Genomic DNA, 141,185 nt, shown 5'->3' with positions numbered 1-141,185 from the left:
CATATATTGTAATAATAATAATAATTCAGTGAATGTTTTGAAAAAGCATGTTAGTGAAAAATTTAGGAAGTTTAGGATGAAGAACCTATGTTTCCTCATCTCAATAAAAGCTTGTGGATGGCCTAGTCCTTTCTTCTGTAGGTAATAAGAATCAAAGAGGAAACACTCAAAGCATGTATTTAAGAACGTTTGGTCTTTCTGGGCTCTCTACCAAATTATGTCCATCCAAGAGTCTGGGATAAATCTGAGTATTGACTTGGCTCTCTCCTTCCTTCACAGAATCCTAAAATGATTAAATGTGAAAACTTAGATGAAATCTTTTCCTCTCCTGTCCTCTTGGCTCGTGAGCAGAGTGGGCTTCTTGAGAACAGGGAAGACCAGGCCAGCTGTGACCGAGCCAGGCATGGAGTGAGCTTCCTCTCACCTGACAAGTGGCTGCGGGAGCTACAGGAGGGAGCAGGTATCCTGCCGTCTTACCACTGAGGTGGCCGTTGGCACAGAGAGCTTGGGAGGCAGTGGGGTTCTCCTGGTTTCTGTGCTGTTTTCGTTCATAGTTACAATACCACTTCCCCCTCTTCTTATACGCACATGCCCCATATTCACATGTATGTGCACATGTGGGCATATTCTCCCCTTCCTGGCTGGCTGGTCCCTTTCCCCCAGACACAGATGCCCAGCTATTTCGGCTGCCAGCCGACTAACTCCTCGGCTCTGCTCCAAGTCGGCTATTGAAGAGGGTGGGAGCTGCCCTGCTGCCTCGTATCCCAGCTAAGCTGGGGAATACGTCCAGCCAGAATCCGCATCCCTCTCTTCTCCTCAACGTTATGGCCCAGTCCCTCCTGAGCCTGCCCCCCACTGTCCCCTGGCCTGACGGATCCTGAAAAGCAACTAAAACTACTCCCTATCTCAGGCTCCCAGCTCTCTCTTTGGCTCTGGAAACCTCATCAGACCCCAACACCTGTTTTTTTTTTTTTTTGCATATTGAAGTATTGCTTACTGATGTCATAGCATCCAATGTTTATGCTTCTTAATTGATAAGCATAAGCATGTTCTGTCTAAAAATTTCTTGTACTGTTCCTAAAAATTATCACAAATATTTTACTTATTCATTTATTTCTTCTGTTAGATTGTAACCACTTTGAGGGAAAGAGTTATTTTAAGACTTAAAGAGGATATATCATCTCCTTCATCTATGCCTTGTATAAACCAGATACTCAGGGGTTATCTGTTGATCAGTCTCCTATCATGTGGAAGCACTAAAGGTCAGTAAGTCTCCTGAGCCCACCAAACCCTTTAGCTAAACTGAACCTGTACACTCTCTGCCCATCCCATTCACATCACCAAACAGGCTCAGCCCCACTTGGCCAGAGCAATCTCTTTCTTCTTCCAGCCTCAGGGTCTTCACCAATAAAACAAATGGACTGAGCTCTGTAACGTTCCTTTCAGCTGATTACATTCTATAATGGAGTGTTTTTAAGAGGTCCTGGTGCCTCCTGTTCCCAGGCTTCTGGAATGAATTCATAGCTGTCCCCTGCCTCTTCTCTCTCTGCTAAACAGAAGAAGTCAAGGAGAAAGAAGAGGAGAGGGATGTGGACAAACTCCTTTCATAGTAAAGGAACGAAGCAGCTTTGGGACTTGCTCAAAATGGGGGCTACGCAAAATAATAAGCTTGGTACATGGCAGGATGTAGAATACAGGGTGCTGTGAGTGTGCATACCAAATGGGTGTGTGTACATCAGGGCAAGCGTGTGCACACTAGGAACCTTTGCACTGTCAGGGGTTCCAAGCCTGTGGATATCACTGTTGGTGTGACTTCTGGTGCCCAGAGTGCTTGGGCTAGCTTTCACAGCGTCTTTGTGCTGGTCACTTAATCAGGGGGCATGCGACTGTTGGTGTTTCTGTGCACCTGAACCTGTGTGCTGGGCTTATCACTGCAGGAAGTTGAGGTTCTTTAGCTGGATTAGTGGATCACCGAATAATAGTGGACACAGCCTGAAGCTCCATTACTTCTTCCAAGCCAGGAAAGGAGGGAAGTCCCCCCAAGCTCCAGGGGTCAGCACACCTGAACAGCCCCTTCCCACAAAGGGGATGTACTGTGAAAATCATCCTTATCGAAGGGCAAAAATGAAAGTCATTCCAGGATCTGGGCCTGGAAGCAAGCTCAGTAATCAACCCTGTAGCTGCTAAGCCCCGGAGTCATATAACCTCACCTGGTTTCTCATAAGGAAAAGGCATTTTCACGTGCCAGACATGTTACTGCTATCATCAGAGCCCAAGTTTCAATAGCTCCCAAAGCTGGTGTCCTGTGACCTGTCAGGGCAGGACAGACCTGGCCCTGCTCCCCTCGAGCACTCTCCCCAGGACTGCTGTCCACCTGCTAGAGTTGAATTTCCTCCCCAGAGGGTAACCTCACCCTCCAACTCCTTTCCAGTAGAAAGCCACATTCCTGCTTCCAAATACTTCTGATTTTTTTGGCTTCCTTCACCAACTTGGGACATCCGATCACCCTGTCGGGCCACAGAGCACTTCCTCTCCTGTCCTCTCACTTGTCTGAAAGAGGTCTCACTCAGCCCCTCCGAACGTTATGCATTTTCTTATCAATTCCCTCTCCTCACCTTCCTGAGGGGCGGTCTCTTATAAAATTAAAGGTGCTAAGTTCCAGGAGAGGCATCGTTCCAGTAGCTCCAAGCCAACTATTCATTCATTCGGTGTTGTCATTTTTCTATTAAAGATTTCCTATTTTTGGTATCAGTTTTCCAAATTATTGACATATTAAGAATATACTGAGCCTTCCTTGACCTATTGAGCCCTTTCTTATTGTATTTATGAACTATTTCCCTATCTGCTCGCTTTTAATTTTGTTTATGATTATTTTTCTCCTTTTTACACCCATTTATTCAGAACTATTTATTAAATGTCACTAGAAATTAACATCAGGTGAAGCATTTGGGAGACAACTTAGGACTCTTTCTCCTTCCTACTCCCAATTAGTCAAATTACAGATCTAGAAGTTTGATAGTATAGCTATACTTTTAGTTGATAAGATTCTGATTTTCTTTAAGGTTTATCACTTAAACCTATATATACAGCTCACTTATATATAGCTCTATATATAAGGTCACATATATATTAGCTATATATATATAGCTCACTATATCAGTAATATAAATAGCTCACTTATATCAGTAATAAAAATATATTAGTAATAAAATATATTAGTAATATATTAATATATTAGCAATATAGTAATTACTAATATAGTAATATATTAGTAATATAATAAAATATATTAGTAATAAAAATTTCAAATTAACTTAAAGGATAAAATATGTATTATGTAGCCAATATTAGTAAAACTCATGTGAAATTGACATATAAATGCGTATTAATTGACTTCCATTTTTAAAATCACAGTGAAGAGTGCTTTCTTTCCTCTCTACAAAAGTCCACTTAGGGACTAAAAACATGACAGCCAGTAGCTCAGGACGGTAGAATCCGAGCTGGGCAGCTGGGGGGCATCTTGGGATGAGTGTCACAAGCTCCATCAGTCTGTTATCCTCACTGTCCCTCCATGAAGATACACAACAGGAGCGGATTTCTCATGTGGATGTTTCAGGGTTAAGAACAGTAGCCTCCAAGACAACTGGACTTGAGTTGCAGCTCAGCTTCATGACTGAGGGACTGGATGACCGTGGACAAGCTCCTTAATCTTTCTGAGGCTCAGTTTTCTCAATGGGAATAATGATACCTACCATTATAGGACTGTTTTGCAGATTAAATGTAATTATGTAGGCAAAGCATTTTCTACAGTGTTTGGCTCAACTGACGTTAGTTATATTTTGTTATTTTTGTCCTTATGTTGTGTGCCTAAGGTGGTATTGGGTGCTGGGGACGCAGCAATGAACAAGACAGAGTCCCTGGGACACCTCCCCGCCCCGCCCCCACCCCCAGTCCAGTGGTTAAGACTCTGCACTTCCATTGCAGGGGCACAGGTTTGATCTCTGGTCAGGAAACAGAGATGCCACTCAGTGCAGCCAAAAAAAAATAAATAAATAAAAAACATTTAAAACCTACAGGGTCCCTGCCCCTCACCACTCCCAGGGATCTAATACCCTGATTCAACTCCCGCTGCCACACTTGATCAAATGAGACTTGAGGTTCCAGCACCAAATTCAACCTCCATTATATGCATGGCCTTCATCCCTTCCTGCACTGCCTTGTTGAGAAAAGTAACTTTAAATCAAGTAAAATCTTAGATTATAAATTCTTTGAGGGCAAAAATTTAACCTACTTATTCCACTAAATAGCACAACAATATATGTTTGGAAAAAATGAATTGTAATCATCCCTTACATATACAGAGGACTGTTAGTTGTGAAAGCACTTTCATACTTATTTCATTCTGGATAATAACTGGGTGAGTTAGAGAAACAGATGACATTAGAAAAAATTTCAAGGTATATTGGGTCATGAGGTAAGGGATGGGAACAATTTCATGATAGAATAATTTCAAATTATTTCAACAAAATAATCTTAGAAGTTGCAGTGCCTGGAAAAGCCTATAAACCAGAATTCAATTAGAAATCTCTTTGTTTAACTTTTTGTTATGTAAAATTTTTATCATACACAGAAGTCCATCTAGTCAACAAAGGTCCATCTAGTCAAAGCATGGTTTTTCCAGTAGTCAACAAAGGTCTGTCTAGTTAAAGCTATGGTTTTTCCAGGAGTCATGTATGAATGTGAGAGTTGGACTATAAAGAAAGCTGAGCGCCAAAGAATTAATGCTTTTGAACTGTGGTGTTGGAGAAGACTCTTGAGAGTCCCTTGGACTGCAAGGAGATCCAACCAGTCAATCCTAAAGGAAATCAGTCCTGAACATTCATTGGAAGGACTCATGCTGAAGCTGAAGCTCCAATACTTTGGCCACCTGATGCGATGAACTGACTCATTTCAAGCAACCCTGAGGCTGGGAAAGACTGAAGGCAGGAGAAGAAGGCAACGACAGAGGATGAGATGGTTGGATGGCATCACCGACGCGATAGACATGAGTTTGAATAGGCTCCGGGAGTTGGTGATGGACAGGGAAGCCTGACATGCTGCAGTCCATGGGGTCACAAAGAGTCGGACATGACTGAGTGACAGATCTGAGCTGAACTGAAGAGCAGAAGAGCCTCCATGTGTCCAGCACTCAAGGGCTTCCCTGGTGGCTCAGATGGTAAAGAATCCGCCTGCAGTGCAGGAGATGCAGGTTCGATCCCTGGATTGGGAAGATCCCCTGGAGAAGGAAATGGTAGCCCACTTCAGCATTCTTGCCTGGAGAATTCCATGGACAAAGGGGCCTGGCGAGGTATGGTCCATGGGGTTGAGGAATCCAACACAACTGAGTGACTAACACTTTCACTTTCACAGGATGTTTATACTTTTTAATATTGTAAACAAAGTTGCAATGAATATCTTTATGACTTTGTACACTTGCTCAATTATTTCCTTCAGAGTAAATCCTAAGAGTGAAAAGAAGAGATCATACCTCTTTCAGGTTCTTGTTACATACTGTTCAACAGCCCTCCCGTCCACACTTCATGAAAGTGTCTGTGTTCTAATATTCCATGCACACACAATCCAAATGGTATTATATCCATTTGCAAATGATGGAAATGGGAGTGGGGAACCAGAATCCCTTCTGAGACAGGTAGGGCTGGTATCTCAACAGAGGATTGAGGCGACTCAGATTAAAGAACATGGTCCTCAGTGAGTCAGGGGTGAGGCTGAGTCTGGTTGTGAAAGGTTGTTGTTGAATCACGTGAATACACCAGGATTCTTGGCCCCCGGAGGAGAAGAATTCAAGCCGGGGCCAGAGACGAGGCTTGATCGCTCAGAGCTTTTGTGTAATAAAGTTTTATTAAAGTATAAAGGAGATAGAGAAAGCTTCTGACATAGGCATCAGAAGGGGGCAGAAAGAGTACCCACCTGCTAGTCTTCAGCTGGATGTTATATAGTCACTAACAGTCTGTTAATGAAAGAAAGGAATGTCTTAAAATTCAGAATGGCACCAGGCCCCTCACCCATAAGATGCATTTTGGAATAATCTTGGCACCAAATGGTTTATCCTGGGCCATAAAACGATTAACTTGAATCTTGAAGAAGGGCAGACCACCATACAAATAGTTTCATTTACATAGATTAGGGGAACAATATCTGAGTATAACATACTGGTTTGTCAAGTAGGTTCTGGGCCAAGAGGTGGAACCGACTTGGAGACAGAGTTTGGGGTAAAGGCATAGTACATTAGCATAGCTTAAGACAAACATTTCCATAAGAAAAAGGCATTGGTTATCTCTAGGCTCGAGAATAGCTAACTTCAGGCGAAACCGGGTGTCATTATGGCAACACAGTATTTTAAGAGAAACCTCCCTTTAAATTTGTATAGAGAAGGAAAAAATATTGCTAGTTTGTTTCCTCCTGCCGCTTAAGAGAGATAAAAATGTCTGACACTTGCAGGCTATTTCCTCCATTTGGAGACCCCTGGCCTTCCTGCCTGTTACCCTCTCAGTTGCACTATCTTCTGCCATTTCCTGGGTGCACGACCTTTGCTGGTGGTCATATGTGTGTGTGTGGTCGGGGAACGCCCAGGGCAGAAACTGAGCCAGTGAGTCAGAACCTCTATGAAGGGTTGTGGTTAGGGCTTGGCATTCTCATTGCCAGGACCTGAGTTCAGTCCCTGGTTGGGAACTAAGATACCACGAGCCAAGACAAAAAACAAAAAACACCTCTAGGAAGTCATTGTCAGTCCTCCAGAGATTTTGGGCAATGTTAATTCTAGTAATGGCAGAAAATAAATTAGTTTGGTATTGTGGGTTGAATTGTGTCACTCCAAAATATATGCTGAAAAAAAAATTAAATTTTGTTGAAGTCATAACCACTGGGACATATGACTGTAACCTTATTTGGAAATAGGCTCTTTGAAGATGTAACCAAATAAAGATGAGGTTGTACTGAAGTAGGGTAGGCCCTACTCCAATATGACTGTGTCCTTTATAACTCAAGGAAAATTTGTATGCAGACAGACTGAGGGAAGATGGTCATGTGAAGATGGAGGCAGAGATTAGAATGATGCTACCACAAGTCAAGGGAAGCATGGGGCTACTGGAGCTGGAAGAGGCACAGAGGTCTTCTCAGAGTCTTCAGAGTCAGCCTGGCCCTGCTGACATTTACAGACTTATGGCCTCCAGAACTGTGAGAGATGAAATTTCTGTTGTTTTAAGTCACCCAGTTTGTGGTACTTTGCTAAGCAGCCCAGGACACTAATACTGATGGGGTGGAGTGGTGTGTATATAGGGAATGAAAAGGATTCTAACAAGAACTGACATCATTTACAAAGCTGCAGGAATTTGGCAGATTAACTCATTTTAGGATACCAGAAAGCTATGCTGGATCCTGGGGAAGGGGATGGGAAGAAGACAGTGGGGGTGAAGGGAGGTGGATGGTGCTATGGGACTCAAGGCTTGTAGGGGTTGAGGATATCTGAGGTGAGACCAGAGATGAGCTGAGAGACAAGCTCCAGGGGAAGGCACAGGCCTTATAAGTGAAGTTTCCCATCATTATTACCCAAGGAGTAACTCTGGGAACAGGCCACACTTCTGGATTCCCCAAAGGCAATTTCCCAGGCTTCTCACATCAAGGATTCCTGCAACTGTCTTTCATCTATGAATTCACATTTTGATTTTGTGTCCTCCTGAAAATTTGCCAATCAGAGATTCTGATTAACAAGTGAGAATTAATAATTATTTATTCATTCACTTCAACATTTACTGTATGCCAGGTTTGTGCTACTAGATGAAATGCATTCTCTATTCTTAAGCAGCCTAAACTTAAATAACTCAAGTCAAAATTAAATCACTTGACATTACAGTTAGCATAGGAACCCTAATGAGAGGGAGTGTATGGGTTATATCAGAAGTTTTAAAACATTAAAAATAGCCCTGGGGCCCTTTTTAGTGTGGATAAAGCTGATTTCTTAATTCCAAAAGGTGAAGAGAGAGAAATTTTCCCCCCTAACCTTGTGACCCCTACATAGAGATCACAGACCCTATAATACAAATAAACTAAAAGCAAGATCTGTGCCATTTCTCATAGACCTTCAGATCCAGAGGCAATAAAACTAAAACAAAAAAAAGGATAACAATCGTTGACAAGGATTTGGAGAAATAGGAACCTTCATTAACTGCTGGTGGGAATGTAAATGATGTTGCTTCTCTGGAAAAAGTTTGCTTGTTCCTCAAGAAATTAAGTATAGTTGCTGTATACCTGAAACTGATACAACATTCTTAACTATACTGTAATAAAAACAAATATACAGAGTACATCATGAGAAATGCTGGGCTGGAAGAAGCACAAGTTGGAATCAAGATTGCCGGGAGAAATATCAATAACCTCAGATATGCAGATGACACCACCCTTATGGCAGAAAGTGAAGAGGAACTAAAAAGCCTTTTGATGAAAGTGAAAGAGGAGAGTGAAAAAGTTGGCTTAAAGCTCAACATTCAGAAAACGAAGATCATGGCATCTGGTCCCATCACTTCATGGGAAATAGATGGGGAAACAGTAGAAACAGTGTCAGACTTTATTTTTCTGGGCTCCAAAATCACTACAGATGGTGACTGCAGCCATGAAATTAAAAGACGCTTACTCCTTGGAAGAAAAGTTATGACCAACCTAGATACCATATTGAAAAGCAGAGACATTACCTTGCAAACAAAGGTCCGTCTAGTCAAGGCTATGGTTTTTCCAGTGGTCATGTATGGATGTGAGAGTTGGACTGTGGAGAAGGCTGAGCACCGAAGAATTGATGCTTTTGAACTGTGGTGTTGGAGAAGACTCTGAGAATCCCTTGGACTGCAAGGAGATCCAACCAGTCCATTCTGAAGGAGATTAGCCCTGGGATTTCTTTGGAGGGAATGATGCTGAAGCTGAAACTCCAGTACTTTGGCCACCTCATGCGAAGAGTTCCAATTCATTGGAAAAGACTGATGCTGGGAGGGATTGGGGGCAGGAGGAAAAGGGGACGACAGAGGATGAGATGGCTGGATGGCATCACCGACTCGATGGATGTGAGTTTGAGTGAACTCCAAGAGTTTGTGATGGACAGGGAGGCCTGGCGTGCTGTGATTCATGGGGTCGCAGAGAGTCAGACACGACTGAGTGACTGAACTGAACTGAACTGAATAAAAACAAAACAAAATAGAGCTACTATATGATCCAGCATTAGTATACTTAAAGAGGTGAATTTAATTGTATGTAGTTGTACCTCAATAATAACAACAAAAAAAAAGGTTTCCAGCCCATCTCTGGGCTCTATCCATGCATCTCCCATCTCCAAAAGAAACCACTTTCAACAGTCTCTAATGCATTCTTCCCCAAAGACATAGCTATCTATAGATGTATAGATACATAGATTTGCAGGGGTATAATTTAAAGATTCTATATCTTCACTTTCACTTTTCACTTTCATGCATTGGAGAAGAAAATGGCAACCCACTCCAGTGTTCTTGCCTGGAGAATCCCAGGGATGGGGGAGCCTGGTGGGCTGCCGTCTATGGGGTCGCACAGAGTCGGACACGACTGAAGCGCCTTAGCAGCAGCAGCAGCAGCATAAGGGAATATTATTCTGGATATTTCATATATAAATGAATCATGCAATAGATGATCTTTTGTGTTTGCCTTTTATTTAGCATAATGTCTTCAAGGTTCATCCATGCTATAGCATGTATCAGAATTTCATGTTTTTTAACTGAAATATAATTGATGTACATACAATATTATATGTTACAGATGTACAATATAGTTATTCACAATTTTTAAAGATTGGGATTTCATTTCTTTTTATGTCCAAATAATTTCCATTGTACAGATATAGCACATTTTGCTCATTCATTTGTCAGTTGATGGACATTTGGGTTGTTTCTATTCTTTGGCTGTTGTGAATGACGCCGATATGAATATTTGTGTACAAGTTTTTATATGGACATGTGTTTTCAGTTCTCTTGAGTGTATAACTAAGAGTGGTAACTCTGTTTGATAGTTGGAACGGCCAAAATGTTTTCCGAAGTGGCTGCATCATTTTACAGCCCCACTAGCAACATATAAGGACTCTAGTTTCTCCACATTTTTGGCAAAACTATTTATTGTCTTTCTTATTTCTGCTGTCCTACTGTCTGAAGTGGTATCACATCATGGTTTTGATTTCCCCAGCAGCAGCAGCAGCAGCAGCAGCAGTGACTAATGATGTTGAGTGTCTTTTCATATGTATATTGGCTATTTGTATATCTTTTTCTGAAAAATGTCCATGGAACTCCTTTACCCATTGAATATATTCAACTCATAAGTTGAATATGAGTTCTTTTATTTATTGGTTGTGCTGCACTTAATGTGGGATCTTAGTTCTCTGATCAGGGATGGAGCCTGGGCCCTCAGCAGTGAGAGTGCAGAGTCCTAGCCACTGGACTACCAGGGAATTCCCTAGATTTTTTTTTTTTAATTTGAGCCTTACTTGTTCAAACTTTCTATGTGGGAATCCTATATAGCCTGGGGTGAGGGGGAACTCCTCCAGAGAAGCTTTGTAAAAAGCTCCTTCAAAGAACCAACAATCCATTCCTAATTTTTGTTGATGTTCCCTCTTGCATTTTCCCAGATCACATATAGTATACATCCCACTCTCAAATTCACAGAATCATAAATTCTCACTGGAAACTGTTTACTCAAGTCAAGAAAGCAGGTAGAGACAAACACTTATCACTGATTCTCCCTTTGCTGATTTCTCCAGGCCCGCCCTCCCTCCCTGAAGAGTGTAGCCTCGAGGGTCCTGCTCTATGCTAGGTTTTGATTATCAAGACTGGTCAGCACCCTCGGGACAGCCGTGGCTTTAGGGACAAACACTTAAACAACAGCACTGGTTTTCAGGCTTGTCTTTGTTCTTTGCTTTGCATGTTTGTTTGTCTTTTGCCCCTGTAGACTTCCCTGTCTTTATTTTTCTTTTTCTTCAAGCTGTGCTGTGCATGTAAAAGAATGCTTGCTATGTTTTAGGTGTCTTGTTTTGGGAAGATTGTCCCATTATCTAGCTGTTACCTCACCTGACATAGAACTTCAAGGGAGAAAAGCGCACACATTGACAAACCACGCGATTTCCAGTGTTCACTGCCGCACCAAAGCCTTTTATGGATCCATTTGCTCCAGAAGATTAGCTAATCAGATAATGGATTCCTTACTGCTATTAGATACCGAATGTATCACCTTTCTGGGTAACCTAGAACCTTGACCCACTAGAATGCATCACCCTTAAGAAGGGGTTGAAGACATGAAATCAGTGCTGAATCTTTCAAGTAGTCAGGAGGAGAGAGGTTGGAGACAAAAGTTTTTCTGAGACCCTTAAATCAATCACCCTCTACCTAATTCTCTGACATGGGGCTTTAGGGGAAGATGTGTGAAACATGATGTCTGTCGCACAAGTGCTCAATAAACACTTGCTGACTGAATGCTGAATGTGTAACTGAGTCATTGTGTCACAAGACAGCTCCGATTTTCTGCAGTCAACTTCCCTCTATTGAGGTGACAAATTCCCCAGGCTAGTGTTAGAGAATGAGTCTGTTAAAATGTTGATATCCAGAAATGAAGTACACTGGGGTGGTATGCAACAGATTGTCATTTCAGATTAGTCAAAGAAAGTTTCTTGTACAGGATGTACTTGGGTTGAACGGTGAAAGAAAAAGGTGGGCTGCTCCAAAGCTTACCTATGAATTATGAATGGTAAATCTGATAATTATGAAACATCTGCTATGTACCATCACTATTCTAAGTTCTCTCCAAGTATCAATTTATGTAATCATCCCAACAACACTAAGAGCTGGGTATTACCATAATTCTATTGTATAGATGAGGAGCTGAAGCACAAAGAACTTAAGTAACTCTTAAGTTACTTAAATTCCAGTTAAGAGCTGGAATTTAAACGCAGCAGCGTAGCCCATGAATTCCTGTGCTAACCTCTTACGCCATAGCGCCTCAGTGGGAACCTAGATTGTATCACACAGAGCACGTATTATTCCACAAAACATGTCCTGGGAAGCCTCAGAAGCTTGCCTGTGCTTGTGTAAACTCTTGGAATGGCCTATTCTCTCTTTATCTGGTGAACTCATTCATCTCTCCAGACTCAGCTTAGATGTTTGGTGCCTCCAGAAACGGACTCAAGATTAGACAATGGTAGCAAGGACAAATGGGAGGGAAAAAATCTATAGTCTATGATTAAAAAGCCAAATACTGGGACTTCCTTGGTGGTCCAGTGGTTAAGATTCCAAGCTTCCATTGCAGGGGGCACAGGTTCGATCCCAGGTCAGGGAAGATCCCACATGCAGTGCAACATGGCCAAGAAGTTTTTCAGATCAGATCAGATCACATCGGTCGTTCAGTCGTGTCCGACTCTCTGCGACGCCATGAATCGCAGCACGCCAGGCCTCCCTATCCATCACAAACTCCCGGAGTTCACTCAGACTCAAGTCCATCAAGTCAGTGATGCCATCCAACCATCTCATCCTCTGTCGTCCCCTTCTCCTCTTGCCCCCAATCCCTCCTAGCATCAGAGTCTTTTCCAATGAGTCAACTCTTCGCATCAGGTGGCCAAAGTACTGGAGTTTCAGCTTTAGCATCATTCCTTCCAAAGAAATCCCAGGGCTAATCTCCTTCAGAATGGACTGGTTGGATCTCCTTGCAGTCCAAAGGACTCTCAAGAGTCTTCTCCAACACCACAGTTCAAAAGCATCAATTCTTCGGCGCTCAACTTTCTTCACAGTCCAACTCTCACATCCATACATGACCACTGGAAAAACCATAGCCTTGACTAGAAGAAACCTTGTTGGCAAAGTAATATCTCTGCTTTTCAATATGCTATCTAGGTTGGTCATAACTTTCCTTCCAAGGAGTAAGCATCTTTTAATTTCATGGCTGCAGTCACCATCTGTAGTGATTTTGGAGCCCAGAAAAATAAAGTCTGACACTGTTTCCACTGTTTCCCCATCTATTTCCCATGAAGTGATGGGACCGGATGCCATGATCTTCGTTTTCTGAATGTTGAGCTTTAAGCCAACTTTTTCACTCTCCACTTTCACTTCCATCAAGAGGCTTTTTGGTTCCTCTTCACTTTCTGCCATAAGGGTGGTGTCATCTGCATATCTGAGGTTATTGATATTTCTCCCGGCAATCTTGATTCCAGCTTGTGCTTCTTCCAGTCCAGTGTTTCTCATGATGTACTCTGCATAGAAGTTAAATAAGCAGGGTGACAATATACAGCCTTGATGAACTCCTTTTCCTGTTTGGAACCAGTCTGTTGTTCCATGTCCAGTTCTAACTGTTGCTTCCTGACCTGCATACAGATTTCTCAAGAGGCAGATCAGGTGTTCTGGTATTCCCATGTCTTTCAGAATCTTACACAGTTTATTGTGATCCACACAGTCAAAGGCTTTGGCATAGTCAATAAAGCAGAAATAGATGTTTTTCTGGAACTCTCTTGCTTTTTCCATGATCCAGCGGATGTTGGCAATTTGATCTCTGGTCCCTCTGCCTTTTCTAAAACCAGCTTGAACATCTGGAAGTTCACGGTTCACATATTGCTGAAGCCTGGCTTGGAGAATTTTGAGCATTACTTTACTAGTGTGTGAGATGAGTGCAATTGTGCTGTAGTTTGAGCATTCTTTGGCATTGCCTTTCTTTGGGATTGGAATGAAAACTGACCTTTTCCAGTCCTGTGGCCACTGCTGAGTTTTCCAAATTTGCTGGCATATTGAGTGCAGCACTTTCACAGCATCATCTTTCAGGATTTGAAATAGCTCAACTGGAATTCCATCACCTCCACTAGCTTTGTTCGTAGTGATGCTTTCTAAGGCCCACTTGACTTCACATTCCAGGATGTCTGGCTCTAGGTCAGTGATCACACCATCATGATTATCTGGGTCATGAAGATCTTTTTTGTACAGTTCTTCTGTGTATTCTTGCCATCTCTTCTTAATATCTTCTGCTTCTGTTAGGTCCATACCATTTCTGTCCTTCCTCGAGCCCATCTTTGTATGAAATGTTCCTTTGGTATCTCTAATTTTCTTGAAGAGATCTCTAGTCTTTCCCATTCTGTTGTTTTCCTCTATTTCTTTGCATTGATCACTGAAGAAGGCTTTCTTATCTCTTCTTGCTATTCTTTGGAACTCTGCATTCACATGCTTATATCTTTCCTTTTCTCCTTTGCTTTTTGCTTCTCTTCTTTTCACAGCTATTTGTAAGGCCTCCCCAGACAGCCATTTTACTTTTTTGCATTTCTTTTCCATGGGGATGGTCTTGATCCCTGTCTCCTGTACAATGTCACCAACCTCATTCTATGGTTCATCAGCCTCTCTATCTATCAGATCTAGGCCCTTAAATCTATTTCTCACTTCCACTGTGTAATCATAAGGGATTTGATTTAGGTCATACCTGAATGGTCTAGTGGTTTTCCCTACTTTCTTCAATTTCAGTCTGAATTTGGCAATAAGGAGTTCATGATCTGAGCCACAGTCAGCTCCTGGTCTTGTTTGGTTGACTGTATAGAGCTTCTCCATCTTTGACTGCCAAGAATATAATCAATCTGATTTCAGTGTTGACCATCTGGTGATGTCCATGTGTAGAGTCTTCTCTTGTGTTGTTGGAAGAGGGTGATTGCTATGACCAGGACATTTTCTTGGCAAAACTCTGTTAGTCTTTGCCCTGCTTCATTCCGTATTCCAAGGCCAAATTTGCCTGTTACTCCAGGTGTTTCTTGACTTCCTACTGGGCGGGTCATGGTGGAGAGATCTGACAGAATGTGGTCCACTGGAGAAGGGAATGGCAAACCACTTCAGTGTTCTTGCCTTGAGAACCCCATGAACAATACGAAAAGGCAAAATGATAGGATACTGAAAGAGAAACTCCCCAGGTCAGTAGGTGCCCAATATGCTACTGGAGATCAGTGGAGAAGTAACTCCAGAAAGAATGAAGGGATGGAGCCAAAGCAAAAAGAAAACCCAGCTATGGATGTGACTGGTGATAGAAGCAAGGTCCGATGCTGTAAAGAGCAATATTGCATAGGAACCTGGAATGTCAGGTCCATGAATCAAGGCAAATTGGAAGTGGTCAAACAAGAGATGGCAAGAGTGAATGTCAACATTCTAGGAATCAGCGAACTGAAATGGACTGGAATGGGTGAATTTAACTTGACCATTATATCTGCTACTTCGGGCAGGAATCCCTCAGAAGAAATGGAGTGGCCATCATGGTCAACAACAGAGTCCGAAATGCAGTACTTGGATGCAATCTCAAAAACGACAGAATGATCTCTGTTTGTTTCCAAGGCAAACCATTCAATATCACGTAATCCAAGTCTATGCCCCAACCAGTAACACTGAAGAAGCTGAAGTTGAATGGTTCTATGAAGACCTACAAGACCTTTTAGAACTAACACCCAAAAAAGATGTCCTTTTCATTATAGGGGACTGGAATGCAAAAGTAGAAAGAAGTTTTTAAAAAATATCAAAATCAACTAATTATTATAATCTAATTATAGGCTGATTATTATGCTGCCAACATGGAGACATCTATGTTGCCTCTTGGCCTGTAGATCTGGGGGACTGGGCTGAGATCTTGTGTGTGTATGTGGGGGGTTGGGTGGGTGGTGGGGGTGGCAGGTAGGAGGATTGGTTGTTTTAAGAATTTTAGGAAGGGCTCTTTGCATCCTATTCCCTAGCTTGCCTTTAATTAGGACTGTTTTTGTTCCTGAACCAAACTTGGGCTCCCTTGGCTGTCTGCGGTAAAGCTAACCTACTGACACCAGTTGTGGTAAAGGAAAGTGCAGCATTTATCACAGGGCACTAAGCAAAAATTCAGGGCAGCCAGTGCTTGACAGACTTCCCCAAGGCTTCAGGGAAAGGTTTTTAAAGACAGTGCGAGGGAGGTGGATTGTGGGATGCGTGATCACCTCATGCACATTCTTCTGATTAGTTGGTGGTGAGGTAATCAGGAGTCAATATCATCGGCCTTCTGATTCCAACTGGTCTGGGGTCTATGTGCTTGCGAGGGGCATACAAAGAACTTCTTAAAACAGTTCTAATGACAAGGCTCAGAACATTATCTATTGTCCTTGAGAAGGAACTTAAAGGACCTTGACTTTATTGTGCTTGACTGTTTTCCTTTCTGCATTTTCTTACTTCTCTGATTAAATTTATTCTCAGACTAAAGTTTTTCTACAGATGAAAGGTAGGTGCAAGACATGGTGGGGGGCATGGTGGGGTTGGGGGGGGCAGTTCCTGCTCCAGGAAGGCCCCATAGGGCCCTGCTCAGTTATATTTCATCTGAGAAAGAAACTGAAGTGGCTGGTGGGAAGCACGCTGCAGTCGACTTAATGGGATGTGGCGGCCATACAAAACCTGCCTGCCCAAATATGTCTTTCTTCTGTGTGAAACCTCTACACTTTGGGGCTTCCCTGATGGTTCAGATGGTAAAGAGTTCGTCTGCATTGCAGGAGGTGTGGGCTCAATCCCCGAGTCAGGAAGATCCCCTGGAAAAGAGAATGGCAACCCACTCCAGTATCCTTACCTGAGAAATCCCATGGACAAAGGAGCCTGGTGGGCTATAGTCCATGGGGTTTTCCAAGAATCAGAAATGACTTAGCAACTAAACAACACAACACTTGAGTTGGTACAATGTGCTAGGCACCATGTTAAGTGTGTTTCCACGTTTGTCTCATTTAATCCTTATAGCAATCCCAAGAATGAGAATTATTACACATTTTGCAGATGAGAACAACTGGCCTCTGAGAAATAACAGACATTCACCTTGGTGGGCTCAAAAAATGGCAAAGTCAGGACTCAAGTCCAGGTCAGGATGCTAGAACCCATACTCATTGATGTTTTAATTGCTCTGGCATGCAGAATTTTTTTAGATGTGGCATGTGTGATCTAGTTCCCCCTGAGATCAGTTCCCAGACCAGGGGTGAAGCCCAGGCTCCTTGCTTTGCAAGCATATAACCTTAACCACTGGACCTCCAAGGAAGTTCCTAGAATCTATACTCTTAACTATTTCTTACACTTCCTGTGTAGATAGCCTTTCCTACTGCTTCTTGAGAGTGAAAGGGGCTCTCAGGGGCAACAATGACTTTACTAGCAAAGTCCTGATGAGGGAAATAGCACTTTTCAGCGCATGGTATGCTTGAAGGATACCAACTTTGTCCCAGGAGAGAAGGGAAATCTAAGCAGAGTCTCTGATTTGCTGGGGTCAAAGAGTCCCTTCTCTGGCCAGACAGTGCCAGCTTCCGACAATCCGAGGGGCCCAGGACTGCACGCTCGCCCGGCCTGCTCCTGGCTCCCCTCCAGCAGGCTGGTGCTGGAGCTTTCCCAAGGCTGTCTGTCCTTCTGCCCGTTCACCAACCAGGGGCCAAGGGGCACACCGCCGGGGGCTGTCCAACGCCAGAGGAAGGGAGTGGGCAAATACCTGCTGGCCAGCCGAGCCAAGTCTCGAGGGGCTGGATCCGCTCTCCCCTCAAAGCTGACTCAGCCGGAAACTGCTCTGGGCCACCCTCACCTTTACTCTGGAGCAGGGAGAGGCCCATGGCCAAGCCAACCAACCGACCGCAGGGACCAGTATTCCTGCTCGCTGGGCGGGGCTCGGTGGGAGAGTTTGGAAGTGACTTGGGGGCACCAGGCCTGCGGGGACTCCAGGGCACCTCAGAGGCCACCCTCTTCCAGGTCTTAGTAGAGGGGTTTGTCTGTGAGGTCCTTGGGGTCCTGTCTCAGACTTTGCCTCATGTGGAGGGGCCTCCAGCAGGCAGTGGTCCCAGAATTCCATAAGGCAGCTGCTCCACCTTCCCGAGATTGACCACAGAGCTACCCATGTCCTGGGAAGCGCCCCAAACCTGGGCGGGCCAGAATCGTAAACCTCCCTTTGGGTCGCAGACTCCTGTCCTGTGTCCAGCACACCACCCTCTCCCCACCCTCTCACCGCCACCCCCCCCCACCCCTGCCACACACACACACATATCAGAGGAGTCAGGCTGCCTGCGGCAGCTGTCTGTCTGCACTCTTCAGGGCTCTGGCTGCAACAGGGACTGCGAGGGCAGGAAGGAGGTGAAAGGTCTCCCTAAGCCTCCACCTGCACTCATGAGGTCACCAAAGCTGGATTAGGCAGGGAGATCCAGAGTGACTGAGTCTTTCCAAAAGCTGGGAAGGGAGCAGGTCATGCCCTGGTTACAAACACGTCAAGACCTGAGCAGTCAGGTCTGACGCTTTGAGTGGCTTCTCAGAAGCACTCTCTCCTTGGGGATAGTATCTATCATGACTGATCTTGCTTTTATATATATATAAGATGGTGTGTTTTGGGTACTGGGAGTCCCAGGGTAGGTGGTGGGCATCATGATTAGCCTGGGACATCATGCCCAGAAGTGGCCATGTGGACGTGAAATAGCAAGCATGTTGAGACTGGCTGTGCTGACAACATCCACCCTAACCTTCTGTCTTGCACAACCTGGAAACTCCAAAGGTTTAAGAGAATAAGCCAAACCCTGTCCTCAGCTGTGGTCAGAAGGCTGGTGTCCAGCCTTCAGCCACCCTGGTAAATATCACCTTTGCCACCTTTCCTACTGTTTACGCTTCTGATAGAGTAGTGAGGTATCTCCAGGCCTCTCAAGGTCAGAATGGGTTCAGTGCCTCTTAGCTTTGTCCCCTCACTTCTGACCCATTGCCTCTGGAAGCTGAAGGGTGAATAAATACAAGCCCTGGCTAAGGCTGAAACTTCTCATCAGGGCTGCCAGCATCCAGAGCATGTCCATAGCTAGGACACATGAGAATCAAGACTCAAACCAGGCTTGCCATCAAGGTAGGATGCCAGCCTGGGGTCATGAGTGTCTTCAGAAGGTGGTATCCAGATGTGGCAAGATAGGGAAGGTCAATATGGGGCTCCTACTGTCATGGTATGTAGATTTCCTTACTCATACACAGACACACACACATCCCACATCAGCAAAGACTCTTTTCGTGTGGTGGGAGTCCAGCAGATAGTTGTTAGATGAAAAAATTTCCCTGAGTTTTGGACTCAAAAAGAGTCAAAAGCAGGTCATAAAAAAGTGCAACTCTTTGCGCAACTGGAGGCAACTAATTCTCACTGTGAAGCTTCCCAGGTGACTCAATGGTAAAGAATGAATGTACCTGCCAATGCAGGAGACGCAAGAGGCACAGATTCAATTCCTGGGTCAGGAAGATCCCTTGGAGAAGAAAATGGCAATCCACTCCATTTTTCATTGCCTTGGAAATCCCATGGACAGAGGAGCCTGGCAGGCTACAGTCCATGGGGTCGCAAAGGAGTCAGACACGACTGAGCACACACACAATTCCCACTATGCTTTTCCATCACTGGACCTTATCCTTAGTGTTCCTGCTTCCTCTACCTGGAATGTTCCCCATTTTTTACTCGGCTATTTCCTTTTCATCCTTTTAGTTTCAGTCTAGATCTCACGTCTTCCAGGGAATCTTTACTGATTCTTTGAGTCTGGATTCTGTCCCTCTAATGTGCCCCATCTGCCTCTACTTCCTTCCTGTATTAGCATCTACCACATGGGATTTCTAATTACCTGTTTCCTAGCCTGTGTCCCTCCTTAGACCATGAGCCTTGAGGGCAGTGACTGCACCTTGTTCATGCCCATGCCCCTGTGCTTAGCATACAGTAGATGCTCACTAGATATGTATGAGAGGAATGTCTTAGGGACACTGGTTCTTCTTCCACTTCCTCCCCAGAAGCTGACCTGAAGTTCAACCACCTGCCTAGTGAGACATTAGATTTAACCTCTTACACAAAGAGGTCTATTGTATAAAAAGTCTTCAAGCCCAAAGAAATCATATCTAAAGTTAGAAGCTCAGGTATCTTGGCTGGTGTAGCAGTTTCCTCCTGCAAATGATAACACATAGGGGAGGTGGCCATCTGTTCTGGGGCTGACACAGCTAAGAACCAATGTCCGGGAGAGTGTACATGTGTGTTGAGTTGAAATGGAAGACATTTTTATATCCTGAGCAGCCCTTTGATCCAGCATCATGTACCGTGATATACGGGACAACTGCAGAAGAGGGTGGTGTGGGTCTGAGTCTACACAACACCATGGAGCCGGCAGAGATTTTCCATAGCAGTAGTTATCCATGGACAATAGACGGAGAAAGGGGAGTGAGCTCAAGAAAACTAAGGGGACTTCCCTGGTGGTTCAGTGGTTAAGAGTCTGCCTTCCAATGCAGAAGACTGGGGTTCAGTCCCTGCTCAGGGAACTAAGATCCCACATGCCCTGGGGCAGCTAAGCCCGTGTGCCCCAACTACCGAGCCCATGCTCTCTAGAGCCTGTTTGCCGAAACTAGAGAAAGCCCACAAGCCGCAACAAAGACCCAGCATGGTGGAAAAAAAAGTAAGAACTTTATTTGCTTCATTGTTTTATTAGTTTAGTTTGTGCTGACTTAATTGCCAAGATGCTGTGATTATAGGTATACATGCACGCATACATTAATACAGTGTACTTGAGGTTGACAATTGGGTACAGACAAGTGGTTAAATACATGTGTGGGTTCACACCTCTGTGGACACTGGTGTGTCCCTCTGCCTCCGGGTCTGTCGTGAAAGTGAGGAGGGGAGAAAGGAAAAGAACACTTATTGGGTACCTGCTCTATACCAGATGCTTTACAATGTTTGTCTTTAATCCTCACAACTCTGTAGTGTGGATGTTGCGATCTCCATTTCACAGATGAGGAAACTGGGACTCAGGACCTTTGGTAACTTGCCAAAGCACATTGATATAACTTGTGTTCCCAATGCTGCTGCTGCTAAGTTGCTTCAGTAGTGTCCGACTCTGTGCGACCCCATAGACGGCAGCCCACCAGGCTCCACCATCCCTGGGATTCTCCAGGCAAGAACACTGGAGTGGGTTGCCATTTCCTTCTCCAATGCGTGAAAGTGAAAAATGAAAGTGAAGTCGCTCAGTCGTGTCTGACTCTTTGAGACCCCATGGACTGCAGCCTACCAGGCTCCTCCGTCCATGGGATTCTCCAGGCAAGTTCCCAATAACAATGTTTAATTTGTGTCTGTGCTACTGTTTCCAACACAGGACACAGAAGTAAAGCAGGACTGAGTCCAGTTAAGGAGAAACATTAAGCGATCAGACTCTGGGTCGGTTCAGACTGAATCCGTTCAAATCCGACCTCTGTGTCTTCACTGTGTGACTTGACATTAGAGTGGATGCCCTGGGTGCATCAGCGCCTTTTTTTCAAAAACGTTACAATTTTCCCTTTACTAAGCAGTCAAGTCCAAACAACTTAATATTATGTTTGAACAGTATAGCCATTTGAGAAAAACAGTGTATATAAGTTGAAAGAGAAAATATATTAACTCATTCTTAAATCACCACAGTTACTAATGGGGTATCTGTTGACTGTTGGGCCTTGCATTGCTTCTCTGTGAAATGAATGAACATCACTAGATTCATTTCCTGTTCCACATTAATTTCATGTTGAAAAATCCAGTTTTGCAAAAAAAAAAAAAAAAAAAAATGACATCATTGGAAGGAATGTAGCACCATCTACTGTGAGAATGGTGAACTGCCTGAACTAATAATTCACAGGATGCCTGACTGAGGTCAGGTTCTACTGGATCCTTGAAATTTTTCAAATATCCTGTGGAATCTCACTGTGGCAACTTAGAGCACTGTGGCATATAGTTTTTGCAAAATTGTGGTATTAGGGGCTATCCAAGGTCAGTTGGACAATTGACTTATTTTTTTCTATGCTTTGATCTCCTGTAACATGGGAAATGACATCTAGCTGATGGGATTGTAATGAGGTATTTTTGTACTATTTGTTTTTCTTTATTTGGCAGTGCCGGTCTTAGTTGTGGCACACAGGATCTTCGATCTTCGTTGCTGCGTGTGGGGTCTCTGGCTGTGGCATGCGGGATCTAGTTTTCTGACCAGGGATCGAACCCAGGCTCTCTGCCTTGGGAGTGTGGAGTCTTAGCCACTAGACCACCAGGGAAGTCCCCGTTATGCTGTTTAAATGAGGTGTTTGTAATGCACCTATACAATGGGACTTGACATTCTACTTTGGAGTCACCTGGGAGAGTTAATAAAACTCATGGTTTCCTGGAACCCTACCCACAGAATCTGATGTATTTGGTTGGGGTGGGGCCCAACATGTGAGTTAATTTTTAAATACCCCAGGAGATTTTAAAATTTAGCCAAAGCTGAGAATCACTGACCTAGAACATAGTAAACAGGCTCTTTTAAAAATAAAAGTAGGTAATTCTCTGGTGGTCCAGTGGTTAAAACTCAGTGTGTCCACTGCAGGGGGCCTAGGTTCGAATCCTGGTTGGGGAACTAAGATCCCTCAAACCTTGTGATGTGGCCACACACACACACACAAAAGGTAGTATTCTTATTATGGTTAGGCAGAAAGAAGAGAAACCTAGGTATTCAAAGGCCTGAATTCTAGAACTTCTTTCCCATTTAGAGTCTGTGTGTTTTGGGGCAAATTACTTGCTATCTCTTAACCTCTATTCTTCCATGTAAAATGATGAAAACTTTTGTCCAGGGTTAATTCACAGGGTTATTATGATGTGTGAAGTAATGTGTGTGAAAGTGCTCTTTAAACTGTACAATGCATATCAATGTGAGGCATTGTGGGGATGTGGAACATGTGATCTCTTTCCTCAATGAGTAACAAAACTCCAGGACTCTTGAGGGCCACTGCCCTCTGCTGGTCTGTGCACCATGGTGTTAGTCATTCAGTTGTGTCCGACTCTTTGGGACCCCATGGACTGTAGCCTGCCAGACTCCTCTGTCCATGGGATTTCCTAGGCAAGGATACTGGAGTGGGTTGCCGTTCCCTTCTCCAGGGTATCTTCCTGACCCAGGGATTGAACCCTGGTCTCCTGCACTGCAGGCAGATTCTTTACTGTCTCAATTCAGTTCAGTTCGGTTGCTCAGTCATGTCCGACTCTTTGCGACCACATGGTCTGCAGCACGCCAGGCCTCCCTGTCCATCTCCAACTCCCAGAGCTTGCTCAAACTCATGTCCATCGAGTTGGTGATGCCATCCAACCATCTCATCCTCTGTCATCCCCTTTTCCTCCTGCCTTCAATCTTTCCCAGCATCAGGGTCTTTTCCAATGAGTCAGTTCTTTGCATCAGGTGGCCAAAGTATTGGAGTTTCAGCTTCAGCATCAGTCCTTCCAATGAATATTCAGGACTGATTTCCTTTAGGATTGACTGGTTGGATCTCCTTGCAGTCCAAGGGACTCTCAAAATTCTTCTCCAACACCACAGTTCAAAAGCATTAATTCTTCGGCGCTCAGCTTTATTGAGTGCCAACTCAATATAGTCCAACTATATTGTGAGAGTTTATAGTCCAATTCTCATGTCCATACATGACTACTGGAAAAGCCATAGCCTTGACTAGATGGACCTTTGTTGGCAAAGTTATATCTCTGCTTTTTAATATCCTATCTAGGTTTGTCATAGCTTTTCTTGCAAGGAGCAAACATGTTTTAATTTCATGGCTGCAATCACCATCTGCAGTGATTTTAGAGCTCAAGAAAATAAAGGCTGTCACAGTTTCCATTGTTTCCCCATCTATTTGGCATGAAGTGATGGGACTGGATGCCATGATCTTAGTTTTTTGGATGTTGAGTTTTAAGCCAGCTTTTTCACTCTCCTCTTTCACCTTCATCAAGAGGCTTTTTAGTTCCTCTTCACTTTCTGCCATAAGGGTGGTGTCATCTGCATATCTGAGGTTATTGATATTTCTCCCATCAATATTGATTCCAGCTTGTGCTTCATCCAACCTGGCATTTCGCATGATATACTTAGCATATAAATTAGATAAGCATGTGACAATATACAGCTTTGACATACTCCTTTTCCTATTTGGAACCAGTCCATTGTTCCATGTCCGCTTCTACCTGTTGCTTCTTGACCTGCATACAGATTTCTCAGGAGGTAGGTCAGATGGTCTGGTATTCCCATCTCTTTAAGAGTTTTCCACAGTTTGTTGTGATCCACACAGTCAAAGGCTTTGGCATAGTCAATAAAGCAAAAGTACATATTTTTCTGGAGTTTTCTTGCCTTTTTGATGATCCAGCGATGTTGGCAATTTGATCTCTGGTTCCTCTGCCTTTTCTAAATCCAGCTTGACCATCTTGAAATCCAGCTCAGATTACACAATGTTGAAGCCTGGCTTGGAGAATTTTGAGCATTACTTTGCTAGCATGTGAGAAGAGTGCAATTGTGTGGTAGTTTGAACATTCTTTGGCATTACCTTTTTTTGGGATTGGAATGAAAACCGACCTTTTCCAGTCCTGTGGCCACTGCTGAGTTTTCCAAGTTTACTGTCTAGGCATGGTCAGAAGCCGAGACAGAGTGAGTCGGTAGTTACCAATGCAAACATATAAATGCAGTTGATTGTGGTTAAAAGGAAAAAAAAACAAAAAACAAAACAAAACACTGAAAATAGATATAAAGAATTAGAATTGATTTAGGGAAATATATCATCAAGGACCAAGGTGATACTCAATTCAAATTGCATTTTGGGAATTATGCTTAATAAGGAGTCTATCCAGAGCTTTAGAAGGGGTCTTTATAAGATGTGTGCTATTTGAGAGGGAGGCTGGGCTGCCCTCTGAGGAGATGGGAGACCAGCTTCTGCTTGTGGAACAGGAGCAGCTGTCAAGGTGTTTAATGGCTGGTGATTTTTCTTCAAGATTATTTCACAAAATCAGTTCCCCCTCCCCTGAGAGAAGCAATGATCTAAATAATGAGTCTTATTTTAGAATTTTCTTGGGAGTAAAGCATTTGAATACATTTTCATAGAAACTGGGGTGTGGGTGGTGGTGATTAAATATGACCACACGAGACAGTTCTGTGTGCTGTGCTCCATAAGGGACTTTAGACCCACAGCTGAGAGGGTTGAAACACATGGGCCCCTTCTCAGCAGCTGTGGGAGGCCCACAGCCTGTCTCTTTATGGAATCACTGCAGTACTGGAAAATGCCAGAAGGGAGCAGCCTTGTCTCAGCCCCATATGGGTTTGCATGTCACCATCAGACAATTTGTTTTGGAAAAGTTGAAGTGAATGTTTTCAGATTTTATTTATTTTTATTAGCCACTATACCACAATGCATAAAGTAATTACAAACTCAAGATCTAAAATCCTAACAACAATGAAAAAGACATGAAAGCTAAGTTTTACTTGTTTATGGTTCTTGGGTATAGATCTTAGCAAAAAGTTTCTCTAGATCTTTTAATCATAATTTGGATTTTTACTGATAGCATCTATATTTATACTGGGCTTATATATCAACCATGCAAATTAGGTGTGCATATGTTATTAAAACAATAACATTGAAATAGTTACTTCTTTAGGAGACAAAACACTGGTTTTAGCCAGTTTGCAATAATACTTTATACTTTCACTCTAAGCATACCCCAAGGTCAAAGGAAATCAGGTCCCAGGCCCTCAGAACTCACTCACTGTAGACTCAGTATGAAAATGCACAGAGCTTCTTTTTAGATCCAAGTATCATAATGGGGCTTCCCTTGTGGCTTAGCTGGTAAAGAATCTGCCTGCAATGTGGGAGACATGGGTTTGATCCCTGGATTGGGAAGATCCCCTGGAAAAGGGAAAGGCTGCCCACTCCAGTATTCGGGGCTGGAGAATCCCATGGACTGTCACATGTATAGTCCATGGGGTCGCAAAGAGTTGGACACGACTGAGCGAATTTCACTTTCACTTTCATCATGATAATGGGCTTCTCAGGTGGCTCAGTGGTAAAGAATCTCCCTGGCCTGTCTATGTAGTAGACGCAGCAGACACTGGTTCAATCCCTGAGTGGGGAAGATCCCCTGGAAAAGGAAATGGCAACCCACTCCAGTATTATTGCCTGGAGAATCCCCATAGACGAAGGAGCCAGTGGGCTACAGTCCATGGGGTCGAAATAAGTCTGACACAACTGAGCACACCTACTCCCACACCCATTACGATGATAGCTACCATTTATCAAGCAAGTACTACGTGCCAGATGCTTCTTTTACAAACTGTTCCTCATAGCACATTAATGGAGGTTATGATCATCCTCATTTTCCAGATGCAGAAACAACTCAGAGAATTTCTGCCCACATCCACACAGCTGATATGGGCGGAAAGAGGGAGGCCTACTGTCTGCCCAGCTCATGATAATTCATGACACGACGTAGCTGTTTTAGTCCCAGTAACTTTGTCTTGGAGACTCTTTGAGGCTTAGTCCAAGGCCTCAAGGCAGGATGGTGTAGAGGAGGTATCCTTTCCCATAGCTCCTGCTCTATCTCCCATGAGCTGCCCTGCAACTTTATGACCCTGAAGCTCAGTGGGTACCTTGCACCCACTCCCAGAAGGAAGGGCCTTGTCCATAGTCACAAATCAAGGGGAATTAGGGCAGGACTGGAATAACAATATGAATCTGAGAGATGAAGTAAGGGGCAGAAGGACTGGATTTTCAGTCTACTGCTGGACCTTAATGGAAACTATGTTTTTATAAGTCATGTGGGCTCTTACCGAATCCAGGGAAAATATTAGCAGAGGTGCCTGCCGGTATAGTGGCAGGGACTCTACCCAGCCAAGGCTTTCTGCAGCACCTGTGAAAAGCATGTTGAAAATCTTGGATAAGACTAGCCTTTAGAATAATGTGATGCTTTATATGAACCCCATTTCATTTACTGTTACCCTGCATCGTCTAAATGATCAATAAATATGTGTTATACATATAGTAGGTATTGAAGCTGTTCACCAAAAATTTCCTCCTTTCTACCTTCTGGCCACATGCTAGGATTGCATTGCCTGGTCTCTGGTCCCTAGTGGCTGGGAGTGGCTATAGACAGGATATGGCCAATCTGGTAGAAGTGGAAGTGATGGTGTCACTTCCAGGCTGGAGTGTTTAATTGCCTTTGTGAGCCCTTCTGAGCTCTCTTCCCCTCTGCACAGCGAGTGGCAACACTCCAGATAGTGGCTGCTCCTTCAGCCTGAGTTTGGCGTGAGGAGAGCTTAGATTAGAGGTCCCATTTGATCCACAGAGAATATGCAAAATAAACGAGAAAGAAACCTTTGCTATTTGAAGTCACTGGTGATTAGCTTTTGTTCTTCTTACTGCAACATGGTCTATGCTGTTCTGACTGGCAGAGTGGATTCACAGGCTACTTGTTTTAAGTCAGGGTAGAGGAACTGGCTTATTTAAGGAGCGGTATGTGTACAAGAAGAGGAATGGATTTTTGGAGACAGATAGATTACAATTCAAATGTCGTGTGGTGGTAAAGAATCCATCTGCCAATGTAGGAGACACAAGAGACACGGATTCCTTCCCTGGGTCAGGAAAATCCCTTGGAGTAGGAAATAGCAACCCATTCCAGTATTCTTGCCTGGAAAATTCCATGAACAGTGGAGCCTGGTGGGCTATAGTCCAGGGGGTCACCAAGAGCCGGACACAGCTGAGCACGCACATGCACACATCAGTATGCCACTCAAAGTATGCTTTTAAGCAAATTTTAAAGCCCTCTTCATACATATTCTTATTAGAATGGCAAAAAGACAAGCAAGCAAAAACCCCTGACCATATCTAATGCTGGCAAGCATGCAGAGCAGCTAGAACTGGGGATGGAAAATTATATGGCCACGTTGGAAAACAATTTAGCAAACAGTTTAATTTCTTATAAAATTAAACAATGGTTTTTGTTGTCTATTAGTCAATCTAATCACACTAGGACCACAGCCTTGTCTAACTCAATGAAACTAAGCCATGCCCGTGGGCATGGGGCAACCCAAGACAGGCGGGTCATGGTGGAGAGATCTGACAGAATATGGTCCACTGGAGAAGGGAATGGCAAACCATTTCAGTCTTCTTGCCTTGAGAACCCCATGAACAGCATGAAAAGGCAAAATGATAGGATTCTGAAAGAGGAACTCCCCAGGTCAGTAGGGGCCCAATATGCTACTGGAGATCAGTGGAGAAATAACTCCAGAAAGAATGAAGGGATGGAGCCAAAGAGAAAACAATATCCAGCTGTGGATGTGACTGGTGATAGAAGCAAGGTCCGATGCTGTAAAGAGCAATATTGCATAGGAACCTGGAATGTCAGGTCCATGAATCAAGGCAAATTGGAAGTGGTCAAACAAGAGATGGCAAGAGTGAATGTCAACATTCTAGGAATCAGCGAACTGAAATGGACTGGAATGGGTGAATTTAACTCAGATGACCATTATATCTACTACTGCGGGCAGGAATCCCTCAGAAGAAATGGAGTGGCCATCATGGTCAACAAAAGAGTCCGAAATGCAGTACTTGGATGCAATCTCAAAAACGACAGAATGATCTCTGTTTGTTTCCAAGGCAAACCATTCAATATCACAGTAATCCAAGTCTATGCCCCAACCAGTAATGCTGAAGAAGCTGAAGTTGAACGGTTCTATGAAGACCTACAAGACCTTTTAGAACTAACACCCAAAAAAGATGTCCTTTTCATTATAGGGGACTGGAATGCAAAAGTAGGAAGTCAAGAAACACCTGGAGTAACAGGCAAATTTGGCCTTGGAATACGCAATGAAGCAGGGCAAAGACTAATAGAGTTTTGCCAAGAAAATGCACTGGTCATAGCAAACACCCTCTTCCAACAACACAAGAGAAGACTCTACACATGGACATCACCAGATGGTCAACATCGAAATCAGATTGATTATGTTCTTTGCAGCCAAAGATGGAGAAGCTCTATACAGTCAACAAAAACAAAACAGGGAGCTGACTGTGGCTCAGATCATGAACTCCTTATTGCCAAATTCAGACTGAAATTGAAGAAATTAGGGAAAACCACTAGACCATTCAGGTATGACCTAAATCAAATCCCTTATGATTATACAGTGGAAGTGAGAAATAGATTTAAGGGCCTAGAACTGATAGATAGAGTGCCTGATGAACTATGGAATGAGGTTCGTGACATTGTACAGGAGACAGGGATCAAGACCATCCCCATGGAAAAGAAATACAGAAAAGCAAAATGGCTGTCTGGGGAGGCCTTACAAATAGCTGTGAAAAGAAGAGAAGCGAAAAGCAAAGGAGAAAAGGAAAAATATAAGCATCTGAATGCAGAGTTCCAACGAATAGCAAGAGATAAGAAAGCCTTCTTCAGTGATCAATGCAAAGAAATAGAGGAAAGCAACAGAATGGGAAAGACTAGAGATCTCTTCAAGAAAATTAGAGATACCAAGGGAACATTTCATGCAAAGATGGGCTTGATAAAGGACAGAAATGGTATGGACCTAACAGAAGCAGAAGATATTAAGAAGAGGTGGCAAGAATACACAGAAGAACTGTACAAAAAGATCTTCACGACCCAGATAATCACGATGGTGTGATCACTGACCTAGAGCCAGACATCCTGGAATGTGAAGTCAAGTGGGCCTTAGAAAGCATCACTATGAACAAAGCTAGTGGAGGTGATGGAATTCCAGTTGAGCTATTTCAAATCCTGAAAGATGATGCTGTGAAAGTGCTACACTCAATATGCCAGCACATTTGGAAAACTCAGCAGTGGCCACAGGACTGGAAAAGGTCGGTTTTCATTCCAATCCCAAAGAAAGGCAATGCCAAAGAATGCTCAAACTACTGCACAATTGCACTCATCTCACATGCTAGTAAAGTAATGCTCAAAATTCTCCAAGCCAGGTTTCAGCAATATGTAAACCGTGAACTTCCTGATGTTCAAGCTGGTTTTAGAAAAGGCAGAGGAACCAGAGACCAAATTGCCAACATCCGCTGGATCATGGAAAAAGCAAGAGAGTTCCAGAAAAACATCTATTTCTGCTTTATTGACTATGCCAAAGCCTTTGACTGTGTGGATCACAATAAACTGGAAAACTCTGAAAGAGATGGGAATACCAGACCACCTGATTTGCCTCTTGAGAAATCTATATGCAGGTCAGGAAGCAACAGCTAGAACTGGACATGGAACAACAGACTGGTTCCAAACAGAAAAAGGAGTTCATCAAGGCTGTATATTGTCACCCTGCTTATTTAACTTATATGCAGATTACATCATGAGAAACACTGGACTGGAAGAAACATAAGCTGGAATCAAGATTGCCGGGAGAAATATCAATAACCTCAGATATGCAGATGACACCACCCTTATGGCAGAAAGTGAAGAGGAACCAAAAAGCCTCTTGATGAAAGTGAAAGTGGAGAGTGAAAAAGTTGGCTTAAAGCTCAACATTCAGAAAACAAAGGTCATGGCATCCGGTCCCATCACTTCATGGGAAATAGATGGGGAAACAGTGGAAACAGTGTCAGACTTTATTTTTTGGGGCTCCAAAATCACTGCAGATGGTGACTGCAGCCATGAAATTAAAAGAGGCTTACTCCTTGGAAGTAAGGACCAACCTAGATAGCATATTCAAAAGCAGAGACATTTCTTTGCCAACAAAGGTCCGTCTAGTCAAGGCTATGGTTTTTCCTGTGGTCATGTATGGATGTGAGTGTTGGACTGTGAAGAAGGCTGAGTGCTGAAGAATTGATGCTTTTGAACTGTGGTGTTGGAGAAGACTCTTGAGAGTCCAGGTGAATTGAGGGTCTTCCTGGTGGTCCAGTGGCAAAAACTGCACACTCCTAATGCAGGGGGGGCCTAGGTTCAACCCCTGGTCAGGGAACTAGATCCTGCGTGCCACAACTAAGAGTTGGCATGCTCCAAATAACTAACTAAATGAATGAAATCCCGTATGTCACAAGTAAGAATAACCTGCGTGCTGCAGCAAAGATTGAAGATCCCATGTGTCTCTGGGACAACAAAGACCCAGTGCAGCCAAATAAGAATATAAATAGATAAAATATTTTAAAAAATAAAGCAAATTGAAAGTTAGACAGAAGAGGCCCCATGTTGTTTGATTCCATTTATATGCAAAGTCCAGAATGGGAAAATTTATACACTGAAAGTAGATTAGTGGCTGCCAGAGGCTGGAGGGAGAGGGGAATGACTGTTAATGGGTGTGGAGTTTCTTTCGGAGGTGATAAGAATGTTCTGGATTTAGATAGTGGTGATGGTTGTATAAGCTTGTGAATATACTAAAACCCACTGAATCGTAGACCTTTTTACAATTAATTTATTTTATTTGGAGGCTAAATACTTTACAATATTGTTGTGAGTTGTAGACTTTTAAATGAATTTTATATATGAATTACATTTCAGTTTTAAAAAGTGAACTTAACCCTTCCTAAGCCAGTTTCCTCATCTATCAAATGACTATTTATACCTGATACGTAGTTGTGTGGAGTGACTCCATGTAAATAAAGAATATAGCATAGTGGATGCTCAGTGGACAGTTAGCTCCTGCCAGGACGCTAGATCCAGCTGAACCCCCTCCGTGTAGTCTTGGAAAGACCAGTTCACTGCACTGAGCCTCACGTTTCTCATCTGCAAAGTGAAAGAGCTGGATCAGATGAACTCTTAATCCCTCCCAGTCTGGCGAGGACTTATGACACTCCTTGATGGATGGAAATACCAAGAATAATAATGTGTTTGTGCAGCTTTTGACATTTGTCAAAACACTTTCAAGTAACTGAACTTCATTTGTTATCTCACCTAGCGTTTAATGTCTTCCATCACAATGACAATCAAGCTTCAGAAAAACAAATGATGAAGTAGCAGGAAGCAGAGGCCAAGATGTGGTGGCCCGGGAGTGGACATACAGTTGTGCAGACAGGTCCCAGTTCAGCATGGCTGCAGCAGCTCCCACCTGCTTAAACTGTTAGCGGCACACTGCCCGGGGCTGGGACCAGGTGCCAGGGCCTGACTCCCCATGCCAGCCCCAAGCTAGGCAATGGCAGAGCTGTCAGTGAGCTGGCCACAGGCAGAAACCCACTCTGCTACCGATCAGTGCTGATTTAAGTTTTCGAACCACTTCCTAAATATGCTCTTGGTCTTGGGAGAGTTCTTTTTGTTGGCTGGAAGCTAAGCAGAGCCTCTCCAGGCTTTTTAGGACCAAAGATATGATGCCCTTTTCCCTTTCTTCAATGTATATAGGGAGAAGAAGCCTAGAGCATGCCAACTCAACCTCACCCTGGCCTGGGGTCCTCAGGCCACCTCTGCACCTTTGAGAGGAGAGGGCTGCTGCCTCCCCTTTTCACCCCAAGCTTGCCTTCTGGTCCTCTGGTGCCTTAGCCCTCCCCAGCCAGCGGCCCCTGGCTGAGCTGGAGGCTCACCTAAGGGAAAGGAAGGCAGTGCTGTGGATACAGGGCCTGCCTGGAGGTAACCAGGTGAGGCTGAAGCTTGTGCGGGGCCCTGGGGATTTGCCAAGGGGCCCAAGGCTCCAGAAGGGACCTGGGCCATCCTCACCATGAGGAGGGAGCTGGGGTGGGAGCTGGAGTGCTTGGGGGGAGGGGTGGAAGCAGGAGGCCAGATAACCTCTCCAAGCATCCCCCAGAGTGTCACGGGGTGAGTGGGTAGGGCAGGAGGGAGTCCAGCCGGAGGGAACCAGCAGGGTCTCAAGGCCTGAGGGCAGGATGAGGGAGGGGATGACACTCTCAGATGTGCCCTTGGATGAATTAGGCAAGTGGGAGGCTATGCCTGGGGATGGGGGGGAGGCTTGGGGAGGCGAGGTGGGTCTGGGGCTACCACTCCTGTGACAGAGCCCTCCCCTGCATCTTCTTTCCCCCCAGTATCCAGGCCTTCTCCTCAAGGAGTAGGTGGAGGCCCCATTCGCCTCTCTCCCCTGCCCTCTGTGACCTGGCAGGAGGCAAGAGGCAGGGGCTGGCAGGCAGGGAGGCCAGGGTGGGACTCTTTTGAAACTTGGGAAAAGTGGGCCCCAATTCCCCACTCTCCATGGAGAGGAATAACCTCCGCGTCCTGCCTTCAGTTCCCTCGGGGCACCATGGGGACTGACAAGCACCCACAGTAGCCATCCCTCAGGCCAGGCAATGCACTGAACAGGGTGGGGGCTTGCCCTGGCGCCCTGGGCCCACACTGACCCTACCAGTGCTCTGGGTCCCTCTGGTCCAGCCTCAGGCAAGAGGCAGGAGTGGGCTGGGGTGAAGGCCGGGGTTTGTTATGGTTGTGATAATGTCAAGGCCTCCCAGGCAGGAGAAAACTGCGGTTTGCACATTGCTTACATTTTTCTTATGCAGCCAGGCTGGGAAATAGTTGGAAATAAAAGCGTGGGAAGGTGGACAGACTGTCCTCAAAGAAAAGCTTTTGGTGCCACCTGTGCCCCTTAGGGCGAGGGCATCTCAGTGGGGGATCTTGTGCAGAGGATGCTGTGGGTGTGGGCATGAGGAGTTGCCATGGTTTTGGCGTAGATATTTACTGGCCCAGTGACCTCTACCCACCACCGCAGTTCACACTCCATGCTCACCCATACACCAACCCTGCGCAACCAGAACCTCATCCTCACTGGAGACGCAAAGGCAATCAATAACTGGGTGACATGTGGCAAAGCTGTCAAGCTATTTAAGCCCTGGAGGCCAGGGCTGGGACAAGGAGGGATGAGGGAAAACAGTCATGAGACCATGTGGGTCACGCCTCCTCCCATTGGCCCCATCCTTGGATGTGGGTAGCTGGCAGGGGTGGGAGAGAGACCCAGGTCTGGACCTCTAATCTTGCTAATCTCCTGGGTGTGCCTTCTTCCCTGACCTCAGGCCCCTCCTTCTTAATATCTAGGGCACAGGTAGATGATTCCTTGCCATTGCAAAGCCTGCAGTTGCCCCTGGCAACCCCCAGGGTGTTTTCTCCAAGTCCAGGTGGCAAGCCATCTCAGCCAGCCAAGAACACCTGCCTTCTGCTCTCCTTTCCACCCTCTTCTGCCCCTGCTCCTGATGCTTTGCCTCCAGATCTTTTCTTCCCTAAATGTAGATTGGAGAAGAGAGGCTCCAGGCAGTTAGATCAGACTCAGGAACAGGCTTTGTGATCATGCCTGGGGACCCTGGAACCTCTGTCCTTAGATCAGTGTCAGCCATCATCCTCATGGGACATTTGTGGAGTGTCTGAGTGCAAAACTCATGGTCCTCTCCCTCCGCCAGGTGAAATTTCCTTCGCATTTCACTTGCTCTGACAATACGGAAGACCTACCTGTCCCTATTCCTCCCCGCCCTGCCCCTACCACCTTATGGTGACCACAGCACAGCCAGCCCAAAGTTTCTCTGTTTCTATTGAACCTCTGGTTTCTCTTCCCCCTGTTAGTCTGTTGACTGACAGTTAATTTTGCGTTTGTGTTCTTTAGAACCTGATTCTATTTTCTACAGTTCCTTTCTACAAGTCTTTCTCTCCTTTTCTGGCTTGAGAAGCATAAGAGTGTGTGTGTATTTAGATTCCTATAGGGAGTCCTTTCAAATAAAGAAATAATGATGCTCCAGAGTAGGACAGCTGGATTCAGGACAGAAGGAAGCTTTTCTTTGAGTGATGCTTCTGATGGCAAATCCCAGTTCTGGGTGGGACGATGGCTCAGGGAAGGTGGACTACAGTGGAGACAGCCCAGGACCCGGGCAACAGGAGGACTGGCTTCTTCTCCAACTCAGATAGACCATCCCAGGATCTGCTCTCAAGTTTTCTCTGCTGCAGTTTTCTCATCTGTTACATGGAGATGTGGCACCACCAGCCTGACCCAACCCACAGACTGGGGAGTGGAGATAATGCTCCATCAGAGATGGCCTGCTCACTGTTCCAGAAACCTCCTAGCTCTCTTCACCTCAGCACTTTCACCCATGCCACATTCCTTCCTTGGGATGTCCCTGCCAGGCCCCCTCCCTTCCTAAATCCTAACTTCTTCAAAGACCCAGGCAGGAACTTTTTTTCTCTAGGAAATTGTCCTTGATTACCCCAGCTATAGTGCTGGGTCTCTTCTTACAACTTCTGCAAACTTAACTGGCATTACCAACGAGCATGTAATTCCTTTATATTGAGGATTCTCAAATTCAGAGCTATTGACATTTCACTCTGGATAATTTTTTATTTTAAGGGGTTAGCCTGTGTGTTTTAGGATTTCAGCAGCATCCCTGGTCCCTACCCACTAGATGCCAGCAGCACCCCTCTGGTTGTGACAACCAAAAATGTCTTCAGACACCCCAAAAGGAACCCTGGGCCAAGACTGTCTCCAGCTGGGAACCATTACTTTATATTACTATTTAACTTTTAAAATTTCGTTTTCCTTTAGTGCCCTAACGTGCCTAACACACTGTTATATGCATCAAGTGCTCCACAAATTTCTGTTGAACAAATGAATGCACACTTTGCAAATGTTAAAAGTGCAAGTAGGGAACTCTGCTCAGTGTTGTGTGGCAGCCTGAATGGGAGGGAAGTTTTGGGGAGAATGGATACATGTGTATATATGGCAGAGTTGGACTGCTGTGTACCTGAGACTATTACAACATTGTTAATTGTTGTAATAAATAAATAAATAAAATAAAAAGTTTTTAAAGAAGTACAAGTAGAATCATTATGATAGCTACCTTTAGGATTAAGTTACACTTTTATGGGATGGAGATATTCATATTTGCTTCCATAAGGTCAATCCACTCTCTTCCCACCATTAGATCTTTTTTTTTTTTTTTTCCACCATTAGATCCTGAGGAACAATTGTTAGCAAGGAACTGCGCTATGTTGACTGCAGAAACTTTGTTACAATAACTGGGACCCACGATAAAAATATTTCCAAGTTAAACTCCACTTATTTCAAGTGATATCTGACTCAAAGTCTGAATCACAAAATAATCTAGATTATCTGTTGAATTCCCCTGCAATGGGCTATATACCTTGTATTAGATTCTCCACTGGTGGTGTCACGTTCTGTACAAGAAGATGAGAGTTACTGGGAAGATATTTAAAAGCTCAAGTGTTGGAATAAACAGGCCCACCATCTTTCCTGGACGCCAGCAATCATCAATGTCTTCTCTGCCTGTGGACAAACTGCTTAGCCTCCCTGAACCTCAGTTTCTTTGCCTGAGAAATAATAAATAATGGGAAGCAGAATTAATGAGAAACATATGCAAAGCTCTATTCTAGTGTCTGATGCAAATATACTCAATAAATATCAGTCTTCTCCCCTCCATTGGATTTGGTCCCATATTACAGTTATCCTTGCTTTTTCTGCCTTCCTCTGTTGTAGGTCACTCTAGGGTAAGTGCTCTATCGAATTTCTCTTTGCACATCACTCTAACACCTAAGCACAGTACCTTGCCCATAGGAGGTGTTCCACATATTTTTTCTTCTTTTTTTCTCTTCTTTGCCATACATTTTTGATGAATGGACTATGCACCTGACTTTAGGAAATCTGGAAGGTAAAGAAATACAGACACACGAGTACCTGGACTGACCGCCATCCTTCAATCTTATCAGTTCAGTTCAGTAGCTCAGTCGTGTCTGACTCTTTGCAACCCCATGAATCGCAGGACGCCAGGCCTCCCTGTCCATCACCAACTCCCGGAGTTCACCCAGACTCACGTCCATCGAGTCAGTGATGCCATCCAGCCACCTCATCCTCTGTCGTCCCCTTCTCCTCCTGCCCCCAATCCCTCCCAGCATCAGAGTCTTTTCCAATGAGTCAACTCTTCGCATCAGGTGGCCAAAGTACTGGAGTTTCAGCTTCAGCATCATTCCCTCCAAAGAAATCCCAGGGCTGATCTCCTTCAGAATGGACTGGTTGGGTCTCCTTGCAGTCCAAGGGACTCTCAAGAGTCTTCTCCAACACCACAGTTCAAAAGCATCAATTCTTCAGCGCTCAGCCTTCTTCACAGTCCAACTCTCACATCCATACATGACCACAGGAAAAACCATAGCCTTGACTAGACAGACCTTTGTTCGCAAAGTAATGTCTCTGCTTTTCAATATGCTATCTAGCTTGGTCATAACTTTCCTTCCAAGGAGTAAGCGTCTTTTAATTTCATGGCTGCAGTCACCATCTGTAGTGATTTTGGAGCCCCCCAAAATAAAGTCAGCCACTCTTTCCACTGTTTCCCCATCTATTTCCCATGAAGTGATGGGACCGGATGCCATGATCTTCGTTTTCTGAATGTCGAGCTTTAAGCCAACTTTTTCACTCTCCACTTTCACTTTCATCAAAAGGCTTTAGTTCCTCTTCACTTTCTGCCATAAGGGTGGTGTCATCTGCATATCTGAGGTTATTGATATTTCTCCCGGCAATCTTGATTCCAGCTTGTGTTTCTTCCAGTCCAGCGTTTCTCATGATGTAATCTGCATATAAGTTAAATAAGCAGGGTGACAATATACAGCCTTGACGTACTCCTTGTCCTATTTGGAACCAGTCTGTTGTTCCATGTCCAGTTCTAACTGTTGCTTTCTGACCTGCATACAGATTTCTCAAGAGGCAGGTCAGGTGGTCTGGTATTCCCATGTCTTTCAGAATCGTCCACAGTTTATTGTGATCCACACAGTCAAAGGCTTTGGCATAGTCAATAAAGCAGAAATAGATGCTTTTCTGGAACTCTCTTGCTTTTTCCATGATCCAGCGGATGTTGGCAATTTGGTCTCTGGTCCCTCTGCCTTTTCTAAAACCAGCTCGAACATCTGGAAGGTCACGGTTCACGTATTGCTGAAGCCTGGCTTGGAGAATTTTGAGCATTCCTTTACTAGCATGTGAGATGAGTGCTATTGTGCGGTAGTTTGAGCATTCTTTGGCATTGCCTTTCTTTGGGATTGCAATGAAAACTGACCTTTTCTAGTCCTGTGGCCACTGCTGAGTTTTCCAAATTTGCAGGCATATTGAGTGCAGCCCTACGTTAATTGCATCCTAATCCTATAAACCGGCGCACTAAGCGCAGCCGAGAGGAGCTACCCCGCGTCCGAGGTCAGGGGTGGCTGCCGAAAGGAAATACCCCGCGAACCAGCTCAGGGGCGGCGGCCGAGAGGAGCAACCCCACGCCGGAGGCCAGGGGGGTCGTCTGGAGGACCAACCCCACGTCCAAGGAGCGGTGGCTGCGCAGGCGCAGGAGGGCCTAGAGGAGCTATTCCACGTTGAAGGTCAGGAAGGGCGGCGGTGAGGAGATACCCCTTGTCCAAGGTAAGGAGCAGCGGCTGCGCTTTGCTGGAGCAGCTCTGAAGAGATACGCCACACCCAAGGTAAGAGAAACCCAAGTAGGTTGGTAGGTGTTGCAAGAGGGCATCCGAGGGCAGATGCACTGAAACCATACTCACAGAAAACTAGTCAATCTAATCACACTAGCACCACAGGCGTATCTAACTCAATGAAACTAAGTCATGCCTGTGGGGCAACCCAAGACAGGAGGGTCATGGTGGAGGGATCCGACAGAATGTGCGCCACGGGAGAAGAGAATGGCAAACCACTTCAGTATTCTTGCCTTGAGAACCCCATGAACAGTATGAAAAGGCAAAATGATAGGATTCTGAAAGAGGAACTCCCCAGGTCAGTAGGGGCCCAATATGCTACTGGAGATCAGTGGAGAAATAACTCCAGAAAGAATGAAGGGATGGAGCCAAAGAGAAAACAATACCCAGCTGTGGATGTGACTGGTGATAGAAGCAAGGTCCGATGCTGTAAAGAGCAATATTGCATAGGAACCTGGAATGTCAGGTCTATGAATCAAGGCAAATTGGAAGTGGTCAAACAAGAGATGGCAAGACTGACTGTCGACGTTCTAGGAATCAGCGAACTGAAATGGACTGGAATGGGTGAATTTAACTCAGATGACCATTATATCTACTACTTCGGGCAGGAATCCCTCAGAAGAAATGGAGTGGCCATCATGGTCAACAGAGTCCGAAATGCAGTACTTGGATGCAATCTCAAAAACGACAGAATGATCTCTGTTCGTTTCCAAGGCAAACCATTCAATATCACAGTAATCCAAGTCTATGCCCCAACCAGTAATGCTGAAGAAGCTGAAGTTGAACGGTTCTATGAAGACCTACAAGACCTTTTAGAACTAACACCCAAAAAAGATGTCCTTTTCATTATAGGGGACTGGAATGCAAAAGTAGGAAGTCAAGAAACACCTGGAGTAACAGGCAAATTTGGCCTTGGAATACGCAATGAAGCAGGGCAAAGACTAATAGAGTTTTGCCAAGAAAATGCACTGGTCATAGCAAACACCCTCTTCCAACAACACAAGAGAAGACTCTACACATGGACATCACCAGATGGTCAACACTGAAATCAGATTGATTATGTTCTTTGCAGCCAAAGATGGAGAAGCTCTATACAGTCAACCAAACAAGACAGGGAGCTGACTGTGGCTCAGATCATGAACTCCTTATTGCCAAATTCAGACTGAAATTGAAGAAAGTAGGGAAAATCACTAGACCATTCAGGTATGACCTGAATCAAATCCCTTATGATTACACAGTGGAAGTGAGAAATAGATTTAAGGGCCTACATCTGATAGATAGAGTGCCTGATGAAGTATGGAATGAGGTTTGTGACACTGTACAGGAGACAGGGATCAAGACCATTCCCATGGAAAAGAAATGCAAAAAAGCAAAATGGCTGTCTGGGGAGGCCTTACAAATAGCTGTGAAAAGAAGAGAAGTAAAAAGCAAAGGAGAAAAGGAAAGATATAAGCATGTGAATGCAGAGTTCCAAAGAATAGCAAGAAGAGATAAGAAAGCCTTCTTCAGCGATCAATGCAAAGAAATAGAGGAAAACAACAGAATGGTAAAGACTAGAGATCTCTTCAAGAAAATTAGAGATACCAAGGGGACATTTCATGCAAAGATGGGCTTGATAAAGGGCAGAAATGGTAGGGACCTAACAGAAGCAGAAGATATTAAGAAGAGATGGCAAGAATACACAGAAGAACTGTACAAAAAAGATCTTCACGACCCAGATAATCACGATGGTGTGATCACTCATCTAGAGCAGACATCTGGAATGTGAAGTCAAGTGGGCCTTAGAAAGCATCACTACAAACAAAGCTAGTGGAGGTGATAGAATTCCAGTTGAGCTATTCCAAATCCTGAAAGATGATGCTGTGAAAGTGCTGCACTCAATATGCCAGCAAATTTGGAAAACTCAGCAGTGGCCACAGGACTGGAAAAGGTCAGTTTTCATTCCAATCCCAAAGAAAGGCAATGCCAAAGAATGCTCAAACTACCACACAATTGCACTCATCTCACATGCTAATAAAGTAATACTCAAAATTCTCCAAGCCAGGCTTCAGCAATACGTGAACCGTGAACTTCCAGATGTTCGAGCTGGTTTTAGAAAAGGCAGAGGGACCAGAGATCAAATTGCCAACATCCGCTGGATCATGGAAAAAGCAAGAGAGTTCCAGAAAAGCATCTATTTCTGCTTTATTGGCGATGCCAAAGCCTTTAAGTGTGTGGATCACAATAAACTGTGTAAGATTCTGAAAGAGATGGGAATACCAGACCACCTGACCTGCCTCTTGAGAAATCTGTATGCAGGTCAGAAAGCAACAGTTAGAACTGGACATGGAACAACAGACTGGTTCCAAATAGGACAAGGAGTACGTCAAGGCTGTATATTGTCACCCTGCTTATTTAACTTATATGCAGATTACATCATGAGAAACGCTGGACTGGAAGAAACACAAGCTGGAATCAAGATTGCCGGGAGAAATATCAATAACCTCAGATATGCAGATGACACCACCCTTATGGCAGAAAGTGAAGAGGAACTAAAAAGCCTTTTGATGAAAGTGAAAGTGGAGAGTGAAAAAGTTGGCTTAAAGCTCGACATTCAGAAAACGAAGATCATGGCATCCGGTCCCATCACTTCATGGGAAATAGATGGGGAAACAGTGGAAAGAGTGGCTGACTTTATTTTGGGGGGCTCCAAAATCACTACAGATGGTGACTGCAGCCATGAAATTAAAAGACGCTTACTCCTTGGAAGGAAAGTTATGACCAAGCTAGATAGCATATTGAAAAGCAGAGACATTACTTTGCGAACAAAGGTCTGTCTAGTCAAGGCTATGGTTTTTCCTGTGGTCATGTATGGATGTGAGAGTTGGACTGTGAAGAAGGCTGAGCGCTGAAGAATTGATGCTTTTGAACTGTGGTGTTGGAGGACTCTTGAGAGTCCCTTGGACTGCAAGGAGATCCAACCAGTTCATTCTGAAGGAAATCAGCCCTGGGATTTCTTTGGAAGGAATGATGCTGAAGCTAAAACTCCAGTACTTTGGCCACCTGATGCGAAGAGTTGACTCATTGGAAAAGACTCTGATGCTGGGAGGGATTGGGGGCAGGAGGAGAAGGGGACGACAGAGGATGAGGTGGCTGGATGGCATCACTGACTCGATGGACGTGAGTCTGGGTGAACTCCGGGAGTTGGTGATGGACAGGGAGGCCTGGCGTCCTGCGATTCATGGGGTTGCAAAGAGTCGGACACGACTGAGCGACTGAACTGAACTGAACTGAATCCTGTAAAAGTATTTGATTCATATACTTTAGAACTTGAAAAGACTTTGTAAGAAATCAAATCCAATATTCTCATTTCTCAGATGAGGAGACCCAGTAATGATACATAGTTCTTTCATGTAACCAAAACTGTCCATTGTCCTGTGGCTTTACGAAAATTTAGTAGTTTTCCTTTAGTTCTGGTGTCTTCAAATAGTTCCTCTGAATTGGGGTCTCTCAATATCAGCACTACTGAATTTGGGACTGGAAAATCCTTTTTTGTGAAGGGCTGCCTTTGCACTGTCGGACTTTCGCAGCTTCTCTGGCCTCTACTCACCAGACACTAGTAAATCACTCCTACCTCCTTAGTCATGACATTCAAAAATATCCCCAGACATCACAAATATCCTGAGAACCACTGATCTAGACTTTACTACAGGTAAAATCCCTTCAAATGACACACTGAGGCCCTCAGGTTATGTGGTTGTCTTAATGAATAGTTGGCTGACAAGCTTCACTTGTAGCCTACAAGCTCCGGAGAAAGCCAGAGCCACTCTGTGATGAGCACCGGTCTCAGTCCCCGGGGGGACCCACTCCTCATGTATGTGTGGCATTTATTTTTTGTATTCTGCTGACTTCCAGGGACCTTTGAAGTGAACCCTGACATTTCTTTCTCAGAACAGCTGGCTATGTCCTGTGTGTTGCCCAGGAGTCTAGACTGTGTGAAGGGCTGTTCTGCCCTGCCACAGCCCTTCTTACATTGTACTCTCACTGCCTGTTTATCTTTCTGCCCCAGTGGACGTTAAGGTTCACGGCAGCAGAGACAATGAACATCTTGTTCACCACGTATTCTCAGCATCCAGTTGGCACATGGAGGTGCCCAATAAGCATTTATTTAATGAATATATAATAGAAATTACAACATATTTCATTTAGTTGTGGGTCAAAAGTGCAGAATTTTTGTAACCATAGCTTGCTCAGCTTAAAATAACACAGGAAGCTTACCTGTGTTATTTCACTAATGGCAAAGCAACCTTATGAGATATATATTATAACTCCATTTGTAAGATGAAGAGAGACGTACCAGGTAGTCCAGTGGTTAAGACTCCAGGCTTCCACTGCAGAGGGCATGGGTTCAATCCCTCGTCAGGGAACTAAGATCCCATAAACCTCTTGGCTCAGCCAAAATAAATAAATAAATAAGGAAACTGAGGCTCAGAGAAAGATTGACTTAGGTAATTATATAGTAAAAGCCTGGATTTGGACCAAGGCTCACCTAACTGCCAATCCTAGTCCTCTTTGATATACTACCTCTCCTGTTCAGTCATAAACCTGTGTGTTGGCTCCTCCTATGTAAAGAATAATCAGTTCACAAATAGGGACCAGAAAAATGACTTCATCACTGTGTACAATTCAGATTAGTCTGCTCTTGCCTCTTTGAGAAACCTGTAGGAACATGGTAATAATCTTGTTATACAAAATGGTCCTAGTCCATTCAGGCTGCTGTAACAAAAATACCATAGACTGGGTGGCTTACACAACAGCATTTTCCCCCTCAGTCTGGAGGCTGAGAAGTCCAAGATCAAGGAGCTGGTAGATCTGATGTCTAGTGAGAGCACACTTCCTGGTTCATAGACATGATATCCTTTCATGGCAGAGTGAGTGAGGGAGCTCTCTGAGATCTCTTTAATAAGGACACTAATCCCACACAGAAAGGTTCCACCCTCATGACCTAACCACCTCCCAAAAGTTCCGCCTCAAATACCATCTCATTGGAGATTAGGTTTTAGTATGTGACTTTTGAAGAAATACAAACATTCAGTTTATAGCAAAAATAATTGTCTTTAATGGCATTCACAGTGACAAGATTTCATGTTTGGCTCAGTGTCAGAGAAACTGTGCTTTGATCTTGAATCTGGGGAGCAGGTGAGTACATGTATAGGAAAAGGTACCAGGCAGGATAAAATCCAAAATCTTTCTATTGTGTAAATTCAATTTCCTTTGTGAAATAGTTGCTGAAAGTTCTGACCCTTGACTCTGCCTCCTTTAAATGCATCTTAGCCCTCAGCCATTCAGCGTTTACCATTTGCTCCCTCAGATTGTCATGTTTTTGTAAAAATATATTTAATAAAACAGATTTTTGTCAATTGCTTATGTTCTATCTATTCTGTCTCCTTAAAGAAATTGCCTGAGACGAAGGACGCTTATTTTTCCTTGCCAACTCTGCTAGGTGCTCAATCATTGCTGACAATGATGATAACAATTTTGAAAGAGGAAAAAGTATTCTTTTTAGTCAGTAGATGAACAGAGGTTTGCACACCTGTGTGCTCAGCCCCACTTCCTGGTTATAGGGTACCCCAGGCGAGGGAAAACAAGGTCCTTTTTCTTAAGGAGCCTGCAGTCTTATCTGTTCCTTCCTCAGACAATGACAGGTAAGGGCTAAGGGAAACCTGTTTTCCTCCTAAGAGAATCTGTTGAACAGGTGAAGGGCTCGGTAGGCAAAGGCAGATGGATAATCTCCCAGCCTATCCTCCAGGAGGGCATGGCAACCCACTCCAGTATTCTTGCCTGGAGAATCCCCATGGACAGAGGAGCCTTGGGAGGTCCACGGGGTCGCAAAGAGCCGGACATGACTGAGCGACTAAGCACACACATCTTGCTCTAGCAAGGTAGGTCTGAGGCTGGCCGGTAGGAGGCGCTTCAAAGGACCGAGCCTCGGTTCCCAAGAAGAGGAACCGACGTAAGACGCGAAGTAAGCCCCGGCTGCGCTCTTTTTTGATTTTCCCTTGGAAGGGGCCAGGAAAAACTAGAAGGTCCGGGCAGTGGGGAAGGGGTGGAGGTCTTCTGCAGTTCAACTTCCATCTCCCAGCATCCTGTGGCGGATCCGGGGATGGGAAAGACAGGCTGAGTTTCGGTAGATGGGCTGGTGGGAGAGTTTTGCCAGCGCAGCGGACTCCCTCCCCGGAGCAGCCCCGCCCGCGGCACTGAAAGCCCGCCCCCGGCGCGCAGGCTCCGCCTCGGCGGCCCCGCCCCTTCCCCGGACTCGACTGGGCTGCGCTCACTCCCGAGCGGTGGCCCGGGAGCCTCCAGGAGAAGAGGCTCCCGCCCGCCTCGAGCAGCGGCCTCCGCATGGAGGAGCCACGCGCTCCGCCAGCAGGGTCGGCGCCGTTCCCGGTGTCTCTGCAGGGAGGCGGAACCGCTGATGTTCCGGAGCCCGGAGCCCGGCAGCACCCGGGACACGAGACGGCGGCGCAACGGTACAGCGCCCGCCTGCTGCAGGCCGGCTACGAGCCCGAGAGGTGACGCCCAGGGCAGAGCGCGCGGGGCGCATCCGGGGCGGGCGCGGTGGCCCTGGGAACCGGGCAGCGCTGCTGGGGAGGGAAAGGGCATATCCCACCACTCAAGCCCTCTTATCGCCTCAACCTGAAACTTCCTGAAACTGGGCTCAGATGCCACACACCCGGCTTTGTTTGGGGGATGCAAGCGGGCACTGTGCCGAGGGCTCAGTGCTGAGTTGCACCAGGGAGCAGGTCGGGAAAACAACGATCCCTAAAATCTGAGCCCGGGGTCTGACCTCAACTACACACCCGATAATACATGGTCCAAGTGGCTCCAACTCAGGGGGTTCAAACCGAACCTGTTGGAGTCCAAGTCCAACTTTGCTTACTCCTCCTTAGCTGTCTCCTCCTAGAACTATCTTCAGAGTCTTACTGTCAGGGTGGGTGTCCAGATGGATGACCCTCTCAGAGCCTGGTAAGGACACAAGCCCCTCCTCCCCCATTCACTGAGGTCTGATGAGACTGCCAGTGCAGCTCACCCCAGGGTCTCTCTTTTAAGATTCAAACCCGGCTCTGCCCTTACCCTGCTGGGGTCTGTAAGGGTCATTGGAGGAAGAGTGGAGGTGTTGATCTGGGCCCCAGGGGACTGACTGAAAAGGAGACAGTGGCTAATCTCTGGATTGTACCGCAGCTTGAAATGCAACCCACTGTCCTTCTGGTCCAGAGGATTTGGACTTCTTTCTGTGTCCCATCTGTTGGTGCTCAGCAGCTTGGGGAGGTGACCTGGAAGCTGGGTTTTTTTTTGGGGGGGGGTGGTTGGTGGTCTGGGGGAATTAGCTCTGCCCAGGGGCTGGCCACTATTATGTAAGAACTTTTAATGGCTTAAGGGGCTGCTGGGTGAAACTGGGCCCCTCCTGCCCCGGAAGGCTGGCTCTCTAGAATTGACTCAGTTTCGGGCACCTGCATCCTTGCCATCCTAGAAACCCAGCTACTGGGGCTCAGGGTCTAGGGTGACAGAGAGAGGCCATAGGAGGAGAGGGGCCCAGGGGGGCTGGATGGAGGCAGTGCCTTGGTTGGGGGCAGGTGTTGCAAGAGTGTCATTTTGGAACTCAGACCAGGGCCATGCAGGAGCATCCTTTCTGCAGACTGTACTTCTGCACCTGTGCTATCGCCACCCCCACCAGATTCTGAAGAGCTGGTGTCAAACCTGAGACCCAGCCAGGTGGTGTAGTAAGATTCAAAACCTGCTGGCTAGACCTCCATCTGCCAGCTCTAGTTTAGAAACTGTGGGAAGAGGACAGGGTTCCATGAGAAGTCTAGGTCTGAGGCCAGAGTTATTGCGCTCTGGCTTGAACCTGGACAAGCTAGGTGCCCTAAACAAGCTCAGCAATGTCAGTGTTAATGCTCCTCCCCACAACTCCCACAAATCTCCCCTTGGAAGTGTTTTGAAAGCTTGTCCCTTCAAAATAGCCCCAGACTAGAAAGAGACCTCCGGGTTCCCTGCCTGGATGTGGGTGCCTGGCTGGGCACCATTCCCCCCCTTTTGAAGGAAGGGCCTTGATGGGGCTTGGCCTGCTCTCCTGCTCACAGCTGATAGGTGTGGAGCCTCAGGGGACCATTGGCCCTTCCTTGAGCTGGGGAGGCCCACTGGTTGCTTGGTGTCTCCTCCCCAGGGAGGAAGCAGCTGGGGAAGATCAGGAAAAGGGAGGAGGAAAGCTGAGGGTGGGGGTGGGAGGTGGATTAACAGTCTCTGGAAAAGGACAGCCTAACCCAGGGCTGAGCCCAGCAGCTTAGAGTAATGAGATGCCCGGACACAGGTCAAAGCAGGAGGAGGTGGGGGGGGGGGGGCGGTGGCGGGCAGTGGGCAGCAGAAAGGGAGTGGGGTTGTGAGGTCTGTCATGCTGGGAGGAGGACTCTCCCCACAACTCAGCCCGATGGCAGCCCTCCTCTCCTGGTTCTGAGTTCGAGGCCGGGGCAAATGTCATACTGAGGTCACCTAAGCTGGCAGACCCCAGCTGCTGTCCTGGGCCCCAGCCCTGGGAGAACCCTAGCCATCCATGGCCCACGTTGCAGGAGACAGTGACCCAGAGCAGACTACAGGGGCAGCCTGTGTGCTGTTCCTGCCATGCCCTTCTAGCTTCATCTTTCTGTGGCTAGAAAGGTGCCCAGGAAGCAACTGGCGCTGAATGGCCAGTTGCTTCCTCTAGCCAGGCTCACTGCTCTGCCTCCAGGCGGCTACTAGGAGGTCCTTATGCTGGTGCCCTCAGGATAACCCCTTTCCCCATATGGCTCAGATCCTCTGCATGAGTCTGTGAGTGCTGAGGTATCAGGTACACCCTAGGTATCCCTGGCAAGCTGGCCCCAACTCCCACTCAGCAGAGAACCCTAGCAGGCCCTCCTCAACACCAGAGGGCTTCCAGGGGCCCCCATCAGGAGCCTCCTTCAGACTCCCCAGTTGGAGAGGGAAGTTTGGGAATCTGTGATTTTTCTGGTGCCCCGCAGTAAGAAAGAGGGCACAGTGGACATCTGTGAGTCCCCAGCAGCACTCTAGCCTCATGGGCCTCATCGTTCTAGCTCTGTGGGAAGCCTCCCCTTCCCTCTCACACAGATGGAACAGCTCTGTTTTCCTGGCAGGGTCCCGGGGAGTCACTGAGGGAGGCTGGGCATCTCAGGGAGGCTCCCTTGGGCTCGGCTGCCACCACACTGGTGAGAGGTAAACAAACCCAGCCTCCAGGGCTGGGGACAGGGGGAGGACCACAGACAGCTGCCCTGCCAAGGAAAGGACAGGGTCCCTGGCCCACTTGTCCCTCATCTCACCAAGGGACTAGATGAGGACAGAGGGAGGAGAGGGTGGCATTTGGGCCTGGGGCAGGGAAGGGGCTGACATCTGCTTTCCGGCTTCTCGTCAGGGAGTAGCATTAGCAGTTCTGGTCACATGAAGGGGAAGGGCCAGCCCCAGACACCCCACCTCCTCCCATGGGAATCAACCTGCTACCTAATCTTACTACCTTCATGTAGAAATCTGGGTCTTGCTGGGCATCCAGGGCCACCAAATGTCTGCTTGCGGAAATTCTCAAGACTTCCCTAGCCTCTGTCCTAATCTGTATGTATATTTACTTGCCTAAGTCAGGCCTGTGGTTCCCCCCCACCCCCAGCTTCCCACCATGCTACCCTCCGAATAAAAGCAAACTTTGCTCTCTGGGGCTAAACCTCCCTGGTATCCACAATACTCTCTCAGCTGAGGATAACACAGGATGTCAGATTGAAGCATTAGATCAGGAACCAGGGGTAGTGCCTGTCCCCAACCCCTCCCGAACTGTAGGTTTTGCATCTATAAAGCAGGGGTGGGGGGAGGACACCTAATAATTGGCAATTAGTAGGAGTTGGACACGACCTCACTTTCACTTTTCACTTTCATGCATTGGAGAAGGAAATGGCAACCCACTCCAGTGTTCTTGCCTGGAGGATCCCAGGGACGCGGGAGCCTGGTAGGCTGCCGTCTCTGGGGTCGCACAGAGTCGGACACGACTGAAGCGACTTAGCAGCAGCAGCAGCAGAGTAAATGTGATCATTTATGAAAAATGCCTTGTAGACGGCAGAGGGCTCCAAAGCCACCCAAAGGTCAGGGATTGGCATTGTTCAGATGCCTGACCCCTAGGAATGATGCCCGGTTGTGGGGAGCAGGGTGGGGGTGCACTGCAGAGAAGGTATACAACCTCAGACTCCTGTGTGTTGGGCAGCTGCCGGCCCAAACCAGTTCCTCAGGGCTCCGGGCCCTGATTCGAGTCTGAGCCTTAGTCTTGGGGAAGATAAACCGTGTGAGAGGTTACCCTGGGACTAGGCAGCAGGGCCCCGGGGAGACTCATGCCCGCGGGGTCGGTGGCCTGGGTGGCCCGGGATGCTGGCCCTGGCGGAGGCGCTGCGGGGAACCTAAGAGGTGGGACTTGGAGTGGCGGAGGGGCCGTGTCCCGACCTGGCTCCGCCCCCTCCTCCGGTGAACACACGCCCTCCGCCGCCCCGGTTCCCCCCGGCCGCTATGCCACTGCGGGTAGCCCTGGGCGTGCGCGCGGCGGCGGCGGCGGCGGCGGCGGCGGCTGGGCCGGGCTCCGCGGGGCTCTTTGTGCTGCTGGGGGCGGAGGCGGCGGGCTCCCGAGGGAGGGGCGGGAGGAACGGGGGTGCGAGTGAGGGCGGTGCCCGGGGCCCGCCCCGCGGCTGCCGCAGCCCCCGCCCCCGGCCCGCCCAGCCCGCGGCGGCAGCGTGGCCGTGGTGCGGCGTCAGCAGCAGCAGCAGCAGCAGCCTCGGCGGCGGCGGCAGCAGCAGCAGCGGCGGGGCGGCCCGCGCGGGTGTTTATGTCGGCTCGCGGTGTCTCCTGGCAGCATGGCGGACTACCTGATCAGCGGCGGCACCGGTTACGTGCCCGAGGATGGGCTCACTGCGCAGCAGCTGTTCGCCAACGCCGACGGCCTCACCTACAAGTAAGCGCTGGGGGCCTCAGCCCCACCTGGGCGCGCGCACTAACGCGCCGCGATCCTCCCAGGCCCCGGCCCTGGAAGTGCGCCGCTCGCTCCTGGGTGACGCCCGTGTCCCCGGCCCGATTCGAGCCACTTGGGCTTCGGCGGGAGCGAGCGGGGGGTTGGGGGTGGGCGGGTACGGGCAAGGCCGGGCCAGGGAAGGAAGGCGGCCCGCGCCGAGAGCAGACGGACGGACGTGGCACAGCGACATCGCGGCCCTCAGTGCCATGCCCTGTTTCTGGCTAGATCCGGGTCCGGCCTGCCCCCTTCCTCTTTCCTCGGGGCATCTTGGCCGCATGAAGGGGGCACTGGGGGCGTGTGAGAACAGGAGATGTGGTTCTGGAGACTTTTCCCAGACCTTGGTCCAGGACACTCTCACTCCCAGCGTCACCACGAGGGCAAGAGTCGGTGCAGGGGGTGAGGGGGGGAGGTGGTGGTGCTCAGGCAGCTGCTTGGGTGTTGCCCCCAGGATATGCCCAGCTGGGCAGTTGGGATGGCTCTTTTTTTCCACCCTCCAGTCCAGCCCACTTTCCACGTGTGCCCCTGCCTGCCTACAAGTTAGTACTGGTGTTCCCCACTTGGCTGGAGTATTCTTTGACGATCACCCACCCAAGCCCTCCCCACCCAGGATTTTTGAAGAAGACAAGACCATTTGCCTCTGGCTTAGTGTGTTTTTCCATGGGCCCTGGGCCAGTTGTCCTGCTGGCTGCAGGCCTGGCACTAGCTCTTCTCTTGGCTGCAGGACTGTGTCCATGCCAGGAAAGAGCATCAGGACCTGGGACTAGGGTGGAGTAGGGATGCTCTGAGCCAAGAGCATCCTTGCCCTGTCCCCTGCTAGCTCCTGCCTTTGCCTATAAGCACTCCTGCCTGGCAGGCTGTTTCCCTGGACACCAGGATACCCAATCATTCCTGAGAAGTGTCTCCTCTTGCTTGTCTGCGTAGCTGAGATGTGGGCCAGGCAAGGGGTATGTGTGATACCTAGAAAATGCCAAGGGGCCCAGACTCCAGCATTTCTTTTCCCGCCTTTAAGTGAGCCACAGAGGCCTCTTCACTGTACAGAAGGGCCCCCAGGGGACAGGGGCAGTTAAGATTATTTCTTTGGTGGTCTTTGATGAAGTGGGATAGAGTATATATGATATATTTTTCAGTGGTGTCTCCCAGGAACACTCCCAGGGAGTCGTTCTACACCCTGGGGCAAATTAAAGACCCCACTCATCCCTTCCACCCTGTAGCTTCTCCTTCTGGCCCTGGGGTGCCTGCTGCTTTGCTTAGTCTGGTTGGGAGTGTTCCTGAACACCCTGAGACGTTTACTTTTGGGCGTGTCTGTCAAGGCCCTGAGATTGCAGGCCCGTCAGGCCTCCTGGGCTGTGGCCCTGTGCTTTGTGGCACCTGGGCAGGCCTGTACCCCTCTTCTGGGGATTGCTGGGACCATGGCCCAGGTTAGTGTTGGCCACTGCCAGGCTTTGGCTGGGCCTCCTGTGTTGTGGTCCTAACCATAAGGCCCCTTCCTCTTGTTTCCCATCCCAGGCCGTGTCCGTTGGTTGCTCCAGTCCAACTGGGCAGAGCGTTAGGGATGCCTGCTCTATTGGCATGTACCCCGTGCTCAGCCCCCTGGGGTCCCTTGGTGCCATTCTGAGCCCTGTGTGACTCAGCAGCCCCAGCACTGGGCTGAGCAGCTTGCTCTGTGCTGTGTGGTGTTCATGCTGGATGGCGCTCCTATACTGTTCTCAGGTGCCTTCCGTGTTTATTTATCATCTCCCCGCCTCCAAGACTGAGAAGTTTACAAGGGCAGACCCTGTATCCACTGGGTGCAGCCTTATGGGAATGTCTGGGTCCCTTGATGAACTCTGAGCCCTAAAGGCAATGGGTGTTTGGGGCTAGCTGCCCTGGTGGCGCCCCAGGACTACAGAGTTTGTGCCACGTTTGGCTCTAGCTCTCTGGGCTGAGGTTGACAACTATCAGGGGGCACGAGGGTGGTTCAGTCCTGAACAGGTCACAGGGTTCAGATACTCGGCTCCTTTCCCCAGCTACACACTGCTTCCCCTGGAGTGGCAGGCCCTGCCCCTTTCAGGAACCCCCTCCTCACCCAGTAATGCTCACTTCCTTTCTTCACAGCGACTTCCTGATTCTCCCAGGATTCATAGACTTCACAGCTGATGAAGTGGTGAGTAAAGGGCGAGGGGCTGTGTGTGTGGTATAGTACACCGATCTCTGGCTCAGGGGTGTGGGAGAGAGATTTTTCTGGGGAAGGTGGATGTAGCCATTTGTGCTGTGGGCAGTGGATTATGCCTGATGGGTTAGAGGCAGTGATGGGGATTCAGTGGGATCCTGAAAGGTGGGTCTGGCCTGGGGCCTGCAGTGAAGTTCAGAAAGGCCCAGGGAGGGTGTGGGGTGGATGAAGGTGTGGCTGCTTTATTACTTACTGGATTTCTTCTGAAGTGCTAAACAAAGATACCCTAGAAGCCAGTAAAATTATGGAAACTTTGGAAGAGGTGGACAGACTTGTTTGTGGATCCATGACTTAGATGAACTGGTGAGAAGATCTGAAGAAGTTAGATTGTGGTCTAATACAAGGAAACAATGCTTCTCTTAACCGGTGGGGCTTAGGAATAAACCGAGTCAATGACCAATATCCTTTATACTATTAACATGAAAAGTGAAAGTGAAGTCGCTCAGTCATGTCTGACTCTTTGTGACCCCACGGACTGTAGCCTATCAGGCTCCTCCGTCCATGGGATTTTCCAGGCAAGAGTGCTGGAGTAGATTGCCATTTCCTTCTCCAGGGGATCTTCCCGACCCAGGAATTGAACCCGGGTCTCCGGCATTATAGGCAGATGCTTTACCGTCTGAGCCACTAGGGAAGTCCTACTATTAACATATGACAACCCAAATTTCCCTGGTGGCACAGTGTTTGAGAATCTGCATGGTAATGCAGGAGACACAGGTTTGATTACTGGTCTGGGAAGATTCCATACGCCTCAGAGCAACTAAGCCTGTGCACCACAACTACTGAACCGGCGAGCCGCAACTACTGAGCCTGTGCACCTAAAGCTGTGCTCCGCAACAAGAAAGGCCACCGAGATGAGAGGCCCTCACACCACAACGCAGAGTAGCCCCTGCTCACCACAACTAGAGAAAGCACATGTGTAGCAAGGAAGACCCAGCACAGCCAAAAAAAAGTTTTTTTAAATAATAAATAAAATTTTAAAAATACGCAACAACATTATAGGAGCCAAGAGGCTAAATGCTAATGGGTGTTAGTCATTTCATGGAAAAGTTATCCTATGATGAATTAGTATGCATTTAAAAAAAAGTTTTTCTGTTGCTGTTATCATTAATATTTATTCAGGTTTGATTCTTATGGAACGCCAGAGGGCCTGAGTGTGCCCAGATCTTTTATATGTTGGGGAAGCTCACATCCAGCTTGTGTAGTCAGTGCTGACCCAGACAGATTGTTAAGGGGACATTAGGACTATTCTGGATATTCCCTTTGTGATAGCAACCTGGAAGCCTTCTTGGTTTGGCTGTTCAGTTTCACAAAGTGAAAGTGAGCAGCCTGGCCTTGTGCTGGTGCTTCCCTGGTGGCTGAAATGGTAAAGAATCTGCCTGCAATGCAGAAGTCCCAGGTCCGATCCCTGAGTCAGGAAGATCCCCTGGAGAAGGGAATGGCAACCCCCTCCAGTACTCTTGCCTAGAAAATCCCTGTGGACAGAGGGTCCCGGTGGGCTGCATGGGGTCCACGGGCTCGCAAAGAGTTGGACACAGCTGAGCAACTAACACTTGACTTTGTCCCAGATCCTGGGCAGAGTGCAAGGAAGAGAGGGATGGAAGAAGCCCACTGGCCATCAAGGGTCTCCTTCCTTTGGTCTATGTCAGGAGGCTGTGGCTCTTCTGTGCTAGGACAAGCGAGGACAAGGGAAGTTTTCTAGACTGCAGGCCCAAGGTTCTCGGCCTGACTCTGGGAATAGACTGTAGGGGTCCTTGAGTCTCCAGGAAGTTATGTAGCAAAGTCTGTGTCTGGGGGTTTGGGGGGCTAGGATCCACAGCTGTTAGCCTGAATCTCGGAGGCGTCTGCAATCCGGCCTTATCTACTGCTCACAGGCAGATGCTTCCTGAATACCCTTGCCATCTTGACCTCTCCTTTGAGCTATGGACAGGTAGTCACCTTCTCCCCAGATGGGCTGCCTAGTAGACTCCTTCCCATGCCTCCATCTCACCAGGCCCCAGAATCTCCCACCTGGACCCGTCAGCAGCCTCCCTAGTGGTCTCTCTGCCTAGACCTTGTCACCCAGAATCCCGTCTTCACATTGGAGCCTGAGCGAACTCTTTGAAACACAAATCAGATCATGTCTTTCTTCTTCTTGTGGTCCTCCAGTGGCTTCTCATCGCAAAATCGAATCCAAGCTCCTCCCCAAGGCTTTCAAGGCTACACATCCTTGCCCCCCTCCCCTCCCCGTCTCTCTCCCTTCCCTCTACTCTGCTAGCTTTTTCTTTCTTATATGCACCTCAGGGAGAACTGGAATCAGAGGCAGGGTTTCACATACAGTTCCCTTGACCTGGAAAGACTCCTGGACTTCTACTTGACTAGTTTCCCTTTGTCATCCCCTCAAGAAAGGTTTTACCAACCACCACATTCTTCCTCCAGTGGTCATTCTGCCTCTTGCTTTTCTTTGGAGCCTTCACCCCAACCAGAATCATCTTGGATATGTTTCGTGAGTGTCATTTTTCTTTCCAAGTAGAATGTAAGCTCCAGAGGACGTAGCAGAGACCTCATTCGCTTTGCTCACTGCTGTATCCCCAGGGTCGGTGCCAGGCACACACAGGAGCTCAGTAAGTGTTTGTTGAATGAATGATAACACTTTTCACGTAGACCACGTCTCCACCCTCAGGATCTGACTTCAGCCCTGACTCGGAAGATCACACTAAAGACGCCACTCATCTCATCCCCCATGGACACTGTGACGGAGGCTGACATGGCCATTGCAATGGCTGTGAGTTGGGCACGTGGGTGGAGACCCCAGGGCCGGGAGGACTGAGCAGGGTGGGCTGGACGTCAGGAGGAATTGGAATCAGAGGTGGGGTTGGCAGAGTGAGGACGACTGGCTGACTCTAACTGTACTTCCCTTCTACCCCAGCTGATGGGCGGTATTGGTTTCATTCACCACAACTGCACTCCAGAGTTCCAGGCCAATGAGGTGCGGAAGGTCAAGGCAAGTACCAGGCCCATTCCCAGGAAGAAGATGCCCTCTGGTGGTCCCCTGCCTCACAGACCCTCGCCCCTCCCCAAACCTCCATTGCCAAGTCTGTGGGCCCGTGCGCTCCCTGGCTGATTCCTGCCGGGTCTTGTCTGCCCTTCCAGTGAGGGCACAGGGCTCACTGGCTTCCTGCCCCAGTACATTCTGTCCCCTGTGGCCAGACTGTACACCATCTCCAGCTTTCTTCCAGCCTTTTCCTTCCCCTGTCTCTGCCCTCAGAAATTTGAACAGGGCTTCATCACGGACCCCGTGGTGCTAAGCCCCTCGCATACCGTGGGTGACGTGCTGGAGGCCAAGATCCGGCATGGCTTCTCAGGCATCCCCATCACTGAGACAGGCACCATGGGCAGCAAGCTGGTGGGCATCGTCACCTCCCGAGACATCGACTTCCTTGCCGAGAAGGACCACACCACCCTTCTCAGTGAGGTACCTGTGGGGCAGGGAGGGTATGGCTGGGGGCAGAGAGGACCCCAGGTCCGGGGCCTCAGGCTGGTGCCTGTGACCAGGGACCAGAGGGAGGCCTGGCTCCCTTCTCTCTCACCTGCCAACCTGCAGGCAAATGTTCCTGGCCCCACAGGTGATGACCCCACGGAATGAGCTGGTGGTGGCTCCAGCAGGTGTAACATTGAAAGAGGCAAATGAGATTCTGCAGCGCAGCAAGAAAGGTACCAGGGAGCAGGTGGAAAATACAACCCACCTCCCCACCCCCGCCTCCCATCAGAGCCCCCTTTTGCTTCACAGCTTTGCAGGTTGTCCCTGCAACCAGGCTGGGGACAGGTCTGAATAACCTCAGACTGGAGCATGATTCCTGAGGTCTCTTTCCTGGCTTAGGAAATCCCATCCCTTATTTGGCGTCTTCACAGTATGTTTCTCAAAACAACTCGTTCTGTGAAACGCTCATCATGAAGAAAGGGCACTGTGGTCCTAGAAAGCCAGAGAATGCTTCTGTGTCCCCATCTTGCATAAGGAATGGTTCATTACTTTATCAAGGGCTCTGAGAAGTCCTGCAGTTAAATTCATTTGCCAGTGGGGTAGTTGACATAGTATTCATTAGGCCCCTATGGGAGCCACTGGGAAATGCCCCCGTGGCCCAGGCTGGATCGTCCTCAGGGGTGGCAGTGGATGGGACATATGTTCCCCCCGGCAGGACAACCTCACGTTTGTGCCCTGGCTAGGAGGTTTTGACCACTGTGGCCTGTGGCCCAGCAGGTGAAGGGCTGCCAGTGCGCAGGGGCTGCCCACGGAGCCCGGCCTAGCCACAGGGCAGGAAGAGCTCCAGGAACTGGGTTTCTTTGCTTCCTGTTCCCTGGGCAGAGGGCCAGGTCCCTAGGAACACTTCCTGGGTGGGTGCTGTCACCTAGTGGTGGCATTGGGTACTGCAGGGGAATCTCTGGCCTGGTCTATTTTCATCCTCATTACCCATCCTACCCGACCTCCAGAAGCCTGCTCTTCCATCTCACTCCTGCGTTCCTTGTCAGGAAAGCTGCCCATTGTCAATGATCGAGATGAGTTAGTGGCCATCATTGCCCGCACTGACCTGAAGAAGAACCGGGACTACCCCCTGGCCTCCAAGGATTCCCACAAGCAGCTGCTGTGCGGGGCGGCTGTGGGCACCCGTGAGGATGACAAATACCGCCTGGACCTGCTCACCCAGGCGGGCGCTGATGTCATAGTGCTGGTAGGGGCACTGCCCTGGAGAAGGGGCGGTTCAGTGGAGTCTGTACTTTGGAAGACCCAGCTTCACCTCTAATTAAGCCCAGTGTCAGAACTGGGAGGGTCACTGGGACTCTGACAGCTTAGAACTAACTGAGGAGCCGCCTGGGGCACTCTGCATGTACATAACATGACCTTGATGTTTATCATGCTCATTGAGTTCGATGGCTCACCAGGTGCCGCACTAAGAACTTTATGTAGGTGAATTCAGTTAATCCTCATTGATTATAAAGCCCATTTGTCAGTTGGGGAAACTGAGCTTCAAGAGGTTAAGTAATTTAGTTAGTGAGTTGGTGGGAATAGAATGTGACTCCAGGTCCCATCTCTTTGCTGTGAGGACTGGTCCATATTGTGGGTATGAAGGGGCTTTGTCTGCTGTGCAACTATCCATGAGTGGTACTTACCCTCTGGGGGAGAGGCAAGCCCCTTTGAGAATCTGCTGAGAGTTGTCTAGTGACTGCCCAGAAACAGACAGGGGCGCATTCTCATAGGGCTTTCATTGGTTTGTCCACTCAAGACTCCCCAAACCCCCCTCCCTCAGTGAGGGCCCTCAGCCTCCACCCTCAACTTTCCTGGTCCCCTTCCCACAGGACTCATCCCAAGGGAACTCTGTGTATCAGATTGCCATGGTACACTACATTAAGCAGAAGTACCCCCACCTCCAGGTGATTGGGGGCAATGGTGAGTGCAGGGTCCCTGCTCACATCCTGGCCCTCGCCCCCTTACCGTGTAACCTCTCTGTGTCACTTGGCATCCTCTGGTGGTGGCATTGCTCCTGGCATGGGAGGTTGGGGGGTGGTGCAGGAATGGGCTTTGGTCACAGTAGGTTGGTGGGGGGTGGGTATGGACTGGAGTCCCAGGACGCCCTTGGGCAGGGCAGGGGCAACCCATCCTGACACTCTTCCTCCCCTCTGACTGCCCCTCCCCAGTGGTGACAGCAGCTCAGGCCAAGAACCTGATTGACGCTGGTGTGGATGGGCTGCGTGTGGGCATGGGATGCGGCTCCATCTGCATCACCCAGGAAGGTGAGTGTCAGGAGGAGCGTGAGTGGCTGCACTTCGAACGTCCCCCAGCCTTTATCAGGCCCCAGGGCCTCACTCTCCTGCCACGAGTGCGTGCAGAGCGCTCACTCAGCCAGGCCCCTTCCTGGGGTTCAGGAGTGACCCAGGCTCAGACTGACTGTTTAGCCCACTGACTTGTGGGGAGACAGGTATCCGAGGAGGTGACTGTAAATTTTTGGTGTGTGTCAGTCTGCTTCTCGGATTCTGGTCTGGGAAGCCCAATTGGTGGGCCCAGGACTGAGGTATTTGGTCCCTTTAGTGAGGGTCATGTCTCCCAAATGCTGCACGACCTGTTTGGTCTTTAAGCCTCTGCTTTTAACTGTCTGGGCTTCCCTGGTGACTCAGATGGTAAAGAATCCATCTGCAATGTGGGAGACCAGGGTTCAATACTGGTTTGGGAAGATCCCCTGGAGGAGAATATGGCAATTCACTCCATTCCACCTCTGTATTAGCTGATCCCTGAGGTAAGATGTAGGCCTCTTCTATAAATTAAGGAATGTTAGTTGAGCACCTCGGAGAAGGCAATGGCACCCCACTCCAGTACTCTTGCCTGGAAAATCCCATGGACGGAGGAGCCTGGTAGGCTGCAGTCCATGAGGTCGCTAAGAGTCGGACACGACTGAGCGACTTCATTTTCACTTTTCACTTTCATGCGTTGGAGAAGGAAATGGCAACCCACTCCAGTGTTCTTGCCTGGAGAATCCCAGGGACGGGGGAGCCTGGTGGGCTGCCGTCTATGGGGTCGCACAGAGTTGGACACGACTGAAGCGACTTAGCAGCAGCAGTTGAGCACCTGCTGTGTGTCGGGCGTTGTTCTAAATCTTGGGGATGTGAAAAGAAAAAAACAGAGGTACAGGCACAGGAGACTTCTTTCCTCCTTTATCTAGCTTTGCATCCATTCCCTAGATATGTGCCGGTTTCTTAGAATTCTCACTTAGAAATCAATACTTAAGAGTCTTGGACAATGAAACTTAAAGAAATACAAACCAATATCCCAAAGGAGGCTGTGAGTACCTAACCCTAGTAATGGTGAGGGGTAGCTAGTGTGTGGAGAGAGGCGAGGCTGAGGTCAGTACTGATGCAGCCGCTGGTGTCCCCATAGGGCTCTTGTAGGTGAGGAGGTGCAGGTTCCTGGAATGACATTTACCCTACTGCTGTTGTTATTTTTATTTGCCATGTGAACATCCAGAGCAGTCCTTTTCCCCAAGTGGAGGTAAGGCGCAAGAGGCCTGTCCTTGGCCCCTATTGCTGTTGACACTGTTGACACCTGTCTTGTGTACCGTCCCCAGTGATGGCCTGTGGTCGGCCCCAGGGCACTGCCGTGTACAAAGTGGCTGAGTATGCCCGGCGCTTCGGGGTCCCAGTCATAGCCGACGGCGGCATCCAGACCGTGGGGCACGTGGTTAAGGCGCTGGCCCTCGGAGCCTCCACAGGTGAGGGGGCCGGTCCGCTGGGGATGGGGCAGGCCGGCGAGGGGTGGTTGGAGGGCCCAGGGGCTAGAGACCCTGACCCCCCAACTGCTGCAGTGATGATGGGTTCCCTGCTCGCGGCCACCACGGAGGCCCCCGGCGAATACTTCTTCTCGGATGGTGTGAGGCTCAAGAAGTACCGCGGCATGGGCTCGCTGGACGCCATGGAGAAGAGCAGCAGCAGCCAGAAACGCTACTTCAGGTGCCTGCCCACCCCACCCCTCCCCAGCCTTGGGCCAGCACATCGGCCTCTAGTCCTTTAGGTCTGCACCTACCATCTGACTTCCCACGGTGGCACCCAGTCTCCATATTACAGCTCTGGAAACCGAGGCACAGGGCAACGAGTCACAGGCCCGAGACAGTGCCGGGGCCACAACTAGGAACCCACGCTTATTTGCGCTGTAGCACAGAGAGTAACAGCTTTAGGAGTCGTTCTGGGGCTTCCTCGGGGGTGCTGGTGGTAAAGAACCTGCCTGCCAATGCAGGAGACATAAGCAACAGAGGTTCGATCCCTGGGTCGGGAAGATCCCCTGGAGGAGGGCATGGCAACCCACTCCAGCATTCTTGCCTAGAGAATCCCATGAACAGAGGAGCCTGGAGGGCTACAGTCCATGGGGTCGCACAGAGTCAGACACGACTGAAGGACTGAGCATGCCTGCTGGCTAGTAGCCCCTCTGCCAGTACCCTCGAGAGGTGGAGTGGGGTCCCCTGAGCCCTGGGCAGTGGGGCTCAGTCTTCCTGCCCTCCACGCAGCGAGGGGGACAAGGTGAAGATTGCGCAGGGCGTCTCGGGCTCCATCCAGGACAAAGGCTCCATTCAGAAGTTCGTGCCCTACCTCATAGCGGGCATCCAGCACGGCTGCCAGGACATCGGGGCCCGGAGTCTGTCTGTCCTGCGGTGAGTGCGGCGACTCAAGGGCCGCAGGTGGGAGGCGAGTGGGAGGTTCCTGGCACCCCCCTCGCTTCCTTTCTCTGTCTCTCCTCCCTGCTTGCTGCCTCTGACCGGTGCCATCTCCCCGCTGGCAGGTCCATGATGTACTCAGGAGAGCTCAAGTTTGAGAAGCGGACCATGTCGGCCCAGATCGAGGGCGGCGTCCACGGCCTGCACTCGTAAGTGCGACGGCTTCCTGGCCCTGGCTGGCTGGCCCTGGGTCGGGCAGGCGGGGCCGTGGTTCAGAGGCTGAGCCGAGGTTTCAGGGACGGAGGCTGCGGCAGGGTGACCCCAGCACCCTCTCCTTCAGGGCCTGGCCCACCCTGGAACCCTGCCCTTTAGCCCCCCATGCAGGCAGGCCCTCCCCTCCCCTCGGTGGTCTCACCCCCCAACCCCCGAGCTGGGCACGGGAGATGTGACCACTTGTCCCTCCCAGCTTCCCAGCCCTTGCTTGCTCAGAAGCTTGGTGGCTGGTCGCAGGGCTGGCGGTGCTGGGCTCTCGCTGGTGGTGGCATCAAGCAGGCCAGTGGAGGCTGGGGGCGCAAGCCCTTGGTAGGGAGAAGGGCAGAGAGACTGATGCCAAAGCTGGTGCTGGGGCGACCATGGGCGGGGGTAGCGCTAGTTGGCAGCAGTAGTTGCAGGCATGCAGCCCCGCCCTGATCGAGAGGGCCCGTCCCCCCAGGCAGAGGCGGGCATCTAACCTGTGTCTCTTTCTGCCCCATCCTCCCATAGCTATACCTTTCTGCCGTGTAAGTAACTGCGCTGCCCGGGGCCAAGCGTAGAGTAGAGCAGGGGGCAGTCTGGGTGGGGCCTGGGCTGGGGTGGGGGGCGCTGGGCTGGAGGTGGAGCTGGGGTGTCATCATGGGACTTGGACCCTAGGACTACATCCTGGTGGGGGCAGCTGGCCTTGGCCTCCCCTGCAGGGGAAATTTCCCTTCCTGGGGTGCAGAGAGGCGTCCCTGACCACAGGCCTGAGGCTGTCCTGTCTGGGACCGGACCCAGTGACCACAGGGGGCTCAGGCCACTGCGCCTGCACGGGTGGGTGGAGATGTGAGCGGCAGAGCCCCGGCTTGGTCTGACCTCTTCCTGTGAGGATGGGCCGTGCTGTCCTTAGCCACCTCCACCCCGGCCCTGAGGACAGACCCTCCACCAGCTGTGGCCTGAGGAGCATGGCTGTCTCTGGGCCTGGCCTGGCTCTTCTGGGAGCCTTGGCCTGAAGTGGATGAACAGAGGCACTGGGCTTGCTTCCTGTCTCTTCCCACCCCCGACCCCCCACCGTGGCTGAGGGGCAGGGGCTTCAGCAGCAGCTTACTGCCTCCCCTGAGTCTGGGGGCCACCTGGCAGCCCAGGGCCAGCCTGGGCAAGGGGCTCTGGGAAGGCGGGGCCCGCTTCCCGCACGCCCACTCTGGGTTTTCGCTCTGCCTTTGTGCCTGCAGTTATGAGAAGCGGCTGTACTGAGGACGGTGGTGCCTGCGGCCGAGGCAGCGGAGGAGGCGTGCCCCAGGGCCCGGCTTTGGGCGCAGCCTCCCTCCGTAACTGAGCAGTCCTCAGACTTGCACTGCTGCTTCCCCGGCTCCTTTTCCAGGGAGAGAGGCGGGGGTGGGCCCTGAGTGTCCACTGCCCTTCCTTGGGCCTCCCCCTGCCCCCTACTCCCCCACCCCAGTCCCCTCCACCCCTGCAGAGTCAGGACTGCTCCCGGGCTGGCTTGCCCTGGGAGTCCTCCCAGGTTCCCCGTTCTTCAGCACCCCCCTGAGCCCAGCCAGCCTGGACTCTCAGGCCCTGTGCCTGCCTCAGGTCTTTCTCGCTGCAGCCTGCTCCGGCCTGGCTCCCACCCCTGGGACCAGTGGCCCCTCCTGGCTTCTCCCGTAGGGCACCCCCCCACCCCAAAAATGGTGCTCTCCTGGCCTGCCTCCGGCCCCTTCCCAGGCTGCTGCGCCCTCAGCAGGCCTGACCTAGGCCGGAGGGAAGTCTCTGCCCCTTTCCCCTTGCCAGGACTCCCCAGCCCTGCTCCTCAGGCTGCCCGTCCCTGGCCCTGGGGAGGAGGCTGCCCACCATTCCCGACTGGCCCCCATGCCCGGGTGTACCGTCCCTGCCCTCTCCTCTCAGCTGCAGTTGAAGGCTTTAACTTTGCACACTTTGGGGGCCACAGTCGCGTCATTGTATGTTAAAATAATCTGAATAAATCAAGAGGTTTCAGCGCCTCTGCTGTCCTGTCTCCGTCCCCTGTCCACTGGACTGCTGGCCCCCATCCCAGTGGGGAGCTGGAGCCCAGAGTGCCATCAGAGCCGGGCTGCAGGGGCCACAAGGCCGAGCCTCCCCAGGAAGGTGGCGAGGGTGCTGCTGTACTCCAGGGGGTGCTGGCGCAGGTGGGCCGCATGGCGCGAGGTCTCCCAGGCCTGCACCCACACCGGCATGCCCAGCCGCTGCCAGGCGGCCAGCAGCTCCTGCAGGCAGGCACTGTCACAGAGGGGATCATCCAGACTATAGTAGACAAGTGTCGGGGGCCTGACGGGTGGCTGCTGGAACGCGGCCACCGCAGCCTCATAATGCCGGATGGTACAGCTGGGACACAGGTGGAAGTAGAACATGGCTGTGGCCCTGACCACTGGGCCCAGGGCCTGTGGCTTCATCAGCTGAGACACACCTGTGGGTTCCAGGAGGAGGAGGTTAGCACCTGTTGTCATATGCGGCTCAGGCCCTGCCTCCTGGGAGTGGGGGACAGCACTGACACACGGACTGCTGAGGATCCCTAGAGCTGGGGGTCCTGGGACAGAAACACTGCCTTCTCTGCCTTTGTTGTGGTTGGTCAGTGGGCACCCAGCTGTCCTGCCTGGTACAGACACCATTCTGGGCAGAGGCAAGGAAGGTGGCCTGGGAATGCTCTAGTGACAGGAAGGAGCAGAGGGCAGAAGGCCCTAGTTGTGAGTAGTGGAGAGCTGGAAACAGCCCCATGACTGCCAGGGAGAGGTGGCCTCAGCCCACACTTGGCCTGCTGGTCCCTGCCCTTTCCCAGGCCATTCCTAAAAGAGCCACGTGGTCAGGACCCAGCCTCTCTCTCTGGTGTTTTCCAGCTTTGTGACATCTTCAGGGACGAGAAGGAAAGATCTAGGTGGTAAGATGTTGGGTAGGTTCAGAATTGGTTCAACAACTGCTCCTGGAGTTGCAAAGTGACCGGGTCATTGAGGGTCCCCTGAGGCCTTATGCCCTGGAATCTGCGGTCTTGGTGAGCACCTTGGAGTCTGAGGTGACCTGACTGGGTGGGAGAAGGAAACCCAGATACCCGGGGATGGTAAAAGAGAAGAGAGGATGGACCAGAACAAGGCCGTGTTTCACAGATAGTCTTGCACATTGCTTTACAAAAACCATACAGGAAGCAGTTTGACCAGCAATTGAAAAGGCAAAGATCTAAGGGTTTTTAGAGAAATGCCAAGTCACTCTGCATCAAGGGTGAATTCTCCTTTTGAGTTAGACCTAACTGGTCAATTAGAACTGACCCATGGGATGTTTTTTTTGGTTGTTGTTTAGTCGTTAAAGTGAGAATGTTAGTCGCTCAGTCCTGTCCAAGTCTTTGTGATCCTATGGACTGTAGCCTGCCAGGCTCCTCTGTCCATGGAATTCTCCAGGCAAGAATACTGGGGTGGGTAGCCAATCCCTTACTCCAGGGGATCTTCCCAACCCAGGGATCAGACCCAAGTATTCCACATTATAGGCAGTTTCTTTACTAAATTGTGTCCAATTCTTTTGTGAGCAGTTACTTTGTTACTTGAGGTATGTTAGTTTGGTCCTTTAGAGGAAGGAAGAGCACAGTGGTCCTGAAACTAGTGTGTAACAGAAACCACCTAGATCTAGGACCCACAGGCCCAGGCTCGTGGAAGTAGGATTCAGCACGAGGTGATTCTGAGACTCACCAAAGTTTCAGAATCACTGTTTTGGAGGAAACCCGTGCACCCAATCACAGTTGGCTCTTGAACACTGCAGGGTTTAGGGGTGCTGACCCTTCACGCAGTTGAAAATCAGAGGTAACTTCATACTCGGGCCTCCATATGTGCAATTCCACATCTGCAGATTCAACCAGCCTCAAATTGTAGTGCTATAATATGTATTTACTGAAAAAAAACCCCATATAATGGACCCACATAGCAGTTAAAAAAACCCTGTTCATGGGTCAACTGTACATGATTGCTGAGACTCTTTCCAAAGCTTGTGTCGCAAGAAAAGAATTTCAAAAGGCACCACACCTATTTCATGGTCCCAATGTGGGGATTATGTGAGTATGTACGGAAAGTTACAGGTGCTCAGTAAATTAGTCTTAATACAGGCTGGAGTTAAAGGCGTGCCAGGTTGGACCCAGGCAGCACGCTCACTCTGGGTTGTATTTTCAACCACAGTGGGGAAGGCCCAGGTGGGACAAGACGACCGACACTCCAGGTAGGAAGGCCACATCAGGTGGGACGGTCAGAGACTCGAGACACCTCTGGGACACTTAGATCACAGGCCCATTGGTCAGCAGACCTGTCCATCCACCTGGAGTCCAGCCTGGCTTGTGTGGCCCAGGTGCCCCCTCACCCTTGCCCCAGGACACTCACCCAGCGCCATGCGGTCCAGGCTGCCCACCACCAGGCTGTCGAAAATATGGCCCTTCAGGCGCTGGGCCACGCTGCTGTGGCGCCCCAGGTCCTGGCCCATGAGCAGGAGCATCTGTGCAAAGGTGTAGCCACCCAGGGAGAGTGCGTGCACCACCAGTGGGCGGCTGGCCAGGGCCCCAGGCCCCTGCAGCAGTGCCAGCACGTGGGCAGCCCACCTCAGGCCCTGGCGTGGGCACAGGAAGTGGCTCAGCGTGCTCTCCACGGCCAGCACGTCGAAGCCGCAGGCCAGGTACAGCTGCAGGTACTTGCCCTGGGCAGCTGGCCTCGCCCCCAGCCACGGCAGGAGCAGGAGCAGTGGGCGGGGCCCTGGAGACCCCGCTGGGCCCGGCCTGCAGTACAGGTGGATGGAGCGGGAGAGCTGGGTCACCGTCACATCGGCGGGGAGCAGCGGGGCCATGGCCGCACCCTGGAGGCCATAGGAAGGAGGAGTGGTAGGTGGGCCTCCGCTCGCCCCCGCGTTTCCCCCACACACATCCGCTCTCAGATGGCTGCGGCTGGGATTAGCTCTCGGAGGGCCCTTTAAGCTTCTGCGGTTCTAATGCTCTTCCGGGAGCTGGGCAGTCAGCCCGGAGAGGAGGGGTCAATACCCCAGCTGCCCTCAATCTCTCCCTCAATCCCTCGTCCACCCCTGCCCTCCCGCTCTCCTCATACCCAGGAGTGGGGTCTGGAGAGGAGGAGGGACCAGCCATGGGGAGTGGGGGTAAGGCAGCATCTCCCTCGACTCTTCAGAAGAGCATTGAATTCCCACCCCAGCCTCTCTGATTGCCTCTCTGCTTTACACACACACCATTTGGAAGTTGAGGGGCCAAGTCTATCCACCCCAGTGCACTCCCAGCAGCCCTTCTGCCATCAGCTGAGGGGAGTTTGGAGTCAGAGGGTAGTAACAGAGTCAAAGTATGCAGGCCCCCCTACCCCATAACCTCTCCCAGGGCCCTGCTCCCTGACTCTGCTCCCCATACCTACTGTCCTCAGGGCAGCGCCCCTCACCTGCAGGATGTGGACTCACCTCCATCAGCCTCCTTTCCCTTCCCTGCCACTCAGCTCCGGAGGGAAGGTGGGAGGGGTCTGTGACCTGGGAGACCTTGGTCCCCAACTTCCTGCTCCACCCCTGGGAGACCTTGGTCCCCAACTTCCTGCTCCATCCCCCACCCTTCTTAAGCACATTGGCAACATGAGCTTCTGGGCTGGGAGCCAGGGTGTCTGGCTCACAAGTCAGCGACATCCCCAGCCCAGATAAAAGTCTGGGAGGAGGCATGTGGGTTGCAAGGTGCAGTATTCCCCTGGGACAGGTAGGTAGAGACCAGCCTTTCCTAAGTGCCTCTGCCTCAGTTTCTCTGCTTGTGATCCTAACCAGGGAAAGAGGAGCCATCCACAGGCACCCCAACAGCTTCTTGTCTTTTTATCACCCCCCAACACACACACACACACACACACACACACACTCAGCAGCGGCTCCACCTCACCACACACACACACACACACACACACACACACACTCAGCAGCGGCTCCATCACACACACACACACACACACTCAGCAGCGGCTCCACCTCACCCTTCACTTTTCAGGGCAGGCTGACCTCAGGATGGCCAGGTACAGGGGCTGCCCCAGGCAGGAATCCAACTCAGGAGACCTGGTCTGCACTGAGGATTCCCTTTGAAGTAGGGTGATCGGAGGCTCCACGGTGGGGGTTGGGAGGTGGGGTTGGTCTGACATGCTGTCAAGGTAGGTAGGCAGTTTCTCCCCAGGGAAGAAAAGGGAAGTCCACACTAGAGCATCAGGGGCTGAGCGGCTGGCAAGGAGGAGGGAGCCAGGAGGAGATGTTGCGTAAGGACCTGGCTGTGACCTTACACGTCATTCTCCCACCCCATGTTAACCTCTTACTCCCCACCCCGCCGCTGCTCTCGGTGGGAAGCGAACGAATGAGAAGCGAAACGTGTGTCTGCACTGCGGAGTCGGAGCTTCAGGAAGCCTATTAAGGGGAGGGGTTTCCTTCGGACCCCGCACCACCGGGGAGTCCTGCTCCTCGATCCTCGCGGTTCTCCAGGAAGGACACTGCTCCTCCCACCGCTCCCCGTGGTTCACAGTGCTTCCAGCTCCTTTCCGTTCTTCTAGTCTCTGGGAAAACCTAGGGACAAGAAGTAGGAAGGACTTTTCACGGTGGAGATGCTGGGGCGAGAAGAGGGGCGGGGCAGAGGGTGTTCCCTGCCCGGGGATGCGGGGACTCCCGCGTGTGGATGCTTTAGGAGCAGTGTGGCACAATATCCAGCAGGTGGCACCAGAATCCATCGACCTGCTGGACCCCAGGGAACCAGAGTGGGGCAGTTTCCTGGGCGACGGGCAGCCTTTCAGAAAGCCCTGCCCTTGGCAACCGTTCCCTGGTTGCCCGTGTCCCTAGTAAATATTTGGTTTCTGAAGGACAGGCTGGGGGTTAAATAATCTAATCTCAGAAAGGATAGAGGCTGGCTGAGGATGAGAGAAGACTCGAAAGACCTGTTCTCTGCTGTCATTTTGCTAAGGACAGGTCACTGCGGCAGGTGCATCCCACCCTCAGCTATACTGTAAGGCACTCACATGTATCCCTGTGTTGTGGATGGGGAGAATGAGGCTCAGAGAGACAAAGTGTCTTGCCCAGGTCACCAGTAATGAGAGGTGTGCCCAGTTAGGAAGCTGGACCTGCCTGGATGACCCTTCCCTTCCACTGCACCTCCCGGTCCTGTGTGAAGGGTCCAACCCCACAAGAGAAGCTGGCGTAGGAGGTGCTTCTGGGGCCCAGACCTGTTGGGAGAACAGGAGAGAGCAGTGAAGAGAAGCCCACCCCTTCCAGCCCAGCTGTTCTTGCCTGGTGTGGGTGGGGTAGTTCTCTATTCAGGGCTCCCTCATCTTGTAGGGCCCCTCTGTCAGAGGACTGCACAGTTGGAAGGGAGGGGATTTAGGGCTTCTTGGGGGTTATGTGAACCCTCTAGGGAAACCAAAGACAGGTGACTCTCTAAGCAGGACGCAAAGCTGGAGCCCAGGACTATTCTGGGGAGAAGAATCAGGAAAGGATGCTTCAGCAGCTGTGCAGAGGAGAAAAGCAACTTCCACTGGGTCAAGGGACAGAGACTGGGGGACTTCCCTGGTGGTCCAGTGACTAAGACTCCAAGCTCTCATTGCAGGTTCAACCCATGGTCAGGGAACTAGATCCCACATGCCGCAACTAAGACCTGGTGCAGCCAAATAAATAAATATTGGCGGGGGGAGGACAGAGATTGGGAGGATTCAGTTCAATGATCGATTCGGCTCTCACTGCCTCGTGATCTCGTATCTCTGCCTACTCCCCATCTCCTTCAGGATACTGAGTAGGATCTCATGCTGAACAGAAGCAGCACCCCAACTTCTGACTCTGTTGTGTGTCCAATGAAACAGAACCAATAGGACATATATACACAATATTTATTTACGCCTGAGAACTGGGAGAGCCATCCAGCCTGAGTCCAGTTCCAAAAGCAGGAAGAGATCTATGTCTGAGTTCAAGGACTTAGGCAGAGGGAGCAAATGCTCTCTTAGCCTTTTGTTGTCGTTGTTCTCTTCAGGCCTTCAGCAGATTGGATGAAGCCCACCCCCACTGGGAAGGACAATCCACCTTACCCAGTCTTGCAGATTCAGGTGTTCATCCCATCCAGAAATACATGCACAAACACCCAGAATGTGTGACCAAATACCTGGGGACCACATGGCCCAGTCAGGTTAACACATAAAATTAATCACCACACTCCCTCACCGTCCTCCCAGACCTGGTTCTCCTTAAACTTGCCCCATCTCAAAAAATAGCAATTCTATTTTTCTAGTTGCTCAGATAAACAAATAATAACAACCCGCATCCAAACTGTTGGAGCCACCCTCAATTCCTACACCCCATGTTTAATCCATCAGCAAATCCTGTCTTCACTGTATTCATAATATATCTTCAGTCTGACCGCTTCCTCCACTCTCTCCCATAGCAATGCTGGCCCAGGCCATCACCATCTCTTGCCTGGGTTCCTGCAGTGAGCTCCCGTTCTCCCAGCCACCCGTGTTGTCTCCCTACAGAATCTTCCCAACACAGCAGCCAGGTGATTCTTTTATTTTTTAAAACAGTTTTTATTTTATTTATTTATTCGGCTGTACCAGGTCTTAGTTGCAGCATGAAGGATCGTTAGTTGTAGCATGCAAACTCTTAGTTGTGGCGTGTGGAATCTAGTTCCCTGACCAGGGATCGAACCCGGGCCTCCTGCATTGGGAGTGCGGAGTGTCAGCCACTGGACCACCAGGGAAGTCCCAGGTGATTCTTTTAAAACATAAGCCAGCGCAACTCATGCCTCTCTTCAAAGCCTTCCAGAGGCCAGGCACCCCTGGTGCCAAAGTAAAGCCCAGTCTCTCTTTTTTTTTTTTCATTTCTTATAAATGTATTACATAATAATATTATGATTATTATCAGTAATAATATAAGAAACATAGATGACTTGGGGTGTATCACGTAAGGTTCAGGAGGCCTCGGGACTGAAGCAGGAGGTGAAATCCCTCAGATGGAACTCCATACAAAAGGAGGGGCAAAGCAGAACTGACCCTGTAAAGTTAAAAGGCCCAAGTGAACGGAACCCAAAACCCACAGGTGAGTGAGAGTGTGCGTGTGGCAGTCTGTTACAGTGCCACTGTGTGTGTGACCTGGTCTGTTAGTGAAAGGGTTCCTGGGTGTGAATCTGCCCAGGGAATGGGGCCAGCGGGCCAGGGCGGGGCAGGTGGGCACAGACAAGAGTGCCAAACCCCTGGCACACTTCTGCGCTGTGAAAACTTCTGCTTTCCGTATTTAAAAAATTTTTTTATTAAAAAAGCTAAAAATGTAGCCAGAAACTTGTGAGTGACATGGATGGAGCTTAGTCCAGAATCCAAACCCTAGGTTTAAAAACATCCTGGGTCCCCCAGCCCACAGGTCATTTCTGAGTGTGAGGAGTCACAGTAAGGGGGAATGGGGTGCGCACTAGGGTCTTTGCCTCTCCTCAGGCAGTGGCCTGACTCTAGGGGTGCCCCTATGATCCCCTCCTAGAAGCCCAATGGGAGGCGGAGCACTGCTTCCCAGGGCCCTTGGGGGCCTCTCCCAAGCAGCAAGCCTTCACCAAGAAGGCCCCCTCAGGCTCAGCGAGTAAGGCTCAGTCTACTGTGGCCTACAAGGCCCTGTGTGATCCAGCCCCTCTATGCCAGACCTGGTCTTCTCTCCCTCTGCCCTCCCCTGCTCTGATCCCACCTCACAAGCCTTGCTATCCTCCAGTGCTTCCACCCAGCCAGAGCCCTCCATTTCCCCAGAAACCCACGGGGCTCACTTCTTCACGTCCCTCAAGTCTCTACTCCAGCTGCCTCTTGTGAGACAGCCTTCTCTCTGACACCCTGTATGAAGCAGCAAACCACCACCCTACCCCCACTGCTGGCATTCCCTCTTCTTCCTTTGCTGTTTTTCATAACAATCACAAACATACTCTCTGCGTGAGTAAATGATTAAGTACAACACATATGCATCGCCTAATACACACCGATAAATAGAGCAGTGCTGAGATACAAAGATGGACAGGACACCATGTTCCCCTGGCGGAACCTGGCACCTGGCTGGGCAGATAAACTTGATGTTCTATCTGTGGGCAGTGGCATGTATACATATGATAACATATGATGCCTTTGGAGGGTTTGCCATATGCTGGGCACTGTATTGGCCTGTGTTATGTCATTTAATATAGCCCCATGAAGTGGAGACTATGTCCTCAATTCCAGAGGAGAAAACAGGCCCAGAGAGGCAAAGGGATTTGCCCAAGGTCACCCAGCTACTCAGCCACTGAACTGAGATTGTGACACCATCGCTTGCTCTCTAGGCCCCAAGTCCCTCCTCCTCCCACTTTCCCAGGGGATTCCAGGGGTGGAGAAGGAAAAAGAGGAGAGGAACGGAGAGTTTTTTGCCCCGCAGGAGACAAGCAGAGTGGGACTGAGCCGGCAGGGGGGCCTGGGTGTCTGGGCACCTCACCAGCCCCTGCCGGCCTCTCCCCACCCCCTTTACTCGTGTGGCCTCTGCAGCCCTGGGGGTTGATGGGGCTCCCTCCCCTGGCACCAGCCTTCTCTGCCACACCCCCACCCTTGCCTGGGGCCTGGCTACACAGGGATCCCTTTCTGGCCCAGTGAGGCATGTAACCCCGGGCTGACAGGCGTCCGGATGCCAGGGCAGCTTGGCTGGCCAAGGGTGAGGTCACGGGCTGAGCACTCGGTGCCTGGCCCCTCCTCCCTCCCATCAGAGTCTCACTCCTCGCCCTGTGGGCTGCAAAATGCCCCCTGCAACCTCCCTCCTGCATCACAACCGGATCTGGCCTTCCCCGGCAAGGCCTGGTGTATTAGTTTACTGTGGCTGCTGTAACAAATTACCACGAGTTTATCTTCTAATAAAACAACACAAATGTTCTGTCTTATAGTTCTGGAAGTCTGAAGTTGAAAATGGATCCTCCAGGCTGTGTTCCTTCTGGTTTTTCTTTTTTTCTTTTTGGCTATGCTGCATGGCATGTGAGATCCTGATCGGGGATCAAACCTTTATCCCCTGCACTGGAAACAGGGAGTCTTAACCACTGAACCACCAGGGAAGTCCCTGGCCTCTGTTCCTTCTGGAGGCCCTAGAAGAGAGAAAACTCCCTTGCCTTTTCTAGCTTCTAGAGACCACCTGAATTCTTCAGCTCTGGGCCCCTTCCTGCATCCTTAAAGCCAGCAGTGCATCATCTTCAAACCACACTGCCTTTCTGACCTCGGCTCCCACGGTCACATCTGCTCCAACTGACACTCCTGCCTCCCTGGAAAGTAAAAAGTGAAGTCGCTCAGTCGTGTCTGACTCTTTGCGACCCCATGGACTGTGTAGCCCACCAGGCTCCTTCGTCCATGGAATTTTCCAGGCAAGAATACTGGAGTGGGTTGCCATTTCCTTCTCCAAGGGATCTTTCCAACCCAGGATTGAACCCCAGTCCTCCATATTTCAGGCAGACGCTTTACCATCTGAGCCACTAGGGAAGCCTCCCTGGAAGACTCTTATAATCATCACTCCACCTGGATAATCCATAATAACGGCCCGCCTTGAAACCTTTGATGTAGTCTCATCTGCAGAGTCCCTTTGGCCGTGTGAGAGTCACAGGTTCCAGTGACTAGGACATGGGCATTTTTGGAGGGCCGTCATTCAGCTTACCATACCAGCAGGATGCTCACCTCCTCTGTGTTTATGGCCCTTTTACCTGAACCTTGCTCTCTGCTAAATACCACAGACAAGGGACTTCCCTGGTGGTCCAGTGCCTAACACTCCCCGCTCCCAATACAGGAGGCCCTGGGTTCAATCCCTGGTCGAGGAATTAGATCCTAAATAAGAGTTCACATGCCACAGCTTGAAGCTCCTGTGTGCCTCGGCAAAGATGGAAGACCCTGCATGCTACAACCAAGACCCAGCACAGCCAAAGAAATACATATTGAAATACAGTAGACACTGTGTACCACACCATTCCTAAGAGGTGGTTCCAGATCCCCACTGTATGACGGAGAGCTTGCGGACTCCAGAGCCTGTGGGCTCGCTGTGCTCCCAAGGTTGCTTCCCCAGATTGGAAACGAACCCCTCCCTTCTGGGAATTCCCACCGGCCACTATGCTTTAGCTCTGAGCCCCTTGGGTTTGCATCTTGGTCTGGCCCACAGGCTGCCCCGAAGCAGGGGGTTGTGTCTTAGCTCCTGGGGCGCTGGCATGGGGCATGGAGGAGTAGGCACATACGCAATGTCAGGATGGCAAGAAGAGAGAGGATTTTGTGGGCTGGGTTTTGTGGGCTCTGGCAGCCCCCCGCCATGCATGTAAGGTTGTGTGTCTATTTTTCTGGGCTGAGGAAGCACCAGATTCTTAGAAGGGGGTTGACCTCCGAGGATCAACAAACCCTGCTCTGGCTGGTCCTCACCCGCCTTTTCTGGGTCCCTTCTCTGAACCAGCCTTCTGCAAAGATTCACCCAGCACCAGGGGCCGAGGCCAAGGAGGCTGTGAGGAGATGCTGGGATGAGGGTTGGTTTGTATTGAACTCTCCCCTGTATTCAGTCCACGATTCAGTATTTTCTGCACTTCCACAGTACGGGACTTCCTTGGTGGCTCAGACAGTAAAGAATCTGCCTGCAATGCAGGAGACGAAGGTTTGATCCCTGGGTTGGGAAGATCCCCTGGAGAAGGGCATGGCTACCCACTCCAGTCTTCTTGCCTGGAGGATTCCATGGACAGAGAAGCCTGGAGGGCTACAGACCATGGGATCGAAAGGAGGTGGACTCAACTTCGTGACTAACACTTTGACTTTCACACAGGATGTCACTCTCTGCCCTCCTCCCATGTCACCCCCACCTCTCCCCCACTCCCCGTATCTCAGTGTCCACTCTGACTTCCCTTATCACCTCCCGAGCCCCTGCCTGCCCCAAGGCTCCTGGCGGTCTCCACCCTTCAAGTTTTTCCTGTCCTTACCCTGCAGACATGACTTCACCCTCCTATCGGCATCAACCCAGCCCAAAGGGAAAAGTGAGCATTCCTCACAGCTCTGCCCGAGCCAGGACTAGAACACTGCCCTCCTGGTTCCCCAGTGAGGCTTCTTCGGACACATTATTAGTTGTTATTATTATTATCACCGTTACTGTTAATGATAGAGTTTGATGAATCGCTTATTTCACATTGTGAAACAAGATACTTGTTATAAACAATCTGCTCCAACTGCCTGAGGCAACAGTATTTCTGATTTGCCCCTCACCCTTGTCTTTCTTCCTAGAAAAGTTTTGCAAGAAACCTCACCAGCCCCCCTCCCACAGGCAACCTGATCAGAGGTTACACCTGTGCTGGGAGTAGGGCCCAGAGCACAGAAACACGTAGACCATGGGCCACTTGTACCCACAGCCCATGTTTCAGGGTGAGGGGACCCCAGGGCATCCAACCGGGCAGCCCCAAGCCTGGAGCCTGTCCGCTCCCTCCTTCCTCAGCCAGCCAAGGTGCTGTGGCAGGTAAGGTAGAAGTGAGTCCCCGGTGTCAACTTCGCCATTTACATAATGAAGGCATCAGGTCTCAGGAAAGGAAGAGATCTGAGATGAGGACAGGAGATTGCTGTGAGGTTCCTCAGCCGGCTGCAGGAGAAGCTGGCTCCAGGTTGGGGCTGCTGGCTTCTCCTCTGGCAATAGAGGTTGAGTATGGGGCCTCCCCCCATCCATGCCCTGGCCAGACCTCACGTGGGTGCTGCTGCGGTGGCTGTGGTCATCCCCACCCCGGCCCCATGGGCCCCTCAGCTGCTTCTCTATTCCTCCCAGCACCTGAGGCCTGGGGGCATCGCCAGGAGGTTGGAAAAGTGACAGACAGAGGCGCTTGGGCTGCGGGTCTCCACTCCCCTGCTGCGGAAAACGACTGGGTTCTCCTGGCCCTTGTGGGGAGGCTTTCTGCTGTCAGAAACCAAAGCCCAGCTGTGGTTTGCTCTAACCCCTGTTTGTGTGGGAGGAGGGGCTGAGCCCCAGTTTCGGGTCTCAACCTTTTGCCCCCACTGCCCTCTGATCCTAATCCTGGGTGGTCCCAGGGTCTGGGTAGGATGGGACGGGCAGAGTAGGGACCTTAGCCCTAAGCAGGGCATGTGCTTTTACACTGGGATGCTAGAACCAGGACACTTTTCCCTGGGGCCCACTCTGCCCTATAAAACTTAAACAGATCAACCTCACAGATGGTATCACTGCTCCTACCAGCCGCAACCTCTTTACTTCTACCTGCTGGGGAGAGTGCACCTTGCCGTCCCTTCCTGGGTAGGAATAATCCTCCTCTCCCAGCCACTTCTGTCTCTTACTCGTCCCCACCTGCTCCTGGTACCCCATCCCCCTCCAGTCTCTTCTGTATGCTCCCCCCAAACTTCAACCCCTCCACTCACCCCAGAGGCTTTGTCACCCCTAGAGTCATAACACCATGGTAATATGGCAGCAAACAGCTCCATAGTATTTTGTGTGCCATTTCTATGTATCCAAAGCATTTTGGGGGCTTCCCTGGTGGCTCAGTGGCTAAGACTCTGCCCTCTCAATGCAGGAGGCCTGGGTTCGAACCCTGGTCAGGGAACTAGGTCCCACATGCTGCAACTAAAGACTCAGCGCAGCCATATATATATATATATATATATGCATTTCGTGTATATAGACTCATCTAGTGGTCCCAGTTACTAGTTACTCTATGGAGGAAGGGTTGTTGTTATTTGGGTTGTTGTTTGGCAAATGAGGAGTCTGAATCACTGGAAAACAGTAAGGTTGAGTTAAGTGTAAGGACTGCAGAAATCAAGGAGCTAGAGAGCCCCAAAGCAGACATTTGGCAACAGCTGTCCTTGTCAAAAGATGAAAGCACTCTTCTTTTTTAAAAAATTGCACAGTAATGTGTGCAGCAGACCTTCCTGACCCTTGTCCCAGTCACTCCTAATCCCCAAGAGCTAAAGACACAAAGAGATGAAATGCAGAGACTCGCTGAGGAGGATCTCTGCCAACCTGCCCCAGCTCCTCCACCCTGAGGGCCAGCTTGGTTCCTGGAGCCTCCTTTCTCTTACCATGCTGCTTCTCCTTTGCCCCTATTTGTCTTCATCTCTCTTGGAGAAAACAGGCAATCAGCTGCAGGCACTGGCCTTCTGGGTGCTGGGGAGGTGTTCTGACCTGCTGAGCAGAGGAGCCCCTACCCCAGGCCTGAAACCTGACTCTTCTCAGTGGTTCCTGCTGTGGCCCCTCCACCCTTCTGCCTCTGAGGGTCAAACCAGACTCCACTCCCAGGTGGTTGGCTCATGGCTGCCAGGGGCATCCCTGGAATGTGACCTCATCTTCTGTCCGCAGAGAAGGGGTAGGAAGTCTCAGAGCAAGGTTCAGAGGGAGTGTTAGAGAACAGCCGGGCTCAGGAAGGCTGGATAGGGCAGTATCTGAGGGAAGACGTTAGCCAGGCCACTGGGAGGAGCTGAGAGGGGTCCTAGTGTGGGACTCAGGAAGACTGTAGGATTCTTGGGTGATGGAGGTGTTGAAGGTGTTGAAGCACTTGCCTGGGTGATGCATGTTGTACTGAACGTGAAAAGCTCTATTTTTCTGGTTAAAAAGTAATGTTTGGACAAATCACTGAGTTTTCACGGAGGGAAAGTATTTGCAAAAGACGTATCTGATAAAGGACTATCATCTAAAGTATACAAAGAATTCTTAAAACTCAACAAGAAAAGGAAATAGCTCAACTTTAAAATGAGCAAAAGAATTGAAAGACATCTCACTGAGAAGATGGCAAATAAGCAAAGGAAAAGGTGCTCGACATCCTATGTTATCAGGGAATTCAAAACTAAAAAGCAATGAGATTCTGTTACATATTTATTAGAAGGGCTAAAATCTGAAACACTGACATCACCAAATGCTATTGAGCATGTGGAGAAACAGAAACTCTCATTCACTGCTGGTGGGAATGCAAAGTGGGGAGACTGGTTGTTTCAAAACACTTTCTTACCATATGATCTAACAATTGTGTTCCTTGATATTTACCCAAATCAACTGAAAACATATGCCCATACAAAAACCTGCCTATGAATGTTGTGGCAGCTCTATCATAACTGCCAAAACTTGGGAGGTAACCGAGATGTTCTTTAGTAGGTGGATGGATAAGTAAATGTGATAATGTGAGAATGGATAACTAAACTGTGGTTCATCCAGACAATGGGGTATCCTTCAGCACTAGGAAGAAAAGAGCTATTGAGCCATGAGACAAGGAGGAAACTTAGACACATATTTCTCAATGAAGGAAACCAGTTTGAAAAGGCTACATACTATATGATTTCAACCAAATGACATTTTTGAAAAGGCAAAACATATTTGGCCACCTGATGCAAAGAACTGACTCATTTGAAAAGATCCTGATGCTGAGAAAGATTGAAGATGGGAGGAGAAGGGGATGACAAATGATGAGATGGCTGGATGGCATCACCGACTCAATGGACATGAGTTTGAGTCAACTCCAGGAGTTGGTGACAGACAGGGAAGCCTGGTGTGCTGCAGTCCATGGGGTCACAAAGAGTCAGACATGACTGAGGGACTGAACTGGACTGAATGGAGACAGTGAAAGGATCAGTCGTTGCTGGGGGCTGGGGAACAGAAAGCAGTAATCTAGGTGAGACAGTGATGGTGACAGAGGGTGGTAAGGGGTGACTGAGAAGGCTTTTAGAGATAAAGCTCCCTGGGTTTGTTGATGAATTAGATAGAAGGATGAGGGCAAGAGAGGAGTCAGGAAAAACAGTTAGATTTTTGGTTAGTCAACTGAGGAGGGGAAAGTAGTAGCATTACACAAAATAGGAAAGAATGAGGGAGACTGAAGGGAAAGTTCTCTCGGTGGAGAGGTTGCCTGGTGTTTTGTGGGAAATGACTGGGGGATAAAGCTGTGTTTTGGACATGACAAGAAGCATCTCTTAGTTGAGCAGAGATGTCAGGTAGGTGGTTAGACAATAGAAGTCTAGAGCCCAGAAGTCAGAGTTGGTATTTAAAGCCAAGTTACTGGATGAGATTGCCTAAGCAAGACTGTATACCATATGTGGAGGAGGCTGAGCAGCAGAGGAGGGGAGCCGGGCAGGCACAGCGTCTCCAGAGCCAAGAGGAGTGAGCAACAGAGGAAACAGCGATGGAGGGTGTCTACTGTTTCAGGGAAGTCAAGAAAGAAGATTCAGGTCCATTGCACTTGGTCTTGACAGGAGCTGTTTCAGGACTGCAGTGGGATGGAGGCCATGCTGGAGCAGGAGGTAAGGAAGTGGAGATGATGGGGCAGACAGCTGGAGAAGTTCTCCCGTGAAGAGCAAAGCAATAGGCCAGTTGCTTGGCTAGTGCTTCTTACCACTGCTTTCCCCTACCTGTTGATTCTTGTGCTCTGTTGAGTTACATTTAAAAAAAGAAATCATTGTCTATCGCTTATATGTGGAATCTTAAAAAGTTCAACAGGGATCTCCCCAGTGGTCCAGTGATTAAGTGGATTTGATCCCTAGTGAGGGAGTTAAGATCCCACCTGCTTCTCGGCCAAAAAGCCAAAACATAAAACAGAAATATTATTGTAACAAATTCAATAAAGACTTTAAAAATGGTCCATATAAAATGTTCTTTAAAAAAATAAATAAAAATTAAAAGTACAACAAACCAGTGAATATAGCATAAAAGAAGTAGACTCTCAGATATAGAGAACAAACTAGTGGTTATCAGTTGGGGTGCAATATAGCGGTGGGGGAGTGGGAGGTTCAAAGTACTGGGTATAAGATAGGCTCAAGGATGTAGTGTACAACAGGGGAAATACAGCCATTACTTTGTAATAACTCTAAATGGAAAGTAACCTTTCAGTTCAGTTCAGTTCAGTCGCTCAGTCATGTCCGACCCCATGAATCTCAGCACGCCAGGCCTCCCTGTCCATCACCAACTCCCGGAGTTCACTCAGACTCAAGTCCATCGAGTCAATGAATCCATCCAGCCATCTCATCCTCTGTCGTCCCCTTCTCCTCCTGCCCCCAATCCCTCCCAGCATCAGAGTTTTTCCAATGAGTCAACTCTTCGCATCAGGTGGCCAAAGTACTGGAGTTTCAGCTTCAGCATCATTCCCTCCAAAGAAATCCCAGGGCTGATCTCCTTCAGAATGGACTGGTTGGCTCTCCTTGCAGTCCAAGGGACTCTCAAGAGTCTTCTCCAACACCACAGTTCAAAAGCATCAATTCTTCGGCGCTCAGCTTTCTTCACAGTCCAACTCTCGCATCCATACATGACCACTGGAAAAACCATAGCCTTGACTAGATGGACCTTTGTTCGCAAAGTAATGTCTCTGCTTTTCAATATGCTATCTAGGTTGGTCATAACTTTTCTTCCAAGGAGTAAGCGTCTTTTACTTTCATGGCTGCAGTCACCATCTGCAGTGATTTTGGAGCCCCCAAAAATACAGTCTGACACTGTTTCCACTGTTTCCCCATCCACTTCCCATGAAGTGACGGGACCGGATGCCATGATCTTCGTTTTCTGAATGTTGAGCTTTAAGTCAACTTTTTCACTCTCCTCTTTCACTTTCATCAAGAGGCTTTTGAGTTCCTCTTCACTTTCTGCCATAAGGGTGGTGTCATCTGCATATCTGAGATTATTGATATTTCTCCCGGCAATCTTGATTCCAGCTTGTGCTTCTTCCAGCCCAGCGTTTCTCATGATGTACTCTGCATATAAGTTAAATAAGCAGGGTGACAATATACAGCCTTGACGTACTCCTTTTCCTATTTGGAACCAGTCTGTTGTTCCATGTCCAGTTCTAACTGTTGCTTCCTGACCTTTAGAATTATATAAAAATAAGTCATTGTAGCTTTGTAATATAGTTTAATATTTATATAAATAGATACATACCACCCGAGGAGCAAGTTTTTACCATACATCCCATTTGCCACTCTTCTGTCCCCAAAAGTTCTTAAGTATTTTTGCCTGTTATTCTTACAGCTGAGCTATAGAATAATCATTTCAAAATTTTAAAAAATCTCATTGATATTTTAATTGGAATAACACTCAACATATAAGTCAAGTTGGAAAGAATTAATGATCTTATAAAATGGTGAGAAGTTCTACCCAGAAACGAGATTTGTTTCTCCATTGGTCAAGGCCTTTTTCAATTTTTTCAGTTTTATTGAGGTACAAATTGACACACAAAATTGTAAGATAGGTGAGCATGTCATGTGATGATCTGGCACGTGCACACATCGTGGAAGGATTCTTTACAGTCTCTTATCGCTCTCATATGGTTCTGTTTTCTTCACCTAGGTTTCTTTCATTTCCTGTTAAGTTTCTTTCTTTCCTTAATGCATTTTACCTATATCAAATGGGATATTTCTCCAAAATCTTGTATAGAAAAGCTATTGATGGGGATATTTAGCTTTAACCTAATCACAGTTTTTTCTTATGGTTTTCCAAGTGTTTCACAGTGTAATGCTATTTTGGCATTTCATTTACTCTTTCCCAATATTTCATACTCATGTTTTTTCTTCCTCCTTCTATTCCTCTTCACCTTCCTCCTCCTTTTTCTTCTCACATTTTTACATCTCAATTTGGCTACAAATTGCAAAACAAAATCATGTTGGAGAAAGCATTGATAGAAGAATCTCTACTTCTAATTTTAATGAGAATTTCTCTTGTGTTTGACAGTTAAGTATGGGGTTAGCTGTTCTTTTGAAATATAATTTTTATCAATAAAGATGATATCCTCCCATTATTCTTTTTTGAGTATCTTTTGAACATCTAGTAAAATGAGAAAATATATTTTTTGTAGTGGGCCTGTTGATATATTATTTAGTGCATTTAAATTTTTATTGAAAAAGGTATTGGTATCATGCATTCAAAAGAGTTTATAAAATTATATGTAAAAAAAGAAAAAAGTACATATGATATATAGAAATATACTAAAATGGACACTCATATATCTACCACATAAGGTAAGAAATAGAACATGATCAGCATCTCATCTTTTATTTTGTTTTTTAGCCAGGGATCAAAGTGAGGCATGTGGGATCTTAGTTCCCTGACCAGGAATCAAACCCATGCCCCCTGCAATGGAAGTGTAGAATCTTAACCACTGGACTACCAAGGAAGTCCCTCCTTTCCTTTGGGAGGAAGGGAGTGTGTTAGAAGCCCCCTGAGTTCCCTTCATCCAGTCTTAACCAGTCCCTGGTTATGTCCTCCCCTCCCCTAGGAAATGAGTCTTTTGATGTTTAGGCTAATCCCTTCCTTGCTTTTGTTTATGGTTTCACCGCATCTGTGTATTTTCCTGAACAGGGCTGAGAAGGAAACATAATCCTAACTGTGAAACAAAAGGCCAATCTTGCACTCTTCCAGGATGAGAGATGCTGAACAGAGCTTCTGGGTTTTGGTGTGACTTTGGCTTCCCTGAGAGTTTACAAGATCCTTTGCTGGGAATAACTGTGGAGCACATCTCGAGGGAGTCCTGAAAAACACAGAGCTCACTGCGGTGAGAGCTGCAGTTGTGAACTAGACCTCGGACATCTGGATGGAATATGGTCAGGGCAGTAGGCTGTGCTGCGCTCTCTGCTTCTTCTTCTTTTTAAAAACTTTTTATTTTATATTGGAGTATATCTGATTCATCTATCTGTCATGATAGATTCAGGTGCACAGCAGAGTGACTCAGCCATGCATACATGTGTATCCATTCTCCCCTCAGCTCCCCTCCCATCCAGGCTGCCACACAGCAGTGTGTGCTCTCTGCTTCTGAGCTCACTCCCATCTTCTCTCGGGAGCAGGTCACACTGGGACCCTTCCTCAGCAGGTGTGGAAGGGTGAACAGCAGCCTCATTGTACTCAGACAAGACAAGGCAAGTACCGCAAATACCAACCGGAGCAGGCTCACCCAGACATTCTGAGCTGAGAGTCTGAAGACGGTGCCAGGATCTGGTGTCAAGGATCTTGGTGATAACTGTCAACGTGTCCATCTCTTGAGTCCCATGTCCCTTTACACGAGGCACACAGCTGATGCCCTGGAATCCCCCTTCACCATCTTCCCAGGAGATCCCTTTGCCTCTCTCCCATGACGGATTTCCTATGCTTTCCAGAAAACCTGCAGGAAAGATAAACTTTTTGAAATCTTGTGTTTCTGAAAAATCTATATATTCTATCTTTTTACTTGATTGATAACTTGAATGAATCCAAATACAAAGCCTTTCTTATATGTAACCCTTTGTATGTTACTTTTTTTTTTTTTCCTTTTTGAAAGTTTCTTGGCTCTTCTCTTTAATTTGCCTGGGTATGGGTTTATTTTCATCCAACCAACCCTTATAATCCAGTAACTCATATCCTTCTGTTCTGGAAAATTTCCTCCAATTAGTTCATTGATGATTTCCTCCCTTTCATTTTTCTCTTTTTAGAATTTATATTATTTCTATTATCCTGAAAGTGTCCTTTAAAGTTCTTATCAATAAGAACGTACTGTATAGCACAGGGAACTCTACTCAACACTCCGTAATGGCATATTTGGGAAAAGAATCTTAAAAAGAATAGACATATGTATATGTATAACTGATTCACTTTGCTGTACACCTGAAACTATAATAACACATTGTAAATCAACTATATTCCAATTTTTAAAACGCTCTCATCTTTCCTCTCCTACATTCCTACATTTTCTCTCTCTCTGTACGTTTGTTTTACTTTCCAGGGAGATTCAATCAGCTTTACCTGCCTGTCTTTCTGTTGATGTTTTTGTTTCTGCTGTCATGATTTTATTTCTCAAAACATAATTGTTGCTTTTGCTATTCTCTGGATGTTTCTTTGTATAGCACCTTGTTCTTGTTTCATGGATGCAGATCTTATCCCTCTAAGGATACTGTGGTCTTTTTGACCCTCTCTTCTCTCTGGGTAATCTGTTTCCTTGAAGTTACTTTTTCTGACTGTTTTGTTACTCTCTTCTGCATTTGAAAATTCCCTAGATGTCTGGCAATCTTTGGCTATGATTAAGATTGTGGGGATGGGAGGAAGGCTAGTCAGAAACTCTGAGCTCAGAGAGAGGCTGGGTTTGCCACTGCAGCGTGGGCCAGCTGGGCTGTTTCTTATATCAGTAACTTTAGGTCTTTCCTCTTGGTCTGGTGAAATACCCCAGAGTAGCGTCATCCAGTTTCCTGTCTAGGTCCTACTCCCAGCACTTGGGGAGCCTGATGGTGGCAGAAAGCTCAGCATCTCTGCATTTCACCATTCCATGTGGCAAGGTCAACTGATCCTTTGGATTTCAGTATTTTTCAGTGTGGTATCTCCATTGACAACTGTGCTCCAACCCAAACATCGTCTATCTTATCTTCAGAAGAAAACTCCCCAGACTCTGGCTGGGATATGAGAGGGGCTGTTGCCCAGGAGTTTGGAGCTGGGGGAGAGATGGAGGGATCTAACTGCCCATTCTGGTCCTTATCTTAGCAACCTCTTCCACCTTTCACTTCTAGGAATCCATAGGTACCACGGAGAGGTTCTCTATGCCTCTGAGAATCTTGCAATGCAGATCCAGTTAGTTCTCAGCTCCCGTCAGCCATGACAGCTGACATGACTCCTTGGCGCCGATAAGTCAGTGCTGGTCTGCCATTCTGCTTCAAAAATGTGGCTGTTGTCTTTTTCCATGTTCTCTCTATCTTTGTAAGTTTATCTCTTGATTTAAAAAACTTCTTTATTGAAGTTTTAGTGGGGTTTTGGGAAGGAGTGAAAGTAGATATACACATTCAATTACCATCTTAACCCAGAACCCTAACATCCCTTTTCAGTATGTTTTTAAAAATATAATTCCTGGGAATCACCTTCCTTGGTCATGGAGGGCTGTTATTTTAATGTACTGGGGTATGTTTATTTCTGTCTTTCCATTTAGAAGTCTTTCCGTGAACATGATTAGCAGGAAATGAGCCTTTCTATGAGGAAGATTAAAGGAAAATGTCTCTAGTGGGATAACTTTTATTAAGTATATGAGAGAAGCCCAGAGGCTGGATCTCAGTATGCAGTCTCCAGGCAGCCCCTAAAGGACAAGGTTGTGGGGCGGGGGGAGGTGGGCGGGCAGAGTTTCCCTACTAGAGGAAGGACCCTATAGCAATCCCTGAGGGTGCATCCAGGGAATGCCCTTGGCAATGTTTTGCTTAGAGACTCAGAATAAATCCCAGATTTCATCAGTGATGTGCCCTGGAAGGGTGGGGGGTGTTCAGTCAGTGGCCTGATTTTATCTTACATCAATTGGGGGGATTCTGTGATAAGAAAGTGAGCCCTGGATGCCTTTCTGAAATGCTACCCATTGCCCATTTGGGCCCCAGAATCATTCATTCGTTATTCACTTTGCTAATACATGGTGAGCATGCCCCTGGGCCAAGAGCTATGCTGGCCATACCTGAGACAGACCTGCCCTAGGTAACTCTTTGAGCACCCACTCCCCAACCTTACAGAGCAGCAAGTTAGGGGGATCAGGGTAACATCCAAGGCTGTAATCTGGTGACACATTTTCTCCCTATGTGGCTTGTGATGAGGACTAAGTGAGGAGATGCCTAAGCACCCAGCATGGTAGGATGTCTGGGTTTTTCCAGGATAGCTTTATATGGGGCAGAGAACCCACTGTGTTTTATGTTTTCCTGATACTTTCAAATAGGAACATTTTGGGGATTTAGAGATTCAAGTCTGCATAAACCAGCCAGAACTACTTAAATCAGTCACTGCAACAGAACCACAGGGTCCCTGAAGTGTCCACAGTAACTGCCCTGCTCTTGAATAATCTTCCACACTGGCCTGGGTGCACTTATATTCCTGGGCTAACATTCTTTGACTTCACTGTTCTCCTCTTGCCCATTATTAGAAACAAGCTGTAAACCACTTCTCACAAAGCTCTTTAAGGTTTTTTTTTTTTTTTTTTGAGAACTCAGTCTTAGCAAAAAGAAATGTTACACACAGATTGAGCCTTGGCTGTTCATCTATGAAATGTTGGAGGCACTTCCAACTATTGAAAGCCACCAGGTGATGAAGCAGACAGCAGAGAGACTGAGTTCAGGTTGCCAAACGGTGCCATCTTGGACAAATTCCTGAGTTATTTTTTCCCCCCAAGCCTTAATTTACCTATCTGTGAAATGGGTACACCCACAGAGTTGTCAGGGACTAATGAAACAAGGGGTGTGGACGTGCTTATTACACTTTCCACTCATCGCTTAATAAACATAGTGGTTCTTCTTGCCTGGGCAGGTTGCCGTGTGTGTGCACGCGCGCGTGTGTGCACACGAGAGTGCACGCGGTGCTCTAGCCCGCGGTGTTTCCCGGGGAGGTCATGCGAGTGGATGTGTATGATGGGCCGCCCTGGGAGCGTGCGGCTGCCGGCACCAGGCTGAGAGCGCAGCACCGGCGCCCGCCCCGGCCGGCGGGCAGCGCTGAGTGAGTGAGCGCGCGTGGGGACGCAGGCACAGAGGCGGCGGCGGCTCGGAGCTGCGGTGCGCGCCCGCCTGCCGGCCGGGTGGGGGGCGGACCGCGGGCCGCGGGCCGGGGGAGGAGGAGGGGAGAGGGCGGGCGCGCGGGGCGGGAGCGCAGGAGGCGGGGAGGGCGGGCAGAGCGCGGCTGCCGCGGAGCCCGGCGCGGGCGGCTCTGCCGGGGAGCGAGGCTCGCAGCCAGGAGGCGGCGCGGCGGGTGGGAGCGCGGAGCCCGAGCCGGGCCGGGCCGCCCGCCTGGGGCCAGCGCTGCGGGCCGGGGCCGGGCCGCGCCAGACTGGGGGCCGCGCGTCGGCGAAGCCGCCGTGACCGGGACGAGCCGAGGGGGCGTCGGGCGCTGGGAGCACCGGCCAGACTCGGTGGAGAGTCGCCCAACCCGGCGCCTGGGTCGCCGCGACCGCCCCTTTTCGGGGGACTTGGCCGAGGAGAACCGCCTGCGGGAGAGGAGCAGGTCTGCTGTCTGGGCAGGGGGAGAGGGAGGTGTGTGTGTGTGCGCGCGTGTATGTGTGTGTGCGCGTGTGCCTGTCTGTAGCGGTGGGTGTGTAGGAATGTGCATGTGGAGGGGGATGATGGGGTGTGATGTGTATCTGTATTCTGACTGTGCGAATGTGTATGTAGGGGTGTGTGTGCCTCTGTGTCTGTGTATACTGTGTGTCTGTGAGGTAGGGGTGTGTGTGTGTGTGTGAGACAGAGCAGGCTGGAAGCTCACAGAGCTTGGATCTGAACCCATGTAGGAGGGAGGGGGCTTGGCAGGACTGAATGTGTGTGTGTTTGTGTGTGTGTGCACTTAGGCGCAGGGATGTGTGAAGGGTGAGTAGGTGAGTGTGGGTCAGGGTGCTAGGTGTGGCCGTGTGTGTGATGTAACAGTGGTGGGTACACATGTGTGCCCCCTGGCTTCCCCTCCCCTTCCCCTTCCAGCTTTGTGTGCCTGGGGTGGGTCAGGCGTGTACTGCAGCCAGCCCTTGGTCCAGCTTGCCTGCCAGGCCATCCCTCCCCCCAGTACTTCTAGGGTTAAGGGATGGAGAGCAAGCCAAACCCCAGGCAAGAGGGAAAAGGCTGAAGGGGCAGAGCTTCTGCCAGCCCAGGGCACGCTGCTTCCCTGGCCAGAGCCGCTTTCTCCAACCTCTGCCATCACTCACTCTGTGCTTTATCCCTCCAGGGCTCCCTGGGTCTGAGTGAGAGTGAGGCTGGAGCAGGGGTGGGAATAGGGGTACACTCATCTGTGAGGGGAGCTTGTTCACAGTTCTGTTACCAGAAGGGTGCTCGGCACGTAGTAGGCCTGAACAGATACTCCAGGGCAAAAGGAGGAAAGAGGGAAGAAAGGAAGGGAGGGGATCAGAGGCTGGGAGTCAAGTCCATGCACTCAGTTATCAGTCAAGGGTGAGAGCAGCTGGATGCAGTCAGACCCCAGGCCTCAGACTGAGCAGGTGGGGGTGGGGGGGGTGGGCACTTAGCGAAGAGGAGCCTTGGCTGGAAGGGAAGGGGACTGCAGGGGAGAGACTGGTGCTGGGGCCTGAATGTTCAGCAAGAAGCTGGCCACTCTCCTTGGGCAGAAGCCTTTGTGTCTTGCCCCCACCACCTGCTTCTCCTGGATCCGCAGCGTCTCTTGGAGGCATCAGATTCCAACCCGGTAGGGCTCATAGCACCTCTCCTCTCTCCAGGACCTTCGTGCGCAAAGGTGCAGAAGACCCAAGCTCGCGGCCCTACCAGGCCATGGCAGGGTACGGCTATCTGGGGCTGGGGCTGTTCTGCTGGGTCCTGCTTGCTGTTCCTGTGGGCCCCCAGCCTGCCTCCTCTGTCCCAGGGGCCCCTCTCACCACTTTGAACCCCCCGCCCCAGAGTGAGGCCTCTATGCTGTCTCTCAACCTGGGACTTAACTTCAAATTCCACCTTCGGGGACCGGCTGCTGTCTGGGGGAACCCTATCACGGAGACCCAGGCACTTTCTCCCAGGCCGAGCCGGGAGCCCAAGGAAGAGGCGGCCAGTGGGCTGAGGACTGACCCGCTTTGGGAACTGCTGGTGGGCTCTCTTGGAAACTCCCCCGCAGAGTGGGGCTCTGCAGAAGGCAGCTCTACTTCGTGGGCCTCCTCCCCAGCTCTGGAGTCCGCATCCCTCCTCTCGGGGCCCGCTGACGGGCCCACTGCACCCTATCGGCCCGGGATGGGCACTGTGACCTGGAACACTGCTCTGACAGCCACAGCGCCTCCATCCAGTGCACCCAGGCTCCGCCAGAGCGAGCTGGAGCTGAAATTCGATGTGGCACTGAGAGCAGGCGCAGCCCCCACACTCGGGCATCGAACGCTGCCCCTGCTGCCCAGCCTGCGGGCCAGCCTGGCAGAGATTGCTGGGCGCCTGGGACCCTTTGGTGAGTACCCACCCCCTCCCAAGGAGAGCTGCTGCTGGGCCATCTGGCAGGTAGGAGGAGGCTTCAGCATGGGGCTCCTTTTGCAGGGTTCTTTGGCACTACAGTGTCCCCGCTCCGGAACTTATCAGGCCCGAGCCCCCCAGGCCCAATTACATCCCCAGGCTCTGCCTCTGGAGTTTCAGATTCTCCAGGTGAGTGTCTATTTCACTGCAACAAACGTTTATAGAATGCCTCTAAATGACAGTGCTTCCTTTTTTCTCTGACTTAAGGGGAGCTTGCATTCCTTCTCCCAGGCCCTGGGATACAGCCACTGCTCCCATGGGGAAATGCTCTCTTTGTCATACAAAGTCTGATTTGGCCCTTGTAGTTTAGCTTCTGGTATACACGTGGCTGGGCTTCCCTGGTAGCTCAGCTGGTAAAGAATCTACCTACAATGCAGGAGATGCTGGTTTGATTCCTGGGTTGGGAAGATCCCCCTGGAGAAGGGATTGGCTACCCACTCCAGTATTCTCGGGTTTCCCTGATGGCTCAGACGGTAAAGAATCCACCTGCAATACCGGAGACCTGGGTTCGATCCCTGGGTTGGGGAAATCCCCTGGAGGAGGGCATGGCAACCCATTCCAGTATTCTTGCCTGGAGAGTCTCTGTGAACAGAGGAGCCTGGTGGGCTACAGTCCATGGGGTTGCAAAAAGTCAGACACAACTGAGCAGTGAAGCACAGCACAGCACATACATGTGGCTGGGCTTTCTAGGTGGCACTGGTGGTAAAGAACCCTGCTGCCAATGCAGGAGATGTAAGAGACGGGGTAACCCTGGGTGGGGAAGACCCCCTGGGGAAAGAAATGACAACCAACTTCGATATTCTTGCCTGGAGGAGCCTGGCGGGCTACAGTCCCTAGGGTTGCAAAGAGTCAGACACGACTGAAGCCACTTAGCATGCACACACGCATACATGTGGCTCCAATTCCTGGGACAGTGACTCCTTTTGGTCAAGCTCTGAGAAAGAACTTGATTTTCTCCAAAGTTCCAGAGGCCAATGCCCGGCTGGCACTCTGGCCCTAATGTGCTCCCTTTGCAGGATTCTTTGGCACCACTCTGTCCCCACCCCCATCCCCCCAGGAAAGAAAGCTCCCAAGTCCAAGGCCACTGGACCCAGCTGCTTCTCTAAGCTCTGCGTTAATTGCAACAGCATCACTAGGTAAGTGTCCGATTCATTTGAACTTGATGATTATTTATTGAGCACATAATATGTGCCAGCCATGCACTGACATTCTGGGATCCTTTTATTTGATGGTCATCATGATCATGATCTCCATTCTCTTCATCATCACCATGGAGATGTATATTAATGGTCTGAGAGCAAGTGTTGCTGAGGATGGTCCCACAGAGTTAAATAGCAGTCCTCTGGGAGTTTTGTAATCATAGGCAGAGCAGGATGTAGACAAATGTATCAGGGCAAACAGACTCAGGAACTCCTTCCTGATTTCCACAGCCTCAGTACTAACCCCACCCTCCACTTCAATCTGCCTGGCCTGCCTCCCACCCTCCCACTCTGAGCTTGGGGCTCTCTCCTTTGCTGTCTGATCTGACATGACATGCTGTCACATATGGGCAGAGCAGGGCCCCTCATTGGGAAGACATTGAAGAGAGGACCCTGAGCAGACAGACAGCATCCTTGTCAAGGGAGCCTTTCAGAACATGCGTGGCGGCAAGCTGGTGGTGCAGAGCAAAGACCAGGGGCTGTGGGATCTTGAGACCTGGCTTTGGATCCCAATATACTTCCTAACTGGCCAGTGGCCCCACCCTCCTTCCCCTTCCTCAGTGATGGCTGGATAGGCTATTTAAGTTCTTTGAGCCTTAATTTTCTCATATATCTAGGGTTTAGTAATAGTGCCTATTTTGCTATTGTAAAGCTTCCATGTAATGTAAATTTTGGGCATGAGGCTGGTCATGAAGTATTAGCTCATTAAATAGTATCTGTTAATGTGGTTTCCCCCCATCATGTTCCAAATACACTTCCAGGTATACCTCTCAGACATCGCAACTGTGGCCCCAAAATGTGATGGGACAACACATACTGTAAAAGGCAGAGGACAAGCTGCTTGGGGAGGGGTTCTGGGAGGTGAAGCCAAGGGAGCCATGCAAAGGGCTAACTGTGACTGGGAATGCTCTGAGCCACCCCACACCAGGAACTGGTGCAGCAAAGGAAACCACTGGTCCCCAAGCTTCTTCCAGCTGTAGACTTAACACAGCACCTGACTGTTGCTCACTCCCTAGTGGTCCCAGCACTCCCGGGCATGTGGGTGGGAAGCCTGCCGTCTCTTTCCCATCCATCCCAGTGAGCAGCAGTGGCAGGATCTGCTGTGGAGCTGGGGGCAGGCTCTGTGGCCTCAAGGGAAGGAGGCTGGCTGGCGGTCTGTCAGCCTTGGTGACAGCACTGGCCAAGCAGGTTTAATGAGTCTGGACAGTATCAGAGGCAGCCCGGCCGGCTGGTGGCCCCACCCTCCTTCCCCCTCCTCAATGATGGCTGCAGGAAGCCAGTCTCTTCCTGGCTGTTCCTCCTGGATAAACCCCGGAGGGCTCCAGGCCTCCTGGAGAAAAGGCCAAAGGGTTTTTTGTTCACGCCAGTACCTTCTGAGGGGAGTAGTGCCAAGTAGTTAGGAGATAAAGGAATCTCTCTGTATCTTCTCTAGGAACTTTCTAACCTAGGTACAGTTAACCTTTGGCCCTAGGGCTTCTCTTCTCTAGTTCCTCTTTGGACCTGAAAGAGGAATGTGAAAAAGGTGGCTTAAAACTCAACATTCAAAAAACTAAGATCATGGCATCCAGTCCTGTCACTTCATGGCAAATAGATGGGGAAAAAGTGGAAGCAGTGACAGACTTTATTTTCTTAGGCTCCAAAATCACTGTGGATGGTGACTGTAGCCATGAAATGAAAAGATGCTTGCTTCTTGGAAGAAAAGCTATGACAAACCTAGACAGCGTATTAAAAAGCAGAGACATTACTTTGCCAACAAAGGTCCGTATAAAGCTATGGTTTTTCCAGTAGTCATGTAAGGGCATCTGAGGAGACCAAAACATGAGGGGTGAGGGAGAGTGTGTGTGTATTTGATCCCACTGCTGTCAGACTGGCTCTGCCCCACCCCACCCCACCCCACCAGCAAACCGTCAGATCCAGCTGAATGATTCTCCATTTTAATTCACTGCTGTGTCTTCAGTAGGTGTTTGGGAATGGTCAGTCTATCCAAATGGTGTTCTTCAAACAGGGTTCACAGAGTGAGACAGTGTGTTGATGTTCACTGATTTGGCTAATTGTTGACTTTATAAGGGACAACAGCCTTTTGTTAGTTAAATCAAGAATGAGTTTGAGGCCCCAGAAATGGTCACACTCACACGGACACACACCGATGACTGATGGGTGATGAACATTAGCCCATAATGATGAGACCAACAGCAGTTGTATATTGAATGCTGATTATGCACCAGGCTCTCTACAGAGCTTTGCACACATTGGCCATTTATCCTCATCACAGCCCTGCTCTTATTTCAGACTCGAGGAATGTGATGGGACAGGAACCAGGGAACATGCTGCCACTGAGCAGGCAGCCTGCTGTAAATATGTAATGTTTTGGCAGCTCCCTCTCTGCCCTCTCCAGTTGCCCAGTTCTACCTTTCCCTCCCTTCTCTCCGGGACTGCTTTCAGGCCCCCTCACTCCTTACCCTTGTTCTCAGGATTGCTCAGTTTTGCATGTCCTAAGCTTAAGCTCGGAGAAGGCAATGGCACCCCACTCCAGTACTCTTGCCTGGAAAATCCCATGGACGGAGGAGCCTGGTAGGCTGCAGTCCATGGGGTCTCGAAGAGTCGGACATGATTGAGCGACTTCACTTTCACTTTTCACTTTCATGCATTGGAGAAGGAAATGGCAACCCACTCCAGTGTTCTTGCCTGGAGAATACCAGGGATGGCGGAGCCTGGTGGGCTGCCGTCTATGGGGTTGCACAGAGTCAGACGCGACTGAAGCGATTTAGCAGCAGCAGCTCAAGCTGGCACTGCCTGGGGTGGGGTGGGGTTGGGGGGTGTTCCTGGAGCCTTCCTGTTCTGTCCCACCGAGGCAGGGCTGAGTATGGCCAGGCAGTTGGGGCAGGGGTCTGCTTGTCAAGAGATCCTCCTTGCCTCATTCTACACCTGTCTCCTGTGCACCTCCCCATCCCCAGCTGGCTCCCCCATCCTTCACCACAATCTTTCTGCCTCCATCCCTGCCCGCAGCTGTGCTTCTGCCCAGCTGGCTAGGTGGGGGAGGGAGGTTTAGCCTGAAGCGTCTTCCCTTGCTGCCTGGCCAGGAGGAAAATCCTTGGGTCTAGCTCTTTCTCATTCCTCTCTTGTTCCAGGAGAGTAGCATGGGGGATCTTAGTCCTCACACTCTCTTACCCGACTTTCCTTTCCCCAAGGGATGTGTGGGGCTGGGAGCCCAAGTTAGCCAGAGCGCCCCAGAGCATCTGAGGGGCTCATTTGCTAAGATGGCATTTTATCCCACTATGACCCCCACAACTGTTCCTTCCTGGGAGTTCAAAGGTAGTCTTGAGACCTAGGGGAGTGATCTCAATGTCATCTTCTGTAAAAGGGGTGAAAACCAAAGGAGTATTAAGGGCCTCAGACTAATAGCTTGTAGTTGAGTCAGGATGGGGACCATGGCCATTGGTAGGCTGAGGGTTGGAGGTATAGCAGGCAGGAAGGCCAGTAAATATGAAAGATTGCTGGCGACAGGAGGGTTGTATCACTTCCTCTGCTGTGTGTGTGCGTGCGTGCACATGCACGCTTGGTGGCCTTCCCTGAAGAGACTGGGAGAAGGGGGAAGCTATTGAAAAAAGGCTGGAGAAGCTCCTTCTAGCACCAAGGTGTGAGATGGGAGTCAGGGGTGCAGAACAAGAGACAAGCAAAGTAGTATTATGAGGTTGCTGTGCCATCAAGAAGAGGGGCTCAAACTGGTGCTCAGATCTGGATTTTAGATGCAGCTCTGCTAATGTGTAACCTTGGACAAGTCACTTTGCCTCTCAGCACAGCCTCAGTATCTTCACTTGGCATGTATTCAATGAGTATCTTCTGAACGCCAACTCTGTGCCAGGACGTTTTAGGGAGGAGTATTCAGATGTGAGCAAAGCAAACAAAAATCCTTGTTCTCATGACTCCTCCTTCCTGGCAGGAGGGTTCAGTTAGAGGGGGCTTCTATAGCTCCCTCCACTTGTAAAACTCTGTGACCTCTTAAGAAAAACCCTTTTCAGTGGAATCACAGTGTACTGAACAAAGCTGGGAGCCAGGCCTGGATGGGATGACCGGAGGGGATGAGAGCTGAAACTCTGGAGGAGTTTGATATGGGAGGGGCCGGTGAGTGGTGGCCAGGTCCGTGAGTCTCCTATTTATGACAAGTCCTTCCTGGATGTCAGAAGGACTCCCATTGGCATACAGGCTACTGGCTGTATGGTGGGTAAGGGGAGGGTTGCACGAATGCCTCAGACAAACATTCTTTGCCCACAGAGTCCACCACCCCCACCTCTGGCCTGGACGACCCCTCTCCTGCCAGCCTTGGGAACCTTTCGGTGCAGCCAGAGTGTGGGCCAGGGTCCTGCAGTATCAGAGAGCTGCCTGAATCCGAGGGGCAGCCGCCTGCGGCCCCCCTGCCCCTCTTCTTCCTGACGCTGGAGGCCGACTGGGCAGAGGCCAAGGCTCGCTGGGGTCTGGCCTGGGAGGCCCACGTGTACGGGGTAGGCGCGCTCTTCGGCCTGGTGGCCTTGCTGGCGCTGCTGGCGCTAGCCCTCCTGCCCTGGCGCTGCCCGCCCGGCGCTCCCTGCCTGGCGCTGCTGGACATGCTCCTGCTCTCGGCTGGGACAACGCGGGCCTTCCCGCTCTTCTACGACGCCTACGGGCACCGCGACCGGCTGCCGGCGCTGGCCTGGCTGCTGCTGCAGGACCTCCCGCTGCCCTGCCTGGCCGCCGGCCTGGGCCTGGCCTGCCTGCTGCTGGCCCGGCCGCGCCCGCCGCGCTGCCCCGCCGGCCTGGCCGCGCTGCTGCTCCTGGGGTTGGGGCTGGCGGCCGCCGCCGCCCTCGGGAGCGCCGCCCACCGCCCGCTGCGGGCTCTGCGGCTCGCCTCCCGCGGGCTGCACGCCTTCCTCGCCGCCCTTCTTTCCGGGCTCCTGCTGGCGCTCTCCTGCTTGGGGGGCCGGCGGCGGCGGGCCGGAGCGCCCCTGGGAGCGGCCGGCTTCAAGGGCGCCACGCCTCTCCCGCAGGCGCGCAGCCCCTTCGGCCCGCGTGAGTCCTGGCGGCGCGCGGCGCGCACGGCCCCGGTGGCGGGCACCTTTGGGCTGCTGAGCGGAGCTCTGCAGGGCTACGAGGTGCTGCACGCCCTGGGCTACGGCGGCCAACCTGGCCTGGAGGGGCCCTGGCCTTGGTGGGCCTTCCAGCTTGGCCTGCGCCTCGGCGAGGTGGGCGTCGCGCTCCCGTTGGCGCTGCTGGGCCTCTACCCGGCGCTCTGCAGTCCCCGCGTGCCGCCGCGCTGCTGGGCCAAGCTCTTCCGCCTGTCCCCCGGCCACGCCGCCCCGCTGCTGCCCGGAGGCTGGGTCACCGGGGCCCCGGACAAGAAGCCGCTGGGGAGCGCCATCGCGCGTGGCGACGCGGAACTGCTGCAGCTGTGCGCCCTGGCCGGACCGGGCCCCGACCTCCTCCTCCAGGGAGGAGGCTGCCGGAGCTTCGACGGCGCGGCCGCCCACCCGGCGCCTTCCCCGGCCTCGTCTCCCTGCAGCGATGACACAGTGGACTTCCGCCCGCCCTCCCCCATCAACCTGCGGCGCAGCATCGAGGAGGCCCTCTGCAGCGAAGCACTGCTGGCGCCCGGCCTCTTCCAGGTCCCAGCCTTCGGGGAAGCTCTGCCTAGCCTCGGCGTCTACCGCACCGCCTCGCTGGGGGCTCAGACCGGGGTCGGGCCCATTGGGAGGTCTGGGGAGGCCCCTGGCTCCCCGGCGCCCCGCGAGCTCCCCTCTCCCGGGACCTGGCCCGCGGGCAGCAGCGCCTCCTCCGGCTCGCTGTGCGGACTCTCGCGGGACAGCTCGTCCGTGCTCCTGTGCTCCAGCCCGGACAGGGCCCCGCGCTGTCCTCTGGTCTGCGTCCTCAGCCCCCCGCGGCCCTCAGGAAGCAGCCCCAGCCTCCCGGCCTCAGGATCCTACCAGGCCCTGTCCCCACCCTCCCGCGACTCCCCAGAACCTGCTCCTGAGCTGCAGGCCGAAGAGGCCTTGCTGCAGGAGCAATTCCTGGACGCCTGCAGACAGATTGACGAGCTGAGCATGGGCAGCGACACCATAGACCTGTGAAGAGGTGGCCCCCCAGCCACCCCCGATCGCACGCCCCCTTCTGGCGCCTGTTCTGCCCCCCCCATCTCCCCACCCGAGACCTGCACACTGTAACCCTTCCCCAATCCTGCCTGGCTCAGATACCTCTCCCGGCTTCCTTTCCCATCCAGAGATCCCTGGATGGGTGGGTCAGCAGCCAGGCTCTGTTGATGGGGAACTAGTGCCACCTTCTCTGGAGCCCTGGGGCGTTGATGCCCTCAGCTGCAATTCTAGGCTGGCAGGGGTCCCACTGTCCTTGGCATTCACCAGCAATAAAGCTCCAAGGTGCTCCATTCCAGACCACCACTTCCCACTCTGGTGCTGAGTGAGAGGGGCTGTCCTTAGAAGACCTCAGGACCCACCACTGTCCCCAGACCCACCTCTGCTACGCCCAGGAATCCCATCCCTGCTGAGTGAGACTCCCATGTCCTCCACATGATCCTTCCCCGTAGAAGGGTCCATGGCCCATCTAGGAGACTCTGCAGCAGTTGGGTGGGAGGTGAGTGCTTTCAGAGTTAATTTATCAATAAAATATTTTCAGAGGAGAAAGGTCTGACCTTCTTGGAAAAGCCTAGATGAGGCAACAGCAGCAGTGGTTCTGTGAGAACAGAAAGAGAAGCAGTGTTTGGGTGGGGTGGGTCCATCTCAGACCCTAGTGACTCCTGACCCAAATGAGTCTTGTCCTCCACGTGACCTTTCCCCATAGATGGCTCCATGGCCCATCGGGATAAGCGAAGGTCCTGGGAGTGGCCCCTTGAAGATCCTTCTGACTCCCCAGGAAGTGGCTTTTCAGAGATGGAACACAACCCTGAGAGGTGAGGCAGAAACTCTGCAGTAGTTGGTGGAAATGTCTCTATTCCTAGGGACCTGGCTTCACATCCTGGGGGACAACTGTTTAGGGACTAGTTAGTAGCAAAGTCCTTCATGGAAACGTTGATACGCATCTCAAAAGCATGATCACTTTGAGCTGGGATTCCCAGCAATCTCCCTGCCACATATCTAGAGGAATTCACAGAGGCCTTTTGGATTCACAGAAGAAATTGCTTGCTCCATCTACCAACAGGACGTCTTCAAGTCTGCACTCACAACCCTCTTCCCTGGAGAACATTCATCTCCCACAGGTGCAGAGCCTCCCTGGGGAAAGCCTGTCTTCCCCAAGCCCCAGCACCGTCCTACCCACCAAAGCAGAGCTCACAGTGCAGAGACCCATGAATACATCCAGCCACCAGGCACTCTGTAATCCCTCCCTTGTCCAGGGCATTTGGCTCTGAGCGCTGTAGTATGCATTTGTCATTTGGCTCAAATGCAGTAAGTTCAGAGTGGCACTAAAACAGAGTTGTAGATTTTAGAACAAAATTCTGGCAGTGTTTTGGCAGATGTCCTGCACATCACAGGGAGGCCCACAGGGGCACACATACTAGGCTTGAAGTGGAAAAACAGGAATAGGAATGGTTTTTTCTTCCAACTCTGCCCATCAGCTCATGAGGATTTGAGAAGGGAAGCAAGGGAGCGAGGAGGGAGGCAGGCTGGGAGGGGGCGGGGCGCTCAGCAGACCAGGTCTAATGCTCTAGTGGAAGAATTACAGCACTGTTCAGCTTGCCCCTGAAGCTCTGTCTTGGCTGAAGGGAGCATCCAGGGCTTGGAACCTCAGAAGGAGAAGGGCAGTAAGTGAGGGTCATAGTAGGGAAGAAAATGAGAGGAGGATAGGGCAGGTACTGCTGAGGGATGAGACCGAGTGGTTCTGACTGTGTCTTCTCCATCACCTGGCTCAGCTTGGCTCAGAAATTCCTGCTGCATCGTCACTCTGGGCTGAGGCCCAGAGAACTGCCATACTCCTAATTACAGGCATATCTCACTGGTGTCGTAGCGGCTGTAGCGGCCCCAGCCTCAGAGCTGCTTTGTGTCATGGAAGGAGTGCTTGCTGTTCTGAGAAATTGTTTCTTTTCTTCCCCACGTACACCTCCATCTGCCTCTGCTCACACTCAACTCCTCTCTGCTGTCTCTTCCTCATTGTAATGCTTGCCAGCTGCTCTCACTCACTCTTCCCACCATGGGTCCTTGAGTTCAGGTACACACCTCCCAGCAAAGCAGTCCAAGACCCACGTACCTCCAGTCACTCTGTCTCTCTGTCTCTCTTTCTCTCTCTCTCTCTCTCACACACACACACATACACACACACACACGTACATACACATAGGCTCCTTTTCTGTCTAGACATTCTGAATGGGGCTGGTGAGTTGGGAGTGGGGTGGGGGAATAGAGCTTGGTGTCCATCAACTCCATCACTTCTTTGATTTTCCTCAGTGAGAATCACCTAAGCCCTTTGACTTGATCAAGAGACTGAGGCTTTGGTAAGACAACCCTTCCCTTTTATCTCATGCCTCAGCCCTTCCTAACCCAAAGCAGTTTCCCAGAAGAGCCTGGGTAGACCAGGACGTAATATATACACCCTCGGTTCCAGTTCTTAGTGTTATAGGAGACTGAGAGACAAACTCATCTTCATTCATTCAATCTCTTTAAAACATTTTATTGAGTTCTTACAATGTGCTAGATGGTGAGAGTAAAAAGGTGACCTAGGTGGACAACGGGAGAAGGCAATGGCACCCCACTCCAGTACTCTTGCCTGGAAAATCCCATGGATGGAGGAGCCTGGTAGGCTGCAGTCCATGGGGTCTCAAAGAGTCGGACATGACTAAGTGACTTCACTTTCACTTTTCACTTTCATGCATTGGAGAAGGAAATGGCAACCCACTCCAGTGTTCTTGCCTGGAGAATCCCAGGGACGGGGGAGCCTGGTGGGCTACCGTCTATGGGGTCACACAGAGTCGGACAAGACTGAAGCGACTTAGCAGCAGCAGCAGCAGGTGGACAACAATCCTGAACTCGTGAAGCTGAAGCTCTTTGGGGGAAACCAGACATTAAAGAGCACATCATATAAGTAATTCCAATAACACAAATAATTAAATACAGTGGTAAAAAGTGCTAAGAATGAGAAGTATGCAGTATTATAAGAATGTTTAGCTTGCAAGCAGGAATGTAGCCAAAAGGATGGAGCTTGGGAGAGGCTGGCTGAATACAGCCCAGCCCTCTCCTACTTCCTTTCCAGGCTCCTGCAAGTGATGGATGAGAGAGAGTCTAGCAGTTTATTTCCCCTGGAAGCCACATTGCTGATGTGGTGCAGGGTACCACGACTCCTGCTATTTAATAAAGAACCCTGCATGTGTCCTGGATAGATAAATGAGCAAATATTCCTGATTGAAGAACCACATGGCCTTCCTGATATGAGTGGATAGGAGGGGATGGGGCTGAGGCTGAGGCTGGGAGACTGAGATGGGGAGCCAGGTCTGAAAGTTGGGAAGAGTACAAAGGGTCAGCTGCACTGTTTTCCTTCCCTAGGGGCATGGAGCTCCTCTGCACTGTGGGTGGCTGCTGCCCTCTGATGGGCACAGGACCGAAGTTTCTTTTTGTTCTGTAGGGAAGGTTTGGGTCCAAAGCAGCTCCAACTTAACACTGTAGGGGGTGTCCCAAAGGGATGCTGGAGCAGCCTTCTCAGGATTCTTTCCCCAGTGCACGCTGCAGCCAGGACTGGGAAGGTGTCCCCACAGCTAGGGCCCTGATGCTTGTCATTTAGACTTTGGGTATGAAAATTTGATTTCTAAGGTGGTGAGGGGGCAGGAGAGGAGGAGAAAATAAAGGAGAAATGTGGAATTCCAAACCAACTTTATTCAAAGGGTCCATTTTCCTTTGTCTATTTGTCTCTCTTTATCCTGGATGGAATTAACCCATTACCTTATAAATCTGTTTCATATTTCAATACTTCCTCCATTGAGTTATGTGTTTAAAAATAACTGTGGCTTTTTCTTTTAAGCATAAATGCTTGGCGTTAGGGTTTCATAAATCTAATGTTAAATGTTTTCCCTTTCCCCGCATCACTATCAACCAGTTATCCACCAATCCAAAATATGTGGAAAGTAGATGGGGTTTGAGGAGAAAGGGGAACCCTTTTCACTGTACCTTTTGTACTTTTTGAATGTTCTACCTGCTCTGTGTTCAGGTTATACCGTTTAAAAGTAATTACTAAAAAGTCGCATTGGGTACTTTTGTTCTATACAAATGTTATGCAGGGTGCTGCAGTCTTGCACACAGGTCAGTTCCTGAGCCCAATGGGGTGGCAAACACTGTCTGTGTTCCAGGATCCAGGAGCACCCAGATCTCCTGGCCAGTGAGATTACACAGCCTTGGGTCCATCTAATAAGCTGACCTGAGGAAAGCTGTCTCTGGGAAGACCTGGGTTCTAGGTCTGTGTAAGCTGGATGAATTGCTTGTTCTGGGTGTGTTCTCTTGTGATCTTGCATGGTGCAGGCTTTGCTTTACTTGTAAGTTTTTTTTGTACTGATGTTTGTCTATCTCCCCAAAACTATTCTCCATGAAGGCAGGAGCCCTGTCTTTTTTTAGCTCATCAATTTTATCTTTAGTGCCTGGCACATAGTAGGAGCTCAGTAAATATTTTTTGAAAGAATGATTATGATCTGTGCCTATTTGAACCTTAATAGCTTCGTCAGCGAAGTGTTAAAGGCACAGATTTAGTTATCTGTTAAAGTGTGACAGATGTCTCATATTCTCTGAGAACTGGAAATTTGTTCAAATGATATATGTGATTACTTGTTTTGACTTGCATTATGGCTGTGTTTTATGCACGTAATCTTGGGTCTCCTGGATCCTGGAACACAGGCACTTTAGAAAATATTTATTAAACATCCACTATGTGTCAGATCCTGGGTTAGACCCAGAGCAAAAACAGCTTCTCCTGCCTGCCCTGCTGAGTTTGGTATCGATCCCCAGCAAGTTAGATTGTAATAAGCCTAGAAACTGCTGCTGCTGCTGCTAAGTTGCTTCAGTCGTGTCTAACTCTGTGCAACCCCATAGACGGCAGCCCACCAGGCTCTGCTGTCCCTGGGATTCTGCAGGCAAGAATACTGGAGTGGGTTGCCATTTCCTTCTCCAATGCATGAAAGAGAAAAGTGAAAGTGAAGTCTCTCAGTCGTGTCCGACTCTTAGCGACCCCATGGACTGCAGCCTACTAGGCTCCTCTGTCCATGGGATTTTCCAGGCAAGAGTACTGGAGTGGGGTGCCATTGCCTTCTCCTGCTGCTGCTGCTAAGTCATTTCAGTCGTGTCTAACTCTGTGCAACCCCATAGACGGCAGCCCACCAGGCTCTGCTGTCCCTGGGATTCTGCAGGCAAGAATACTGGAGTGGGTTGCCATTTCCTTCTCCAATGCATGAAAGTGAAAAGTGAAAGTGAAGTCGCTCAGTCGTGTCCGACCTTCAGCGACCCCATGGACTGCAGCCTTCCAGGCTCCTCCATCCATGGGATTTTCCAGGCAAGAGTACTGGAGTGGGGTGCCATTGCCTTCTCCGAGCCCTTCTCCTAAGGAAAGCCAAATTTCCCTACAGAGGCGGGGGCGGTACTTGGGTTAGGGGGTGGAGCCCCGCTCAGGAAGCTCCGCCCTCAGGCGGCACTATTTTTCTTCCCTTCCGGAATGGTTTTTCCCTTTCCTCTACGTCTTCCTCCGGACTCTTTTGAGTGACGCGCACTTCCGGAGTCTCCCGGCAACTTTAGTAAGCGTGGTCCTCTTACTAAAGCCAGTTACTTGACTCGCGTGCGCGACCTTGCGCGCCAGTTTCTCGGCCTCATGGCCGGACTGACCCTGTTTGTGGGCCGCCTCCCGCCCTCGGCTCGCAGCGAACAACTGGAGGAGCTATTCAGTCAGGTGGGGCCGGTCAAGCAGTGCTTCGTGGTGACCGAAAAAGGTAGGGGGCGGGGCGATCGAGAACAGAGTTGGGGTTCCCGAGAGCCGGATGGAGGCAGAGGACATTCTTCCAGCCTTAAGTGAGCCCTTAAATGAAAGGCCTTGGAAGTTGAATTTCTTTTCCAAACGGACTCTACACTAGATAAATCCATAGGAGCCGTTTCTGAAAGTCAAGTCAGCCCCTTAAGTTTATGTAGGCTTCCTGTTTATCATGCGCGCTCACATACAAGATCTCATTTATTAGTGAAAAACTTAATAAATGTGATGGACAGGGAGGCCTGGCGTGCTCCAGTCCATGGGGTTGCAGAGTCAGACACGACTGGGCGACTGAACTGGACTTAATGAAACACCACTAAGACTTACTGAGAAGCAGCTGACTGCCAGGTGCGGTGCTTGAGTTTCATCTGTTACTTCCTTTAATTTCCCCATCAGTCTTGTTGGGTGGAGAGTAAACTCCATTTTACAGATGAGAAATCTAGGGCTTAGGGAAATTTAGTAACTTCAGCTTAAGTTCGTACTGCTAGTAAGAAGTGGATTCAGAATTTGATCACCAGACCCCGAGCTCTTAACCAATATGTTATTCATTCACCCATTTATGTATTTCGTAAATATTAATTGAATGTTTACTAGGATCCAGGCAACTGTTGTAGGTCCTCGGGATACATTAGTGCACAGGCCAAAAGCCTTGATCTGTGTTCAGGATGTGGAAGACAGCCAATGAGCAAAATATATAGTGATGATGGTGATATATATTGAGGAGAAAAATAAGTCAGGGAAGAAAGATAGGGTGGTGGTGGTGGTGGTGGTGGTGGGGAACCTGTAGAGGAGTGGAGAATAGACATGGGGAAACCTTACTGATGTGAGAAAGTGAACTTGGGTTTCTCAGTGCGAGGAACAGCTTAGGCAGAGGGAGCTCAAGGATACTGAAGAGGAGTGCGTATAGTATATTGGAGGAATATAGACGAGACCAGGCCTACTGGTGTGCACTGAGTGAAGGAAAGAGAATTAGCAGATGCCACCTGGTCCTTCCAGATCATGTAGGACCTTACAGGCCATCAAAAGGACTTTGACTTTTACTCTGAGATAGGAAACCACTGATTTTGAGCAGGGAGCAGTGAATATGATCTGCCTTGCATTTTGAAAGATTCTCTGAGACTGCCATGCTGAGAATAGGCCATTAAGAATAGGACAGGAGACCAGTTACTAGGCTCTTGTGGTAATCCAGGTGAAAGCTCATGGGGTTGGACCAGGTGCTCTAGCAGTGAAGAAGGTAAAACATGATTGGAATATGGATCAGATTTGGGGTCTGAGAAAAAAAGTGTCAAATCTGACTCCAGGGGTTTTGACTTGAGCCACTGGAGGTATTTACTGACTTGTGGAATACTGCCATATGCCTCTCATTCTATTTGATGTTCATGGCATCACTATGAAGGAGGGTTAGCATGTATTAGAATGAGTAAGAATTGTAAGGGTTTTAATTGTAGAAGCATTTCTTCTTACCTAGACTATATTACATGGCACCTGATGTTGCCCAGAACACAAATTTAGCTTCCTTCCAAGTCATCAATCTGTCGCTGTAGGTGGCTGCTTTCTTGCCTTTCAGGCTAGCAACTGGTTTGAAGTAATATCTTGGGTACCCCTCTCTTCCCCCATGGTACCAGAGTATGTGAATAGGCAGTCCTAAAACTGCGCTAATAATCACTCCGTCCTTATCTTCTGTTTTGTTAGTAACAGAAATTAGATTTAAGATCACTGACATGGCTCTGATTGGTATACACACAGCTGGGGCCTTTATCATTTTAAGTATAGATATGGGCGAATGAGAGAATGAGAGTGCTGTACAGCAGTGTTTCTTAAATGGCAGATCATTGTCCATTTGTGGGTCTTGAGTGGTTCATGACTGGAGTTTTTTTTGTGTTTTTTTTTTTTTTTTTAATGAAATAGTAGTATATCTATATATGGTAAAGGAGAAGTTTTCATGAGACTTTTTTTTTCAGTATATAAACAACTGGGTCCACTATAAATCACATTTGTTACTGTAGGTCATCAAACCAGTCTGAGAAACATTGCTCTGCAATGCTTGGTTGCGTTCCAGGGAAGAGCAGGCCTTTGAATGGGAATTCTCCTTTGGGTCCTCAGAATATAGGCTACGTGTAACCTTACCTGTAGCTATGTACATAGTCAGCATCTTTAACAAAAGCTCCTATTCCCATTAAACAGCAACAACAAAAAAGTTGCTTTCCTGTCTAGACAGCCAAATGTATTGAGTACTCTACTTCAAAGGATGGGAGGGAGGGGATGGCAGATGAGGTCTTACCACTAGTGGTGACTTGAACTTGCCACTTACCCTCTTTAAGATGGGAATAATTTCACAGGATTGTTGTAATTGTTTATAATGGATGGTGTTTTTGTGACTGTAGGCTTTTTTGTGACTACATGCTTTTATTTTGTCAGCAAACTCCTTCACGTTTCAGCTGCTTTTTATACTTTTGGTTGTACTGATCAAGAAGGGCCCTGATTTTTCTTGTTCTTGTTTTCTGAAAGGTGAGTGGGCAGGCTTTTGTGAGAAGGAGTTTCAAGGATAAGAAATATATATAGTATGCTTTCCTAGTGCCAGGTGTCAACTTTAACCAGTTTATGTGGCTCAGCGTCCCGTGTTAGAAGGCTTGCACCCTAAAGCAGGTAAGGGTGTAGTTGTAAAGGAGAGCGTGTGGAGTTTTGTTTCTTTTTTGGGTAGTAGGTCTTTTTCTGCTTGGTCTTTTTCTTTTTTGATGCAGTAAATTACTTAAAATTTTACTACACAAAAATATTAAACTAAAAAAAAAAAAGCATACCAGAAAGGGCAAAGGTGAGTTACAGTTGACGTTTGCAACTGTTCAACAATTCCTTTGGGAAAAAGCGATGATAATATTGGCTTTTCCCTTCTTGGTATGTTCTGACAAAATGAGATAAGAGATTTACAGCTGCTTTGGAAAGGTTTAATTTGATATTGATTTCTAAGGCTTGGTAATAACGGTAATAGTATCTGCAGGCTCCTGAAGCAGTGTTTATTGTTTGAGGTTCTTTTCTCGGGGCCCCCAGCATTCATTGCTGATCTGTCCTCTTTTCTGAGGAGGGGCAACTGAATTATTTCATTGTAGTTTTTGAAGCTACCATCCTCATCTTTCCTACCTTCTCTGGTGATGTTTTGTTCTGTGTGATGTTGAGTTGTTCTTTGGAGGTGTGATGCATATTATGGGTCCTCCATATTCTTGAGATTACCAGGAAAGATGGAAGAAAGGGAGCTAACAGCCAAGACACCACATTAGAAGAGGAAGCCTAACAATTTTTGAGGAAAAAGGAGATGGGGGGTGGCTCTCACGTTAATCTTGTCTCTTTTCCTCTTGAGAACTTTGGCCAACTGATAACTGGCTGGCCTGGCTGTATATCTGCCAGTTGAGGGCTGTGAGAATTGACTGGTTTAGAGATCTTGGCTTACTGTTAATCCCTCCCCACCCCATACTGTTCCAGGGAGTAAGGCATGTCGAGGCTTCGGCTATGTCACTTTTTCTATGGTGGAGGATGTTCAGAGGGCCCTCAAGGAGATTACCACCTTTGAAGGCTGCAAGATCAACGTGACCATTGCCAAGAAAAAACTGAGAAATAAGTCCAAGGAAAAGGGGAAAACTGGTGAGTTTCTAGTAACTGAAAGGAGTTTTCCCCCAGGATCGAGGGGACAGTGGATTGGCTGGGGGTAGCATCTAGACCTAAAAGCTTCCTGAATTTTCTTTTGATGTCCAGAATCATCCAGTGTGTTTTTTACTCATTTTAGTCTTTTGTTTACTTATGAGTTTGGAAAACCTGGTGTTGCTGGGCATTGCCGTACTAAACCCTGAGATAAATGCCTTCTGTTGCTAGTACTTCTTTCCTGTGATATTCTGGGCTGAGAGGATCACAGACTTACTTCACTGCCTGTTATTTTTCAGAAAATTCAGAGTCCCCAGAGAAGGAGCTGAAGCCTAAAAAAGCCAAAGTGGCAGATAAGAAAGCCAGATTAATTATTCGAAACCTGAGCTTTAAGGTAAGAGAGAGGAAACACTGACTGTTCTGAAGGCTCTTGGGGCCAGGGCCTGCTTGTTGGTTGAACTCCCCGCCAGGGTGGTATAATTGGGCTTCATTCCTCCTGGGAATGACCTTTAGCAGTGTTGAATTCAGAAAATGGGCCTGTATAAACAAGAATTTATTCAGGATAGACAGCATGAAGATGTCTTCCTTTTGTGGAAACCACTGCTGAGATTGGGAGAGGAGGACAAGCTCTCTCACGTCTGTCCTTTTTACCATTTAGGTACAAAGCAAGGTGTCCTCTACTTGGGAATGTTTGATGTCCTAGTCTCAAAATTTTAAAAGGAGTAAAAATACTCTAGCTCTTCCCAGTGAACTAATTTAATAGTTGATGTTTTATATTTATTTGCCGTGATAACATCTCTTTCTTTCTCACTTTCCGGTTCAGTGCTCAGAAGATGACTTGAAAACAGTATTTTCTCAGTTTGGAACTATCCTGGAAGTAAATATCCCCAGGAAACCAGGTACCTGCCAACCTTTATTTTGTGTGGATTAGGTTATTTTACATAATGGTGTTTTTCCATGTCACCTTTCAACTAAGCACTATTTGAAATAGAAATAGAAGGTTGGGGTCATACTCTCCAAGCCCCAGATGATATGGCATATATAAAGTATAGTGCTTGACACAGAATAGTGTTTATTCCCCAGATGGTGTTTTTAGTTAGATCAGAACTCCTTTTAGAAGACGAATGAAATGTATTGCTCTCTTGAGCCTGTGTCAGGCTAACGTCAGCAGGATAAAGGCTCTTGCTTTGGGCAGGGGGCTGACTGGCTGGCAGGATTTGAGCCTTCTCGCCAGTCCAGGTTGCTGTATAGTCTGTCTTAGTGTCTGTTGGTTCCTCCTGCTACCTCTGATTTCTTTGTTATGTTTGCACACAGATGGAAAGATGCGTGGTTTTGCTTTTGTTCAGTTCAAAAACCTCCTAGAAGCAGGAAAGGCTCTCAAAGGCATGAACATGAAAGAGATAAAAGGTAAGTTTTCTGTGCCCATCCTATTGACTCAGATATTTCTGGTGTTCATGCAGATTAACACAGTAACCCACTTTCTACATTTCTGAAAGGTGTTTGCCTTGTTGAGAGTCTCATATATATAGAATATATATATATTGGAACTATCCTGGAAGCTAATATAGAAGTTGCTTTGATCTTAGGGTTAAACTCGACAGGACCCTTCCCAGCCTTCTCTTTTTCTTTTTTCAGTGATGAGTGTCCTTTAAATCTCTTAATGAGAAACCATTGCTGAAATGATCATTGATATACATACAGGCAGATTGCTGTCTAGGGGAATGTGAGATTAGCGGATTCTTCCCTCTTGATTATGATCCCTATTAAGCATATGTGGGCTCCTAAACTGACCTTGAGGTTACTCTGGGTATTGATTTACCAGGTACTCTGCCTAAAGAAGGGATTGGCTTGGAGACTTCCTAACTTCTGAGTAATGTGCAGATTATTCCAGAATGTCTGTTTTCCCTCTTGCTAATCTAACTGGAAACTTGATCTAACTGGAAGCACTGTACTAACGCTTTTTTTTTTTTTTTAAGTCTATCTTATCCCAGGTGTTGTGACTGTGTAGAAAGGCAAAACTTCTGTTCATTGATAAAAAAAGGTTAAGAGTTAAAAGAATAGATACCTACCAGGAGTTTTGTTTTAGGACCAACAGCCTCTGAATCTGCAGTTTATATGCCTCCTTTGGTTCCATTACTGTCTTTGATGACTAGGAAGTTGTTTATAGGAAATAGGAGTGTTAAAGAGAAGAACGCCTTTCTGATGCTACTTTTGTGTCTGACAGGGCGGACGGTGGCTGTGGATTGGGCTGTGGCAAAGGATAAATATAAAAGTACACAGTCTGCTTCTGTCCCAGGTGAGATGCAGTGGTGTGGAGTAGGCGGGGTTGTGTGTCCTAACTGTGTGCAGGTCCGCATTGTACCATCTGGTGATCTGGTCCCAAAACAGGACCTTTTGAGTCCAAGCTCACTCCTCGATGTGGATGTGAGTAGTGGAGCCCAGGTTCATTGTCCCTACTACTTGCTGTCCTTCCCCAGTTTTCATAATACGGAGTGATGGAACATTATAAATAGGGACGCTTGAGACTTGAGTTTTATTTAGAAAACAATTGGCTTTTAAGCCACCAGGAGCTCAGAGAACAAACCCACAGAGGTTAAAGCTCATAGCTGGGCTCCAGAGTGTTCCCTGTGCTGGCCGTGGCACACAGTGGTGGGCTGTTTGCAGAGGCTCAGTTGCTGAGCCAGGTTTTAACCTTAAGGCTTCTGATGAATGGAACAGTCTCCAAGGAAACCTCAGGGATGAGGGGTTTTTGTTGTTTGTTTTTTGCTTTTTTTTTTTCCCTCATAATTTCTCCTGTTAGGTAGAGAAAGAAAAATATATGAGCGTCTGGAAGACCATAGGAACCAGTAACTTGGGGTGTTAGGTACTGTTGTTTAAATGACCTTGTTTTGGATACTCGATGAATTCCTAACTTTCTTTATCGACTATGAAGGTAAGGAGAAGAGGCCTGAACCTGAACATCAGGAATTGGATCAAGAGAATGGCAGGGAAGAAGAGGATATGGAGGAGGGGGAGAATGAGAGTGATTATGATGATGACGAGGAGGAGGAGGAGGAGGATAAAGAATCAAAGCTGCCCAAACCTGTACAGATTCACAAGAGGTACGTGGCTCAGTGTGTTCTGAGACAACAGAGGAAGATTTAGGACTGTCTCTAAGAGGAAGGTGGTATCTTTCCCTGGCCCCAACATTGGAGAATTGGCATGAGTGGTGAAGTTGGATAGGGCCCCCTCTCAGCCCAGAACCTCAGTTCTGATCTGTGCCATTGCAGGGAGGTCAAGAGGCCAGCACCTGCAGAAAGCAGTGACGAGGAGCATTCTGATGACGACAGCGACCTGGAGGAAAGAGATAGTATTGATGGTGGAGAGGACCTGGCTCAGAGTGATACCAGCAGTGAAGAGCAAGAGGAGGAAGGTTTGCCTGGACTTTTTATAGACACTTAAATTTAAAATAGTTTACTGAGAAGTGGGCATCAGTTCCACTCGGGCCTCTTTTTAAATAGGACCTTAGGATGTCCTGTCAAACTTGTGTTTAAATGCTGAAAGGGAAACTTTTATATTCCTTTCTTCTAAAGATATTTTTGTTTTTTAAATGAGTTTGGAGTGGTTTTGAGGATTAAGATTCTTAGGGAATTTAAAACCTAGCTTACTGCTGAGGTCTTGTCTCTCTCTCTGTCTGAATTATCCATGTTGAATGAATAATTGGATAAACAGGATATTGCATCCTGCCACCAAAGTAGGTCCTCTTTCATTAATCTAATTATTTTATTTTTGTACTAAAATTACATTCTATTAAATGTGACAAACTCATTTTTCCATCCCTGTTGTATTTTTCCATTCTTGCTGTTGTCTGTAAACAACAAATTATATGAAGTAGATTTGAAAACCCAAAGAGAGTGTTTTTTCCCCTCAGTGATTAAGAGTATTATTTGAAGTGTCTACAGTGTTAGCAGTGGAGAAGGAAATGGCAACCCATTCCAGTATTCTTGCCTGGGAAATCCCATGGACAGAGGAGCCTGGTGGGCTGCAGCTCTTGGGGTCGCAGAAGAGTCAGACACAACATAGTTACTAAAACAACAACAGTGTTAGCAAACCCCAGAAACTCAGCTTAGGATATGCTACTCAAAATCAGAGGTACTTGAATCACTGACACCTTCCAAGATGGAGACTAACAGCAGCAATAAAGTAATCCATTATTATAGCAACAAACTACTGAATTCAGAATTTTTTATCGGAAAAGGTCAGTTCTTTTTAGCAGTCATCTCTGCCTTTCATTGCGTGGGCTTAGGAGTCAAATCACGTGGGTTCAAGTCCTGACTCTTTGATTTGCAGCTGTATGGGCCGGTCAAGTCCTTGCCTCTAGTGTCCTCATTACTTCATCTGTGATTGGATATTAGAGGTCCTCATCTCCTGACATTTAGAAGAGTACCTTCCCTACAGGAGACTCTCAATGGTATTAGTTGCCTTTGTTGCTACTGTCTTTTTTTTTTTAGAAAAGAAGGGCTTCCCTGGTGGCTCAGAGGTTAAAGCGTCTGCCTGCAATGTGGGAGACCTGGGTTCGATCCCTGGGTTGGGAAGATCCCCTGGAGAAGGAAATGACAACCCACTCCAGTATTCTTGCCTGGAAAATCCCATGGACAGAGGAGCCTGGTGGGCTACAGTCCACGGGGTTGCAAAGAGTTGGACACGACTGAGCGGCTTCACTCACTCACTCACTCCAACAGTCTTCTAAAAAATGTGCGAGTCTTATGAAGTTAGATGTGAGATGGCTGCTGATAGAATCTTCTGGCTTTAGCGGTAACTAGGATGGATGTAGAGGCAGTTTTTGAGTTCTGCTAACTAGAATGTAATCTTGGCATTCCACTACTCCATCCAGTTCAGCAAAACAAGTCCCCTCTCCTCTTCATTCACTTAAAAGAAACACTTATTGAACACCTACTAATGTTAAACTTTGAACTGAAAAAAAAAATCCTTGTTCTCCTGGAGGTTTTGATCTGGCTCCGTGACTTTCAGTCCCAAAGAATTGGCAAGAAAACAAGCAAAGACCAACAAACACTTCTGCATTTGCAGAGTTTTTTTTTTTCAATGTAGATAAACAAATTTGGAACTGATGAATGAATGTTATTCTGTGCATACCCTTCCAAATTGTGTGCAAATAAATGCCCAGTGTTTGCTGTTTGAATTGTTGTAATAGATGCTGCATGTGACAGTGATTTTTGAACCTGTCAGGATAGAAAAATGTACCTTTTCTTTTTTTTTTTTTTTAACTATTTTTCAGTTGCTCAGTTGTGTTTGCCTCTTTGCTACCCCATGGACTGCAGCACGCCAGGCTTCCCTGTCCTTCACCATCTCCCGGAGTTTGCTCAAACTCATGTCCATTGGTGATGCCATCCAACCCTCTCATCCTCTGTCATCCTCTTCTCCTCCCGCCTTCAATCTTTTCCAGCATCAGGCTCTTTTCCAGAGTGAGTTCTTTGCATAGGTAGCCAAAGTATTGGAGCTTCAGGATCAGTCCTTCCAGTGAATATTCAGGACTGATTTCCTTTAGGATTGACTGGTTTGATCTCCTTGCAGTCCAAGAAACTCTCAAGAGTCTTCTCCAACACCACAGTTCAAAAGAATCAATTTTTCGGTGCTCAGCTTTCTTTATGGTCCAGCTGATTTTTCTGTAGCTCAGATGGTAAAGAATATGCCTGCAATGCAGGAGACTTGGGTTCGATCCCTGGGTCAGGAAGACCCTCTGTAGAAGGGAATGGCAACCCACTCCAGTATTCTTGCCTGGAGAATCCCATGGACAGAGGAGCCTGGTGAGCTGGTTGGTGGGTCACAAAGAGTCAGACACGACTGAGTGACTAACACTGCTACTACTCACATCCATACATCTGACTACTGGAAAAACCATAGCTTTGACTATACAGACCTTTGGCAGAAAGGTGATGTCTCTGCTTTTTAATATGCTGTCCAGGTTTATCATAGCTTTTTTCCCAGGGAGCAAGCATCTTGATGGCTGCATTCACCATCCGCAGTGATTTTGGAACCCAAGAAAATAAAATATGTCACTGATTCGACTTTTCCACATCTGTTTGGCATGAAGTGATGGGCCCAGATGCCATGGTCTTAGTTTTGTGAATGCTGAGTTTTAGGCCTACTTTCACTCTCCTCTCTCACCCTCTTCAGGGCTCTTTAGTTCCTCTTCTGTTTCTGCCATTAGAGTAGTATCATGTACATATCTGAGGTTGTTGATATTTTTTCTGATATACACACCTTGGTTTATTCAGACAGCAGATATTCAGAATGCCTGCAGTGCTGGATACTGGGTGAACAGGAGTGAATTAAGAAAATAAAACCCCATGTTTCCTAGAGATCACAGGTGTAGCTTGTTTAGCAAAGGGTTTCAAATCCTATCTCTGCTCCTTTCTTGAGGTATGACTTTGGGACAAGTTACTTAACGTCTTTATAACTCAGTTTCTTCATCTATAAAATGGCTCTAATAACTACATAGAGTTGTGAAGATTAAATTTTTTTTACTACTAATGACTTGATGGATGTGAGTCTGAGTGAACTCCAGGAGTTGGTGATGGACGGGGAGGCCTGGCGTGCTGCCATTCATGGGGTTGCAAAGAGTCGGACACGACTGAGCGACTGAACTGAACTGAACTGAATGACTACCAATATTATCATTGGTAGATAATGGTAGAATGACTACTACAATATTATCATTGTTACTGTTCTGTGCCAGTAGTGGAGTATAAACCACAATTTTGAATTGAAATGGGGATAAAGGACCTCCTGGGGCATTTTGTAAAACTAACCAAACTTTCATCAAGAATGTTGGATTCAAACTCCACTTATTTATTGAGTGAGGCAGGTCATTACAGAATCAAGAGTGGTCAGTAAGTGGTCCTTTAGTTTCTTTGGAGGTTTTTATTCACTAATCAGGTCTCCCTTCTCCCTTTTTTGTAAGTCTGGCATGTTGATTTGACCATATGAGAAATCTGAGGAAATAAACTTTTTCTATGAGGAGACAATGGTAGACACCTTAGAAGCAAAGAAGCTTGTACACTGAGAGAACTGAGAGACCTTTAATTCTACAACCAGATTCAGCTGTCTCTTCTTTGACTTGAAAAAAATGACTGATAGACACTAATGAGAGAAAATTAATTTAAAATATATGTGTGGTGCAAAGGGTGTAATACAGAAACTAAAAGTTCCTCACCAGTCCTCCCAGTAGTCCCCCAAAGTAACCGCTGTTATTTCGTTTGTATCCTTCCAGAAATTTTCTTCATATATATAAGCATATATGTCAGTTCTTAAAATCAGTGAATCTCCCTTAAACCCAAATCCACAGCCACTTAAGGCCCTTCCCCAGAGACAACCTGATGGGCTACAATCCATGGAGTCGCAAGAGTGGGACACAACTTAGCGACTAAACCACCAGACAACCAGTGTTCTTGTGTATCTGAGGATAGTCAGTATAATACTTCTGTAAGCTAAAACATGAATGTATATGCACTGGTGTAAAGTGTAATGTATATTTGTCTATGTGAATGTATTTTTTTTTCTCTTTGGATGTTCTACATTTTACATTTCTAGAAAGTTTACTGTCAGACAGTGTAGGGGAATCTCTTTCTCTCTCATTTTCCCCCACACCCTTACCACAATGAATTTAATCTTTTTTGATTTTTGCCAATCTTCGGTGAAAAATAATATCTCATTTCTGGTGCTGTGTCTTTCTTTAATTATGAGTGAGTTTGAGGATTTTCATATATTTAGTTGCATGTCCTTTGTTCATTTTTAATTGGATTTCTTCTTAATTTACGTAAGATCTTTATATATTTAACAACTTAGCTCTTTGTTGTAAGGCTTGCACTAGTCCTAAATTCAGTTTGTTGGTTTTCTTTTTACTTTGGATATAGAAGTCTCAAAGAAGAAGAGGAAGAAGAGGAAACTACCCTCTGATGTGAATGAAGGGAAGACTGTCTTTATCAGGTATGACTTTCTGTCTGGAGAACTGCTGTTTCTGTTGCCTTCGTAAGTTTTTCTTCTCTTCTTCCTCTCTCCCTTCTTCTTCTTCTTTTTTTTCCACTAATTCTGTTAGGTAGGCCAAAAAGTTAGATGCATGTAAGACCATCAGCACATCTGCCTAGGAACGTAGCACACGATGAGAAACGTGTGGGAGAATCGACTATACACAGGAGATAAACAGCGGGGGTCTTTGTATCTTGTCCTCATTTAGATTTCATTCTTTGTAATTGGGGTGGCGTCAATGGAACAAATGAATTCTTCAACTGTTATTAATAGAAGCATCTTGCTTCTGGCCTTTGTTTTAGGGTGAGTGCTGGGGAGGGATTGTACCTCTTGTCCCGAGTTGATTCTCTCCTCACGCCTGACTGATCTAAAGTCACGTCCATAAAGTGAAGCATCCTGTCTGTTTCCTGGAAAAGCGAGAGAGGGGGACACCGTGTCATGTTGCCTTTGCTGTTTCAGTTGCACTGACTGCGTAGGTTGGCATTTTCAGGAAGTCGGGATGTCCTTGGCACACCTCAACGGCCTTTTCGTCCTTTCTTAAGTACCATTTTTGCTAGGGCTATTTGGGTCTTATTTTAGAGATTTCTGTTTTATTCTCTTGTACAATCTTTTAAAGATGGTTTTCATTATGCAAGTAATTTATGTTTATTGTGGGAAATTTAGGAAATGAATAGGCAAAAAGACATACACACAAAATTAACTTTCATCACTACTCAAGGAATACCCTTGCATGTGTTCATATCGTAAATACTTAACAAGGATGATTTCAGCTTATACATGCTGTGCTGTAGCCCATTTTCTTCTTTTATAGCACGTCTCTCCATTTTTTTTTTTTTTTTACTGTGTTATTTGGAATTTCCATATAAACAATTTCATGTTTGTAGAGAATTCTGTGTAATAGGGATGAGGAATGTCACACTTAGAAGCCTGTGACCTCAGTACCAAGATTCCCTTCCTTACACATCTTTTTAATTTAAAGAGAATTTAGGAAAGTAAAGGGATGAAAGAGAGAAGGCTATGAACACGATGAGGCAAATTAGAAGCAATAATGTAGCTAGGATGTGTCTTATTGCAGAAAATCTTTTTTATCTTGGTTGCTCAATAAGATGAAACTGTTGATGGAGCTGTTAATTGAGCAAAAGAGAAGTAAAATTGTAGATATTTATTTGGAACTCTTTTTCTTGCCCCTGGAAGGCTGTGCATAACTGGGTTAAGAACCTTTACACTATGTTGAAGTTTAGTAGAACAAAATCTCCTTCCAACATTTTTTAATCCCATCAAGGGAAATAGTAATTTTCTCTCTCTCTTCCTCTTTTTTTTTTTTTGTACTTAGCTAATAAACTTTACCATGTTTGGTTTTGAGTTACTATTTTGAAGGATTTTCTGACTTTTGTAAACTTTTAGCTGAAACCTAGATTTCATAGGAATGCAGAGGAGACATTGAGATGTTTGATTTCTCATTTGCTGTCAGTCTTTTGGTTCTCAGGGAAACTAATTTCGGCCAGTTTAAGTGAAAAACCTGGTTTGTTGGATGAACGTTAGGGTAGCTCACAGAATCAAGGTTGTCAAAGAGCAAACCTCAAGAAGGGCCCTTTGCTGGGTCCTTTGCTGTGGAAGACTGTGTGATCCTTTGTCTGAAGACACTCATTCTTGTTTTATCCCTTGTTGAGGTATAACATGTATTCTGTAAAGTATGTGTACAACCCAGTGACATTTTTCATGTATATAGCCACAGATATACATATACCTTTATATGTGGAGATACATATATATGTTACAGAACATTTTCAGCTCCCCACACTGCTGTTTTGAGGTGAATCTGTGTCTGCAACTTCTGATGTTTGTATATGTGTGTTCAAGTTTTATATTCCTGGGAGAGAGAATCTGATTAACAGAGGAAGGTCAGTCAGTTATGGCCGATGGGCAGAGTCATACATCAGTGGCCTGGCTAGTGGGGGTCACCCCTTGGTGCTATCCTTGGGGAGGGTGGTTCCGAGGACCCACTCCAGATGATGTCTGACTCACTCACCTGGTACTGGAACACAGGGTCTCACTTTTGTAATTGACCTCTCTTGTGACCTGATTGTCCTCCATAGAAACCTGTCCTTTGACTCAGAGGAAGAAGACCTTGGAGAGCTCCTGCAGCAATTTGGAGATCTTAAATATGTCCGCATTGTCTTGCATCCAGACACAGAGCATTCTAAAGGTATTTGCTGTCATCTGGTCAGGCCCAAAACGATTGAGACCACTGTCATGGGCACTGATTAGGCTACATGAGAGCATAATATGTGCCCTCCCAGGGGTCCACCGTCATCCAGGTTTCTGTGATCCATAGAAGCACCAAGGACATTCTGAGGTTGTCTTCCAGTGATGTCAGACTCAGCATCTGTCATGGTGTTGCCAGCCGTAATTTTGTCTAAGCTTTTTAAGCTCTTGCTTATTTACTTTAGGGTAATGAATTCCATTTGTTGTTCTTTGAATTTCAAATGTGATAGCATCTCATGGGTATTAATCATTCCACAGTGCTTGAAATTACAGAGATATTTTTCAGTTGCTTTTGTTAGTGAGGGAAGCTGATGGAAACTTTGTTGCAATGCCAACAGTCAAAAGGAAAAGCAGAAGTGCTGCCTTAGTGGTGGTGCTGGTTTTTTTTTTCCCCCCTAAGCTATTTCTTTTGAGCTTAAAGATTGACCACTCCTCATTCTAATATACTGTTGTTAGATAAGCATCTTTTCAACCCATTCATAATCTTTGATTTTTATCAAGTGCAGTTGTTCTGCTAAAGCAGTGACTTTTTAATTCATTCTGGTTCTTGATCCTTTTGAGATCTAGCAAGAACTCTGAACCCTATCCTCATAAAAATGCCATTTCTGAGTGTTTTGGAGCTCTCTGGAGCCTATCTATGGATTAATTACCTCCATTCTAAGTCTTACTTTCCAGTTTGATGAAACCTGATCATTTTTAGTTTTTACTTAGCTATAGAAGATGTAAAATGAGGTAGTGTAATGGAAAAAAGACTAACCTGCTTTCTGGAGGTTAGGGGTCTAATCCCAGCTAAATCACCAGCTGGATGATTTTTTGGCACCCATTTAACCACTGTGGGCTTCCGTTCCTTATCTGTACAATGAGTGGGTTCAACTAGAGTAATCACTTAAGGTGCTTTTAGCTCTGATACTCAATTATACTTCTTGGACCTTCTCCATTTTTATTTTTCTGAAAATGGGCAACTAGAATTGCATAGAATGTTGCAAGTACTGTCTGATACTGCTTGACTTTGGTCATCTCTTTTATCTCTTTCTGAGTGCCCTAATGTATTGGGTTGACATTTTTAGAATGGAGTCTGTGGTTGAACTGCTCAATCTCTTTCTTGGTCTGTTAATGTTAGCTGAGAGTTAATGGTTTTAATAAGCATAGTTTTTTTTTTTTTCCCCATGATACATTGTCTTTCCCTAGCTCATATTAGATTTTCCTGGCACTTTTTCTGCCTACTTGCACAGCCTTGGCTGCCTCCTACCCCTCATCCCTGTCAGCTGCTGTTTTGCTGCCTGGAAGGGCTAAGTATTATCTGAAGACTTTTGGGGAAGTGTTAAAACTGACCCAGTAGATACCCTGGAAATTCCCATGATAACATTCGTACCCATTCAGAGAGAAGAACCCACCTCATTTTCTTCATATTGAACTTCTTTCTGTATTACTTGTTGCTTCCTATTGATTATCTGTTAACGGTGGATGTCATGGTAGGTGCTTTGGATGTAGAAACAGCCAAGAAACATGAGCTTTCTTCCTGAGACATTCAAGTCTTTTAGGGAAGATGCTCCCTGACATCCATAATAGAAATGGGAGTGGAGGATGGCCTGGGTGGAGTGTGGGGCAGGGGAGGGATGCAGGGGTACTTAGCCCTGCCTGCAGGAGGCAGGGAAGGCAGGGAAGGCCTCACTAGATGTGGCCTTTGGGTTGGCCTGCCACATGCGTCCTTGCAGCTAGTTGGCTGCCATTCATTCTTAGAGGGGCAAAGGGTCAGTGCCCCAGTAGCTCTAGGAAATATGACACTGCCTTCCTCTGTGAGGGAAGAATTAAGGTTTATAGGAATGCTAACAAAATATTATGGAACTTAATTTTTTTTTTAGTTTACTGTAAAGTGAACTTTTTTTTTCCCTTATAAAAGCTGCTTTTTATCAAAAGCAAAAGATTAGGGTAGTTGATAGGCCCTGCCTCTAACCAGTGAAAGGTATACCTGTGGAAATTCTATAGCAGGAGTCAAAAGTTGAGCTCATGACTTTCCAGTTCACCACTATATTCACAGGGTAGAGGCCAGGGACTTTTACTCCAAGAACTAGACCTGCCCTCACTTGATGCCTCCTTAGGGACTCTGATGACAGTGAGATCTGTAGTTTCAGGCTTAAGTGGTTGTTGCTTCACTTTTTTTTTTTTTTTTAGTCCTCTAACAAGCACGTAGAAAGTAATACTGAAACATTAGCCTGGAATTTCTCTAGTATTTCTTGTGGATATTTCTCATTGCATGAGATGGTGCAACTAAAGTTTCTAAGAAGCATTAGAAAAGATGAAGGCAGTAATAATAAAATTCCATTATGAGCAGGTGTGCCGTCTTGCCTGTCTTGAACCCCTGGTGTTGGACACAGTACTTTTTAGTTAAGTTTCATTGTACTTAACACAAGGATGCTACTACCCCTTCCACTTCAGTCAGGCTGCCACCATGCGTAGTGTTGTCTTTGGCTTCCAGTGGGCCGTGCGAGTTTGGGATCTCACTGGTTTTGTCTCTGTGCAGGCTGTGCATTTGCCCAGTTCATGACTCAAGAAGCAGCCCAAAAATGCCTGGAAGCTGCTTCTCCAGAGGCTGAGGTAAGGAAGACATCCTTTACTCTCTAATTTAGGTGATTGCCTCCCAAGGGCAATAGCTGATATTTCCACAAAACTTTATTATTATTATTGTCAGTGATATGAAAACAATAAAGCTAAGACTTACTGAATACATAGTGTGTGTTAGGACTTCCCTGGCGTCTCAGCTGGTAAAGAATCTGCCTACAATACGTGAGACCTGGGTTTGATCCCTGGGTGGGGAAGCTCCCATGGATGAGGGCATGGCAACCCACTCCAGTATTCTTGCCTGGAGAATCCCATGGACAGAGGCGTGTGGTGGGCTAGAGTCCATGGGGTCACAGAGAGTCGGACACGACTGAGGGACTGAGCACAGCAGAGTGTGTGTTAGGCGCTGAGCTTTACACGCATGACCTTGTTAAATCCTCACCTCAGTCCTATAGGTGTTTGTAAGGTGAGTAATCCTTTATAGGTGAGGAAGTAGGTATAATAATCTATATTATGGGTCAGTTTCTTACATCAGTCTCTATCGTAGGCTGATGACGTGAAAGACTGGGACAAGAAGGGATTAAGGCCATCTACGAAGTGGAGTAAATGAGAGAGAAAGTGTGTAGGCGATAGAAAATTTTTCTGTGTGTTCTATAACCAAGTATAGATTGTTTTGAGCTGAGTTACTGTGTATTGCCATTGTCTCTTAAATTCTCATGAGTAGAGTTATCAATACTATTTCATTAGCTTTCTTTAGCATACTAAAAATTTGCCTATTTACAGATCGTTTTTCTTAATTTGGTCCTACTTTGGGACTAATCAACTCCCTGAAAACAAATGAACACGTGGCCTTTGCACAGCTGTGCTAAATACTGTTCGGCTCAGTGATCCACTTGCATCCAGCTGGCCTAAAACACCCTAGCGGCGGGGTCCATACAACAGTGGGGTTTGCTGTTTTCCCTTTCCTTCATGCTCCTTGTCAAGTGCTTAGTTTCTACTCATCATGAATTTTGAGAGAGAGGTCGCAATCTGTTTCAGGGTGGTGGACTTAAACTGGATGGCCGGCAGCTTAAGGTTGACTTGGCAGTGACCCGTGATGAGGCTGCAAAACTCCGGACAAAGAAGGTGAAGAAGCCAACTGGGACCCGTAACCTCTATCTGGCCCGAGAAGGCTGTGAGTAGTGGCAGGGAAAGGGGAACCAGGCTTCGGAGAAGCTGGCCACTTGCCATGACAGCAACCTGACAGTAGTGTGTTTGGAGCATGTTTCAGATTAAATACCTGCATCCTCTTTAATGGTGGTATATTATTATTATTCTACTTTAGCAGATATAGCAGATTCCACTTTAACAGATGCACAGCTGTCTGTTAGGAAGCCTTCACCCAGTTCATGGATTAGCCAGTCCCCACTCTCCTTTCTGACTGATGGATTGCCTTTAGACCTTTTCATCAGAAGATTATCAGGGCAGAGAGGGAGGAAAAACCCAAATTACCTTTGTCCCTTGTCATCATTTCTGATAGGTTTTCTGAAGGAGTGGAAAATTATGACTAAAATTACTCTTTTGGATTACTCATGGATTTAAAATATGCACTGAGTACCTTTCCCTTAGTGTCAGAAAGATAATCAGAAATTAGCTTTAATTAAGATAAAAGAGAATTCCTTCCTTTAGGTCACACAATATTGCTACTTGCTGCACAGCCTTACTGCCCGGACTAGCAAATGGAAGGCCGTTAACCTTTGAGGCCGGGCCCGGTGTTATACAGTGTGGCTGTTCTCTTGGTTGGCTTATCTCACCGCTTAGAAATGGCTCCCAAATACATGAGCAGGGAGATTTCCAAGGACAGGTCATAGGTAGAGCATATTGGCATTCCAAATGCCTAAAATGTACTTATTTCCAAAACTTCCTTTAGGCCTTCACATCTGACTTTGGACACGACATGAAATTTTTTGAAGGGAAGGAAGAAGGAGAACAAAATCACAAAATGTTCAGTTTTAGTCCTTGAGAGCAGCTCATAGACAAGAACTTAGCCCTGTAGCCTATTTCTGGACCTACCCAGATACCACTGTGTCCTGGCCAGCATAGTCCTCTGGGCCCTCTAGAGAGAGCTTGCATCATTCACATCACATTCCTCTTATTGCTCAGTGAAAATTCCCTTGCTGATGTCTTGGCCTTTTTCCCTCTTTCTGCAGTGATTCGTGCTGGGACGAAGGCTGCAGAGGGTGTGAGCGCTGCTGATATGGCCAAGAGAGAACGAGTGAGTAGATTAGGCACCAGCTTCAGGTTCTGCAGGACTCAATATAAATCGATAAATAATAATGCTGAAGGTGCTCATCAAAGAGCCAAGCAAGTCTCGGTCACAGGTGCTACTTACACTATTGTTAGAAAACAGGTGTACAGGTGGAACAAACGCTAGCCCAACATTACACATAATACCATGTCAACATTATGTACTGGGTCTTATTCTTTGTTTTTGGAATGCTCAACAGTATGTGTTTCCCAGATAGTATGCTTCTAGATCATGAAGTAGACACTTAAAGGCTCGGGCTGTATATAATTAGGTGTCAGTATAAATGCAGAGTAACATGAGAAAGGAAGGTCAGTGTGGGCTAAATAGGGAGGGAAGTGCGGATGTGGGTCTTGGAAGGGAGAGATAAGATGTATTTTGTTGGAGGGAGGGTATTTCCAGATTATGAAATCATTTTAGGAAAACCCCATATTATGGGATTTCTAGTGATAACTGGTACTGTTGAGTTCCTTTGCTGCTTAGCAATCTTTGTTCCAATAATTTTTACTTTTGCCCGTATAGTTTACTTTCACAAAGCTAAGCCAGCCTAGAATGGTAAAGATGCATGATCATTAATAGAATTAGCTCTGGAACCTGAAAGTGCAAAAGATGACGGACAGAGATGAGAATGTAGTGAGCCCGGAGGCAGCATTTCTTTTCCGTGCAGGCTCTAGACTGGTGTCCTCGACGGTTTTCGGTAGTGAGCATCTAGAGATTATGGTATGTGGGGGGCATTGGATGCCCTTTTCTGATCATAGTGCAATAGTGACACATTTAATTCTCCTTAAAGTGAATTTTCCTAGCAAAAGGCTCACTAGATTATATGCATTATAATTAAACAGCAGACACAGCTTTTCCTGGGAGAAAAATCGCACTGTTGAATTTAAGCATGATAACCCTTCAGATAGCGCTTTTCATATTTGTTTCCAGGGTATTTATTTTGTGAGTTGCTGTAATAGTACCTTTACCAAATAAGAAGTGGCAAAAATGAAACTTGATAAAAGTTTAACGTAAAACTTATTTCTGCTGAGCTGCTCTTAAGAAACAAGTCAGGAGAAGAAGGTCACCCTTTCACTTTAGAGATAGATTGTCCTGGGGCCAGTGCTTTGTGCAACATAGGTCAGGCTCTGGATGTTTGTTTCTATTGATGTTTTTTTGCCTCAAGGTGGCAGAGTTGAGACAAGACAGTATTCTGTCGCGTATCCTTTAAGTAAATCCATTTCCTTTTGGAAGGACTAAATAATCAGTTTGAGTTGGTGGATAGGTAAGGACTTGGCACAGATGTTAACTACAGTATTATTTATTATTTGCTTTGGGCCAGATTTGAGCTTGGGATTTTATGCATATTACCTTATTTCAGCCTCACATCAGTACTGAAAAATCGGTATTGTATTTTGATCTGCAGTTCTACCCTGTAGGTGAAATTATTGAGGCTTAAGAAGTGTTATGTAACGTCTCGAATTCAGCCTGACTCCAGAGCCCATGATCTTATCACCCACCCCCGCTCTTGCCTCCTCGAACCTTTCTTTCTCTGTGTGCTGGGCATCATCAAAAGGCTGCAGCGTGGGTGATTTCTATTATTTTTTCTAGATGTGTGGTTACTGGATTGGGGTCATGGTTCTTTTCCTGTTGGAGAATTATGTGCCTGTATCTTTAAAGAGTAGATTGTACTGTTAACAATTTGTTGTTCTTTCAGTTCGAGCTGCTGAAGCATCAGAAACTCAAGGACCAAAATATCTTTGTCTCCCGGACCAGGCTGTGCCTGCACAATCTCCCAAAGGCTGTGGATGACAAACAGCTCAGAAAGCTGCTGCTGAATTCCACCAGAGGGGAGAAGGCGGTGCGCATCAAAGAGGTGAGAGTTGGCCCTGCCCACTCAGGGCTTCACCGCTCATCCTGGGTCAGAGCACATGTTTAGTTCAGGCTGTGGTGCTAGTGGGTTTCGCTGGTGGCTTCAGCAGTAAAGAATCCACCTGCATTGCAGGAGACATAGGAGACACAGGTTCGATCCCTGGATCAGGAAGATCCCTTGGAGGAGGAAATGGCAACCCACTCTAGTATTCTTGCCTGGGAAATCCCATGGGCCGAGGAGCTCGGCGGGCTACAGTCCATGGGGTCACAAAGAGTCGGACATAACTGACGCGACTGAGCACGAGTGCCCGTGGTGCTAGTAGATTGACAGATTTTCTCTTGGGCTCATTGTCAGCAGACAAGACTGTGTTTGGTGATTTTCATGGTTTGGGGAGGTTTAAAAAACTTTTTTTCCCTTCTAAGAACTGCTTTTCACATCTGACCAGTTGCAGCAGAATGTGCAGAAGTATCTGCGCTCATGACTTAATTTAGCAAGCATTTATTGGATACCTGCTGCATTCTCAGCATTATACCAGGTGCTGTAATGCTAGTTGTCTTGCAGAGAAAATAATCTATGTCCTCTGCTCCTTAGAGGAGCATTTCACTACCATTTAGGCTCTTGCACTATAGTAAGTTCTCAGTGCCCTGTGGTGGGCACAGGGAGTCACTCAGGTCTTCAGCAGTTGTGTTAGACAAACTCTGAGCTCACACCAAGACTTAGTCAGGCTCTGTGTGACTACAGGAACCGCTGTCCTGCCCCCACGGTGCCCCCACATGCCTGCTGTGGGATTTATTGCTACACTGTCCTGTAATTATTCATCAGTCATTTCTCCCAGCCACACTGAGCTCTTTGAGAGCAGGTGTCATCTCATTGTTCCCAGTTGTTGGCATAGAAACTGGCACATAGTCATCTCTTGATCAGTGTTTATTGAATAAGCAGCATAGCCAGTATTATGAATCTACTTTGCTCTGATTCATCACCATAAACTATTTTCCTACTCCTGGAAATCCTCTTCAAAATGTATGATATTGCTATTCAGGGAATTATAGGAGAGAATGTGAGCATAGCTGACACCACTGTTAGTAAACCCATTCAAAGAGTTACTGTCATAGGAGTCAGTTATGTAATTTCTCATCAGCATCTGTGGTACTTGGTAAGAGTCTGTATATCTAACACCTGTCATCGCTTAGAGACATGTATGTGTGTTTTATAGTATTTGCATTATATTGAATTTTCTCTTTAAATCTTTCGTATGTGTAAGTATAGTGTTCAGCTAAGATAGTAAGCTTTTTGAAGATAAGAGCCTCATTTTATGCTTTTCTTTTTTTAAACGAATACCTGAATCATTTTACTATACACTGAAAGTTAACAACATTGTAAATCAATTATACTTCAATAAAAACTTTTAAAAAGCCAAAAAATCAGTTATATTTTCTTTTGAAATACAATCCAAATTTCTTAATCACTAAGAAAACTAAGGAAAAAAAGAGTATCAAGACACAGTTTCTATGGCTCTGTTATAAAGCATGCCAGACTAGCCACAGGTTGCTGCTACTGCTGCTAAGTCGCTTCAGTCGTGTCCGACTCTGTGTGACCCCATAGATGGCAGCCCACCAGGCTCCCCCATCCCTGGGATTCTCCAGGCAAGAATACTGGAGTGGGTTGCCATTTCCTTCTCCAATGCATGAAAGTGAAAAGTGAAAGTGAAGTCGCTCAGTCGTGTCCGACTCTTAGCGACCCCATGGACTGTAGCCCACCAGGCTCCTCCATCCATGGGATTTTCCAGGCGAGAGTACTGGAGTGGGGTGCCATTGCCTTCTCCAGCCACAGGTGAATATAATGTAAATGTTCAACTCAAAAATAAAAACAACCCACCAGTAGTGCCGAGGGATGGAGTATTTAGTAACATCCCCACTGAGGATGAGAATATTTCCACATTGTTTTGAGTGTACAATTTTAATGTTTTGCTAAGGTGAGTCTTCATCACATACCACTTCATCGATGCTGTGCCCAACCAGTCTGCCATCTGCAGTGGGACAGTATCTCTTGATGGCCCCTCCTCTGGCCATGGGTGGTAATCACTTCACCTGCTCAGTACCGTCCTGACTCAGTCCTTTCATTCTTCTACTGTGTTCAAAAGACTGTCAGCTTCTCTGCCTTGGGCATCACAGTCGTTAACTCTGAAGGTCCAGAATAAATCTGGATCCAGGCGAGTAAATTCTCAAATTGGCAAAAGCTGCCATTTTTATGTAGGTTGCTAAATAGCCATGGTCCCACCAGGTGTGCACTGACTCCGTCATCACCTGCTCCCAGAAAATGGACTAGAGGCCTTTGGAACGGTCTCACCATCCAGTGGTCTCACTTTGGCTCTTGAGCATGAAGTCGAGGGTGCTGTGCCATGCTGCATCGAGGCGAGTCCCTGGGCCAGGCCTGGGGGCAGCAGCTGAGGAGACTGGAGGGCTGTGCAGCGTGTCCGGCTGCCTATATGCTTTTCTTGATTTCCCTGCAGTACATGGCACCGTTCTAGGCACAGAGTAGATACTGGGCATATACCAAATGCGGCATCCACATGTCCCTGATACCTAGACTTCTCCATTACCCAACAAACACAGCTTCCTGGGAGTGAAACCATGTAAATGATCAGTTTTCCCAAAATACCCTGCCATTCCTTGGTGCCCCAAGATGCCTGGTACAGCTTAAAGTTTTAGGAAAAAATCATTCAAGAGAAGATCTGAGCTCTGAGCAAATACAGCTGAAGCTCCTTCCTGTATTTCTGAGGCTATTTGTTGGTCAGGATCTTCCTCATGCCAGAACTTTCTTATCTAAAGCCATCAGGCCTTCATCCTTCCCTTCTTCAGTAATATTTCTTCTGAGTGGTTTCTTCAGTGAGGAGACCTGCAGACAGCACTTCAGTCCCGGTGCTGATTTATACCACCCCAAGTACCACATACCTCTCAGCTTGTATGTGCTGTCACATCAGCAGTTAGCCATTAAAATTCTTCTTGGGAAGTTTATCTGCATGCTTATTTGGAGGTCTGTGTGGATGTTTGTAAACCCTTAGAAAGCAAGAAAATACCTATTTAATGTGTTCTGTGCTCTCAGGTATATTCTAATAAAACAGACATTCATAAGTGTTAACTCCAGTAAAACTCTTGTGATGGTGATATAGATGAAGACTGTTTCAATAACCTAATTTCTTGTTGAAGCTGTTAAGGGTCTTTATCCTCTAACTATGGCTGATTCATGTCAATGTATGGCAAAAACTACTACAATATTGTAAAGTGATTAGTCTCTAATTAAAATAAATAAATTAAAAATAAATCCTCTGACTACTGATTCTTTTCCTCACTCTACTGGTAGTGTCGGGTGATGCGAGACCTGAAAGGAGCTTATGGGAAAATTAAGGGTCAGTCCTTGGGCTACGCCTTTGCAGAGTTCCAGGAGCACGAGCATGCCCTGGCGGCCCTGCGCCACATCAACAACAATCCGGAGATCTTCGGGCCTCAGAAGGTGAGCCTTGTCCTGTGGCGGGGGGCCTGTCCTCCGGGGGCCATTTATGGGAAGCCCTCTGACACTTGTGTGATGGATAAGAGTGGCAAGGCCTTGGAGAAGTGAGCGGTGACTCAGGTGACGGGATGATTGGAGGGAACTCTAAATTGGGTAGTCTGCTTGCAGAACTGGCCCCTTGCCTCTAAGTAAAGGGAAGTGAGCAGCACCCTCTGACTTGCAAGCAAGAGGGTAGTGGGGGCAGGGGTGGCGAGCATCTCAGCTCCATTGCATGCTGAGATTAAGAAATCAAATGAATGACAATCTGTCTCCTGCTGCTGCAGAGACCAATAGTGGAATTCTCTTTGGAAGATCGAAGGAAACTTAAAGTCAAGGAACTGAGGATCCAGCGCAGCCAGGTACAGAATTGAAATTTTTTTCTTTTCTCTTTATTTTTTTAGTTGTGGTAATATATGCATCACATAAACTCTACTATTTTAAGCATACAGTTCAATTTTTTTTCAGACCATATTTAAGCTCCTGCTTTGTTCAGTTGTGATTCTGTTCCCTTAAATTAGGGCTCTGCCTTGCTAGGTTCTTGGTTACGCTTTCCTCTTAGTTTCCTAGAACTCTGCAGGCCGTCTCTCCTCCACTGGCCTGGCTGGTGGTAGCTCCACAGAAGGAAAGGGAGAGGAGAAGCAGCCCGATGCTGTTGGCAGTCAGCAGTGCTTGTACTGCAGTGTTTGGTGATGGTACATGTCAGAATTAATAACCAAGGTTAAGTTGTCCGTTACCTGTAGATTTCAGCTATCTCTTCCGTAATTCTCTTTTCATCTTGTACGCTCCAGAGGAGTGATTCCTGGTAGTTTTAGTACTGTTTCTAATCTAGTGTAGTGTAGAGGAACTCTGGGAACAGGAAGACTCATGTTCAAACTCAGGCTCTGCCCCTTTCTGAGTTCCTTGGCAAGTTACTACCCCTTTCAGCTTCAGCTTCTAGTTTATAAAAATAGGTTTAATATCATCTGTGTTAACATGTGTAAGTTGTCTCACAAGCTACACGGTCAGTACACAGTTAGTACCCATTCTCTCATCCATCATGCCACAGGACATAGAAGACCAGATTATTCTTGATACCATAACTCTTACAGATCTCATCGATAGTATACCTTGACTTGGATATATACCAAACATTTGCTGTGTTCTGGGTCTTTATGGTGTATATCATGAGCATGACCCATAGAAGAGGAGTTTCAGTGATGCATACCATGACCCTAGATTGGAAAAATCTGGGTTCTGCTTATTATTTAAGGCAGCTTTGTTATTGTAGTTATAGAATTATTTACTGCTTCAATCAGAGGTGATTCTGTAGCTTCTGGCTTAAAAAAAAAATTCAGGTGGCCTTATTTGTTATCTACACTTACGTACATACCCATCTTTCTGTGTAAAAGTGCCCCTTTCCCGTGACTCAGGGATCCTTCTCAATTTCCATGCTCATATTCCCCAAGTGACTTTTCCCCACCTCTCTCAGAAGAGAAGAGACTTTATTGCTTGTGCTTTCATGAATGTCCTTAGGCTCTTTTTCAGTTTTTTACTTGGTTTATATCTCTTTTCTCCACTGGGCTGTGAGTTCTAAAAGGTAGACACTTCATTCTTTCATCTGCACCCTTACCACTTAGAGACTGGCACATAAGAGGCATAAAATAGATCTTTGTTCTCCCACTATGCCTGTTTAGATTTCTGAGGTGAAAAGGACAGAATAACATTATTATTACTGCATTGATTTCACATGAATCTTCTTTGTCTTCCCCCACTTGTGCAAAATAAATATGTAACATACTTTATGTCCTCCTCCTCATGTCTTTTCCTTATCTTCATTTCATTTATTTTTTTCTCTAAGGTTCTTCCTTTTTTTTTAATGTGGATTTGAGTTTCTAACCTGTCGTTTTACCTTTCTTAGTAAATTCATTTAGTATTTCTTGCAATGAAGGTCTACCAGTGATAAATTTCCTTAATTTTATTTTGGAGGTGGGTAGGTGCCTCACTGAGCGGCTTGCAGGATACTAGTTCCCTGACCAAGGATCAAACCTAGGGCCCTGGCTGTGAGAGCACCAAGTTCTAACTCCTGGGCCCCAGGGAATCCCCATATTTCTTTAATTTTTGTTTGTCTGGTGAAGTTTTGTTTTTCCTTCACTTTTGAAGGATAATTACATGGATACAGAACTCTAGGTTGGTGATTCCTCTGCCACACACACATACTTTTAAACACTTTATTCTGTTTTCTTCTTGCTTACATGGTTTCTGAAGGGAAATCCAGTGTAATCTTAACTTTGTTCCTCTGTGGGTAATGAATTTTCCCTACCTCTGGGGAAAGATTTTTCTCTTTGATTTCTTGCAATTTGATATGATACGCCTAGATGTACTTTTTTTTTTTTTAATCCTGTTTGGTGTTTGTCTGAGCTTTCTGAGTCTGTGGTTTAATGTCTGTTGAAGTTTGAAAATCTTCAACTCTCATTACTTCAGGTATTTCTTCTCATTCCCATTACACCTGTGCTCCATGCTGCTGGCCCTTTCTTGTTTTCTGCTGGCTTTTGAGTTTGGGGCGTACCTACACTTTCTCCTCATTTCTGCATGGGAAAAGGAAAATGGTTGTTTTGTGTCCCCTACCCAGTAACCCTCTGTTACGATGTCAGGACCTGTGAACTGCTTGTGTTCATTTTCTTAAAGTCTCTAACTATTTGGGGGAAGAATTCCCCTTCTCTCACCAAACTCAGTCCTCTTCTGCTGCGTGTTTCCAGCAAATAAATCTCACCTAGTAACCAAGTAGCATTCTCTCGTCTTCTGCAGCAAAAAGTGAAATCCAAGCCTGGAACTGGTGAGCCCCAGCAGGTACCACCAGAACCTGGGAAAAAGCAGCAACAGAAGGCAGCTCAGAACCACATGCAGGAACAAAGCCAGGCCTCCGTGCAGCAGAAGGGGACAGCAGACTCTGTCTCGTGGGCAGGGTTCCAGACCAAGGCCGAAGTGGAGCACGTGGAGCTGCCTGATGGGAAGAAGAGAAGAAAGGTCCTGGCGCTCCCTTCACACCGAGGCCCCAAAATTAGGTGAGATGTGGGATGGCTTCTCAGAGGGTTTGTCTTACTTCGCCATTTTTCCTCTTTGGAGCTTTTGTGTGGATGAAAGGGATGCTGGTTGCTCCAGTCCCGCATGCAGTATCTCTATGCCGGCAGAGTCACTCTTGCACCAAATGGAGGCCAGAACAGGACTGGCCTTGGGCCCCTCAGAGGGGCCTTCCAGGGTGGGCTCTCATGCCGCTTTTCTCCTCCTCTGAAGTGCTTCCTCTTGTCTTGATGGCTGTCTCTGAGGCCCACCTACTTGAGGTTTCTATCCAGAACAACAGATTAATGCTGTCAACAAAAATCAATCTTTACGAAATTTTTATTAAGTAAACAATGGTTTTTAAAAGTCCCTTGAGGTTTTTAAACCAAAGCAAAAGACAAGTATACAAATGTTGAGCCCTAGGACATTCTGTTGCAGTATCCCTTGATTTCTCAGGGGCTTAGAAAGAGCCAGTGTAAGAAAAGGCCTTTTATCTTTTGGGCTGAGAAAACCTCAGGAGTGCCAATTAGAGGAAGAACTCAGGGTGACACTTGACCATGTTGTTTCAGGTTGCGGGACAAAGGCAAAATGAAGCCTCTCCCTCCCAAGAAGCCAAAGCCCCAGACAAACCACCAGAAGCAAGAGAAGCAGAAATTATCTTCCAAGCAAGTAAGTTCTGTAGGCCCTGAGGCTTTGGTATGGCACAGGTCTGCCAGGGTTGGCAGCCATTTGAGCCTTGATTAGTTAAGCAAAGGAAAAGACTTCTTCTAGATTGCGGTTATGTACAGGGCTGCAGATGTGGAGGTACATAGTCCTAAAAGTAGGGAGAAGAATACAATGGACCCCATGATTTTGTTACTGTGCTTCAACAATTATCTTGTTTTACCTACCCACCCCCACCCCATCCTGTGAGTATATTACAGTGAACTCTACCTCACTTGTAGATGTACCCCATGTAGAAACATATCTCAGGATTTATCTCCAGCTGATCAGGCCTTACACACATATGGTGGCTCATAGGGTAAAGAATCTGCCTGCAGGGTGGGAGACCTGGGTTTGAACCCTGGGTTGGGAAGATCCCCCTGGAGAAGGGAATGGGTACCCACTCCAGTATTGTTGCCTGGAGAAGTCCACGGACAGCAGAAACCTGGAGGGCTGTAGTCTGTGGGGTCACAAAGATTGAGACACGACTGAGCGACTAACACTTGCTTTCACTTTAAACACACATACACACAGACACATGTTATGCCATCATCACATCTAATGAAATTAATAAGAAACCCTTACTAGCTAATGTGTGGCCCATATTAAAACATTCCCAGTTACCTCAAAAATACATATTTTTAAGTTGGTTTGTATAAATCGGGTTCCAAACAAAAAGCCGGGTTACTTCCTTGACCGGGGATTGAAGCAGTGCCTCAGCAGTGAAAGTGTTGAGTCCTAACCACTGGACCACCAGGGAATTCCCTGTATTTGGTTTTTAAATCTCTTAAATCTTTTTTCCCCTATAATATCCAGTCTTCCTTACTACACCCTTTTTTCCATGCTATTAATTAGCTGGATCAGCCAGGTCCTTGGCCTTTTAGAATATATTACCTTTTGAATTTAGCGGCTTTCTTCCTTGTTGCTGTCATTTAACTTGTTCCTGTAGTACCCCATGTTGCTTACAAACTGGACTTTAGGTCCAGAGCCTTGATTAGATTTAGGTCCAGTTTTCTTGGTGAGAGTATTTCATAGGTGGTGCTGTGTGCTTTCTGTTGTATTGTACCGTGAGGTGCATAGTGCCTGGTTGCCTCTTTTTTTTTTTTTTTTACTTTTTATTTTACATTGGATTATAGCTGATTAACAATGTTGTGATAGTTTTAGGCGGACAGCAAAGGGACTCGGCCATATATACATGTATCCATTGTATACATGGGTCTAGGCTGCCACATAACATTGAGCTGAGTTCCCTGAGCAGTGCAGTAGGACCTTGCTGGATATCCATTTTAAACAATACTGCAACGTGTGCGTGTCAGTCCAAATTCCCTAACTGCCCCGTCGCCCCATTCTTCCTCCCTTGGTTGCCCCATTTTTAGTGATGCTCTGATTCATCAGTAGCCTTAGAGATTGTCTGCTTCATCCCTCCATTTGAAAGTCTTAGCACCCATTGATGATTGCTGTTTATTTAGATATGTATTTCAGTATGAGTTGCAGAATGGTAATTTCTTAATTTTATCAATCCTTATGTGTTTTTTAAGTAAAAGTCTAGAAAAAAGAGCCTTCCCTTATCAACTGTTTGGCTACCACAGAATACCATTTGTGTAGGAAAAGCAAGGTAATTGCTAGAGTTTTATTTTTTTTCCTTTTTATCAGTTCCCAGAGTAATGGGTTGTTTCCCTACCAACCTTCTCTGAGAAAGTAAGGTTTTTGTAGCGTTGTGACTTTGCGAGCTTCTATGTACTTGACATGTTTCAGCCGGATGCAGTCATCATTCTGTCCCATCTGAGGCCAGCAGAAGCCCCTTCAGGTTGACTCCTGAGTCCTGATGCAACCTTGCCTGTGGTAGTGTCCTTGCTTCTAACACAGTGGGATGTCCCCACGTATCTGTTACTTTGTCAGTCCTGGCATTAGCTTCCAAGGGGCCCTGGCTCTTTTTAGTAGAAAGTGGTGGTCATGCGTTCTCGATCATTTGAGGTCAGGTTTTCTTTTTTCCTTGCCTAGTCCCTTTATTTTAAGGGTATAAGATGCATTTGCCGTCTCATCCCACTCAAGAAATCTGTGTCTCTGGGAAGCCTCTGACCCAGCAGACCATCTTATAGAGGTCTCTTTGAAGCCCTGTAATCCTTGGTGAAGGAAAGGGCAAGCGAGGCCATCTGGACTCAAGGCTGACTCATCCTTGAGGAGATCTGTGTGAGCATTTGGGAGTTGGAGTGGGAGTGGTGTTTTAGCGGGGTCCTTCTCTTAAGCATTCCTGGTCTGTTTTCTCACCAATGGATAATCATTTTGGGGTCACTCCCTGGAAGTCCCTCATGTGGTGGACAAGATCTCTGAAGCTAACTCTCTTTCTCCCTTGGCTGGCCCGAGGGTAAGGTAATGCTTAGTGCTTGAAACTGATTATCTTATGTTTCCTTTCCTTTCATTTGTAGGTACCTAGGAAAAAAGCGAAAGGAAATAAGACGGAAGTTCGCTTCAACCAGCTGGTGGAACAATATAAGCAGAAATTATTGGGACTTTCTAAAGGAGTTCCTCTTGCAAAGCGGAGCAAATGGTTTGACAGTTGATGATGCTAGAAGACTGGGTAAGGAACTGGATTGTGTGCATCTTGGTAAGGCTTCCTCCCCCCGCCGCTTGTCACTTACGAGGGAAGAAGCCCCCTGAGAGCGCTGCCACTTCGGGATGTCAACGTTTGGACTTTGGTTCCTCCTGTGCGTGGTTAGCTAACCACAAAGAGGAATATCAGAAAAACATGTGACGCTTTTTACATATTCTGAGTGAAGTTGTGTCTATTAATTCTTACCCATTTTAATTGTGTTTCTCAAATGGAAACAATTATAAAAAGCATTCTTGACTGCCGAAGTTTTAAGATGTATATTTTGTTAAGTGTCTTCTCTAAATGAGATAATTTGTGGCTTTTTGAATAACAGACTCTCATTTTTAATATATGTGACTCCTTTATTATAATTTATAGATGTCTTTAATATTCCCAACTCTCATTCAGTCATGTAGGCCTGCATACTGCAGGAATTAAGAAAGAGCAGAGAAAAATGATTTCCAACCTAATCTCTGAGGTGGGGAGAAACTTGGAAAGTAATCGAGGGCATGGGGCCTGGCCAGGAGCAGTGCTTGATAATCGTCTGCCAAGTAAGTGGGGAGTAGCTGGTAGTTAACTTGAAGTCATTTGCAGTGGCCCACAGACACCAGCCTGGCTGGTGCTAGCCTGCATTTCCTGTCTTCCAGCACCACCTCCTGTGGACTCAAGAGATGTAGTGGGTAGTGGAGAGAGCAGTGAGCAGGAGGCCAGAGAAAGAGTTGGAAATACAGCATAGAATTCTTAGTTCCGCAGTCCAGTCCGGTGCTATCATGAGAGATGCTTTCTTCAGAACCATTGCTGACCTAGGGATATCACTATTTCATTGAAGTATCTTGGGAAACCCGTGAATGCTCAGAAATACTCTTAACTGGCTTAATAATGGGTAAAAGAGAGACCATGAAAATGCTGAAAGCTTTTGGAGAGAACTTGTCTCCAGAGTTACCTTGAGACTGTGTGACCTGGGGAGTCCTGGCAGCAGCTTGGCAGCCCATCAACCCTAGGATGGGGTCAGACATGTTATTAAGGGTGTATTGATGCATAGAATATCCACAGCCTATCTGTCCTTTGCTCTGTTTTCCCTTCTCCAACTCTCTGCCCACCAGACAGTTTTTCCCCTGTTGTCCAAATATCTATAAATTAACCTTTAAAAATAATCTTAACATTTAGGATAGAGAACAGTTGGTGTTCATTCAGATAGCTTTGCCAGATTTTCTCAGATCCAGATGTTTCTCCTGACGGGTTTAGCAACCCGGTATGTTTAAAACATCATTCAGTTGCCCGAAAAGTTCTTTAAAAAGTTCTAGGGTGAATCATCCACTTTCTCAACACCCAGATTCCTTGTGTGACGTCCTCCTGGGGGGCACATTACCACTGGTTATCTGGGCAGCCTCTTAGCTTGCCTTGGGAGTTTTAATGCAAGGAGAATTGTGCCCACTTCTGCACTTCAGAGCCTGATGTTTCATGAAATGGAATTTTCTGAATTAAACATGAAAGTGGACTTACGGGCTCCTTGGTTCAAAAACAACATCAAAACAAGCATTTCATTTAACTTCCAAGACTGAAGGCTGTTGGTCAGAACTGTCAAGTGTAGGTAGATTTTCTGGCTCGATTATGTAGCAGCTTGACTCAGAGATACTTCTTGTAAATAAAGAGTCTTAAGATTGTGTACTGGCTGTTTCTTTGCTTTTTTTTTTTTTTAATAAGAGGGTGGTGTAAGTGGGAGACTCGGTCGATGTGAAGTCTCCGCTTTGATCCACAGTGTACAAGTCCCTTCCTCTAGACTTCGCCTGCGGCAAGGATTCTGCCTCCACTGTCTTGAAGTGAGGTTTCCAGCTCCCTCTATTACAAAGTCAGGGCATGTGAAGTTGTTCTTGGAAATACTTCCAAATGTCTTCTGGTATGTTTTTGTCTTGAAAAGAGGTTTTCCAACTAAAAATTCAGAGTACAGAACCTCAAGGCTCCAGAGAGCTCCTTCTCAGCATATATTTGACCTTCAGTCATCTGAGGAAGCAGGAGGTCACGTACGCCTCTGTGAGTGCTGACCACTCAGAATCTTCGGTTCACAGGCCCTCTGGCTGACCCATATAGCCAGTTCATTGCTTAATATTCTTGTCACTCACTTTTTGAGAAGTGACTGATGGGCTTCTGCCAATTTTGTCATGGAACTGGCAACGCTGCCCACCCACCTTGGAAAGTTCCTGAGACTCCTCCGTGGACTGCTCCCTCATGGCAGTAGCCATATCATCAGACTGAGGATTCCCGAGGTAAGATTGCATTTCCGTTTATCTCAGATGATGCTCAGCTGTGCTTTCTCTCACTCAGTCCTCACTGGCGCTTAAAGGACCAGGATAAGGTTGCTTTGTTACCTTCAGGCAGAGTAAAAATTTCCAAACCTCCCTTTGCCCACGGTTGACTAATTTAGAAGTTACACAGATGCACTGTCTTATTTTGGTTCTTTTGTTCTTGTCCTGACGCCTCTTCCTCTCCAGGATTAATTGCAAAGTCCGAGACTGCTCATTGATTGGGATGTTATTCAGTGGCCCGGCGGTGGATGAGTTATAAGTACATCTACAGTGACTTTGGCTTTTGATTCTGAACTAGTGTTTGGCTGCAGACGGGCTTCTGTGTTTGTGGAGTAATATAGTGGGAAGAATGTGGAGGACAGACTGACTCGGCTCGGTAACCAATTCTGAGAAGGAAACTGCAGAGTCACCAGAATAACCTTTTGGACCACCCCCAAATGGAGCATCTTGATGGATGGTAAATCCAGTTTTCCTCGGGCTTGTCCACGCCACCCAGAGCCTGCTGCCTTTTGTCAGACATAAGACTTCACTGCTGCAGAGTCATCCTGGGATCTCCTTCCCTGGCCTTTTGACAGAAGGGAAATCCTTTTTGTCCTTGAGGGCAGGGACTATATTTTACACTTTTCTATATACCCTGCAATACTTAACAATGATTTACCCATAGTAGGAATTCATTTAACTCCATTGAACTCCCTGGAACAGAAGGCCATCTGTTCCAGGGTTTAGCGGGGTTTGTGAAGGACAGCAGAGTCATTTCCTGGGGTGATGTATGTGAAAGGGATCCAAAATACAAAGTGATAGAAAAAGAATAATAAATTGTTGGTCACAGTCCCTTGAGCATGCCACCTGTGTTCTCTCTGCTGTCCCTTGTCCATGCCAATTTGTCCCTCTCCACTCATATCCACCATTTCTCCCTGGGAACTTCATCCACCGCAGGGCATTGCAGTCCCTTCCCAGGTCCCTGACACTTTCTGGTTGGTGTCCTACTCTTTCGACAATATATGCAGCTAGCTGACTAGGCATTTCGTTGGGTCTGACCTCCCCGAGTAGACTGAACCCATGATGGCCATCCCAGCCCCAGGGCATGGCCGATGTGCCCTTAGTGATTGCTAATAAGGATGATGAAGATAAGGGGTACAGCAGTCACCTGCTGTAGTGACCTCTCCCCAGCCTATCATTTGAAGTATTTCCTTTTTTCTTTCTAGTTCAACCTTGTTCCTCATAGTAGGTGTTCAATTAATGTCAGTTCCTGTCTCTCATTTTCATCTTCCCTGGACTACTGTCTGAGCCTCAGTCCACCAGCAACTTCCCTCAGATATTGCTCAATCTGCCTTGTGTCTGGCGCCCATCCCATTCCTGTCTCCCTCTGCCCGAGGGACTCCCAGTCCTTAAGTACAGGGCTGTACATTAAAGGCTGTGTGCAGAAACCTTATTAAGAAGCTGATTCTCAAGTGTCACCTTCTCACTCTCAGCCTCACTATTTTCCCCTCTTACTTTCCTCTGTCCGGGGTCTGCCACTCCATTGTCTGCGTGCATTTTTCAACCAAAAGATACTCAGGTGCTGGGCTTCTGATGAGGTTTTCCCCTTGGAAGCTACTGCAGGACAGATGCTTTCTATTTTAACCTGTGTTGGGGAAGACCCTATCGTGGTAGTTGGCACCTCAGATGGAGGAAGAAGTCCAGAACATTGTTCGTATGAGAGGATTTAGGTGTACCCTTCTTATAAGATAGTGTAATATTGTGATTTATAATTTGAAATGTATATTTGATCTTTGTCCCTGTTCGTGGAACAGAGGTCCTAAAACTCTTGGAACTTCCTGTGCAGGGAGCAAAAGAGGTGTCTTGTTATAAGGTGACTTTTGGAACATCCCTAAAGATGCCAGCAGAGCCAACCCAGAGATCGGAGGGTTGGAATTTTCAGGCCTCACCTCCCATCTCCCATGCAGGGAAATAGGCTGAAGATGCCATCGTCAGTGGCCAGGGATTTAATCAATCACACCTCTTTGAGGAAGCCTCCATGGAAACCTGGAAGAACAAGGTTCTGAGGACTTCTGGGTTGATAAACGTGAAAGGAGCTGGAGAAGCTGGCTCACTTGGAGAAGGCATGGAAGCCCCCTGCCCCTTCTCAGTGCTTTGTCCTGTGCATCTCTTCCATCTGGCTGTTCCTGAGTTACATCCTCTTAGGATTAACTGGTAATCTAGTTTCTCTGGGTTCTGTGAGCTGCTCTAGCAAATTAGGAGGGGGTCACTGGAACCTCCGATTGGTTAGAAGCACAGGTAACATCCTGAATGTGTGATTGGTTTCTGGGTTTGGGGGTGGGGAGCAGTCTTAGGGGACTGGGCCTTTAACCTGCAGGATCCGATGCTATCTCCAAGTAGATAGTGTCAGAATTCAGTTGGAATGTAGGACACCCAGCTGGTGTTGGAGAATTGCTTAGTATGGGGGAAAAAACACACCCTTTGGAGTTGGATGCAAAATTGTAGTTGGAATTATAGACAATATTCTTTTAAAAGTGCCCCAACAAACACCCCTCCTCCAGGAGTGCAGTGGCCATCAGTTGCTGGAGTATATGTGCTTGTCCTGCCCTCATGATACCGCCGCTGCAGGGCCCTAGGGAACAAAGTAGGCCTGTATCTTTAGAGGTGGGTAATGCCATGAAGCAAGCTCCAGGAGATGGTGAAGGACAGGGAGGCCTGGTGTGCTGCAGTCCATGGGGTTGCAAAGAGTTGGGCATGACTGAGCGACTGAACAACAACGCCACAGAGGAAAAGAACAACTCCGAGGCAGGGTACTCTGGCTCCTCCCAAGCCAGCAGGGTCAACTCTGGCGTAACTCCCTCGTTACATCAGACCCCAGACCCACCTTATGTGTTAGGCAGGCCAGAGAGCACTGTCTCTTTTGGAGACGGCAAATTGAGGCCCAGACAGAGGAACCAGCACAGGACGGGGCTGGGATGCAAGCCCAGATCATCTGACACCCAGGCCAGTGCTCTGTCCTCCTCTGATCTCTGCTGCCACCTAACCTGCCCCCCTCAGGGCCTCCATGTCCCCCTTTGCATAAAAAGAGTTTCTTGAAGGAACATGGGCTTCACTTGTCCTGGCTGTCACCAGCTATGGCAGGATGTGGCCCGGAAGAGCCTGTGACTATTGAGAGGGACGGGGCCACAGTCACACGGGCCTCTGGATCAAAATAGTGGAGTGTGGGCAAAGGCAGGGCTGAGGGGTGGCCAGTCAACTTCATCCTGGGGCTCCAGGCTTTCTCGGGGCCACCCACCCCATGGGAGTGTGCAGACGAAACCCTGGGGTGAAGTAGTGGGCATGATGGTGGGCCCCTCCATCCCCTCCTGGCTTGAAGCTTTGCTAATGATGGGGAAGACACCATGAAGAAAAACATCTCTTGTTTTTTTTGCCCAAGCCGAACAGCAGGTGGGACCCTAGTTCCCTGACCTGGGATCGAACCTGTGCCCCTGCTGCAGTGGAAGTGCGGAGTCTAAACCACTGGAATGCCAGGGAAGTCCAACAAAAACAGTCACAACTTTTTTTTTTTTTGCCTGCACCACATGACATGTAGGATCTTAGTTCCCCCACCAGGGATTGAATCCACACTCCCTGCGATGGATGCACAGGGTCTTAACCACTAAACCAGCAGGGAAGTCCACACTGCATTTCTCATTTCCCTTCCTGGCCCTTCCCAGGCAGGGTGAGGACAGCCCAGTCATTTGAAAATAGATGAAACTTGCCTGAGGGAAGGTGGTCTGGCTGTGACAGGCATTTAGTTCAGTTTTGCAGCCTTGTGATCATGGCCCCCTTGGTGGCCACTGGGTTTGAGCATTGCTCCTTTCTCATGAAGACTGGCTGGGCAGAGCTTTCATATCGCTCGTCTCAGGTGATCTTCACAACAATCCTGGCTTGGATCACCACGGGATGATTGTTCCCATCCCCGTCTTACAGCTGATGGAAACAGAATGACTCTGTCCTAGGAACCCTTGGCAGCTGAGATAGGACCAGAGCAGGTCTCTGACCTGGCCCAGGGCTCTGTCTCTGGGGACTCTAAAAGGAACTTTTATTTGAAAATACTTTTTCCCGGGCACACCATGTGTTTTTAGGGTAAAAAAAAAAAAGGTTTCTCTTTTTCAAATTACATGATAAGAAAAGGAAGGACATTTTCATTGTCACACATTCTTTGGAAGCAGTGAACAGTTTAAAGTCCTTTGCTTCCCAGCTCCTTTCCCCCCAACCCCAGGCCAACAGACAACAGTCTTCACGTCTTTTTGTAGTTGTTTTCCTCTCTCTCCCCCCGCTTCTCTCTCTCTCTTTGGCTATGAAGCCAGATGTACTCATATACATCAAAACAGGTGAAGAGAGAATTTGAGAGCCTACTACACTTATTTTGTGATTTCTTTAGCAGTCGCCAGGGCTCCATACCTTCTGTTTGCATTGGGGCTGTAAATACCGAAAGGACAGATTGACGCTACTCAGTTTTATAACTGCCTTTCCGGGAATTCTGCAGACATCTCCATTCCCCTGGAGGTCAGATAATGGCTATTTATTTTCCATCGTATGAAAACCTCTGGGGAGAGCCATGGCAATTTGACGAGGACTATTAAAGGGACATTAGGATTGAAGTGGCTGCTCAGGAAATCACAGACCCTTGCTCCCGTCTGTGGGGACAGCTGCCAGCCGGGCTTTCCTGCCCACGGCCAGCTGTGCGCGGGTGCAGCTGGCGAAGGGGAAGAACCCTTTGCCTCTCTTTCTCTCTGCAAGAGGATGGATGCACTAAACTCAAATATATAAAGGTTCATAGCAGCAGCAGACAATTGGTGACCACGTACTCTGTGTCAGGCATGCACTGAGGATTATCCTGTTGAATACAATGCATATCCTGTCCCTACCCCCAAGGCCAGGGGCCAGAAGAAGAGGACAGAAGGGACTTAAGTCTGTATAGGAAGGCTAGAGGTCCCTTTCCCTCCACTTGCAGACCTTCTGGGACAGGGAGCTCAGTGTCTGCCACGAACACCCCATGCATTGTCACACAGCTTGGAACGCATGTTCACACTTGACTAATTAGCTGAGAACCCAGGGCACCTATGATGCCCTCCACGGTGCCCTTGAAAGTCTATTACTGGGCCAGCCTTCTGCGCTAGGGTGTGAGCTGCAGGAGGGTGGGTGGGGTGGGGTGACTTTCCTTCCATCTGCCCAACCCCAGGCATACTTGGTAGCTAGCAGGCACTTAAGAGAATGCATTGAGGGTGCCCTCCAGGGGTGGCCCCCAACAGGTCCTCTGTCTTTTCAGGAGGCATGAATTTTCTGGGGCTGGGATGGTATTGGGGGAGCATCCATACAACTCCCAGGGACCCGCTGCAGGGCCTCTGGGGTTTGAGCTCCTTGGTGAGATTTAGGTGATTTAGGGTTTTAACAAGGGACCCATGTTCTACTTTCCCAAGGAAGCAGTGAAAGATCTGAGCAGTTCTAAGCAGGCGAGGGACAAAAGGGGAAAAGATTCGAGGGCTGCTCCCCACAGATTCCAAATTCTGGAGGACAGGAAGTGCTGGAAAACTCACCCTCTGCCCACCTTCACAGTCCCTCTCCCCAGAATAAAAGGCCAAGGGGCAAAGGGGTGGTCTTGGACAAATCACTCAGACTCTCCCGTCTTCTATTTGAAAGTGAAGTCTCTCAGTCATGTCTGACTCTTTGTGATCCCATGGACTGTAGCTCACCAGGCTCTTCCATCCATGGAATTTTCCAGGCAAGAGTACTGCAGTGGGTTGCCATTTCCTTCTCCAGGGGATCTTCTGGACCTAGGGATGGAACCCAGGTCTCCCGCATTGCAGGCAGATGCTTTACCATCTGAGCCAGTAGAGGCAATAAAGCCACTTTGCAAAGTTGTTAGCACTAAGTGAATGAAAGTGCTGTTGTAGGGGAGTGTGGACGTTGATGGCGGGGACCCGCAGCACCTGGGGAAGAAGGTCTGTAGGAGGTCTTTTGCCCTCAGTGACCTGAGTGAATTCACAGGGATGAGGAGGAAGGATGATTGTCCCAGAAGGACGTTGCCCACCTCCAGAGGACTGGCTAATTTCCACCTCTCTCCTGCCTGGAGTCCAGAGCCCAGAGCCCACTGCCTGTCCTCACGGGAGGGGCGGCCTCACTTGTGCAGGGAGGCGCAGATACGTGGGCGAGGCTCTGCTCTCGGGGCAAACTGCCCTCACTGGAGACAGTCCTGCCTCCTAAAATTGCCAGGAGGATGCATCTGTCTTGTCTGGATGTTTTACCTCTGTGAGGAGCTGGCTATGCCATTTGAGGAGGTCTGTGGTTAGGAGTGCTGTAAGGAGACAGCAAAGATGGGGCACCCAGGCCACCCTACTTGCTCCTTTGCTCGGGGCAATCGTTGCTAACTCATTTGTCACTCCTGCCATCCAGCCTCAAGATCCTTTTCAACAAGACAGTCCAGGCAAGCATATCAGCAATTGAAGCTGGCATGTGAGGGGATGCCTACTTGCCAATTTTGCTGTAAGGGAACAGTCTTCTTTGTCAAAACATAACCCAATGTTAGTTATTAATATTGGGTTAACTAATAACTAACATTATTAAGTTCCTGGTTTTTTCCAGCCATCGTGTAGAGTTTCATGAGCATGAGTGTCTTCAGTCCCCACAAGATCAGGAGGTGGGTGCTGTTAGCATGCTTATTTAATGATCTTTGAGGCCCGAGAGAGGTCAGACCTTCTTTCACTCAGCAAGTGTTAATTGATCACCTCTAGGAGTGGCAGACAGAGAAGGCAATGGCACCCCACTCCAGTACTCTTGCCTGGAAAATCCCATGGGTGGAGGAGCCTGGTGGGCTGCAGTCCATGGGGTCGCTAAGAGTCGGACACGACTGAGCGACTTCACTTTCCCTTTTCACTTTCATGCACTGGAGAAGGAAATGGCAACCCACTCCAGTGTTCTTGCCTGGAGAATCCCAGGGACGGGGGAGCCTGGTGGGCTGCCATCTATGGGGTCTTACAGAGTCGGACATGACTGAAGTGACTTAGCAGCAGCAGCAGGAGTGGCAGAAAGCGCTGAATAGAATTGAGCTCCTACCACCGTGGAGCTCACATTCTAGACACCAAGCCCCAGTTTAAAAGATACTGCTCCTCTGTCCCTCCTAACCTAGGTCTTCAGCAACTGAGTTCCCTTCCCTAGAGGCACCACCATCAGGGATTCTTGTGGGTCCTTCTAGAGAGATTCTGTACTGACAAGCACCTAGGTATGTACAGTGGAGAATATTGCACTTGGTGATTTCCACCAAGGTTTTTCCTTTTTATGACATGTCTTGGAGACATTCCATTCTTTTTCATGGCTGCATAGCATTTGATTGTATTTTTTTTTAACCAGCACTTATTTACCCTACTCCTTATTTGGTGGCAATTCCATTGGTTTCTAATCTTTGCTATTACAAACTGCTAAAAAGAGAAACCTTGCATGTACATCACTGTATTAATAAGGTTTTTAATTTTCTCTGGCTTCCCTGATAGCTCAGTTGGTAAAGAATCCACCTGTAATGCAGGAGAGCCCGGTTTGATTCCTGGGTTGGGAAGATCCACTGGAGAAGGGATAAGCTACCCACTCCAGTATTCTAGGGCTTCCCTTGTGGCTCAGCTGGTAAAGAATCTGCCTGCAATGCGGGAGACCTGGGTTCAATTTCATGATACTTTGACATGTGGGGCTTGATCATCTGGCCCGACCTGTGGCTTGACATGTGACACGATCATCCTGCCCCTTTCAGGGTTGTTGTTGTTTAGTTGCCCAGTTGTGTCCAACCTTTTCAGGGTTAGCTGATTCCTAAAGACAGTGAACAACTCACCAGAGAGCATGCCTTTCATATGTAAACCAGTCAATCCAAGCCAACCAGCTCCTTGGCCTAGCTCACACACCAAGTCAATATTGCCCCTGCCCCTGGTACCCAGGACCAGGTACCTAACAACTAGGGGCCACCCTTTTAGCCTAGAGCCTGCAGAAATTATTCAGACCAGTCAATTGTAAATCTATCTGCTCTGGCTTGCCTTGTCTTTCTCATGGAAACCATAATAAAAGCTTGTGCCCATCCATTCTCCTCACTCTTGTCTTCTAACTGACCCTGGAGCTTCCTGCATGACCCTACCTGGCAGAGCATGCATGCTTCCTCCCCTTGAGAATTGTCAAGTAACAAACTCGGCTCTTAAAAAAACAGTTGTCATGGTAAATGTGTGAAGTGATGGATGTGTTAACTAACCTTATTGTGTTAATCATTTCACAATATAGACATATATCAAATCATCATGTTGTATACCTTAAGCTTATACAATGTTGCATGTCAATCATATTTCACTAAAACTGGAAGGAAAAAAAAAGCAATGGTCTCCATGTCTATCATCTCACCATGTCCGATTAAAACAAATCCCAAGTTCATTTAAAAACAGTCATTTTGTGCATGTGCAGCCCTTGCTGTCAGTTAAAGGGAAAATTTGAGCAATTCTTA

General features: G+C 48.0%; 4 protein-coding genes across 8 annotated transcripts; 3 read left to right on the top strand and 1 right to left on the bottom strand.

The window, feature by feature from the left end:
- The first annotated feature begins 44,507 nt into the window (after positions 1–44,507).
- Positions 44,508–61,863, top strand: IMPDH1 (inosine monophosphate dehydrogenase 1). The gene is made up of 15 exons (XM_061414624.1): positions 44,508–44,744; positions 49,100–49,198; positions 51,350–51,398; positions 54,124–54,225; positions 54,370–54,444; positions 54,709–54,915; positions 55,067–55,154; positions 55,968–56,167; positions 56,793–56,883; positions 57,132–57,227; positions 58,553–58,696; positions 58,790–58,934; positions 59,486–59,629; positions 59,758–59,841; positions 61,099–61,863. Exons 1-15 carry the CDS (start codon positions 44,575–44,577, stop codon positions 61,118–61,120), a joined length of 1,716 nt encoding a protein of 571 aa, XP_061270608.1. The 5' UTR covers positions 44,508–44,574; the 3' UTR covers positions 61,121–61,863.
- On the bottom strand, positions 58,128–67,071 carry LOC133246386 (uncharacterized). 4 transcript variants are annotated; one of them, XM_061414628.1, is made up of 5 exons: positions 65,858–67,071; positions 65,315–65,766; positions 64,249–64,714; positions 63,571–63,721; positions 62,225–62,306 (listed from the first exon to the last, which is right to left on the bottom strand). In XM_061414628.1, the coding sequence occupies exons 2-4, from the start codon at positions 65,675–65,677 to the stop codon at positions 63,615–63,617; spliced, it is 936 nt and encodes a 311-aa protein (XP_061270612.1). In that variant the 5' UTR covers positions 65,678–65,766; positions 65,858–67,071; the 3' UTR covers positions 62,225–62,306; positions 63,571–63,614. The 4 variants fall into 4 exon arrangements, with proteins under 4 accessions (XP_061270610.1, XP_061270613.1, XP_061270611.1 ...); XM_061414626.1 differs by lacking the exon at positions 63,571–63,721 and having other exon boundaries at positions 58,128–62,306; XM_061414627.1 differs by having other exon boundaries at positions 62,217–63,721.
- Positions 67,072–84,428: 17,357 nt separating this feature from the next.
- PRRT4 (proline rich transmembrane protein 4) lies at positions 84,429–94,799 on the top strand. 2 transcript variants are annotated; one of them, XM_061414622.1, is made up of 5 exons: positions 84,429–84,760; positions 85,971–86,674; positions 86,761–86,865; positions 87,753–87,872; positions 92,208–94,799. In XM_061414622.1, exons 2-5 carry the CDS (start codon positions 86,023–86,025, stop codon positions 94,031–94,033), a joined length of 2,703 nt encoding a protein of 900 aa, XP_061270606.1. In that variant the 5' UTR covers positions 84,429–84,760; positions 85,971–86,022; the 3' UTR covers positions 94,034–94,799. The 2 variants fall into 2 exon arrangements, with proteins under 2 accessions (XP_061270606.1, XP_061270607.1); XM_061414623.1 differs by lacking the exon at positions 84,429–84,760 and having other exon boundaries at positions 84,771–86,674; positions 93,469–94,729.
- Positions 94,800–99,609: 4,810 nt separating this feature from the next.
- On the top strand, positions 99,610–132,052 carry RBM28 (RNA binding motif protein 28). Its single transcript, XM_061414621.1, has 19 exons — positions 99,610–99,864; positions 103,374–103,532; positions 103,829–103,923; positions 104,353–104,428; positions 104,844–104,936; positions 105,754–105,825; positions 106,462–106,630; positions 106,799–106,941; positions 111,443–111,515; positions 113,651–113,760; positions 116,341–116,414; positions 117,417–117,552; positions 118,568–118,632; positions 120,359–120,517; positions 123,875–124,024; positions 124,345–124,419; positions 126,845–127,101; positions 127,666–127,765; positions 130,225–132,052. Exons 1-19 carry the CDS (start codon positions 99,747–99,749, stop codon positions 130,357–130,359), a joined length of 2,259 nt encoding a protein of 752 aa, XP_061270605.1. The 5' UTR covers positions 99,610–99,746; the 3' UTR covers positions 130,360–132,052.
- Positions 132,053–141,185: the final 9,133 nt, after the last annotated feature.

The sequence above is a fragment of the Bos javanicus genome, chromosome 4 (assembly GCF_032452875.1).
Source record: "Bos javanicus breed banteng chromosome 4, ARS-OSU_banteng_1.0, whole genome shotgun sequence".
Taxonomy (NCBI): Eukaryota; Metazoa; Chordata; class Mammalia; order Artiodactyla; family Bovidae; genus Bos; species Bos javanicus.
This window is presented reverse-complemented; position numbering and strand designations above follow the sequence as displayed.

Bases quoted from the DNA above. Each gene is read 5' to 3' on its own strand.
- IMPDH1 (XM_061414624.1), top strand. From the start codon at position 44,575: ATGGAGGAGCCACGCGCTCCGCCAGCAGGGTCGGCGCCGTTCCCGGTG. The intron at 49,199-51,349 runs GTAAGCGCTGGG...CTTTCTTCACAG, and splicing joins GCCGACGGCCTCACCTACAA to CGACTTCCTGATTCTCCCAG. The intron at 58,697-58,789 runs GTGAGGGGGCCG...CAACTGCTGCAG, and splicing joins GGCCCTCGGAGCCTCCACAG to TGATGATGGGTTCCCTGCTC.
- PRRT4 (XM_061414622.1), top strand. From the start codon at position 86,023: ATGGCAGGGTACGGCTATCTGGGGCTGGGGCTGTTCTGCTGGGTCCTG. The intron at 86,675-86,760 runs GTGAGTACCCAC...CTCCTTTTGCAG, and splicing joins TGGGCGCCTGGGACCCTTTG to GGTTCTTTGGCACTACAGTG. The intron at 87,873-92,207 runs GTAAGTGTCCGA...CTTTGCCCACAG, and splicing joins AATTGCAACAGCATCACTAG to AGTCCACCACCCCCACCTCT.
- LOC133246386 (XM_061414626.1), bottom strand. From the start codon at position 65,677: ATGGCTCCTCTTTCCCTGGTTAGGATCACAAGCAGAGAAACTGAGGCA. The intron at 64,715-65,314 runs GTGAGTCCACAT...TATGGCCTCCAG, and splicing joins GGGAAAGGAGGCTGATGGAG to GGTGCGGCCATGGCCCCGCT. The intron at 62,307-64,248 runs GTGAGTGTCCTG...TGGAACCCACAG, and splicing joins CCTGGACCGCATGGCGCTGG to GTGTGTCTCAGCTGATGAAG.
- RBM28 (XM_061414621.1), top strand. From the start codon at position 99,747: ATGGCCGGACTGACCCTGTTTGTGGGCCGCCTCCCGCCCTCGGCTCGC. The intron at 103,924-104,352 runs GTAAGAGAGAGG...TTTCCGGTTCAG, and splicing joins TTCGAAACCTGAGCTTTAAG to TGCTCAGAAGATGACTTGAA. The intron at 113,761-116,340 runs GTATTTGCTGTC...GTCTCTGTGCAG, and splicing joins AGACACAGAGCATTCTAAAG to GCTGTGCATTTGCCCAGTTC.